Source organism: Danaus plexippus, assembly GCF_018135715.1.
Source record: "Danaus plexippus chromosome 16 unlocalized genomic scaffold, MEX_DaPlex mxdp_31, whole genome shotgun sequence".
Lineage (NCBI taxonomy): Eukaryota > Metazoa > Arthropoda > Insecta > Lepidoptera > Nymphalidae > Danaus > Danaus plexippus.
In genome coordinates this window covers 2,346,774-2,490,952 of record NW_026869852.1, presented here as the reverse complement: position 1 = coordinate 2,490,952, position 144,179 = coordinate 2,346,774, and the positions used below count along the sequence as shown (strand labels likewise).

Genomic DNA, 144,179 nt, shown 5'->3' with positions numbered 1-144,179 from the left:
AAACGAAATGAAGACATTTTAAATTTTTTTCATTTATACGTCGAACTTAAACGGTGATTAACATTAACCAACGTCTAAATAATTTTTTTATAATTTATTTGTTTATATATTTTTAACGTAACAAAAAATTGGAAAACTTTCAGTAATCTCCTGAACAACTAAAGTAATTATAAATTAAATCAAAATAAATAACTTGTATAATTAATTCAGACCGTGAATCTAAAATCCTCACAAGAGATTTAAGTGAAAATAAAATTAAGAATTCTAAGTAAACAAAGCCGGTTCATTAAATCAAGTTTATATTGTGTTATTAACGAGCGATTAAGTTAGTTACGCTCGCTTCTAGAAACATTACACCGGACGAAATATGATCACGTGGTCACACGCCCATCATGACCACCGATGATCACATTAAAATTACACCAATGATACAATAAATTCAAAATTAATCATCTAATAAATTGTTCATAAATCGAGTTCGATTGAAGATTGTTATTTAAACAGAAATTTCTTTCACATATATCTATAAAATAAATTAGCTATGAGCCCGAAAACAATTATATAAATGAGTAAGGCTACCAGCTACGCTAGTAATTGGTACAATTTATATCTATTCAGACATTTTGTAAATTTCTTTCTTATCCAATTAATAGTTTGATTGGATGTTTTATAATAACGTGGGCCCGGGACCGGTTCAGGGAATTCTAATAGTAACAGATGACGGTCATTACTGTATGTTTAGCTCAATCAGCTAACTATTTAAATGACCGGACTCGGTTTGACTTAACTAATAAGTCAGAAACTGTTTTTATATACAAATTGTCTTAAAAATCTCGTACGCGTTTAAAACTATGAGTAGCGTTCAGTTTAAAGATATTTATTACTAGAAAGTAAAAAATAATAAAGAATATTTTTATCTGTAATTAAGACGTTGTCTTAAGCAGCATGGACTAAGATTATCTTAACCTAATGAGATCTAGGATTTTCGCGAGTATTCATTTAAATGAAACTAGTATTATTCGGATTTACTACCGTGATTGACTAACCGTGATCACGGTAGCTGCAAAGTAACCGAAACGTCGGGATTATGTAGTTTTTAAATAATAAAATCCGCGTAGTAAATCCGAATAACACTAGTTTCATTTAAATCATCTTAACCTGTCCGAAAGTACGAAATGAGAAAAAAAATTAAGATTTTTTCTGTTTGATTATGTGATTAATCAGTCTCCAAAAATGTTGTTAAAGACTGTCAGTTATTCTATTGATTAAAGTTTACTGATTGTAAAACTGGACAGGTAGTAACTGAGCTCCAAGTAGAAGATGGTTCAGGTAAGACATGGTATGTCAGGTTGACTTGAAAGGATATCTCTAAGGATGTGACGCGCGCCCTCCAAAATCAAATGGTTCTATCACAGACTAAAAATACAGATACTACAGGATGTTGAGGTTTGTGGTAAATTATTTATCTACCGTGAGATCAGTTACTTACTCATCAAGAAACTTTTATAAATAATATAATATAAAAGCAGCTGGTAATAGTTGAAGATTGTTCTAATTTTGAAACAAAAGTAAGTTTTTTTTTAGTTCTCATTGTTAATTTAACGTTTATAATAGAAAGCAAATTATAAAAATATTTAAGTTTAAAAATAGAACGTGTTTCATTAAGCTATAGTTTACTTATAATTACTCGTCGTATGTGACATTTATTTAATGACACATCAATGATATACCATTTAGTTCTTTTTTTATTATTTTTAATAAAGGTCTTCGTTTATCGTTATACGGCTTAATAAATTTCATGTTTTCAAAATGTAAAGGCACCTCTTCACGTATAAAATCTGTGCCCGGTCGGATGGACCAAAGCGGAGCCCGTCTGACGAGTCCCTTTTTTGCCCCCGCGGCCACAGGCCCCGTGTACACACATGCGTTGTGTGTGTAACTTGTTCTTTGCACTAGTGTGTGTGATCAGCTGATGCGACAGCTGTATGCAGTGGAGACTTATGAGTATTTATAGTATTTTATTGCTGCGTTCGCAGAAGATACTAGTTCTCGGAAGATCAAAATGAAACCTGTTCTGTTATCATTGTATTGATATGACGGTGGTGCGTAGGTTAACTAACACGAGGTCTGTTGAGGCAACTTAAATCTATAGAATGCATACCTCGACTAAATAAACACATCATGTTCAATTATCAATACTTTTATTAATATAATACAACATATAAAAACCGAGCTATGTTATTTAGAAGTACATATAAAGTTTTCGCAGCCCTTTATTTATTACGCCAATATAGTCAGGTCGTAAGTTCAAAGAGGATTTTGATCTGTGTAATCTCTGGCAGAGTTTATAATATACCTAATAGTTAGCTGCGAGCCGTAGCAAGTAACTCCCCGATATTAATCTAAGAGTATCGAGGGTCGTGTTATAATAATAACTGAATCGGTATTTCAAGTAAAAACGCCGTTAATGTTCGTCACATTACTCCTGTACTATTAAAATCGAATGCACCTTGTGCCTCACACTGAGCTTTTGAAAAAGGAACGCGTCCGCGTCGCAAAATAAAACATCAGGCGTCCCCCTCGCACACACACACACATTATATACCTTTAACTATAGCCCTTCTACTTACACTTCCCTTGGTCGTTTCTATGTGAAACGTGTTATCGCTCATTACCTTTAATCGAATTTAAACTCTATTTTGTACACTTGAAGTTCGAACTCGTCTGGATTCCATCGTGATATAGGACGGATGTAGAAGAAATGTATTAGCTCTTGTATTTTTTTCGAAACCCTCTCATTACGTTAGGAACAGTCAACATCCTACTAGTACAGGCGCAGTTTTAACGCTTGTTTGTTTTTATAGTTGTGTGTGTAGTCAGCTGATCGCGCGCATGTGTTTGTGTGTGCGTGCGTGTGTGTCAGTATAGTAGTGTGGGTGAAGCGGGCGTATTTTTTTTTATTACATGCAAATAATAATGTTACTAGCATGTATATCGTTATATCAATTTGTAGATTTAATTTACGACTCTTAATTAATTTGCATATTTTTATGAGAATGTTAATGTCATATATTAATTTTAATTTACTATTAAGTTTTATTATGTTTTATGCTACAATAAAAGTTCATTTTAGCGAAACATATTTCATTTTTTTATTATAATATTTCACTGACTGTTGATGAAACTAACATCCAGTTTATTTAGATTTTGAACACCATTAATTCTTATAATTATATATTTTGAAACTATTAAAAATACATCGAGATTTGGAACTAGCTATGATAGCTGAATGTTGGGGATGATGGATAAGTAATATGCTTACAACTTTTAAAATATTATTTTTTTACGAATTGGTATATATTTTTTTTGTAAATTTGCTAGTCTTATATTAAGTTGATCTTTTATATTATGACAACAGTAATTTGCATTACATTTCCTCATTATAATATTAATTATCAAGAGAAAGCTTATATATATTTTTAATATGAATAATATAAGTGTATTTTTCAACATCACAGTGTTTTTATATATTTATCATGTAACAATATTTTCGAACACTGCTATTATTTTATCCTCACAAACGTAATATTAAGTACTTTTCAATAAATGCTTTTTAAAAAATATAACGAAGTTTTCATATTTTAATATATTTAATATAAGTTTGAGTTCGATGAGGTTGTATATAAAATGTGTGGATATCTTTAGTTATGTTAACAATTATGATGTGTAATGTAATCCCTCAACCCCGGCAGCGCCTCCGCCCGTCCTTGAGATCATATGGGACGGTAACAGCTGATGTTACCTGACGCACACACACACGCACACACACAGACAGACAGACACACACATACACACGCACGCACTCACACACACGCAAGCTGGATGCGCGCGAGTGTTTTGGGGTGATTTTATTGTTTTACACGTGTTTTAGATTTGTCATTTCGTTGTTGCGTGTTTCCTTTAGGGAATTAAATAAAAACTTTTATAAGTCATAAAATTTTTAACTTTAAAATATATCAAAGGTATCGTATTTAATATCGTAGTAGGTCGTTAACGTCCCCGACGTGGTCTGTCGTGAAAACTTACATTAATGATGAAATGCCTTGGAATGACACGGGTTGTAATGACTGAGAGGACAAAAACTGTGTTACAGAGCGAGATGGAACCTGATCTCTGGAGTATTACGATAAGGTCTCGAACACCTGGAGTCATGATGACTCGACCTTATCAGTAGTACTGGATTCTTCTCTATGATAAAACTTGGTCCCTTAAGAATCCAATGTTAATTTAATAAAGATGTTCTTGTTGAATAATTTTATAAGTAAGATATGAATTGAAGCATATAGCAGTATTAGTTTATATTTATAGCATATGTTATTATATTATCGAGAGTTTTTTTTTTCAACTCAATATTATTAACATACCCGTATATTGTGGTTCTATATACAAAAATAACTTAAAAATAATATTGAATGGTCCTGCAAATATTAGAAATTAACAAAGCAAAAACTTTATTCTAATTTTAAAGTCTACATTTACAAGTTTTAATTATACCTGGAATAAAAAAAGATTTTAAATGACATAACATTGGTAATATTTAAAAAGTATAATAAATATATATAGAGATTATCAGTTATAAGACCAGTGAAATGTACTAGAGTAAACAATATATTTTAACATTAAGAATACATCAAAGGAACAGAGTTTTATTGAAATTCATGAAACGTAAAATATAATAAATTACTAATTACACATTTCAATAAAGAATTGTAAAATAAAAAAATTGAAGACGAGCATAAGAAGAGAGAGTAATTCTTAAAATTCCGACCCTCGTCATAATTGAATGGAAGCATTGGGGCGTGAAGAACGAACGAATGATTATAAAGAACAAATCAAAACAAAGCCGGACTAAACCTCGAACTGTTTGTAAAATAAGCCAACTCTAGAGGACTCCAGAAACACATACAACACACAAAAAATAAGGTCCCACTAGAGGTAACGTTAAATAGTACGTTATTACATACAAGGCCTTATACTAGATGGACTAAGGGCGAGAATTGTGTATCTGTAAATAAAGTTTGGTAACACATCAGCTGTTCAAGGTAGGGAACAACGATGATTCCTGGCATTTGGACCGTCTCGTCTTCTGGGAATTAAGGAAGTGACTGAACTGGAGATGTGTCTCATAACGTTGCCATGGCAACGACTATTCATTACCTAACCGCCATCGCCGAAAAGCATATTGAAATAAATAAAATAATACGAAGTTACATCGAGTGGAAACACAAGAGTTATTATTGAGCTCCATAATGTGACTGACTTAGCGAGGGTCGCGCAGCTTTTGTTATATAAATAAAACACGTGTTCTAATAAATATAATTTATGTTAGTAATATTCAAATATTCCGCGAGCTGTAAAGGGTTATGTAGGTTACCGTTTTAATATATGAATTATATTAAATAAAATACACCAGTTCAGGTTAAAACGACCGGTCCGTAACCAGTAATCAATTCTTAGAAAATGCATAGACATTCTCGGAATTACCTGTTCGTGTATAAAAGATTTTTTTCGAGTCGTGTTCCAAAGATTCTTGACGATTGTTAGGAGATTTAGAAACTGTAAAGAAATTTCGTCTCTATTATCATCATGTAGGGTGCAATTTTAACCAACAAATGGGTACTGCCACAGGGTTAAAAAAATTATGATTAACAACAAAATGATCTCTAGGTTTGTCGGGCGTCAATAAATCAAAGCAGGTATGAAATTGGATGAAATAAATCAACAATAAATTGTATCGTATTTAAACTAGGGGATTAGAAAAGTTTTATAACAACATATAACATATAAGTTCACCGCAAGCTACTCCAAAACACACATTAAGTTATGAGAAACATTATTGAGTTATATAGTTAGGCATTTCTCATATTCCACTATTCCATGTCAATAAATCCAGCCAGAAGTCGGTTCTATCAGTCGCAGAGCCACTGACACCGCGTCTCGGAATATTCAAAAAAGATTCACCAAATAAAATTTCATCTCACGAACAGTCGGCAACTGGCAAAGTTTCTTCAACTTCAACAGTATCCTATAAAGCGAATGGAACATCTGTTGTATGAACAGAGAGGCAAACTTTTTTACAGCACCGTACACTTTTAACTTCGAGACATAGGGACGATATTTCTTCAGCTGTTGCTCTTCAGGGTTGTATCTGAGTTGGGTTAGTTCTGTCTTGATAGACTCCCGTGGAAATAAAAGGGTTCGAATAATATTAAATCACCGCTTGATGAACCTCGAGTTCGTCTGTCTTTTGGAGATGACGGAAAAAATCCATCAATTCATTTAAGATATTGGAGAAAGAAATATTGAAGTAGCTTGAAAAATTACCTTCAAATATTATAGTATTTCGTTTGCTTAGCTAAATGTATTATAAACATATACATGCCGTCCTTAAAGCAACAAATGAGCTGTAGTTTGAAGCAGAGTAGTTACACATTACAAAGTTGCTAACAAACTGATTCATCAAGCATCCAAACTAAATTACCTGAACCGAAACCAAACACAAGCAACTCTAAAAACAATCCAGAAACAAAACAAAACATCCAATTAAACGTCAGATGCACTTGTATAAGTTGACAATAAATTAAGGTGGTTGAGCTAATACGGTTTGAGCTGTTCATACGTAAACATGTACACACATACAGGCACACAGGCATACAGGCGGGAGAAACGAGCTCCCTCGCAGAACTGTTCTGCTCGAGAAAGAACCACTCGGATGTACGAAGACAAGTTTGTATTATGGATACTGGCCGGATTATTTGCAACGCTTTGTTGGCGCATTATAAATACTATTATACTGTTGTCACATTTGTGTGTTCCCATTATAATTAGCGTCGATTAATGTTCGATCACGTAATTTATGGTCTATCGATTGCGTGAATCCAAATACTAGGTTCACTAATTCGTATCGCATATCAAATTACCGGAGACATCTATATTCTGGGTGTCACGTTAATTAATCTAGATTTAATACGTGTGGAATAAATTGCCGTATCAAATGTTTCTAAGTTTGAATCCGGCCGCGACAGTAGTGTTGTCCCGGAAATTCCCGTCTCCCCAATTAATTACCCGGACGGTTCCAGGATCGCTCCCCGTCAATTTAACTTGTAAACGAGTGCATACTTCTGGATTGCATTGCGATAACTCAAGCCGTTTATGAGATGTATTATTTTGATTGGAGGGGGAATTTGTTTTTGTCTTTTTACTTATATTAAATTATTTGTTAAATAATACACGTGCGCGTATGTTTCATATATAATCCTCTCAATTTATGTTTTGAATAATGTCAAATATTTCACCAGTTAATCCTGCTAATGATCCTAACAGCTTATGATCGCCTTTTCACGACTTTTATTGCCAGTTACAGAATGTCACTAAATCTTGGCAGTATAATTAATAGAAAACGTTGTTAATCCATTTACATAAAGCGTACTAAGAAGCTCTAACTATATTTTTCTTCACTCTATAATGACAAAATATCACCTAAAGTAAGTTAAATCTTCTCTTAAGGAGCTTTTTCTTCCCATTTCCTTGTCCCATTAAACCCTAACCGATTTAGAGTGCATCTTAAATGGTATAAAGTGTACATTAATAGTGAAATAGAGTCGGAATTACGGCTATTTGTTAGTGGCCAGTAGTTTAGGAGATTTACAGTTTGCTGTATTCAATTAGCCTAAGCAACTTAAGTGGAAGCGTAAATGTACTCGTTTACCGCGTACTACTACTTAAAAATACTTCAATTTTTGTTAACAACGCCAACATTGATTAGTCTCACAAGTCTCACAGCTACGTGAAATTCAATCTCGTCTCGTGAATTCTTTGCTATAGTCAAGAAACGTATATTTTAGTATAATAATTCAACAAAGCAATATAAATATAACGAGGGCTTACTGTTATCAAAACGTTTTCGTTTAAAGAACTGTGAAGTCATGGTGATTCTTCTAGACATTAACAAGGGTTGTTGGTAAACAGTACCAGGCTTATGACCAGATAATAATTATGGCCATCGTCATGCTGGCTAGTCACATTTTTTGTATTGTTGGGGTGCGAGATACGTATATCATGAGATGCGAGGGAAATAAGGCTTCTCTAACTCGAATTAAGCGCATTTTATATGAGTAATTACTCGCTTTATCACATTAACTTGAATTTTTTTTACTAAGATTTTATTATTAATATAAAATGTTGTAAGCAAAATTTATATCTTAATATATGAGTAATGTTTCCTTGGTTATGATAGTTAAGTGAGTATGTTATGATCTCTCACCTTGATACATCATCACCGGAACTAGACAGCATCAGCGAAACATTAAAGTCGGTTCCAAATATCTTTAATTTAATCATTAATTGTTCATAAACGCGCCAGGTGCAAGGGACTTCATACAAATATGTTTATTAAATGCTGGCATTAAATTAAACAAAGCATCCAGTAACAGCTAATAGAGCCGCTCGCGATACAGTGTTAGCGTCGTAGCCACACAAATTAATCAAAGGGAAATATTCATGGCGACACATGCCATGAAATGATAATGAACCCCTTTCTGGGATAGGTTATGAGCGACGGTGGCCGCATTGACAGCGGATAGCGTGGCGGCTCTTCGCTTGTATTAAACTTTTGTTAACAAGAAATATATTTTAGAAGTATCCATATATAATCGGTATATAATCTTATGTATGGTCTACACGCAAGTAATAATGTGTTTGTTATATTATATTACCTCTACAATGAGTTAGACAAAGCGTGTCAGCAGGATCTTATAATTTAAGCCAACCATTTCGCACGGGTTTAGATATGGGACGCGTAAAACAATACGGTGTACAGCGGAATGCCTTTGTCTTTGTAAACAATTAGAATAGAGAAATTGCTTTTGACCGACTCAAAATTAATATATGTATTTGTTAGTTATTTATTAATTGGCAAGTTGAACCAGTTACCTGTCTTCATTTCAGTTGTAATACACGAAAAATCTAATTTTTTGACTTAAACAAAAAATAAATATAGCCAGTAAAAATATAACTTGTAATTGTATCTGTAAATAAACTCATAAACATCACACTGATCTTTAGAATCTAATTCAGGAAAGTATTTTTATGTAATCAAAGATTTATATCAGAGTGTAATTATAATGTGCTATAAAGAAGACAATCAAGAAATAAATAAGTGCTGAACTCATATCTAACAAAATAATGAAAAGCAACTTACGTGTTTGTCTGTATTTAAACACTAATACTTCCCCAGTAGTGGAACTTCATACCCATCAACATTGTTTAAGGATGAAGAAATGTTTGACACCCTACATAAGAAGCATCAAGCGACTACACGTCCATAAATAAGAAGGTTAGGCATCACGATCTTACGTATGAACGTCAGAAGCGTTACGAATTTAAGATGTACAGTGAAATTAATAATCGTTTGATATGATACGTGTTCGCGACGCTTTGAAATGGATCTAATGTAACCTTCGTTATAGTGAAGGTGATGTTTCTGTTTGTTTAATGACTTGTCGTGGATGGAAAGTTACTGAATTATATATATAACAATACTCGCCTCATGTTTTGATACGTTCATGATAATGGGTCGAAGATTTTATTAAAGTAATATATCTATACATTTATACATTTGTGACTCACGACGATGTCACACGACGTGTTTGATTACGTTGACAGAATAAATGTTATTTTATTTCATATTTGAGTGGTTTTATATTAACATTGTCAAAAAATATTAGAACATGAAATCAGACAGCGTTCAATTACTCACTTTCGTGTTTCATACATTAACAAAAGAAAAATATATAACATGGTACAAATTTAATTAACAAGAGAACTTAATACCGAAAATGATAGCTGTCATGCACATGCAGTGTAATTAAGAGATCCTGTAATACTTACACAAACTTGACAAGCAAATTAGAAGCGAATTTAACAGTCTCCAGGCTTAACAGAGAGTTAATTGAAAATTGCTGTCACGAAGCACACCTGATACGAAATGTGCATCTTATTTACTATACATGACCCAAATAGGACACATACAGATTAACAATTTAATTGGTAACATTTATACCATCCGTTGTAATACGTTTATAAAATATTCAAGTGAACAGAATGTAATTCCTAATTCGTTTCCTCTGTTCATCCCTCTTTCAAACTACACAGATCAAATATTCTATCAAACAGCCTACTTATGGTGAAGCTGTGTGGGGAAAGAATTAAACCGGCATTTGATTTCTCCCCCGATGTTTACACAACGCTGAAGAGTTTCGATTCTCCTCTATATCATGTTACATGTTTATTTATGTACGACCATACGTCTTACGAACATTCAAATGTACGTTATTATATTGACATTGCATTATTAAGATAAGAAGATACAACGTACAGGCCTAGAGCGCCTAGATCACACAAATTTATATTTGCTGAATATATGTCATAAACTATAGAGTGCTATAAAACCTAATCTGCATTTTTATAAGATAGAGATAATAATGTTTTAACTGCTACGAGAGATAATAATGTTTTAACTGTACGTTCCTAAAGAATAAGAACCTGCTAAAGTGATCTGTTGGCCGTACGGATTATTTAACTGACCTAAGAAAAAAATTGAGGAAGGAAGAAGGTTATGAAGTCTCCGAAAAAAAGGATTATATATATATGAAACTGGCAGCTTCACACGTGTTTTTAATCAAATGAGTTTTTTAATCAATATAGATTTAAGTGGAATTGAAGTGATTTTTTTTGTAAATTTCTATAAAACTTTTTGTAAAACTTTAAAAATTCTCATTTTTTATGTTAAAATTAATCATAACATAATATTTATCATAGAAGACGAAACCGTACATAAGTAGTGCAGGCGTCTCGTTAAATATAACTTTAAAATGCATTAAAACTGAACCAGGAAACGAAAATCTAAATGTGAAGCTTTAAAACGTATCCCGAATAATAAACTGTTCCATAAGCAATTATCAAAGGGACGTTAAGAAACCGATGATATGAAAATAAAATATATCTGTTTATATAAATCCAATGGTTTATTAAAAACTTACTGCCATATTGATTTATGGTCCGTGTAAATTTAGGTAGGACCATTAAAAGTAAATCAAAGTGCGTTGTAAATCGCCAAAGCACGAGAACAACCAGCTCAGCTTGACCCCGAATGTTGCATAGCTAAAAGCTTTCCGGTATGACCATCCCAGCTTTAAGGGTTCCGAGGGATCAACACGGAGTGGCCGGTGAACTCCAATAGCCGTCACTTGGTTTCACACAGTACTAGAAAAGTCAATGATTGGTGTATGCCGATAAAAAAACTCTCGAACGTAATGTTTAATAGCACCGAAAGTTATATATTGAGTTACTAGTTTTGAACAGAGTTCAGCACAGTTTTAAAGTTGACTATTCATTTCAATATACTATATGTATTTGCTCTCTGTTATTACGTTAATTTTATTGGTGATTCCATTTCTATTCTTTGTAATCGACATTGTTTACGGTTTAAATGATTTGGAAAAAAAAACAAATTGCCTATAATCAAGTACAATTAAGTGGGGATCGTTTGGCTTAAGGTATCATTTCATACAATTGATGACCGGCTTTGGGTTCGATTTAGTGACATTAAATTATTTTAAGACGATGTATTTTCTCTACAGATAAAATTATAATATAACATACTAGCTTAAAATTTTCTTATTATGCTTTTCCTAAGATTTATAAATCTTTATGAATAATTTAAGATTTTCGTTAGTACACGTTTAAATAAAAACATATATAAAATAGACTATGATAAAATGACTTAAAAGAAAACAAACAAAAAATCCAACATAATAGTTTCATTTGTTTTCTAAGAATAATGTCAGTTTTCCATACACTTTTATTTATTGTTCTGCAAGGTCTATTAATTTTGTTATCACATACTATTATTAATATAATTTAATTCTTGAAAACATACGTACTAATATAATTATAGTCATTTGTCTAAAATTTTGAATGCATCCCATTATCTCATTTATCCAGCCGTCTTATCGAGTATCGCATTTGAATTAAATTGAACCGTTGAATAATGACGAGGTAATTGCTCGTTAACGTTTTATTTTGTTCATTTATTTTATGACAATTAATTTGTAATATTATGCTTATTTTTTTTTTTGTTTGCAGAACTTTGAAACAGTCATAAAAGGGATACCCTTTGTTAATAAATTTTACATAATGTATATATATATGTATATATAAGCTCTTCCTAAAAACCATGTTCTTTTGCGTTTCTATAAATAATCTGTATAATAATTAGGTAAAATTATAGCTAGCTTGAATTTCGATGGTTCATTAGAGAGATGCTAATTGGGCTGTAGCTTAAATTTTAAACCCTCCAGTAATAGGGTCTTGGTGGAATTCGTTAAATCTCAGTTAAAAATATTCCATTTCTCTCATCCGATGTGGGCTGTGGTTATGTTTTGCTATCAGTACAGTGTATATGCGAGCCGTAGGATATTCAATTTTATTATAAACTTGGTTATGTAAATTCATATTAATATCAATTTCAATAATCCTTATTGATAAACACCATTTATTATTACAATACTGTTTACGTAGAAATATAATACGGGGCTTACTGCGTACAAGTGATGGCTGTCATACTACTATGGAAACTCGAATCAAGATCATCTCAAGCCCTGGAAAGTATACTGTTTTGTATTCATAGATATAGTTAGATCTGATTGGAAATATTAAATTGCAATCGCTTGAAATGCGATTAATTTACAATTATCATTATCAATTGCATTATTGATCTCTTGTTCTGTAACCGGAAGAATTAATATAGAAAAAGTAAATGTTATTGAAGGGAATAATTTGATGATAATTATATATTTATAAATAAATAGTAGGGTTTAGAAAACTTTGGTTTCCTCTTATTCTATAGTATTGATAGTTCCTTAACAATAATAATCCATTGTGTGCGTATGATTTACGTTTTTGCGTCGTTGCCGATATCTCGACTTGTGTGATATGTTTTATTTAGTCATGTAGCAACGTTTCAAAGTCGTTTTATATTTAGACCAATAATAATGGCCCTGTTATTGCTGTCTGTTTGTTCAAAATACCAGGCATCCGAAATTACAACAACATTTTCCTTACATTCTTAAAATTTGTACATTAATATTTGAAATCCTATGCAATAACGTACAATAGTCCAATGTCTGACGTCCTATAGTCCGATGTGTAAAACATAAAATATGATAATTTTGTTCTTGTTTTATTACTTAACGATGGATGAAAAAAATCGTTAAAAGTATTTTAATGATATTTTTTATTTGTAAAATAAACTACATTACGTTTATTTATCAAAGAAACAATGCTAAGATTTAAAGTACTTAAATTTCAAACTACAATGAAACTGTCACAAGGTGGCGCTGTCTTCAATATTTCATTAAGTTCGCTGTTTGAGAACACCAAGTAGGAAATAGAGACTGTATTGTTTCCACCCACAGGGATTTTAAGATATAAAACGAGTAAATCAGTCAGTGGGAATAGAAACCACGGCTAATAAGCATTCTCGTTCCAGAACAAGATAAGCATAATAATAATTTGTTTGTTCATATTATATACAGATACATATAAAGAATTCCATGAAGCATTTTTAAATAATCTGTATAAATTCAAGAGCATGAAGAAATCACAAACGCCTACGAAAATCACATATAATCCGTCCAGAACGGAATTTTACACGCGAGGGTTGTTTTGAGAGAATGCGATTTTTTATTCGCGTGAAAAGAGATTTGCGAGGATCTGAGAAATAAATAATTCAATTTGTGAAAAACTATGCTCTTGTAGGTTAAGAACATTTGTGATTGTTTTATATTCACCTGACATGAAATTTACGAGGCGAATCTTTGAAATTAGAAAAAAAAAATAAATAAAAATAAAAAATAATTATTCTTATTTTAATTTTATCTTGTGATACAGAGGTAGTGTGAATTTAAAGACAGTTTAGAGTACAACATTGTGCAACTTATGTTATACTCTTTAAATAAGTATGTTGTCATAAATTTAAAGCAAAATTAATTAATATTTTCCATACGCTGACGGACCTCGTGAAATTCACACAACGACTCGGTTCCTGATGTCTTGATGGCAGTCGATATTTCTTCTTTACACGTACATCCGCGTCATATTACCATTTTCTATTGTAAACGTTTCACATTTCTTCGTAACAAAAACGAGCGTAAACAATTTGTGACTCATTCTTATGACCTAAACTGAAATGGCGAGACTATTATTGCTTGTGACTCTAATTTTATTATTAGCTGTAAATTAACTTTTGTTGGTCCAAAATTTAAACTTAATGAATATTATAAATAAAAAAATGTTCCACGAAATCAGTTGATTCAAAGGTTTGAATAGATAAAAGAGTAATTATATTTATAGATGTCTTTGTTACAAGTGAAGCGTAATTAATCTACGTAGTTTTTTAAAATTAAATACCACTTAGGACTAGATCTGAGTTTTATTATAATAACGTTCGTATGGGTGTCATATCGCTGCATCTTATATCTTGGAGTGCGATCACGCTGTTAGCCATATTCGTTAATCGTCACGTATGGAAAGTTTATCAGAGCCTCGTATTCAGGTCGGATATCAGAAGGCTAAATTAGGATGAAGTTAATTATTGCACCTAGAATTATACACGAATATTGTCCACGTTTCTAACCATTTCTACTTCTCCTTAATTTGTGTTTAATATAGAGCTACTTGTGTTTATGTTACCTTTTGTTTAAATTTTACTTATTATTAAATTTTAATGTACATGCAGAGAATCTTATTTAAGGTATATTAGGTATGTTTTTTGAGTAGTATTAATACGTTTTATTTAATGTTACATGGATAAATGGTTATATTTAATTATATTTAAAATGATTTGTAATGTTATTGTTATAAATATTTAATAATATAACTTAAAAGGCACGCTCTATTGTAGGTTAAATCTACGTTATCGAATGACGTTCGACTCTTGCGCAAGTCGGATAGCGGCCAGTGAATCAGACAGCGCCCACGTACTGCACCTGGGTCTAAGTCAATTGTATTATATTATTATATTAATATAAACAAAAATAATATACACAAGGCATCTGTTAAAATTACCGTCTAGAGATATGAGATGAAAAAATTTCAAATAATTTTATGATCATCAAATAATTCTTGGAAATATTTTTGTTTTCTCTATCACCCGCCTGCAGTGAATTGAGAAGAGGTTACCGTTTATTTATCAACAATATAAATTTTAATTAAACCGGACATTAAAGTCTTTGATTTTATGTATTTCTAGTTTAAAGTCAAGAATAAGTTACTAACTAATCAAGCCTATTGTATATGGAACAAAATGAGATACCAAATCGGAATCTTTCTCAAAAAGTTATCTTTCATTGAATTCTATTCAGCTTATTATATATTGATTAACGAATGATCCCCAATGTTGAAAATAATTAAGTGGTGAATATAACTCATAACTTTTACAATCAACAAGTTATAAATCAACCAAGAGATAAAGACGGTATTATACAGATGTTTACTTTTTGTGAATTACAATGTTAAAAGAGAAAATATTTATTTACTATTCGCTTACCTATTAAAGATAACAAAAGTTGATTAATGATAATTTTTTTATATAATTCTCAAATATTAAGTAAAGCTTTATACAGTTATGACTGTTAGTTAAATTTTCAGTGCGAAAGCTGAAATTCCTATTATTTTCCAGAATTTAACCTCAAACATAGCAAGAAAATTTGATTTTTATTTACCCTTCGGCCGAATCCATGCAAATAGGGTTTGAATCTCTGTTGAATAAATATTATGTCTTCTAATAGTTTGTGTGGTTCGTTAAAATTTAAGATTTTCAGCACGAATTTAATGTTTGAGGGTTTATTTTATATATTGGTGTAAATTCTGTTTTTGAATCTTCTAATATAATAAATTTTGTTTGTTTTAAATAAATCGAGAGCTATCCATCGGTAAGTTTGTTTTGAAAACCGTACCTTGTTGTAATTTTTTTGTGCACATTGTTTTCATGAGTTATGATTTGTGTCTTTTTTTAAAAAATAACTTGATAGTCCTTAACTCTCAGTTAAGTTGGATAGTTTGTAACTTAGAAGATAAGGTCGTAGCTAGAGAACACTATCTCAGTAACAGCATTTTCACTGCCGCCTTGGTATGACCCTAATTTAATTGGAAGGAAAAACAGACGTAGGGAAACTGTTTAAATTTTTAGCGGTATGCATGACGAAGGAGGAAGAGTATCAGTTATCACTTCATCCGAAATCAAGGAAGGTTTACAGCGAAATGTTGAAGACTCGACTTGTGTCTGGTTGGCTATAGTAAAAAGGAGTGGAGAAATGAATTTGTTATATTCCCGTGAAAACTCTTTAAAGTGTGGTGCTCTCTCCTTACCTTACTACATGAAGGTTGAGCAGAGAGTTTCGTGCCATAATTAATACAATCGAGACAAGCCTACTTTAATGCCTTTTTGCATGACTTGGTGGCTTGGATAAAGGCTCTATTTTTTAACATTGTCTGGGTCTGTTGTCAGATGCAGATACAAGCAATTGAATATGCGGTCATCCACATCCAACATCGACATATTTTCTTTTACCAGCTGGGATAGACTTCCGAGATCTAGAAGAAAGACCGCGCTTCCTGTCTAAAGTACGTTTATGTAGAAATAATCAGTCCTGATGGCACTGAAGTTTCCAAAAAATCAGTTGTACTGAAGAATACTAAAATAGAGTTACATCATTAACCCTACTGACATATTGAAATAAACTTGCCATCTTCTCGTCATCGCTGTGTTATCGGTACACACCGACATAAACTCTTTTACCCACATCTGTATCATGATGGACTCGCTGGTAGCAGATGTCATTGTTGATATACGCACATAACCCGGTATGCTAAACAAAGTTATACTCAAGAATAAATAGCTTAGATGTGTAAGGTACGCTTCCTCTGTACGACATAGAACCTAAGTCTGCTTCAAAAAATCCATCAATACATTGTTAAAATATCCCTTCAAAAATTAATCCGGTTTATGTTGTACATCAACAGCGCTATATAGTTGTATTATAGCCATGGAGTAAAGTTAAGTTATTGTAAGTTCTAATATAGTCTTAAAATGTTTAGAATTTAATACACAATTTTTTAATGGCACATTTCAAGTGGTATCAGAATATTAAAACTGAGTCTAGTCAAATCGATCCGGTGTTATTGAGTTATGGACGGATGGACACCAGAATTATTAATGCAGTTAGCGTTTTTTGCTATCCGACACTGTCTCAATTGTTCTCAATATTTAAAACGTCTTGGATATAAAATTTGAAATACAAATTGACATTGCGAAGACTTTTATATGAGTGCATGGACTTTGAAATAAATTTACTTTATCATGGTTATTTCTGATATATTTTTTTTTGTATAGAATACTTTTTCTTTATCAACATTATTGTAACATCGATTGTCAACCAAATGATAATCTTAGGTTCATTAATAAATTACTCACAAATTCATAAATTTTTAATTTAATAAATTTAATTAATAGACGAAGTTATAAATAACATTAAACATATTCAATCATGTATGGTTAACCCATTCTTGGATGAATAAGCCATGGAGATGGAAGATAAGGCTAACGCAGATATTTTGAGGAACAGATTGTTGTTGCCGTATGAATATTAATAGGGTTTAATATAATTGAATTGCGTTTATTATAGTAAGATCATATTTAGTTGATGGAAAAAAAAAATTCAAAAAACAAAAAATATGCACTAGCTAATACAACCGAAAATTTATATACAGTAAGCTCCTCCACCTCCGATGTGTATATCTGATGATTGTAACGTGCAGACAGACAGGTTGATCGGACCCTTTGAAATCTCAGATCTAAATTAATTCAGAGACACCCACAGCGTTTCGCTTCCAATATTTCAACAAGATTAGATAATATTTTATTACGGCTTATTCAAATATATTAACATACGTTTATACAGTTCAGGGTTTTAATAAATTCACTTAGAAGTTATATTTTATTTAACTACAATATAAATATAAAGATACAAAGATGGATATAATTCATACATAATTTGTAATAGAGTCCATTACATTACCTAATGATAATAAAATTAAACAGCAAAAAATTATTTTAACAACGGAAAGCAATTGAATCTTTGACTTCACATGAGATCGACCTTTACCAGTACTTTCGCGATTAACACTTGAATTATTAAAGTTGATAAAATTTATAAAACGAACGATGAGGTTTTGATTAATTTATAAAATATACGCTGTTAAGGCCAAAACAAATAAACTCAATAAACTTTATATATATATAATTAAATAATATAAACTCATTAAGTCTAATTGAACTTATTCATAAAAAATAAACATTATATAAGGCGGAGCCGCGTGATTCTACTGTAGCGACAATTAAATGAAATTGCTCTCAGACTTAAATTTCCATATTTTGGTGGCCGGAGCTCGCTCGCTGCAAATATTAAAGTTGAAGACGCTTAATGAAATACATTGAACAACTAAAGTTGTTATTCGCTGTATTATGAAAACAAATGCTCTCGTTCCGAATGAAAGGGACGGTGAAGTTTGCTTTTTAGGTAACCATGACCATTTTATGTTCGAAACTGTTCCATCATAAATTATAATTGGACATTTCCTTTATATTTCTAAATGTATATTTTTTGGAGTTTATTCAATTGACTTTTAAATAATATATTAAATGAAAATTATTTAATCTAAAACGTTTTATGATTTATATGAAAAATTAACGTTTAAATTTAATGTCATCTTTTAATTTTTATTATTTTAAATTTTATTTTGTAAAATGACATTGAAAATTGTATAATATAATATATATATAATTTAAGGTTCACATATTAAAATATTTTAATCCCAACATGTCACATATTGTATTGTTATTGAATTAAAAATACATGATAATGATGAAACTATGATTTTCGTATACTCTACCCATTTAATGTATTATATTTACTCCGACCTTTCATCTTCCAGTTATCAAGATTGATATAAAATAACCAAAAGTTTGGCTAAAATATACTTTCATACGTATAGAGTTATAGTTTCAGTCTAATTTGTATTCAAGAAAATCTTAGACAACATAAGTAATTTGATTTGAAAGTAAAAATAGACTGAGCCGGTGTGGTTTCTCAATGGGTAAGCGACAGTCAAGTAACAAACTATCAGCAATATTAAAATTATAACCGAATTTCTAGTAAACAGGGGTAAGGTTACATTAAGGAGACATCTGCGACAAACCGATTGATATGGGCTAGTGTCACGGCATTTGATGACAACACGAAAACTTAGAACTTAAATGCTATATCAAAATCAATGCGACTTTAGAAAAATAATAGCTATAGTACACCAAAATATAAAATATAAGATAAAACACTTACACCTGTATAAGTTAATTATACAGGTGTATATATATGTGAATAAAATATAATTCAAAATGTATACATCAATATAATATTTGCTTTATCGTACAATATAATATAACGTAATAACGGTCGCGTTATTATAAGGATATAAAATTGTATTCTGGCAAAAAACAGCTTAATATCAAGCATTGCGTGGTCTCGGAAACGACATTAAAAGTTAAATAGTTAATTTTGGGTCAAAACGCTATTCGCTTGGAAATTGATGTGAAAATGGGTTTTCTTTGAAAAGTTTTAAGTTATTTCGAACGTCAGCGCGCCCTTGCGGCCCGGGGTGGAGTAAGGTTACGCTGTTTGTATGTAAGTTATAACGAAAACAAAGTAGGAGATAACGAGACGAGAGAGACGTTAACGAAAATGTATATTAAGGTTATATTACAGCTGGTCGGAGGCTGCCGATTGGTATGGATTAGGAGTGCTTACATAAAATTATACATGTACAATAGTTTAGTCCGTTGAAAGTGTTAGCAGTTATATTGTCGCAACTATTTGATTTGTATATACTTTTTTTAAACATATATTGCTATAGATCATTAGCAATTGGAACACATTACTCGTGAATGTTGAAATATTAAGACACATAAATGAATTCCTTTTATTGCGATGGCGGCCCGAACGTGGCCTAACTGTAAACAGATGAGGTTTTAAACAATAAAAACGAAATTACGCATTCAAAATGAAAGCCTCAAAGCTCTGGTGCTTAATGGAGAGCTTTCACGGGATTTGGTTAAAAATATTCGGACCGAGCCTCTGTCGAAGTGTGCGGGTCATTGATGTTATTAATAATAATGAATAATTTATTTATATAGCTCTAAATAGGTACATTCATATAATCTGTGGAAAAGAAAATAACATTACTTTATAATAAATTTTCCATATTTTTTAACCTGTGCTTCTCCGAAAGCTTTGAGATCTCAGTTTGTGAACATCAAGCATTGAATTTAATCTGACGCCATCACATGTGAAAACCTTTATCATTTTCGTTTAGTTTGCAATAAATGAAGAAGACTTATATACGCTGTGATTAATTTTCGTTCAATAATTTAATCGGAATTTCTCAATACTTTTAAAATTATAATTTATTACCATTGAATGATATTGATATTAATATTGACATTGAGTGTCACGTAAGGAGAAATTAATTAGAAGAATATTGAAGAGAAAAAAAATAAGTATTTGGCGTTTGAGTTGTTTGTACGTATAATATATATATGAACATAGACATGATTATTCACTTGCAGCCCGATAGTGCACCCGGGGCGATACCTCTTGTTTTATTTATCACAAGCGTAATACAATCAATAATTTGATCTTTACATATAAATTTCAATATATATTTAATTGTTCTTCATAATGTCTTTATGTTGGGAATCCGATTTCTTAAATACATATGTATAAACATGAATATAACAATGTCGTATAATAATAAAACTAAACAATTAATTTCCGTTCAAGGAAGCGTCCTTTCATTTCATTACTTTTAATTATATGATTCCTCACGTTTTTCTTTATCTTCCAGTTCATTAAATATCTAAATTCGTTAGTAGGAATAATAAATAAGATACCATATAAGTACATACTTGTTATATATGTAATTCAGCTAATGTATGTCAAAACGTATTTGTAAGAGTATGAAAAGAGGTACGTTCACGGAGATCGTATATAAAATTTAAAATATGTTTTTAAGTGTATCATTAGTAATGAGTTAAAATGATAACATTTTTCATATATTAAAATGCACAAACGAAATATGCAACGCCGCATTGAGAAACATAAATCCGAGTTTAAGCTTGTAGAGATAAAATTGTATGTGGGGATACGTTGATGCATATTCAAACGGTACACAGGGCGACACGGATTGACGTGCGCCCTTATGCAGTTATGATAAGGTCGCTTTTGGTGTTCACGATCAATCCTGTGTGGTGCACTATACTAAATTCAGAACGCTATTTAAATGCAAAAGTTATGAATTTCAAAGTAAACTGTTAACGGATTTTAATGGCCATTACCTTATAATGCGAGCTGCATGCGTTTTGTGTTTTTCATTGGTGCATTCTTATATACAAGTTTATTTATGTTAGTCTTTTCAAATTTATAATAATGCATGAACTATATTTTTATTATAGTGTCTAAAGTAGAGAATACATTAAACAAAAGCATCCGTCGGTATCCGCAAGGAATGCGCTTAACATTTATACAACACTCGACAGAAATTTTAATACAAGTCGCGCTAATTAAGAAGATGACTCTCAAAAGACATGGAAAAATAAAGCATTCAGCAGTCAGAAGTCGTGGAGGGATTTTAAAAAGGAATAGAGACTTTTACAAGTGGCTGGTTTTATACATATATTTATATAATACATAAGTATATTTTATTTCACAAATATAATGTAAGTAAATTAAAAAGATAAGAGGGGTATCTGTTATAAAGTATATTAAATCTATATAGTAATGTAAGTTCCCATAGATCCCAGTGAGTGGTAGAGTCATTGATAAGTCTTAAAATTTGTGACTGTGACTTGCCTGTTTCTTGGTAACAATCATTATCAGTTCCAGGAGTTCTGAGAATGGAATCATCTCAGCCTTGTTATAATTATATCAACGATCTGATAACCAATTTAATAATCTTCATTCCTTATAAAAATACATTAAATAATAGATTCTTATAATGATATTTGTCTTCAAGGTAGATTTGTATTAGATGAATAGATTATCTAATTAGTAAAACGATCTTAAATAAACTAATTAATTTACCGCAGTAGTAAATCTCATCCACCTTTTTAAATGCATACGGTAAGAGTTATTTTAATAAAACAGTGAAAATTATGGAAGTAACGTCCAATAAAAGTCCGGTGTTCAGCAAAAGTTCCATTTACGAATTTAGCAGTGATGAAAGTTCATACGAATTCCCGCCGCAGGGCCGGGGTATATTGAAATTTGAAATACATATTTCTAGTATAACGCCCGGGGCTGGCGGTGGACGGTCGACGGTGAACGACGAACGACTGAACGGTGAACGGTGAACGACTGAACTATTCAAATATTCCCCGTGAGAACTTTTAAACATTCCTTTTTTTTGGTTCATTGAAAACATTTTTTACTTTCAGCCGATGCGACATCGAATCGATTGATAACTTCTAATAGTTAATACCATCGGAGGACTCGTTTTGTTCGTTGTAGTATAATTTATTCAAAGTAAATTCATATTACATGAAATATTTAAGTTAATTATTAAGCTGAACATGATATCGTATCGTTATCGTCACTTAAGTTAATATTTCATATAAGTGTACCTGCCTTTCGAGCGTCAAATATGGTAAATATGCAGCATGAAAAAAATTTAAACTGACTTTATCGCTCCCCCCATGTTATTAATGATTAACGTCACACAGCTATAGACAAAAAATATTTTAACATAATAATATGTTTTTCAAGCAAACCTATACATATATTTCCATTTACTCTTTCTCGTATACCTAATCCAAACACAAACCCCGTTAGGAAATACTAAAACATTTTTGTTGTTCAAACCGAAAAACAAAATCCACCTTTGTAAGTAACGTTGCCGACTGTGAACCGTGGATTTGATTTTTGCGAACACATCACTCTTTTACAATTCCGTACCGAAAGTACAATTACAGCTGGAAATAAATTTAACTAGTCAAATAGGTTACGAACGGAAAGAAACATTCCGATGTTGTCCAATCGAATGCAGCATGTACCGGGCGATTCATTATTTATTTACAATCATCGCTACCTGTGTTTAACTGAAATTTTCTTTTTAATTTGATGCTGATTGATTTCATCGAAGAAATTTGCAATACTGAATGGTTATTTAAACGTCCATGTCACGTGAAAAGTGACTGTGTGAGTACTTTCAAAATGAATTACATTAAAGTTTTATTTTATATAATACCAAACCCAATGGAATCATCCGTAATTAAATTCTAGCTTCACCTATCAGTAAATCGGTGGTGAGGATGTTTAATACTATGTATTATTATTTAATTAATAACCGATTCAGAATAATAAACGTAATATTAAACAATGGACGTGCAAGAAACGGAGTTGTGTTAAAATCGAAAGTCTCTATACATAAAACATTGAATGCTAAACCTTGCTGGACAAAACGCTAACCATTAGCCCATGCTTAACCCAATGCTTAAATGCGAGCATTGAATAGGCTTTTTCATCAAAGGGATTTTTTTATACCGAGCATCGCCACTCGCCTTTGAATCCGAGCTAAATATAAAAAGGTACACAACTTTAACGGTTTTTTTTTTTAAATTTGCGGAATTGGTTCTTTTAATATTCAAGGGCAATTTTGTGTAATTTTACGTAAATACGGGAAATCGATCAAATGCTCGTCCAAGTAATATACTTGATATTGTAATAAATTGAAATGGACATTTTCACTTAAATACCACGTGAAGGTCGAGCCAGTTGTTTTATTTTATATTCTAAGTCATACAGCTATGATACTCCTCAGGATTGCGGACCATTAATCTAATTGTATAAATATGTAACATTAAATTTATATCTAACTATCAACACGCATATTGTTTACATACTAAGATTTTTTTGCAATAATCCAAACCCAAATATTATCGCCGTTAATATATTTTATGATGATTTTTGGTAACGAGTAGTGTTCGTTCGCTTAGCACAAGTTAGCGTGGCACACTGCATACGAAGCTTTTCCCATTTCTCATTCAATAATAATCTACGTTAATGTTATAATTTTTGAAGATTTATAATGGAAAACTGTTGACGCTCCGTATGTAGTGTCATACTGTTCACTATTGGTATTTGGGAAGGAAAAGGGAAACTCTGACACTGTCATTAAACAATCGCGGTCATAATTGTTAACTTACGTAAAGTATTTATGAGAAAAATCTGTTAATTTGAACAAACAAGCCCAAATAAAGTTGCGGGAGATTCATTGTCTTCATTGAATATTTTTACATAGCCTTGATTAATCTAAACAAATACATAAAATTAGTATGAGAAAAGTATCCTCTTTTCGGCGCTAATATGATTTAAGAATAACGAGATAACATCAATCTGTCTGTACTAAAACTATTATTATTAAACGATGACATTTGTACACACAACAATAACATCCTTATTGAAATTACGCCAGACATTTACATTACTTAAAAAGCGTGGGTTTATTAAAGTTGATATGTAATAATGTACCTTAAACAAGTTATGGAATTTTTATTGACCTTTAATTTTTCAAGTCACACGATATTATAATAACAATTATTCAATCCAATATGGTGGTTTGGAAAAAGATCAACGGGTTCCGTATTAAAAATATAAAATTCGGTGTAATTTACCACAGTGTTACATTCATCAACACGTCTCCGGATGAAAATTTTCGTCTTATTTCATGGAGACGGATCGCCTCACACACCAAGCCCGGTCATGTCGGTGAATTTTTCGCGTATTAATTACATAACATTCGATACAGTAAATCCAACATCGATGTAATAAAAGTAATGTATATTTTACAGAGTAGATATATTTTTCGACGCGGTACGCTACGGAATGCGCCGTGCATATTAAGTGCACATGGACATATTTGGCTTACATAATAATTTCCTATTTTAGGTATTCTTGTGATAGCATCTATGTCCTTGACCTTTGTAAATTTTGGGAAGCTTCTTGTAACTAGTTAGAAAATATGACATTAAATACAAAATCTATGGTTCCTTTTATATTCAGAGTTATAAAATTACAATTAATTTCTAACTTAATAACTAAAGCTTTGTAGGGAAATGTCTTACAAATTTTATATGAAATAAAAGATAATTAGAGCTATTTTGTATTTCATATTTTAACGGACACTATGAAGCCTTATCATTAAATGGGTCCGTTTATGAGTCGGTCTATTGCTGTCGCTACATTTGTCGTTGTGCCAATTTCAATATGGTATTGTGTCCGTAAGTAATAATTGATTAGTGTGTGATTTGTCAATGAAACACAAATACTTCTGTATACTATAATGTTTATTTTTCATGCTATTGTTATTAATATATGTATTCTTATTTATATGCATCTAGTCGGAATAAATATTGTGCCAATACATTCAGTTGTGTACAGCGAGTATTAAAGTGAAACTGGTGATCGAAGATAAGAATAAAGGAAGATGTCTGAAGTTTTAAAAGGAACATCATACCGATATATGTGAACGGTCACGTTATAGGGACACGTGTAAGTTATATTTATAATAAGAGTATTAATGTTATTATTTATTTATTAAGGCGTATGATACACTTGCGTCGATAAAGCACCTGGTGGGATGTGTAACGAGTGATTGTCACGTCTTGATGTCTGAAGAGATGTTATAAAATATTAACCGTTCCAATGTAACGCACTTGTATCTTATAAATGGGTGGGTAATGACGATATTTGTCTATACTTAAATTATCAAATCATTATCAAATATATGAAAATTAATTTTATATTCTTTAAAAGTCATAGCTGTAAAGTATTACGGAATTTAAAAAGTTATTTTTATAGTTATATATATATATTATTGTATTAAATGTGTATTAGAATAACTGCAGTGAATTAGAAGTTTAATTGATTTTAATGGGCTTTTTATATATTTTTTTTTTTGCCAATTTAATAATTTGCATATACATGGTAACGGTTCTAACCACCTCCTTGCAGTTCTCGTTTGAAACTACAATTGTTTCCCGGTAGTTAATATGTGAATTTGATCTTACCCATAAGGCTTACTTATTGACTGTTATAATGTTTCAAAAGAAGAGACATCGTGATGAGCAATTAAATGTTTAATGTTGTAGGTTGAGAAATTGTAAATTTATTATGTAATAATATTTGATAATAGCGAAAAAAAAGTAATATGTATGTTTTCTTTATGCGGAATTTAACAGTTTTTGAACAAAAAACCTTTCTTCTTTACCTAAACTGAATGCCATTTGGGGGCACGAATTCATGATGATACAAATAATTCTATTCAACGTAGGTACAATAAATAGAATCTCCTAGTCATTGGAAATGACAATGTATTCAATGCTTGAATGTTTCACGTAGAAATATCGCTATATCCTTGACTTTCTTTGTTAAAGTCATGTTGGTTACCAAGTCTGTGTCGATTCGTTTGACAAGACAACATTCAGTCAGGACTTAGACATTTTTACTATGTTTATAAGTAAAATATTATTGGCAATTGTATAATATTTCCAATAAAATTTGGAGCATTTTTGTAATATCTATTTAAGTAATCTCTTCAAGTTCCTTATTGTTATTATAATCATGATAGATTGACCAATATTCGTCTATGTCTCCAGTTTTAGTGGTCCTAACGATATAACAACAATTATTCTGTTTGAAATCGACGATATATATTTGCGTTCATAACATAAGCTGTTACCAAGGTATAAGGTTCAGTTTATTTTGGCTGATTGTTAAATATAATTAATATCATTGAAAGGTATAACTTGGTTTGAAACGACCGTAAATATGACAGGAATATTGGAGGCATTAAAAGACGGGTAGGTGGCATAGTAGACGTTAAATACATTAGACATGTTACAGGGACTTTAATATCCAGAGATCTAGGACCTGGGGTTAGGATTAAATTGTATCGGTTACATTTAAAATCAATATCTGTTTTTAGTACTATTTCTTGATGTGTAATTTATATAAGTAATTGGCAGTAATATGACTCATGTTATACGTCATCGTATTAAACCTGAATTATACTGAATTTTTGTACTAACGATCTTCTTGAGTGCAGTTGTGTTGCAGACTTAACAATATATAGACTTGATATTAATTTAGCAAACTTAATGTCACCTAAATCATCGTTAATGTTAATACTTCGCAACTGGGTTTACGATTCATTATTTCAAAGGGAGAATATTTTAAAAGCTCGCTTATTTACAATCGCCAATAACGTCCATATGGAGACATCTTTAACAAATCGGGATTTATGATCAAAAGAAAAATAAAATATAACAGAAATAAAAACAGGAAAACATTCCGGAAATATTTTTTACGATCCTTACAAAAACTTCGTACAAGTGCATTTTGCAATTTTCAAAGAGGTATTACTTTTATAATTTACGATTTTTTGGCATTTATCGCTTCTCGCCGTACCGAGGATATGTGTTTGGTGCTCGGGTTGAATATTGTGAATCACACTTCAAATACGACGCTTTAAAAACAGTGGAGCTTGACAGGAACCTACGAACTAAAACACCTGGAACTACACACTATACCCTTACACGGAATTTACTTAACCTACTAAAATAGCTCTTATTATCAATTTTACCTACTATTATATCATAGCTTCGTCAAACAGATGTTTGACAGCTTTTACTTCCATATCTTCTAACAGAAGATAATTAAGAATACTGCGTACCATGACACAGATCTTATTTTAATTTAAAAAATAAAAATCTACCTTTTCTGAAGCCGCTAAAATATTCATATTTAAAGATCAATGTCAACTTAAAATTAAATTGTATTAAAAATTACCACTGACAAGTTAGAAAAATATTCTATCCATCATTGAAGTGGGCTTTTGCAGTCTGTGATAAAGTAACAAGCCGCATAACAGTCCATTAGCGCTATACAAACTCTAGAACAGAATTAATTCATGTTCCCATAACAATACACGAGATAAATAGGAAAGGTTTTGTCACGAAAATGCTAAAATTAATCGCCATTGTAAACGATTTTTACGATACTATTGTTACATTGTTAGTTATTTATCTAATAAGGGATCTTATGAATAGTTACGGTTATGGATATTTCAGCCATTTTGTTTTCTTTGATGGTGCTATGATCGAACGGCTTGACTATTTATTTTATACGATTTATAATTTAGATTATAAATGTATATTTAATACTATTCTATAACAGATTTACTTATATTATTTTGATTTGAGATTCGTTTTATTAGGATTAAAACATTCTAAATCTTTTATAAACGATTCGCTCATAGATATCTATGAATAATCTTAAGTAACACATTATTTTTCGAAGCTTATATCAGAACAAAAAAAATATTGTTTGTTTTATATATGACTGGTAAATAATACTTACTTTCAAAGTATTGAATATAATTAAATAGTATATAGAAAAATCTCTTAATTTAATTACAACGAAAATTACAATAAAGATAATGCAAGTAAGTTTTAGTGTATTTATTAATGTAAGATAAGTTCACTCTTCAAATACAACTAACTTAATATTTTAACCTGCATAAAGCCGTATCTGTTACCTTATTAAGGATTCCTTTAAACTAGAACTCCTAAAATTAAGCTCATAATGTGCTGCTTAGTTTATAAATAATGTTTATAAGTAATTTAAATCTCATCGTACTCACACAAACATTTATAATATTAAAATACCTAAAGTTGAATAATTCAGAAGCGCGAAATGTAAATACGTGGAGTCTTAAAAGAAATCTTGAGAAATATTCTTTACATTAAATGACGTCCTTAGTTAACAGTTCCGTAACTAAAAGTCAGCTGTGACTTTCTTCACGACTATTTGTGTTCAGTTTTATAGCTGAGCTCAATTTACAATGAAAAAAATTTACTTAAATACTCGCCACTCCCAGACGTTGTAATAAGGAAAATTACTCGAATAGTTTCCTTTGGATTAACATGGATAGTTAGTTATATAATATATATTATAAGTGTTATATCTATTAGAAATATTCGTATGTTTTGTTTTCATTCTTCTTGAACCGTTCGGATAAAGACTGGGTAAGAATATTTCGGTGCGTGTAAATAACTTGTCATAATTTTTGACGCCGTAATGTATTTTTTCCTAATTTGTATAATTTCCATTTTTAACACCATTGTGTCCGCATATAAGACTTCAGGGCTTACACGAAGAGAAATTTTTCTTTTTCTGTATACAATACATTTTCATAAATTATGTAATTCGCTCAATTTAAAGACACGGAAGGCGTTTAAAATTCCACACAAATATGACAATACAAAAGCGGGCCAAAATTACTCAGTTCTCAAATATTTTTCTCTTTGTACAATACAAAACGATCTTTTCATGTTAACTGTGTACGATACTGAGTATCGCTTTTTATTTTAAGTGTCAATTTTAAAGAATTACAACTGTAATTCTATTTTTAATACAATATCCTTATTGCTTTTCATAATGTTATTCTTTGATTTCTTTAAAATATACTGTATCAATATTTTTATTTTCTATAACTAGAGAGCTTCAAGTATCATTTTGTAGTAAAAATTAGCTTACTTGTTAACAACCACTATTAATATATATATATCTTATAGCGACTAAAACATCACTGAACTACAGGTCACGCAATACTGGTAACTAGTTACAAAACTTAGCATCAACTTATAATGTTAGTTTACTTACAGTATAAAATATATTATTACTATGAAACGGTTAGATGTCTTTTGGAAGAGTTCAAAAACCTGGAGATTATATAACATTAGAATTAAGATAATCGATATAAAAACTATGAATCGTTCATCAAGGTCGATGTTGTAATCGATACGATCGGTCAGATATCGATCAACACGATCTGACCCGCGGTTCAATAGATTAGGACTATCGGAGGATCGGACGGACATATTTGGTTGATGGAAATATATTTCCCATATACATAATATTTGACTTAAGACTAGAGACTTCGTACACTTGGACTTCGGCTAATGTTCAGAGATTAGTTTAACATTAGTTTTTAAGGTGAAATGGCTTCATACTAAAAACCTTACTCAATTATAAATCAAATCAGTCATTTTTATAATAATTTCATATCTCTACCACAGGCGCATTGGTTTTTGATTTCTTATAAAAATCTATTTGAATTCAATATACTTTTATAAACATCATTAATAGCTACATATAATTCGGTCAATATTTTCTTTAGTCTAACAAGTGTCCGAGCATTAATATTTTAGTACATGAAAATAAAAATTTAATTAACCACTAATAACGTCATTAAAATATATAACAATCAATACAAATTGTAAAAGGGCTTGCGAAATAATCAATCCAAATCAAACCAATAGCTGAAGTTTTAATAAACAAAAAATAATAATAATAACGCAAAACGTACTGACCAAAAAAAGGAATTACTAACGACATTAAAAGTAATGTATTGATTATTTATAAGAATATTCCTTATTTCATTATTACGCTCTCTTACACTATGAGAAAGTATTATTTTTATTTTTAATCGGATTCATTTTAATTAAGAAAGGACCTCTTTTATTTTGTATACAGCCCAAAAAGCGGCCAGAAAGCAGAAGCTACTTTAGTATATTTTATTGAAGTAAGCGGAATAACAATGCCATGGTTGAATCTTCAAGCACACTTATCTGTACCCAAAATATGTAGAATACTTAGAAGGGTCCCTGAGAGTAGACGGAAAGTCAGTGAAACTACTCGTTTATTAATTCAGTTTTCCATAACGGGACTCTGAGTTGGTGAAGGAAGCTATTTTAAAGGAATACCTTTCTGCTTGGTTTTTTTTGGATAATAGCCAATGTTGCTAGGTGAGGCGTCCGCAAAAAACTCACATAATAAGGCATACCTCACGGGCAGATAAGTACGTTCAATGGAAGTACGGCTAACAAAAAAAAAACACCTACATATATACTAAGTAGTTTAAAAAAAAATCTTTATGGCATATTTTATTAAATTATGATAAAATAAAAAATAAACAACCAAACTTTTATCATCTATAATATGTTCCAGTAATAAAGTATCACATTCATTTTGAACACAAATAACGTCACACGTTAACAAAACTAAATATAATATAGTCATGTATGTCAGTATGTAATATTAACTATATTAACTATGTGTTTGTTCTGTGAGCCTTACATGCCAGTGTTCCCCTGGCCGACGCACCGCTGATGCTGCGATCTAAAATGAGATATCAACTGTGGACCGCTGACCGCTGACCGCTCAAATAAATTGACGATATACTATGTATTATACGAGATCGCTCCACCGTGACACCTTCTCATATAAAATTACACATATTTTAGGAACAGATAATGTCTTGCAACGATGAACGTAATATTTGTATTCATAGAACAGTTCCCCTTTTCATAACTTGGAAGATATATTGTTTGTGTAAACAATATTTTTCATTTTATCATTAACGAGGTTATAAGAAATCAACAAGATTTATTTCAAATATAACTACTTAAAAAAAATTTTTACTTTTAAGAAAAGGAAAAGATCAAGAAGTTACTTGTGGCAATTTCATATTCATAATGTTATCTGGGCGTTTTTAAGAAATTTTCATTACTTGATTAAAACTAAAAAAATCTAAGGTAAGGTATTGTATGAATTAAGACGTTATGAGTAATAAATAACAATAAAGACAGCACAAACATATACAATATAGCCCAGTAAATCGTAGAAGTACCTAATTTTTTTAAGTCAAATTCAATTACACCTAGACTTCTTAAATAATGGACTTTAGTCGATGTACATAGTTATAAAACTATTGTTTATATTCACGTAGTAATAAACATTTAAGTCTCGTGGTGAGGGATTTCTGTTCCTTTTTAATATTTGAGATGTGGTAACAAATTAGTCAAGCTATTTATATAACAGAATAATGTTAAATATTCTCTCACCTGTCAGTAGACCTGTACTTTGAAAAACGAAATAAACTTTATGATGTAAAGGCTAAAATTAGATTCAAAGTGTACAAATTTTAATGAAAATAATAGGAATCATATTGTTATTAAGTAATGTGAATGATTTGAATCACTCACTCAAGCTAAATATATATAGCAAATATAAGTTCATATATCTGAAGGAAATTGAATTATAAAATGATATACATGCTGATAATAAATATGTATTTCTTAGGCAAAAAAAATATTCTATGAGTTCGCGAATGTTGCCTTCATTTAACAAGATAACATCGGCTCTTTGACAAATGGTATTTCAAAGGTTTCCATATTTTTGTAGGTCCCATAAATATAGGTTGAGTGATTGCGTCTAAGTAGTTTCATGATCACAGCCTAATATGTATCAAAACATCTTACGATGTGGAGCTTGTGCCTAATCGACTGTATAAATTATACGAATTATACCCACAAAAAACATTTTTAAATATAACTGTTCCAGGAAATTACACAATTTTGTATACGAACTGAAGATGAAATATCTTATAGCCATATAATATTCATATAAAATCTATATATAACTTTGGGGTATTGGCTTTGAACTTAGCAGGATATATTTATTAATGAATGTTTGTTTACCTTCTATTTCTTCTGAACCAAAAAATATTTACAACTTTTTTTTGGCCAGGAAAAAATAAACTTAAAATAGAAATAGGCTTGGAGCAGAAATATTTTATGAAGGAAATAAACTAAAAATGTTTCTTACTTCAAAAACTGTACCAAAAAATTATTTTTTAATAAAAATTCACTAGTCCCCTCGAACTTTTAAAATTCAAAATCTCAACAAGAATCCTTTCAAGTTTGTAAATCGCATACTATACAGGCTTCACTTGATATATGGTGCCAAAGTATATGGAACTTTATAGGGACCTTTTCTACATACGTTGTGTATTTGGCGTGAAGACCTTGTAATTCTGGTCAATGTTTATGCGAGGGACGTATGACGCAATTTTATTTTGGTCTCTGAGTTTGTTCTATGTGATCCCGACAAAAGGTCTTATCCTCGAGGCCGAAGGGGGTGGGAGGGTCCTATTATAATGGTCATGCAGGGATCCTTGTACAATGAATTGCATTAAGCGACAGAGCTATGAATGCTCTTAATGTATGGACACGATTTGATTGCTCCAGGCATTTAGTGAGGTACTTCATCCGAGCATTGTTTATTGATTGAATAAAATTGAATATATAGACAGCCCTAATAAATACTACATGCACATAAAAAACAAGCATTTATTTTGTAACTGAATGATACAGTATAATATTGTGAGTAAATCATGATGTTATCATAACAAAATTTCAAAGTATCGATATTATTGATCACAGACATTAATTCCCTTCCCTACGGTAAGCTTCAAGTCACGACTGGTTAGCGTTACACAGGCTGTTGTTATTTCTGCTTGTATCTACAGCGTTGTCTATTTATTATTCAGTGTGATAATATTATTGATAGTAACGCGTCTTTGATCCCTAATTGTAATAATAATACTCACGTTACAACTAACGATAGCTTGTTATATTGAAAATATTATCATAACTAATGAGACAGTTAACGACTTATTACATGCTAATTACTGCATTATATTATAACTACATTTATTACCTTTAGCGTGGATATTGAGAGGAAACGTATCTTTTTAATATAACTATATACACGAATGAAGAACCATAATTTTATTACACGTACCAAATTTATCAAGATCATCAACACTCTTTGTTATAAAATAGTTATTTTAACTCTAAATAAAACTTGAATTGATCTTATAATTTTGTAACGGTTTTTTCACAAAATTCATATAAAAAATGTACTAAGTAACACTTAATTGAATTGAAGCCAATGTGCTTGCGCAAGGCATTGTATTCTAACAATAGCAATGTTAAGGTTACGTATTGTTAGAAGATAACGTATTTAACATACAAACAGACAGTGTTAGATTTGTATCAGTAGTATGGTGGACATCACGAGGTTACACGCATTGTATTACAGTGTGTTTAGCATTTTATAGACTCAGTTTGGGAGTAACTGTATGTACTTGAACTATAATAGTAAATTGTTAATTGCTGGATTTTTTCGTGTGTATAATGATTTTATTGCATGAGTATAGGAATTTATTTATTAAAACTAGATACTGCTTGGCTATCATTCCATCTGATGGTATGGAGAAAAGTTGCCGTTGCCGTTGCCGTTGATAATAAGAGCACTATTTCAGAAAAGTCTTTTCAGTTTGTACTCTTTCCTTGAAGGTCGCCAATATATAGGTTGAAATGGAACTGTCCCAGTCAAACTATTATTTTCCATGCACACTAGTAAGGAGGAATCGTATAATTTCTTCCGAATGAGAGGGAGATTTATAGGAGAAAGGATGTAGTTCGCCCGTCTATTGCTCCGCTGGTAAAAAGACGATGCTACAATTATATCATGCCAATGCTGAGTACACTCACCTAAGTGTATCCTATAAGACACCGAGATACATGAGCCACATCAGCAGCCTTACAGATATATCCGAATCAAAAATTCATTCCTGCTGTGCGATCTGTAAACACCAGTCCAGACTACTTATATAGACATAGACGCTGTGGCAATGAAAATTATACCCAAGTGTGTTGTAATCTTAGTATGTGAGATACGGCGCGTCTGTAGGACATACAGACGTGACGTAAAAAAAAAGCAAGTGCAGCTTATTAATGTTTAGGTTGTGATTACCGGAAATATATTAGAGTGCAAAAAATTTTGATGTTGCTTAAGTGGATTTTGAGAATGGAAGAAGAGTGGACCTGCTGTGAAATCTTGTTTTTTCATCAGTACTTTTCAAGTTGTTTATAGATTGAAATAAAGGATGGCAGTTCAAGGACTTAAAATTATGGAAAACTATTTCTGATTACTATATTAATAATCATGCAATATATTGATAGTTCTTTTTTTAATAGGAAATGATGTAACTTATGGATTAAAGGAGCAGATCTCGATGCTGCAGAGTCAGCTCAGCCGGAGCTGGGGAGAGGGATCTATAATAATAGATTTATATTGGAGTGAATTATTACGTAATATTACCAAATTGCTTTTAAAAACAATATATAACATATGCCAGCACTGCCGCCAGCGCATCGAATAAGGTCTATAAATATATATATATATATATATATATATATAAGATATTAAAATATTAGTCTCTTAGTTTAAAATAAACTTTTTAAAAGCCGGAAACCAAAGAAAGGTAATTCGCGATACCCAAGGATAACTATTTTATAACAAGTTTTAAATTGTTAACCTTTCTTTAGGGGATTTTGGAGGTGGGAATTAGCGAACAATGGAATTGGGGATGGAGTAGGGTTTGTGGCTTCCGGCTTCCTTACATGTCCTTCTACGTAATGGTGTTACTTCGCGTCAGCCGTGCAAATAAGATGATCAGATGTCGTTTTGGAAATTCTTTAAAAGGAATTATTTTAAAATTATTTTTTGGAATAAACTAATTTACTTATTTCCAAAATAATTAAAATTGTTTTTTTTTTTAACGTAATGTATGATTTCATTTCTATTAATGAAGTTATGAAACAGCATCGTTTATAAATTTTAGTAACAGAGGGATAACATGTGTTCAATTTATTTAAAAAATCTTTAGCCAACAGCTAACATAACCGGTCGAACTGATTGTAAATACACAGAACTACAAAAGAATCGCTCAAATTAATTCCTAATGATTACATATATATATGTATAATAATTCTATAAAAATACATGATACCTATATACAAATTTTTATCAGCTAATATGTTTGTAATTACCTTTCGCATCTTATAAGGTGATCATAATAAAAAGAAGTCCTTATCAAAGAAAGTTTTACTCGATGCACACAAAAAAGTATCATTGTCAGACGTAAATGTAGTCTTTAAAGGGCAAAGCCCCGAGGGAAACTTAGTATTAAATAGAATAGGAAACTCTACAATACTGTACCGTCGTCGCCGGGTGATGCATCGCTCGAATAGTTTGACAAAACACTGTGATGAATGACTCGGCGGAGTTTGAAGTAAATTAATTTATATCTCACTTAAGGGTTACAATCATTAATTATACATTTTTGTGATATTTTATGATTAATGTAACTAAATTTTTAACATGATATATTATGGCATATACCGTATTTTACATATCATAATTTTTTTTAATCTGATTTCAAAGATACATTTTATATGTCCGTGTTGATGAAACGAGATGTTTAAGAACATGACAGTCACTGTGTAAAATTGTTCGCTATATTGCAGTACATTACAACGTAAATTAAATTATAAAAATGTTAAACCATTTATCTGAATGAATATTTATGTATAATAGATGCTCGTTTCAGTTGGAAACATAAATCAGAATCAAACAAGAAGCCACCATTGTCGATAATCTGCAAAGAGCTTACGTTTTTATTATTAGTACTATTTACAGGATGCGATTGTTATTAGCAATATAAAAAATTACACTTATGTATCATCTATTTTATAATTCCTTCTATTAAATGTTGATGCAATATTGATCCTAACATTTTTTCGGCAGTACCTAAATACAAAGTTCAATGTGAATTTTTTTTAAAATAAAAAATGAAATATATACATGACTATTGTCATTGCTTTTTTTAATTTACATAATATACTAATTGGTGAAAGTAGTATCGGTATAAATGTACTATCCTTTGAGTGTTGAATCTGTATTAGATTATCGACGAACCTGCCATATAAAGTCATTTGATTAAATTTAAAATCCATTGAACACATTTCTAATATAACTGCCGTATGGCGAATATTAAAAAAACATTAGTAATTTATAATATCGTATCGTCAAGTTAAAACGATTTAATGTTTCAGTCATTTTTCTTATTCAAGAAGTAATAAATCACTTTACTATTCGTCGGTACATTAGTTCGATTGAATGATTCCATTGGGAAGTTTTTGCATATAGATTATAATTCTATTTTTACGGGGTAAATATCACAGGATGGATTTATATGTGGAGACATGATCATGGAGTAAGTAAACCTTATATAGAATGATATATAGAAGAGTAAATATATAGAAACTTTATAACATCATTCACACAATAATATAAAAATGAATGCATTTATTTACTCTATAAAAGTTTAATTACTTTGTTAAGTTAATATTAAGGTAAAGATTGTAAATTGTTTCCATAATTTATTTGCACAAAGGTTATCAAGTTACCGAAGTCTATTCGTCTAATTCAGAAAAGCCACATTTTAGTATGAGATGATTAAAATACAGTATTCCAAAACCTAAAGCAACTGGTTAAAACAATTAATAGAATAATTACGACTACCTTGAGCCGAACCGCACTGTTGAAATCTTGAGAACTCTGGACTATGAAATTCCTACGAACTCAGCTTATTGAAGGTTTAATTAAACACTTAAGTTATTAGCCTATCTCTTATATTTCGGTGTCTTAAAGATGACGTTACTGTGCTGACTGTATAATAACCTGCGCAAGGAGAAGTGCACTATTAAGTTAAATATAAATGTAGTTTATGGAGAAGTCATAATAAAAGTATGTCGTAAAAAATATGTTAGTGTTTTATATTATAGGCCAATATAGACCAAATCGGACCAAGTACCTCAATATAATAAGTTGTCAGTTAACCTAACATTTAAAACTTTATTTTGGAGAAGTAGCTTTTCAAAATAGCAGTAGAAGTAGCTAACGCCAAATTTTTTCCATTATAATACAACTTCAGAACACATTTTCTATCCTGTAACTTCAGACATCGTTCGATCTCCATCTATCAACTCGGGACCTCTATTGTAATTTGATGAAAATATGCTAGCTGAAAGAGGCTGGCCAGATTTTCTACAAACATGTCAAGAAAAAATTTATTTAACTTTGGATTCGGTTCAGATTTTCACAAATCCACAAGTTAAGCTGTGGTCACTGACTAATAAATATGTATATAAATTTTATGGACATTATAAGCCATTTATATACAAACATTTTTATTTGCATAAAATAAAGTAGCGGGTTATTTCGTAGTTTACGATTCTAAATCTAAGAGAACAGGACGCCATGTTTTATGACAGTACCCAATTCAAATTTCCTTTCACAAGATATATTAACGTCTGGATTTTTAAAATAAACATATAAGTGAGTGCACAGATGTTTTTTACTACTTTATAAATGTTCGTCTTCAGAAAACTTTATACAAAAATGTCATATTCACAAAGAATTAATATTTACTGGTAGTAGTAATCCGAAAGCATTTATTCACATTAACTTTTGTGATCTTAATTGACATTTGATTAGTGATTATTCTATTTCGTATACAGGATGTTAAAAAAATAATATTACGGTGTTCTTGGTTCTCTATAAAACTTTTATTGTGTCTAGAATGTTATCGTGTTTACATACTTCCATATTCTTTTAAAAAGAGCTTTTAACCTTAAATAATAAAACCATCAATCCGAGCTTGTACGAAATTTGTGTATTTAACCAACTATAAGTCCCAATAACTGAGTTACGTCGTTCAAAATTTCATGTAACATTTTCATTGAGAGAAATTTCATGTCTCTATAGATCCAATCCAATATCAACCCGATATCCAATGATTATAATAAATGTACTACGCTCTAGAATTATATATCCACTAATAATTGACATTTCCTTTTAAAACAAGAGAAAGTGGGAGTTAACAGCATCAAATTATAGGAAATTACTAGAACATAACCAGCCGTAGAAGGTTTAGCTGTTCGTGATAGAAAAATATGGTGCATTGAGATGAGGTGACTTTAGCTTCACTGCTACAGTTGTAATGTATAATAGTAAAGAGCGTTGAAAGTATCGATAATTCTGGAAATCAGTTTTATGTCACAATTGTTTTTTTTTGTTTTCGATAGATTTAACAATTCTTTTGAATTGACTGTTATAAAAGTACAATTAATACACATGAGAACCGAGGAAACCCAGTCTTTGAAAAGCAACACCAATACACCAACAATGGTAGTCCAAACAATGTATGCTACGTCATGACTATGACGTCATCTTGATAATAGGTACACAACCGTATCAAGCCAACAAACGATTTTAAACCCTAACAGTTGTAAATTAAACCTTGAAATCCTTTGATTGTCGTTATCGTTGAGATGTTTAGTATTCGGACCATGGTAAGGAAATATAGGCAAATAGATATGTGAGCAATTTCAGATTACAATAGCCCAAGAGTCTATTCTATGGGCAATAGAAGTCGATGCCGTAATGGCAACAATATTATAAATTATTCGTCGGTACGAGTTTAGCCAAAAGCTAACTTGAAGTTAAATACGGTGGCTCCGCGTGCCAAGATCGCATCTCAGATACATTATAGTTATTGACTACAATATTTGTATTGCATGGTATAATATTATATGATTTAAATCGTTTCCAATGTTGTGACTTATTTAATGTAGTGGCATCAAAATTTTTTAATTTTTAAAGTATTGAAAGCACGGTGTGAGGTTTGAACATGAGTATACATACCTATTTGACAAGAATTCTATCGTTTATAATTTAATTATATATATATATATATTTTAAATATATTGGTCTCGTAAAGGACTAATGCGATACATTTGTTTTAAAAGCGTTTATAAAATCATCATAATTGCAGTCGAAATGGAATATTATCAGTGATATTAATGGTAGTATCCGCGTTACAAATGGTGGAGGAATTGATACAGAGAGAGGGTTAGTAGAAGCAGGTGTTAACACAATATTGCTTACTATAAAACATACCATTACTTACTAGCGCTCATTTTTAAAATGATATTTTATGCGTGCATTTTATCTTAGATATGTCTTCGTGGTGTCAATATCAGTTCGATTGAAGTGAAAATTATGCTTGACGTAGAAACTTCAATTCAAAAAAATAAAACCTACTGGTATTGTAATTTTTGTTAAACTAAAGCTCTTCCTTTAATGTATAACCCAAGCCGAAGCTGGCACTTCAACAGACGACAAGACATAAAAAGTTGTATGAATTTAAATTGATATTCGAGAAGGATGTCGGCCATTTGCCGGATTATTAGCAGACGGTTTTTAAGGCTTCTTTGATGTGATGCAAGTAATTATCTCCAATAATTCTGCGAAAGGATAATTCGACTTTTTACTCACGGAGTCTGTTATCATCTGTCAAAAAAATATTTCTTTCCCATATTGATTGGCAGATATATAAATTCTAATTAATTGAATTAAGATATCCTTATATTTTGCAGACGTACTGACCACTTTGGTATATGTTCTTTCTTTGATAAATATTTTGCTATAATATATAATTTATTTTAATTAATAAATTAAACTTACACAGCGAGAGCCGTCAAGGTCGACGAGCTTATTTACATTTCTATGTAGGCAGGTGGTTAAAGAATTGCATAAGATCAGTATCGCATGGTTCTTTAAAATGCTCGCTAACTTTCATAATCATTGCAGCTTTTCTAGTAAAGACATAACAGTGCGCATAAATTACATGAATTAAAATTTTATAGAGCAGTATAACGTTACGGACCTAACGTTAAACAAGGCTTCACATACCTACAGCTAGTAATTTGCCTCCGACGATAACATTTTTAGATCAAAAATATAATAAACATACTTTCATAGTAAATTTATTAAAATCGTTAAAAATAATCTAGAAATAACGACTGCAGATATAAAATGCTTACTTTCTAAGTTTCCTTGTTACGGGAACAAATCGAACAAGCAAGAATTGCTAATAACCTATTATTCTATTGTTAATTGTCTGATCATTTGTAAGACTTAATTAAACGCATTCAAACAGCCCGCTATCAGCTTCGAAGCTTTTAACCGGAATCATTTTAGATCGTCTAAAACGGTGTTTGTAAATAAAAGTATTAGATATAATTCCATTAATCGTTTTAAAGCTTTAGAAAATATAACGATAAAATATAAGAACAAGTTAGGATTAGGTAAATATAAATATGTGTAGTAATAACAGAAAAGCGAAACAATGTCTTTATCTGAAACATTTTATTTTCGCTTGCTTGTCTAAAAGATACGACGTCGGCTAACAGAATCAATCAATCTATTGGAACAGTCCAATATTCCGTCTCCAATTGTCTGAATATGAAAGATTAGGGAAATATATCTCAATCTAGTTATCTCATGATCAGATGGGATTTGGCGTGCCTCCAAATAACGTCGGCTAAAAAATTGCCTTAAACAGGCCAGTTTTATTGCTGCCGGTAATGTATTATGATTTTAAAATATGGTGTGAAAATTTGAAGATAAGTTAGTTGGATTGTGTGGTTATTGAATTTAATTTGCAGTGGTCTTAATGGCGCTCCTTTGGACTCATTGTGAGTATTTTATACGGGGTTTAATTGCGACAATCTTGTTTATTTGGACACCTGTTACGTAATTATCAGCGCCAGGTGACAACTGCACGACTGTATTCTGGCCAGCCTCCGAGCTGACAGTTTGCCTTAGAATGAAATGTTTATTTTATTTTAAACTAAGTTTCATTTTGATTAAAATTAATAATTATTCTATTTCCATCCTTTTAAACGAATATGAGTTTAGTTTACGTGCTGTGAATGAAGTGAACTCGTTCCTTTTGTTAATAATTAATTGCTCTATGAAAGAGTTTTGAATATTTCAATAACCAAGCTGAAATATAATAGGACAATGTTTATAAAAACACTATTTAATATCTAATATATATGTACATGGGGAAAATAACAGGACTATTCCCCAAATGTGCATTAATTCAGATTTACAACAATATATTTTTAACTATATAAATAATAGTTTATGTATATATAATAGGTCTTGAGAGAATTTTTTTATTTCGAATTTCACTCACGATTGTGAATATGTGTTTTTTCATACAAACTTACCCTAGAACATTCCAAAAAGATAAAAGCTATTAAGAAAAGAATCACGTCAAATAAAGAACATTTACCATCAGATCATCTTCCAAACTACTTCTCAAAAAATCACTGTACGACAAATTCACATCAAGTCCCGCCGAACAGATTTCAACCTTATTTTCGATACTAAGATTTATATATTCACATTGTCTATTTGATAAATGTATGTGCCTATACATATAAAAATTTAAATACTATTTTTTACATACAATAAGATTTTATTTAAATGATAAATAAAAATCAAAAAATTCTCGGTGTTATAACTAATGAAACGAAACAAAGAATAAATATCTACAATGCGACATCTATAACTTTATAAATTAATATATAAACTATAGAAATGTATATTATAATACAGAATAAATTACGGACGCGTGGAATGAAGCAGAGGAAAATAACAAAATAAGACAAAACCACCCCTCGGACGACAAAATAAACTCATGCATAGGAGATAAATAAATTAATACACACAGGTTGTTTTTTCATCTGTGTTCGGAACCAGTTCGGGTTATAATGGGTCACGATTTAAGCGTCTCGTATTTTGGGGTTGGCTATTAGCTCTCACCTTACAGATTCCGATAGCCTCTAATACATTAACAATTCATATATAACTAAGGCGACATTTTTTATTTCACGAAAAACTTATTACTAGAGGCATATAAAAGTAACAAAGTCAACTCATATTCGTTTTATGGCGTCATGACTATTCTCTCCGTTGCAATGTGCCGACTAGTTTTATGCCCAACAATTGTTTACCTTCAGTTGATCCTGTTTAATTTATATATAAAGACAACCCCTGGTCGTAAATAGAGACATTTGCATAAGAAAAGCGGTAGTCACACTTTTGCTTTTGAATAAATTACTCTTCAAGACTCTTTACGGCGATGTTTGCGGGTCAGGTAATGTTTTCTGAAAGCTGCAAGACTTATGTTTTATTTTACTTTATAAATAAGCGAAGATTTTAATAAAAATAAACAAATAAAAATTTCAGAACTTTAAATTAAAACCTTTGACTTAGTTCTATTTTATCAGGTTATTATTAGATAAAAGCATTTTTTTTTAAACAACTTGTCTGTTACAGCTATTTAAATTGGTATATTTATGGTTAATTTAAGTTGTGAAACTGTTCCACAGCAATATTTATGTTACGTGGCGAGTTTATTTGGGCAATTATAAGTTTTCTCGTTCGGCGAACATAGTAAGTTATCAACAGCATCTCTGGAGTTGGTCTCACGCACGCGATCGCATCTCAGGTCTATCTAAATTAAAAATCTTAAACGTGTCTATTTCAGACGGTAACAGGTTGTAGATTCAAATTTAACTTAAATTAGGTTAAAGACACGAAAATTACGTCTACTTATGTTCTATATCAAATCTTAAGGGTCGATCTCGTTCACGATAATGAGTCTATGATGAAATTTACTTCGGAGCATAAAATATTTATGTGTTTGCAAACAAAACACCATAAAAATCTCAACCTAAATTCATTTTGCAGAACAAAACGTATGAAAGCAAACACGTCATGAGTCAACGCTGATATCGATGCGCGTGCGATGACTAATTTCCCTGACTCACTTGTTGTTAGCCATTTTTTATTGGCTAAAGGTTAATGTTTAGACAAAACTGTACCACTGAGTGCCTTTTAAATTTAAAGGTCAATACGGAGAGTATTCGTTTATCAATTGCTTAAATGTTTCAACATTTATACAGTTATAAGTCCTGCACTAATATTTTTTTTTATTATTTCATTATAAAGCAATAAAAAAATTAAATTAGAAACATGTATTTGCTATTCGTTCGCGGTATTACGTGAGAGATTTATTGGACATAAAAGCTTCTGAATGAATCCTAGATCACACGGTGTCAAACTAGTTAACAAAACCTGATTGAAAACGAAATATTACATACAGGATGTTTGTAGAAACATTAACTAAGTAGTAGATAGAAGAAAAAGAACATTTATACAAATTATATGTTTAATCAATTAAAAAATCTAAATGGTGAATGAAATTATTTGACATAGTATATATATATTCTTTCATATATTTTTAGTCCGAAATTAAGTATTTTGTAAAAATATACAATGGTTTTTAAAAGCAATAAAAACAAAAAGCAGATCAAATTACGAGTCATTTAAACACAAAAAGCCCGTCTTGATGATTTTTGCTACTTGAGACGACGCCTGAAAAACAAAATTCTGATTTTTTGGTGAAACAGCAACGTTGCTCTAATTTAGATTTGGAAAAATAAACATATATTTGAACATCTCACCCAAATGCACATGCTTCAACTTCATATCCCAAATATACCTCATTGCGATCCTAACCAGACTCAGAGATTCATGAGTATTCCTACACAAACTTCAACAAATTTTAATCTAAGAATTTTCGACGTAATCTTTGTAACTGCTAAGAAAACCTACCGTCATTAAATCATCGATAAAATGTAGTGTATAATTTTAGTTTCAGTTTCGAAACAAAAAAAGGTTAGATAAAATAATTCATCATTTATTATACGGGTTTTGGAGTTCTGTAAAAAAAAAACTTAAAGATATAGATCTGGTGGAGCAATCATTAATCGAACACTCTGTACACGAAGCTGAGATTCAATTTAACAGACTGACTGAGATTATATCGGCCAACTTTCGTTTCACACCGATTTACTTTTGAACATAATTGCTTATTAACATCATAAATATAACATATTCGGAATAATATTTATATTATTTAATTTATAAATAAATAAACATAACATATTTTAACCGCCAGGTACTTATTTATTTTAAATAGTGATAATTTTATATCAAGTGAAATTATAATTCTCTGTACTCAATCTCGTTCATCATATTTGATTGATGTTTACATCTTTTAAGGATTTTAGTATAAAGTAAAATATATAGTAATAATAACTTCACATTTCACTATTAAATAAAACTTCATATTTTTATTCGTTTGCTCTGTTATTAAACAAACTAAAAGCTTTGTTATCTAATACTCTTAAGCTCTTATGAATACTTTTCGAAACGATTTCATTTACGAAGACGAATCATTACATATAATCTAAACATTTATATTTTATTATAATTTTTGTATAAAACGTTTGAAAAGTAACAATTTCGTATATAGATAAACAATTTTTTTTAAACGAAGAGCATTTGAATAAGTAAAAGTATTAATGAAAAATAGATTCAAACATACTCAAAACATGTCAACTTTGAAGCTGCGTTTGAAGCCTATTTATTTACAGGCACAGAAACATATAATGTAAACACTGAGACCGGTTTTATTAGTGGGGAGAACACGGTGGAGCGCTCGTCATTGAGGTCTCTCATTTAACTGATCTAACTCATATTTGAATATCAATAAATTGTCGTTTATATATTTTATGTCTCATTTAAATGTTAAGAAACTGTACGCTGCTACAATACAGAGTGATCATAGAATGTTCAACAGAAATTATATTTAAATTATAAGTTTCATTTTAAGCTAATGCTACAAAGCAGTCACTTCATATTAGCCGTGTTATTTTAGGATGTTTTTATAGATAATCGCACTTCGGTCCGTGCATGTAAATTTATTTATCTTAACGCTTGTTCAACTTAAACAACGTCGGGGGCTTTCGCTTGTATCATCAAAATAAATCTACGAAACGAGCGCCTACGTCCTCTTGCCCTTTCAACGTGTTACACAAACGCCCCTTACAATGATTCAGAGGAAAATAACTTTTATTCTAACAGCACAGAGGTGTAGCTGTGTGAATTATATTGATAGTTAAGTTTGTAACTGGTTCGGTGAGAGCGACTGTCTTACTACCGCACTACGCACGGTATTGTAAAGGAATTATTGTATTTACAGACTTAGTTTTTAAAGAAGCGATTCATGTTTTGATATATGGAATGTGAATATTGTTTAAGAATATGAGAAAATATATACTCGTATAGTATTATTTATTAAATAAACAACATAACGAAATAAAAAGCCCAGATTCATTAAATTAATATTCGTTCTTATCAGTGATTTATAATATATTTTCTGTTTAATAATTATAAAACGATTGCTATAAATTGAAATGAAATAGGACGCTAGCTACTTAAACGCCTTTTTATATAAACATGGGACTAATGTAGGAAATAATCTGTCATAGTCTCGACAAACGGAAATTGGATGGTTAGCCATAATCAATATTAGCGGCGTTACCTACGTATGACGCGCTGTTATTAAAAATACATACATACATAGGTATAGCTATTGTAAAATGAAATAATGTTTTTGGAATGTGATTTTTTTTTTGATCAACTGAGAAAATTAAAATATGTGGTACAATTCAATTCTATAATAAAAGTATATATTTGTCTGTATCCGAATTCTGATGATAGTTTTTACTCTTTACGATCACTTTCTCTCACTTCCGCTGTTATCATTTAGTTTTATTAATATATTATCTGATAAGTGCACGTCCATGAAATGATTTGAACGTTACCGATAAACAGATCGAGGTTAGACCTGTATAAGGCTGGTTCAGAACAGGTTTTGCAAAGTTCAACATTTTCTAATGACCGGTCTATTTACTATGTTAATTATGATATAGGAAGTGTAGTGTTACAGTACAAGTATTATATAGGTTTTGTTAATAAGTTTCTACCAATTATCCTTGATGGAGACGTGAAATGTTATTAAAGATGATTATCATAACAAAGTATTTGTTACTGAAGCGGCTATACCATCGCATCAATACTCGTAGAATTAATTTATTAAAAAAAAAAGTAACAAGATCTTTGAAATTTGTTAAACTGGTGTTCAGTGATGTGTTCCGCCATAGTAATACGTGTGATGTACAAGTATTCACCATTTATAGTTACTGTGAGGTTAACAAAAAGCAGTCGCCGAACAGCCGTCGGCCAGCGAGGGTACACGCGTTCCCAATTATTGATAGCGATGTGCACATGTAAGCTGATATATGCATCTCATTGTTATTACGTACCCCGGAGCGCGCACAAAGGACGGCCCAGCCTGTCCCGAGCTCGTCGCCTAACCAGACGTTTGGCGAATTGAATTATACTGCGAACTCCCTGTGAATTCGAGCAATTGAATAACATTTTAGATTTTAATATGTTATTACGCTTGTTTATTGATTTATATTTTAATTATGTAAGCACATGTCGTCCTCGGGCGGTAAACGTAATTTATGATGTTTTTAATCAACGTTTCAATTCCCTGGTGGATAAAAAAGATGACCTTGCGATGGCAGAAATTGAAATATCAAGAATCTTGGTAACGGTTCAGTGAAATAAGTAACAAGTTCTCAGTTGGAAACAGTAAGCGGGCAACTTGTTCTAACTTGTCGGACATCTTAACACTGGCCGACTGAAGATTATTGGCATTTTATTTCAAAGTTCACTCGCAGATTTTTCCGACGACGTGCTCTTTTAGTATTTTACAATACGTATTCTGAAATTCAATTTCACCATCATGAAAACTGGGCGGTTTCATACAAACATTATATTTGTTCTTTTCACTTTTGCAACGTATTAAATTATACTTCTAAAAGTAAGCTCCGTTCTTTAGAACCTCTAGTTACCTAACGGGATAAAATTTTATGATATATTTTTTACGATATTCTTAGTTGTTGCTTCCAATACCATAAATTTTCATAAAGCAGGTCAAAAGAGTATTAAAATACGAAATAGACATCTGATACACCTACATGTAGCGTTCTGTTTAAAGTAGTATCGAACCAAATAATATTAACCAGCTGAGTGTGTGATCGACTAAGTTCATTTAAGTCTAGTTTTCTTAAAATTAATCGATAAAATGTTTATATATTGAGATGCAAGCAAATCGATACTATAGTTTACAGATTGTTATAACCGTTAAAATTAAATGGAATACGATATTTGAATGCACATTACCCTACACAGAATCGAGAAATAAAATCAATAAAGTTAAAATTTAAAGCTCTGGAAATGTGATACTAGCTCCATAAAGATTATGATGCATGGGGCCATAAAACGAAAGAGCACGCTTTGTAAGATGTAGACACGAGACACTGACGTGTGTACAATTAACATGATATGGTATCACACAAACGGAAATAAATTAACTTTTTATCGCCGATATAATATAATGTTTTATATTCTGCTTTACAAATCCTGACTTCACCACTCCCTTAATTTATATATGTTATATATTTCAACATAATAAACAATATTACCATCCAATGTTACCTATCAATATAAGGCTCGTCCATTTTATTGTTGTTTAAAAACAAATCACCTGACATTAGTATTTGAATTCAATCTTAATTCTGTTACGTCACAAATTGTAATATTGTTTTTAAGAACAATATCCATAAGCTGACCATCGACCCGTTGGTCAACTGTATTGAGAAATGACTAAAGGCCGTGAAAGCTATGAGATAAATTATCAATTTGTCATCAGAAAGCTCACGCTCAGCTTCTGTGGATAAACAGCTATAAACACTTAGATAATGTCGCTGGCTTCTTAATTCCTTTACAAAGATTATTTGTTGATTCAGAATGTGCATTTAATGACAGCTATTGTTCTATTATTGTATCTTTATGTAGTACGGCTACTGTAGATAAAAATATTTCTCGATAAAGGTATAAAGGCTTTTGAATTCCTTTTATTTCAATGCTGGTAACTTTTGCTGATCTTTCAATAAATGCAATGTTAATATACGTATATTTTTTGCTAATGTTGTAGGTATATATTATTGAATTGTTTTATGAACTTTACTTAATATGATATATTTTAACGTATCTGTATTATAGATAGTCTTAGTTATAAAAGGTCTCCGTTCAAAATAAACTATAAGACTTTAGTTTCGGCGTTAAAATGCCTATTAACCTATTTTATTTGAAAGTTACTCCGTTTACGGACCATTGGAGTGCATCGAACGATGTGTCCTTAATGTATATGAAATAAAGACAATATTCGTGTACAAAAAGTAAGTAAGAGTTAGGTATGTTAACGGAAAACGGTGAGTGTTTTTTTTCTTATCTACTTTAAACTAAAACACAAAGGACAAATGGTTGATAAGTTATAAAAATATCAATATTTTATGTTTGATGTATCTGAATTGTTACGAACAGTATGATTTCAATAGTTCTGTGGACGTCTTAGACATCACTGATAACAATTTCGTAATAATATTTAAGTGGTTTTTATCTGAACGTAATGAGATCTATAAAGTTTATTAGAGCCTGGTGCTCTAATGGAACATTAATGAACTCCTAAAATTATGAAAGCCAATTAAAATTTTGTCAATGTTAATTGGGTATCCCGCTGTGAGTAATTTTTTTTTTGGTTTTCCCCCAAACCCTACATGACCTTGATGATTCTATCTAGGGACCCAAGAGGGATGTTTCACCCTAATCAAATACATCTATTCCTAACCCTTTTGAGGCGCTAATTGACTAACTTTTATTCACTATCGTTGAAGGGTTGCTTATAGTTTGTACTATATTTATAATTTTTTGGTTGTAGTCGTTAAATAATGTTTAATTTAAAAAAATGAAGTCAACTCAGTCATAGTACCTATTTTAAAACAATATAAGTTAAATTAATCACTGAATTACTTAAGGGGTTGAAATTTTCTTAAAGGTTACAAAATATATGTGCATTAAATGTATAACATCAGTCCAATCTACATATTGTTGTTTATATAACACTTATTGTCCTTCATAGTTAATATTTAATCAACGAGTATATTGCTTTCAAAAATTTTTAAAGTAATTAATATGAAATAGCTTTTAGCGCTCCCTTTGTAATGGGGTTGTCGATTTATTCTGGGTTCGGTTCCCGGGTGACACATTTCATATCATCACTAAATGATAGCTCCGATAATTAAAATGTTAAAAATATTTAAAAAAAATAAACATTCTTTGAGTATTATCACGACAGTTTAGTTTCCGAGTTTAATTACTTTCGAATACATAGACAACAATTTCTAGATGATTTACAAACGGATTCAAAAGTATAAAAGGTGCAATAATATCAATAATGATTATTATAAACTTCAATAAATTATTCAAACATAAAGCAGTCGAAAAAAATCATATAATTGCTATATAAATAACTGTATCAAACGACTAAACGCTGATAATTATTTTTGAGTAACCAGTTCGTTTTTCCGTGTTGTTTAGTTGACGGTAACTTTGATTGATGTAATGTTTCCACAAAGTGGGGAACGACACGGCTATGAGTTATAAAGAAAATAAAAGAACCGATCGCTAATCAAAGGCTTATTAATTGTACATTGTATTGAATAGATAAATTAACATTATATAGACAAGGAACACTTGTTCTCTACTTCGGTTCACTTATATTCATTGATGTTATTGGCAACACAAGAAATACCGATATGCTTCTTTTAATGTCAAACCGGTTGAAATTTTTTATCGTCTCTGAAAGTTCGCAATATATTCAGACAGATTTTTGTCCAATACACGAATTTTTGAATACAGTATTAAGTGAAGATTTTTATAAAGTGGCTCATGTGACGTATTAAAATATTTAACTTTCATTTTCAATCATTTTTCTTGTTTCTATTTGACACAGAGCAGTTGAAATTTAAAAATATATAAATATCTCTAAAAATACATTATAATCTCAACTCTCAGTTAACCTAAGGGAAACAATGACTAGCAACTTATATCTAAAACTGTGAATATATCAAAAGCATTAATATTATCACCTTAACAATTAATTCAGTCCAGATCAGATAAGTATACAGATTTAATTAAACTTTTGTTGCGTGTTAATGCGTTGAGCGCTCACTAGCGACTAGTAATTATATGAACTAAACATTGTCCGTGACTTGCTTCGGGTGAGTTATTTAATAGTCCGTCCTTTTATGTCGATTATTCAAAAAATAATTCAATAAATTTAGGACTAATTTCTATTATTTATATCACAGCAATATCTAAAGAAAAAATATATGAATGACGGTCTTAGACACGATGGATTACTATTTATGATCTCCAGAAACAAATACTGAATGGTAACATACACACAAAAAAATTCATCATGTGTTCAATCTCGCACAATAAAAATATCGTACAAAAGAGCTTGATAAAAAGTGATTTATGTATTCAAATTTTTCTTACAATCATCTAACTTCATTATAATAGAACAGTTTTATATCACACTAATTAATTGATACGAAAAAAATGTTTAGTACACAACTTGAAACAATCAACGGCGTAATGAATATTCATAAAATTCATATTAAAATACGGTTAACAAAACAACACGAAAAAAAATCTATTATTTTCATCAGTTGGACACGTCTTGAGTTGTTTGTTAATTGTTATGATGGTAATTTAAATTAAAAAAAAAAACTTTATTTTCTAATATGGTAATAAAAATGCCGATGCGACCTATAATAGGATTTCCCAATGTAATGCCTTTCACTGTATCTTGTAAACATTCACATCACATTAAACAAACACATTACACAGTAATAACGGAGCCCAAATCGCAAACGAAATTGTAAGCGTCACTTCAGACGTGACTGAAACACAAAAGGGCTTTCAAACCGTTCCTAATCAAATCTCATTTAAAAAGAAATAAGATAAGGTGCATCGCCCTTAAATAATGGTGTAACATCGACTCCCAAGAACAACACTCTCTGAAATGATATACATTGACGTTTGAGATAGAGAAAAACAATTTTCGGTATTCATTAGAGCGGTATTGTATAGCTTATAATCAAAATAATCAGTACTTTTTTGTTCCGTGATCGAAAATAAAAGGATGAATCGGGACCTTAAATTGTATCGTTTGTTGGTAAGTGATTTAGGGTTTTGGAACAGGTGTTTTATTTCATCGTAATTGCCGTGACCCTTTCTGATTGTTTTTTTATACATTCAAGATTAAGATTTCCCAATCATACAGTCACTATCTTATTCCTCTTGCATGTAGTGATCTCTGTTCGTAAGTGGAGCGGAATAATAAGAATTAAGTTCTTAAGAATCCTTCAGTTGGAGTTCTTACAAAGGGATAATAGTATTATCCAAATAATGCTGTCAGCTATCGTGTCATTAAAAAGCTTTTTGTATAAACATATTACTCAATTAGTTTTAACTACAATTATAAATGTTTAACTTACTTTTTCATAACATTCCTAGTTAATTTAACCTTTGTATATCTTCATTTTTGCTCTTGTTCTGTGATTGGATACGTTGTAGGGGTTTTATAGACAAAAGTGAAGTAAAATCATTAAAAATGAACCCAACAATGGGAAGAGTAATATATAAAAATAATTATTTTGTGTTAAATGTGCAAAGATATTTGGAATTATTACAATAAAAAAGAAATAATGAACAACAAATTTACAAATTATAACATATACATCACATCAAAGTGTCGTTCATAATAAGCAGTGGTCCGATGACATTTCAACTGTGCCCCAGCGGAAGCTAGATTCGATCTGAATTCGAATAATAGCCGAATAATTACATTATACGTGACTTAACTGTTGTAAATAACGGTTCATATACATTTGAGCGATTGTTGCTATTCATAAAATAGATATTGTTATTCGTGGCGTCGAAATTAAATACACGTTAAGTGACGAAGAAGCTGTATTACAAAAACAACTTTAAAGATCACAGTTTGAAAATTTGGAGACAGAAAATCCCATAGAATTTAATTTTTCTCTGACATATGATATGTTTTTTTATATGTATACAACAAACTCAAGTAAAACCTGTCGGAGTTCCATTTTACAATATTACTAAACGAAGCGTTTCTTAATTATTTTGGAACGCTTTGAACAAAAGAATAATTAATACGCCTTTTATTAAACACTATAAATGTACGTAATTTGCTTTTATAATATTATTACTTGGAAGTGTATTTGATGATAGTCATCAATGTGACATGTAATAAAATATTTTATTAGGTTTCATTTTAATCGAATTTATGCTATACTATTTCTTATGGTACGTATATAAGATTGCTTGTTGCAATTGAAAAACCATTAAGAACTCAAAATAAAATTTACATAGTATCCTTTGTGACAGTTTAAAATTAGGTTCACTTTAAACTCGCGTCCTCCAAATAATTATACTGTCAGTAAGGTAGGACCATAATCACAGTAATTGGACAATTCAAACGAAACGTTAGAATTCGTCCTTTCATCATTGAAAATCAAAATATCTTCAAAACACAACCTTTATGAATTATCTAAATCCGAAATTACCGATTCACTTTGAAACGGCCCACGCTAATTATTTTGCCCATCAAGAAATATTCGTTATGAATAAAACAGTTTTCAACATTTTGGATGTATATAATTAAGGCTTCGAAATTTAAATGGAAGGCTGTATTAAAAGTCGTAATGCTATCATGCCGTTAAGACACGAAAAGCGTAGAAAGAGGAATAATAGAAAGGAACACGAAATTAACGTGAAGAAATAGAGACTGTCACTCACGAAAGTTGTATTAAATAAAGCTAATATTCCCTGACTGACTGAAATATATGGGACGGCGTATTCCAGGATGGAAGATGTTAAACATCGGCATACACTCGAGATCACTGCCTCAGCCGCGGTGTCAGAAGCCCGGCACATTATTGCGATTTGTATTGCTACACAAACAAACACGACACCTTAGTGTTTGGATACATTTCTGTGTCGTCTCCCTAAGTCTTGTGTCAATATTTGCCGAGCTTACCTCATTCCTTGGTAAGGGATGATGGTTATATCGATTATATTTTATTATATAAAATTAATTATTTCTCAATACCACTTTGCGGTTAACAGTCTAGTTACCCATTAAAGAGTAAGAAAATTCATAATTTTATATTTTTTTCCTGTTCTGAAATACTGATAATGTATGAATATTGACCACAAAAAATATATAATACGAAGAAGGTAAATTAAATTGTAAAAAGAATTTATCGATAACCAGCAACCCCTAAAAATTCCCGTCACTATTGTTTAAGCGAATTATAAAAACGAGGGAATTTCAACTTTAATGCAAATGTTGGTAAAGTATCTCTGGGAGTGACTTAAATTCGTTGGAACGGAAAACTTTTGCACTACGTCGCATTGGGGATTTAGAGCGACATGTTAAATAATCAGTGTTTGCTTGCGGCTTGCATTATTACAGGAGGATCACTTTATAAAATACAGGGACGGGATATAGAAATTAATAAGTTAGTTAATAACTTATCCCGTTTATAATAATAAAACATTTGATCAATAGTTCAGTAATTAATTTTTAACTTTCGGGAGACTAAGAGAAATGTGTCATTAAAAATGTTGCTTTTCCTTTTTAAGTTTTATATTGAGGATAATATTTTTTGCCTTTACTATGGGAACTTTTAATTTGTTTCAGAATTTTGTAAAGAAATTAAAAATGATAGATAGACTTAATTATTCAAGGCAATACAAACTGATGGGGTCAAGAGTCTTATTATAAGCTTTTCTTTACAGAAATTATTTACTTAATAAAATGTAACTTTTCTGAATCACATTTTTGTAAAAAAGTATTAAACGGTTTTCTATATATAAATAAAAACCTTTTGGTGTTTTGAGATAATTTGTCATTTATTCATACGATAAATATACAACAATATTATTATTTTATTACATTTAATTGTTTCTTTACGTTAACTTAACAAAACCTGGTATTTTTCTGTAACAAAAAGTATCTTTGAGCTGGACCCTCGGTTATAGCTTTACCTAATTTCATTAAAATATGAACCGTGACCCAGACATTGTGGGATGTCTCATCAGGCAAATAAAAAAAAAACAAATCAATTAATCAATAAAAATTAACCAATATAAAAAAAATAATAATATAAATTTACAAACAATCTTTATAGCTGTTGTGGATAAAATGGAGAACATTGTACAACAGACCTTTTTTCTCAGTCTTTTCTTGCATAACAGATGTTCATTTTGTTACTTGCTGTTATCTGCTATTTTAATATCTATTCTTATATTCCCTCCAGCATTTCTTTGTTAGTCTTTCGCGGAAATCAATGTTGCTCAGGCATTAGTACCTAGTATCCATTAACTGAGACTACTTTTTAGACTTGCGTCTCGTTTTGATCATATATTATTTCTTCTTCATAATATGACAATAATATACCATTTAATATATTCAATTAAATCAGTGCTCCTTACATTATCTGGCAGCATTTTCCTGTCAGTCGCCGCGCACACCTTTTCGTAATATCTGAGCAGATGTACTAATTAAGGGAACGCGACATGGGTGGGGATATTGCGACCTTTCAATAATGAAGACCGGGTTCCGTTGATTGTGCAAGTTAGGGGATGATGCGGAGTCAAGCGGGACTAACTGCATTCAGATTTCGTTAATGTATAACCTACACCAGGTTTCATTAAGCGTACCAAGCAGCATCACAGCTAACCACAGTGACTAGTCGTTGTGTTATTTCATTTTCAATCACAATAAATTTAGTAAAATTTAATTCTTCTATAAGCATTATAAAGTAAGCTAAGTGAAAAATCTCAAGCAGTCGAGTGCTTTCGAGTCTTAGGTATAAGTTTATCCAGAAATAAAATGTTCTTTTCTTGGACCACATGTTACAGGATAAAGGAAAATATTTGGCAATGAAATCCTTAGCTCGTTGTAATTGCGGCGAGTGAGATGCCTTCTGGAAAAATCTCGTTGCAGGAAATTCTCTAGTAGGAAACTAAGCTGATAATAACAAATTTATTTTCCAGGCTCCCATTCTCTCTGATTAGCCTTGTTTTCTTTTTAACTTTGGGACTTCTGTTCAAGATGAATGCCACCGCCGAGCTCGATTTATTGTGTTTACTTTTTACATCATAAGGTTATCAGTAAATTATAGTGTCAATAATGAATGAATGCTAGTTCTCACTTATTATGAATATAATATATAATGTAAGAAGTTTTTTGATATTAAAGTCGGTACTAAAATAGTTTTTTATGATTCAAAGTTCCTAAATCGACTTCTAAACTTTCATTGATAATTTGGTTTATTAATTTCAATGGCAAACATTGCGGTGACCTTATTCGGTAAACCTATCGGGGTTAAAATGGAATTCAGGGCCTTCATAAAGTAGAAAGGATAAAAGGGTCCAGTAATTAAATTAAACTAATAACATACTTTTGAAACAAATTTTAAATCCATTCCACAGACTAACAAACTTCCAATTGTTAGTTCATAAAGTTAATGACTGGGATACCAGTGTTCATTCTCTAATGAAAAGCATTTAACTTAGTTTGTTCAGAAAGATAGATTAATAATATAGTATTTATTTTAAAACGATAATATTTTTTTAGTACTAGAGTACTATTTAATTAGGGAAAATATCTATAGTTATAATACTTACACGTCGAATAAGACCAATTCCAATTTAACAAATTCATTAGCTTAAAATATTTACAAATTGAAGGCTACTTAAATTTTTTATTAAAAAAATTACTTAATTGTTAAAGAAAATAAAGTTGTAAGTGAATATAATACAATATTATATTAATAAAGTACATTTTTTGATAAAAATATTTAAAACACAATCCAAAGCAAAGTTTCCACGGAACGTTGTGCCTCCTTTAAAACGAGTCCGGCGCATTACGCGCTTGTATAAAATCAAACTTTCTAAGCGTTTACCTTTAAACAATAAAAGTATTCTTCATAAATCGTGTCCCTCCCGAGATTCCCAGTAATTTATGTTAGAAGTTTTTGTTGGGGGATTCAATTCTCGCATAAAACGGCCATTGTGATAACGGATTATTGAAGTAAATTGTTTTTTTCCCTACTAAGGATTAGAGTATTGTTTGGCTTCCTTACCAAGTTAATTATTTATCGTTTTGTTGCTCCTTAGTCGGAGACTGGAGGTTTTATTGTACTTGGTAGATATTTCAACGGTGTGTTCCTGAAATATATAGTGATATATATAAGGACAAGTTTGGACGATGGTTTGTTCGCTGCAGATTTACGTCTCTAGTACTTATATAAGAAAATTGTCCTAAGTCGTTCACGAACAGACAGTAATAACAACAGGCAAAAGTCACTTTATATCAGGAAGGAAAGTATTTGTTTTTGAAAGCATTAAGACGTTATTATATAGTCTTTATAATATTTAGAGTTCTTATAATATAGAGACAACACGTAATGAGCGAATGTAAATAATTGTAAGAAAATATGTTTAAATATTAATTTTCATTAATAGGATATTCAATGAATGTTTTTATCCTAACATTATACTCATGTTATCTGAGTACAATAATAATAAAATGAAAACGTAAAAGCTGCTATTATTATAATATGTTATTTTGATATAACCTTTTTGTTTTCTTTGTACTTTTACTTTATATTTCTATATCAAAAAAGCTATTACAGTTTTCTTTTCGCGATAACTTGTAGGCGATTTAGAGCAAAAAATAATTTACCCTTATAAAACGTCAAACTATCAACTCCTGAAAGAAAAATAGACTACAAAACAAACTTACCTTATCGAAAATTTTGCATCAGATTAAAAGAGGCTCTACTGTTAGGCATTAAGGTTCACATTTACAAATATTGGGTCATCACTTGTAGGAATATGAAAAATAACTTTTAATGTACTTTACCAAAACGTATTGTGTTTATAAGGGGAGTATCTACATTTATTTCATTTTAAATATTAATAATATTATTGTTTACTTTTTTATTTATTTTTAAATTAAAGATCCATCCGAAATTGCTCTCATTATATATTTTACAAGTAAAAACGTATTTTTAATTTAAATTTATTAAAAATAAAAAATAAAAAACAATTGATAATCACTTAAATATTTCAACGAATTACAGCACACGATGTTTAATGTAATATTTTAATTAAAAATGTATCGACAAAATGTTAGCTCAAATTAAATAGTAACATGTAATTGAAGTTCCCGTGCAACAATCCCTCGGATACAGTTAACACCAGTGTAGTCTTACATGAAGTAGCGCTTTGTGTTCCACGATACTCGTGTCTATGGTTAAGTGGCAGGTTGATATTACTCTCTTTACTGTGATACGTAATCACTTGTTCGCACTCAATATATTGGTGGTATAAAGACTTGATCGATATATCAAAATGCGTTAACTGACGTACACATGTGTTTAGTCCCTCAGGTGGCCAAACTCACGCATTTTTCCATGCGATCTAATTTCTTGGAAATATGCTACGTGATGTAACTCAGCAAAATCTTAATTTGAATCATCTGCGCTCAGTGAGAGTGTGAGCGACAGCGGTTCCTCACGTGCGACTGTCGTGATCAATCTACACACTTGCGACAGATTATCTGCATTATTTATTACGACTACAATTAACCGGACAGTCAACAGATGTTCAAAACACATACACTGTAAACTTTCTTTGGTTAAGATAAATTTACAGCCTATTTATTTTCCACTCAAATAGACATTTAATATTGAGCTTAGATTTATTTGTTGGAATATAATGTATCATATAATAAGAATACTGTAAATGAGTTGGCGATATGAGATTCGTGGAGATAGTGTAACATTTCCCTTAATCATCTTCCATACTACCGAGTCGGAAGCCGTGGATATGCGCTATTAATAACATTTATAACAATAAAAGAAAACATTTCTGTATAAAAATCTCATTAATAGTCCATTATTAGAGCTTATGTCATGAACAACTGTGCGAGTACTGATAGCGATCAAGATGGATGATTCTGCATCTAAACATCCGAAGAATTCGAACAGATAACGTTCACAAGAAACTTATCTCAATAACGCTATACGCAAATAATCATTGTTTATGTTAAAAATCACGCGATGTCGCTAACCGTTCTCGGAAGTTGACATTTGCCAAAGTTTCCACATATTCAGACTGAAGTAAGTTCTAAAAATAAAATATTTCACAGACTTAAGACGGAATCCTTAAAGCGCTATAGTTTCACTAACACATAGCGTGTACTAAACGGTGTTATCATTACGAAATGTTTAAATAATGAATAGAATTAATAAGTGCGTACTAAATCATGATTATATGTTTGCTGTGATGGGTGGACGTTCATCTGAGCTGGTGATAACAGACAATGTAAGTAGATTCATAATGAGATCATTACAAAACTATGAATACCCATAAATGGTAATCACTTTGTTATTTGCTCGGTTATCTTTTGACAAATATTAAATAAATTATTAATAGTATTTGACAAAAATTACTCTCTATTTAATTACACGTTATACCTTGGTTGGCAATATATTTGAATTACATATTTAAGTCTGTAAGCATTCGTTTATTAAGAATACGAAATTTTGATTGTTAATAATATATTTCTTATTGTTTTTTGTCATACTCATCCGTTCCACTTTAAATATTTTTTTAATACCCTTTGAATAAAAAAAAACACGACTCTATCATGTGAAAGGTGTACCTACAATTCGGATAATTTTAAATCTCATTAAGCCTAGTTCATGTAAGTGATTTCATTATGGAGCATATAATAACGAACTTCGAACCAATAAGGCAAACGAACTTGCAGATTCATTTGATCTTCACACGCTTCTGCTTTGAGCAGATCTAATTACTATCGAAAGACGGACATGTGCTTTATTTGGTTGAGATACAGTCGCTATTAGCTTACCAGTAACGTATGTTACTAGGTGTTTTAGAACAGCTATTATCGGGATACTAACTAAGTCAGCTGTTGCGTGAATTGATGATAATGTAAATTTGTGATGAACATATATGTGAGAAACTTCATCGTTGGAAAAACTTCGTTTATGAAAAAAACCATCGCTGCAATTATAATGGAATATAGCGCAGTTTACGGTTTAGCTTAGTTTGGACAAAAAGTCTGTACAGTTGCATGGATTGCTTGTTTAGTTTTGTTTTTATAATAATTGTTAATTTATTCCTAACATAAATCATTATATATAATTATCTTTGAAATAATAATATCTAAGCACTCGATAATATTTTTCTGAAAGCTATCACGTTTTATTTAATGGCATATTGGTCGTTTTTAATTTGTAAAACAGGACCATCAAATTAATTTTTTTGTTTGTATCGATCTGTGCAAACATGGGATAAATTATTTACTATTAATAAACGTTTGTTCCCATTTTAAGTAGTGATTTAAAATCAAATCATATCACAAATGAATCGACAAACGAATCGAAAAAAAATCATAACATAACTCTCTGGTTGACCTAATTGTACAAACTTCGTGTTCCCACAACACACAATTATTTGCCGTTGATAACATTGTAACCAGGCCCTGCCAATATGTACATATGATTGTCACCACCTCTTATAAATAGAGCGCAATAGTACACTTCGTTTGGACTACATCTGTTTACCATCATTGGAATTAAATCAGATTTAATTTTCAACATTGGACCTTATGTATGTCTAATATTTTAATAGCAACACTTCTATACCTTTATAATGTAATCATTAATGTAGTGCTTATTCTCTAGCAAGATTACAGTGAACTTATGCTGAATCCGGTTAAAATTTATGGTTTAATTATATGACTAGTTTAAATAGGATACATAGTTTAATTTCAGTGTATCATTTTACTATCTAGTAAATATATTTGAAAACGTTCATGAACTTTAAGGCCTGTGTCTCATAATATTTTAATAAAATTCACGCAGAAGCTAACTGACGGCGCAGGGAGAAATTACTATCAGTTTATCAACATAAGTTGTTCATTACAAATCAGATTTACATCAGCTTCCTTAACTGAAGTTTCTAGAAGAAACTTTGTATGTAAATGGTATACATTAAAAATATAGTATACAGCCTCGGATGATGATAACCGTTAATAAGATGAAAGATTATGAATAGGACATAAATTATGGCAATTTCATAATTTATATTAATATTTTGCAAGTGTTAGCATTAGAATGTATATAATTATTAAGGTAACATGTCAAGCTGCGACGTCAAGTCGTCAATACAGACGTTCACAGATAGTAACAATAGTCTTTTCTTTTTAAATGTCGAGGTCACAACCCATACCTATAATTTTGGTCATATCAATACCGATCTCATGTCATGATTATCATGATCACTTAAATTGAGTTCACTCACAGTACAACTTATCTTGAATCTCGGAAAATAGCTCTTAAAAGGTCAACAATCGATTTAATGCATAGATTATCTACATCTTATTATAACTAATTGCAGAGTAAACATTATAGTTAAATTATATTGTGGTAATATAATCACTTAATCCCCTAGTAACGTTATGGCCAGCCACGCTCGTAGTTTTTTTCTCAGTACAGGTAGGTGTTCAGGTAAACCAAAGCTCTGAATAAAAAGTGGTGGCTCTGATGAAACACACATACGTATTCTAAGTTATCGGTTCGTTCTGAACGAACGGCAAAAACTGTGCAGAAAAACACTTTTGGATTACCTTCGCTAAATTATAAGGGATTAGTCGCATGAAGGTTCGGGTCTCAAATAAAAAATTTTAGGCGGCCATCATATTTTTAACGTATGCAAATTTCAAAAATAGGTATAGATTACAATGAAATTGCTTGGCTGTGGTATTTGAGACCTAAAAAAAACCGGAGGGAAACAGAAATCGATGCATTAAAAAAATTACTGAGCTTAAACCTCTAAAGCCGTCTTTTTTTTCCAAATTTAGGATGTTCTTTTTCAAATAAATAGTTTTAACTAAATTCAAGAATAGTTTCCGCTAGTGTAAAACAACATCCGAGTAACAAACGTAATCCAGAACTACCAGCTACAACTGCTATTGTTTTATTTCCTACTCGGGTCCTTTCGCTCGTTTCAAAACGCATCGAGATTAAGATTAATGTTCAATTCGGTGTCGGTGTTTCCTTTCCTCGTAACATTATTTTCGTGTTGTTAAAAAAATGTTTTCTGACTAGCTTCTATCAGCTTTCTCGCCTTTATAAAAAAGTATATGCACTTAATCCATATACTATCACTGTGATATATAAACTATATTCCTAACAAATATTAAAAAATCCTACCAAACGTTAACATCTAGTTATTTAGTCAAACGTACATAAATTAAATCAACATAGTCATTATATTTATCTTCTAATGAAAATTCATACACTTTTTTTTTAATGTTACGGAAAAACAATTGTAATTATTGTAATGTCATATAAATTTTATTTGAAATGACAAGCGACAGTTGTTAGAGTTATAAGCCTAAGATTGCAATTATGAGACGGTATGGCTTAGTTGTAATCAATTGTCTGTAATAGTATATGGACTAGTCGGATCGTTGGATGGTCGGATCGTTGGATGGTTGGCTGGTTGGATGGTTGGCTGGTCGGACGCTAGTACTATCGTGTCAAAATAAATCGTCGTCAATAATTTATTGCACATAGTAACGTATCTTTCAATGAGCTAACGCTTCAAGCTCCAAGCCTTTTCCAAAATCGACTCAACTAAACTACATATAAGAATAATATATATAAAAATGACTATATTTTTTATCTTTCTGTATGTGGTCAGAAGTGTTTTTATTAAAACATGATATTGATAAATTTTTATTTTTCATATTATTTCATAATGACTATTTAATTAATGTAATTTATATGTTTAATATTTGAAGCGATTACAAAGCCGTAATTTACATATATCTCAGCGACTCAAACCTCCAAGTGTCCACTAATCCAATATTTATAAGTGCTGTAAAACCTACTATTATACAAGTTTTTAATGTCTATGCTTTAATTATAATTGTAAGTAAAAAGCTGTTTAAAATAATCACACAGCCGACCAAGTTGCAACCAGTTATGTGAGAGAGGAAACGTTGCTCTCGTGTGACAGAGACGGGTAATCCACCACATCACAAACATACTCCAGCAAGAGAGATAAACTGCCTAATACAGCTTGATGCGTTATGCATTCATTCAATACGACCTAATATAAACCTAAACTGAATATGAATAAAGTTCGTGTTCGGTTATACGGGAATGTAATTAAGGCTTTAGGTTTCGTACGAGTGTGCGCTGACATCGAATGGTCAATTCGATTCTATCAGCATTTTCGTAGCGGGACCTATTCTTTGAGTGTTGCAATTTTTTCTTTTTGGCTTACGCTATATTAGATTCGGTCGCATTTAACTGAATGCGAAAACTAAAGGGTTATTGATTCCTTTTCCGAACACTCATCGGAACCACCAAACAGTGCTTATTATATGTAATATTGTTCTTAATAGGGGTTTTTGTATACCCGTAGGTTATCCAGCCTAAGCCGAAGCCACTTAGTATTAAGTAAAAAGCGTTTACTGTTAGTGCTGTTTATCCAGGTAATAGTGCTATAACTTCAGCTAGGGAACTTGATTACTGTTACTTTAATGGTTTTAAGGTAAATTAAAACGGCATATAATGCTTTGATATATGGCTTTTCTGGGATTCCGTCTTGTTATTACTGAATACAGCATATTTAGGCTATGTTATATGTTATGTGACGATAAAAAAAAATAGGTTATTACTCTGCTTCAATTGTAAACGAGTTATTGGTATCAAATGATATTTAACCAGAAAAACATTTTAAATTTTTTGTCGCCTCTAAAGAACGGAGAAGAATTAATAAACTAAAATAATGAAGTTTGCGAGAAATATGTTATTTACGTTAATCAAACATATAGATTTACATGCCCAAATGTAGTTAAGTATTGAATATCTGTTATCAATATATATCAGTGTGTCACTGAATCATCAGGTCAAGGGTGAACATGTAACATGAAACTATATATCAGCATTTTTTAATTTACAACGACTTTTCGACGATTCCGCTTCCTGCACAAAAAATAGGCACAAAAAATAATTATACGACTAATGATTGTATTATAACTATATGTATACATAGTTTTTATTCTACAAGTAGAAATTTTTGGCTTCAGTCTATACAATTGAGTGATCTTTGTGATGTTGCATGTTTTCATATAAGGCCTTAATTAACTGTCGCCTTATTAACATAAGATATTAACAAGTTTTATACAACAATATTATAGCAGAGACATTAATTATATTTTAACGTGAAAAGTAGAACAAATAAAATAAATAAATAATGCATTTTTTATGAACCTAAAATGTACAGACAGACTATGTTTAAAGTTTAAAAGTACGCTTCTTTATATTTAATTATAAGTAATTGATGAAATCATACATGAAACGCATTGTCAGCAATTCTGAGCGTGAATCAAACTTCCTTAACATTGTCATATCAATTTATTTATTATCGTATTTCATATTATTCTTGATGATCGTATCTTTTGTCTCAACGATTTTGGGTTTTATACATACTATGTCTATTTTTTAAGTAATGAATTACCATACGTATAAATTTTATAACACTTTTTGTTAAAAAATCTAAGACATTCCACCTCGTGTACAGAACAGTTTGGTTTTCATAGTTTATGTTTTAATAAATACGTTTCATTAGAAGAAAACATAAGCTTTTAAACAAACAATTGTTTATTCGTAATAAAATATAATTGTATGAAAAACAAATAAATACTCTGCACGAACACACGGAACACTCTGTCAAAGGAGAATTGAATCGGGACTCGATAATTACACGGAATATTTAATTTTTATAACTGAAACATACTTTATTGAAAAATTCTCTTTGAATTTTCAATATGTCCGCAACCGAAAATCACGAATGTTATTGAAATAAAATGTAGGTACGGCATTTAAAAACAAAATATCTTTGTTTATGGATAGTTTAATGAATCTTTGTTGTATCAGATGAACTATATGATAACCGCGGCGTTGCTTACGTTATATAATGTTATATAAATCTCTACGAATATCTCATAAACCTACATCGCTTCAAGATAAGCTTCTTCCAAATTTATACATCCACATCATAAAAATATGCATCTTTTATTTCTCACGTTAGAATATAGATCTTTACATTATATAGTCGGTACATTATAAGAATATAGTATATCAAGGTATACGTCTAAGCCCTGAAGGTGTGCACAGCCTATGTTATAGTTTATCCAATTTATCTCAACAAGATCTTAGAGCACAGCGGAAGCTGTCCCAATTTTGTATAATTTCCTCATCTTAAACGAGTTCCTGTTAACGCAAATCAGATTTTCGGCCGCGTTGTGATAGCTTAATACCACTTTGACCGATTTAGGGTGATTAAATTGTTTTGTTAACGCGAGTTTATCACATCACCGCTCGGATAAGTTTTTACTTACTGACCTGTCGGCTGTCTGTCTGAAGGTTTATACGCCTAATGAGATCTAAGATTTTCGCGAGTTTTATTCATTTAAATGAAACTAGTATTTTTCGGATAAACTACGCGTGATTTATCTTTGTAAAAAACTACATACTCTCGACGTTTCGGTTACTTTTCAGCAACCGTGATCACGGGCAGACGAGATGTATACGCCTCATTTCATTTCATATTTAACAGCACCAAGCAGTGTTCAGTTTGCTGCCGGAATGTATGGAACTAATTTTTTAATTTGAATCCTTATAATAATATAATGCTTTTAACATTTATACATTCAATATGTTTTGGTTGTAAACTCAATTATATGATTTTCCTATTTACATGAGAATATCTCTTCCGTTCTCGTGTATACTCTTCTGGCGTTAGTATGGATATGACAAATGGTATGAGGAGTGATTGAAAATCAAAAATCCCTCTTGATATTTATAATATATAATTACTTGCTTCCTTATAACCGCATTACACATTATTAATTGGATATGATTGGATAAAGAATAAATTTTTTGTTTAATTTTTCAAATTATTCCACGAAAAATAAGACATGCTTTATTTTCTTGGGAGTCTATTTTCGACAAATCGTGGTGCAAAAAAGTCAGCATCACGGAGACAGATCTACAATTTTGTTGTCATAAAATAATAAGCGATACTTAATTATTTTATAACAACAAAATAGCTTAATACCTATTATAGAAATGATCATAAAAATGTTATTTTTAAAATAATTGAAACTTCTATTGGTATCTAAATTTCTATTTTAAATAAGGAGTGATTTTAATTGTATAGGCTACGTAATTGAGAAGCATTATTAGCAATTCAATAAAACAATTCATTAAATAAGGCTTTACAACTTTAAAGGTACCCCAATCACCGTTGTCAATCGGCCCATATCATTTGCAAATACGTTTGATTCGTGTTTTACAACACCTGACAACTCCTAAAAAAATAAATAGCCTTTAATATTAAGTTTATAAAGCTGATATTGCTATGTGAATGTTTTAATACAATGTTATAAATAAAAAAAAATATGTTATATGCGGGCCTCAAGCAGATGCTTCGGCGCCTTTTATGATGTTATTTTTTTAGTTGCCATACAAATATTAATATTTAATATACTATATACTATATTCTGTTTTTATATATTTTTATTATTTTATCACCGTGTAAAACACTGTCCTGAAAGTATTCATGGGTATTGATTTAACATATATTATATGCGAAAGAGCGTCAAATATTTTAATTATGTTTTAATATCGAGAATATTATTTATATTTTATTTCAAAATAAATCCTATGTATACAAATGATAGTTTATTTAAAACATTTATTTTTAATATGATCAATGAAATAATTTATCAGGGCAATTGCGTTATAGGTATATCTTTTCAAACGCGTTTATATGATAACGATATCTAGCTTTAGTTTCATAACAAATCGATAAATTTAATTTAAAAAAATCAAAAATATACATACATAAATAAATATTTTATTTACAGTATCAAAGTTTATTAGAAGTATTACGAAGAGAACATGCAGCCTAGCGAGCTAGCCGTTCGCCTACTGCCTAGCGACTGTCTTGTACATGCTAGCGTGACGCTCGTCGCTCGAGTCAGCAGTCACTAGCAAGTAGTCAGTAGTCAGTAGTGAGCAGTGAGTGGAGCCGCGCGGGGGACGGCGGGGCGCGTGCGCGGCGGGGAGGGGGAAAACAGCTGAGCGGCTATATTGACAGCACTCCGCACGTTGACGTGCAGTTAGTAGGTTCTCAGACACCGCGGAGTACAGACGTAGCCGCCACGCGATGCAATCCGCCTGATACAGCGTTCCGCAATTATGACTTATGGACCGAATGCCGGTAGGACAAGCGGCAGATTTTTAATTATAGAACGCAAATTAATAATAGTATCCAGATATTGGGAGGTTTTCGGCGAAATAACCGCCGAGAGGCTCCCGCGGAAACTTGGACTATAAACTTTTTTTAGTGCTTGTGTTTAGGTGAACTGTGTAGTGTTTGTGGGGCTTTTTTTTTGGATTAGCAAAATGGTACCCCAACAAATTTCGGATGTACGATCTTTGACGCCAACTTCTAGTGGCGTCCCTGTGTTTGGTTCACAACTTGTCGATAAAAACTCTTCAACACCTTACACTGATGCAACTCAGGTAAGTTCATTAATTATTTAACTAAGTGGCAGTGAATTTAATTAAAAAAATATTATAAATAATAAAAGTTACAATAGATATTATATGAAAAAAAAAAACAAATATAAAATGGATAGAAGTTAAAAAAAAATAACTACAAAAATAATAAAGCCGTTATTATATAAAAAATAAAATTAAAAATGTTAAATACTATCTACCTACCAAAAAGTTTTGGAGTCGACTGAAAGCCTACCCACAAAAAATATTTTTAATGTTCACTGTACTGAAATAAGACGCGTAAATAAGTTTAAAAAATAAAATGACGCGTAAAACACATCGCGAGGAAAAATAAAGAAATTGGTAAACATATTATTCGTGATACGATATCGTTTACAAATACGAAAAATAATTTTACAAACATGTTTACAAGGACGAAATATAACAATCAGTTTATATTGATAAATATATCTGATATTTAAGTGAGAAGTCCTACACAGGAATTATTCTTATATATTTTAATTATAACACTTAGATATTTCGTATTTACATATTAGATATATGCTTGTGATGAGTTTAAAATTTATATTAAGATTTCACTAAAATAAAATAGTGTCAGATAATTTTGATAACACATCCAATATAAAATTTACACTGGCAATTAAATACAACACTTCCGCAATTATTAAGGAATAAAATTAAAACGGTTTTATAAATTAACAATTAATAAATTATTTAAAAGTATTTTATTTAATTAATTAATCTACGTGAATTATATTTTAAAGTCGTTTAAATAACATCAATATTTTATATTTGTGAAGCGTGTTAAATTTTTTATAGAAAGAAAATAATTCGCTCGGCCACAGGGCGATGAAGAGAAATTGATTTAAATCATGCGAGCCTTGTAATTTAAACTATAGGTAGTTTTTTTTTTAAAACGCGATCTATACCTGTATTAGTGTTTAAAAAGGCTGCGTGTGGTAAATCGTTTAGATTACCTTAAGTCCTGTCGCGTTTGTGCGTGTTCTGCTATCAAAGATATGTTTGTTTTAATTTCGAAGTGAATGCTTTTATGATATTTTTATATAGTGTACAATATATATATACTATTCCAAAAAAAAAAAACATGTCTGTACCTGCCTGAGGTATCGTTTTTTTATATTAAATAATATATATATATATATAAGTACATAATGAAATGAATTATTGAAAGGAGGATCAATCAATTCAATAGTTGAGTAAATGTAAGATGAAATAATTTAAAATTTCCATTTGTATGTATTACGAAGAGGCTCAGCAATATTCTGATGAATTTTGCAAATTTTTACAAACATTGTGCAATGTCTAGTGCTGTATGATTCCGGTCACGTAGATAGTCTTCATGCTCAGGCCACTTATCTAATTTATTTGTTAAATTAAAAAGGTGTAACAAATTTATTGATCATAAAATTCAAGCTGTAACTAATATAAGGCCCTTCCCTCGTTTCTGTTTATCGAAAGGTTTTTAATATTATTAACCTGCTCGTCTATAATATTATTTTTTAGTTTCAAGATTGTGTATCCAGTATATTTTTTTTAACATCGGCCCAGTTATTAATACAAAAAAATGTAGACTCTGTAATAACGGATATTAAAAAAATATTGTCAATTTCATTGTGAAGCGGAGTATAAATCGAAATATACGTAAAATGCGCCAGCGAATCCAAGAGTGCATTAACATTTCAATGTCAACCCGTAATATTTTTAGTCATACTCTCGAGCTGTGTGTGTGTTTTTGTATGTGTGAGCGGCCTTTCGTACAGTTGGGTTCATGTGCGTACAGTGAGCGCTATACGTTCGCTACTAGGAAATGTTAATCTCAGGTCATTCGCGCCAGCAATTCTACCGACGATATTAAAGGGAAATTAGTTTTCATGTTCCCTACTACTAATTTTATTCTAATTCTCTTTCCCTGCAGTTTCGTTTGTGAGCCTAAACATCGATGATATACGGCACGTCCGATTGATGTAAAATAAAACATTTTTGTCATTCTATGAAAGAATCTGCGCGAGGCCTTTGACCCCTCATAATGGGCCATAACTCAATTGAATGTAAAATATTTAATATTAATGCTATCGTTATTGTAATATAAGGAAACCATTAATCAGAATTGTATTATTTTAAAGTAACACTCTGTATTACAATAGATTGATCATCAATACTATTTCATTAGTCACGAGATGATATTATATGTAAGGAGAGTAATTATTATAATTATACAATAAGATTGAGAAACGGTTAATTCATCTTTTATATACATATTATTAATTTTTTTTCTTACTATTTTATTATGACAATAAAGCTGACGTTATCGTTACGAGAACAGAGCATTGATTTGAGCATTATAACTGAAATAAATAATTTTGTATAGAACACTTTAGTACAAATTCTACAGTTGGTGCAGTGGTTCATTTAACCGACAAAAAATAATAATAAAAAGGAGTTTCGGACGGTTATAATCCGAGCGGCGAGCTACAGAGTGTCGACTCAGTTTTTGTAATATTTTTTTAGTGGACATGTAGCGAAGTATGGCAACAGATCTATTTCCAAGGTTGCACCGCGCCTTGGCTTCATTTATTACTGGAATTGTGATTGTAACGTTCTCCAAACCGATTGTTAGATTAAAGATATAGTGAAAAACTCCACTTGAACGCTTTTAATTTACTTTAAACACTTCCTTGAAATAAAAGGCTCTGTGCGACTCGAGTTAACTTTTACTTCGTGCTTTTCTGCTATAATACTAAATAGAACTTTTACTCACGAATGTCTTTAGTGTTTTAAGAATTTTCATTAGTTCCCTTTTGTTTTTTGACTTCTCCCCACTTCGATGATAACATCGGCCAAGATTAATTCAAGGAACTTTACGAACCGATTCAAACGATACCCAATTAAAGATATCTGTTCTTTGGCACTTACACTAAAGCGTTTAAAGAAAAACAAACCTCGCGGATGGTGAGACAATAAATAAAACGTTTAAGACTAGCCGCTTTCAGAATCAATTTCGTGTGAATCCTTCTTCGAGTTTATGCTTTAAGTAAGCAAATTTATGTACCCTAATGCGCTTCTGGTGGCGTTTGAAATCAACGTTTGATTGTAAAATACGTACCCAAGTCGGCAAATGCAATTTGCTCTACACTTGTGGGTGGTGTTTTAATGGTGCCATTATGCTGGAGAACGGCGTTTGTTGCACAAGAATTACCTTAGCGCAGACAGACATTACCCGAGGCTTTGTCTAGTATCGACGGTGTTATGTGCTAAAATTTTATTCAATATAAAAAGAAAGTATGTGAAATAAAAATATTAAGACTGTTTAGAAAATTAATGTAAATCTCACACTCAAATATCAGCTTATATCAACTTGTGAATTTTAACTTTTGACATGTGAAAACAGAAAGTCCAACAAATAGCAATAAATTGTACGCCACGTTGACGCCGACTGAAAATCTGAACGACCAACTTCTAGGCGAAACACCAAAACACAGCTATATATCTTTCAGTTTGCTATAAGCTTGCTTGCCGCTTTGATTGAAAACATTCGGTTTTAACAAATTAAATTCATATTAATAACTTCTTTTATGAATGTTATAAAACAAGAAATATATATTGAACATAAAAATTATACGGTTTATTTTAAAGAAAAGTGAAGAATATTTAGCGCAGTTTTATTGTTTTAGATATTATCATCTAACACAATTACTGACTTACGAATACTCAACTCTTTAGCTTCAATACAGTAATAAATTATATAATTTAGTTTGTATTGTAATGGCTTTACAGCTATGATCGTAGCTTTAATAAACGAGGGCATGTGACTAGAATGAATTCTTAAATTTAGTAGTTCAGTACTTACATCACTGCTGTATGGCTGAGTGTGCAAGTTCAAAAGAAATAATAAGAAAACATTTTTGTTGGCTTAAGAAGTTACATGGTATTAGATATGTTTATCCAAAATGTATGTAAGCAGATACAAGCAGAGTTCACTACCACTGTTACATTAAGATATCTTGCGATGTCTTTTATTTCTCTAAAGTATATCTGATAAAACTTTATCTCCGTCTTCCGCTTTATAAAATTAAAAGATAATAAAGTTCTGTTTAAACAAACTGTTGTAATTAACGAAGATCCACAATCATCTCTCTCTGTCAATTTTCGACGCCCTTCCAGCGTACTTTCGAAAAAGAAATTTCTTAAAACTATAATTTCTCTGAGCTTTCAGTTATTTCACTTTATGACTCTTTCCTTATCAGCTGTCTCGGTTTATAGCGTAATTAATTCGCTTATACGCCCTGCTGAGACTGCTATTGTTTATGTCCACTAAATTCGAAAACGCTTGCTTAAAAATCTCCATAAAGCACATTATATTCTCATTACTAAATGTTAATGCTATCAGATATGCTCCTTCTTTATTATCAACGCAGAATATACTCCGTCGATAATTTTTCATTTCTGTAAATATAAACAAGTTTGGCTTGTTCTTGCTATACCGTGTATTAAAACTTTAAATACAATGCATTATAGTTTAATCTAGCGTGGACGGATTTGCTATTGCCAAGCGTATTATCGGCAATGACCTTTAGAACTTTTATTTCGTTCAGTTGGAACCGGTTCTAAGTCGAGACCAGTTTTCGTGTTGCTATACCGGAGCGATTCGATGTTTCTCAACTAACCGTATTAAATTTAACTAGATTCTATGTTCGGATATCGGATACGTTGAAGTCCTTCGTTATTTACAAGATGATGATAGCTATGTTTATACTAAACACCGATACACTGTATTTTTTTAAATAAATGTATCTGTTGTAAAATCCGTCTGTTTAAAAAAAGTATGTTGAATCGTATTTGCTACTCAACCAAACTGTTTTCGAACAAAAACGTAGATTTCAAGATTATTTACAATGATAGTAAACGTTGCTTAAGAAAATTCCTAACTTTTCCTGTCCAGAAACTTTTCTACTGATATTCACTCGCTCCTGTAATCGTGTTAGCCGTTTAACTTGTGGACAGCTTCTTTTATACAATTAGCTTCTGATTGAATTGAAAAAAAACTCAGCTTTTGCTCAAAGGGTTGACTGGGACTTTTTAAAATTTAAAAAGTAACAGGATTAAGAGACTAAGGGATTATCCCCACGTTTTCAGTATTGCCGTACTAATGAAATCTTTATTTAACGTTAATGTCTTGTTCGGCTGTCTACAGAAAAAAGTCTGCTTTTAGAGTGAAATACTCGGTATTTAGCATTTATAATTTTTTACTGTAAAGTAAAAGAAGACCCAGGTAAAACAGTAATAAATGTTGAATGAAGTAAAGTCAATACAAAATTCTTTGCACCCCGCTGCAATGGCGTTTTGGGAGCTAAGCATTCCTGGTTAAGTTAAAATTTAAACACATTGTAAGTCCAAGTAAAAAAACCATTGCAATCCTTTAAGGTGTGGCCCCGTATATATTTCACTTACTTTGAAATGACTCCTCGGCATCTTTAGTTTATTTATTCACTTTGCAGTCTCAATGCTCTACTACTTGGGCATCTTTAACAAATTGATTCATGGAATGCCTATAGCCAAGCAGTGTTCAATTCAGAGAAGGTAGCCGTTAATTTGTTATGTTAATTAATTGGAAAGTTGAGTCCAATAACATAAAATTGTACAGCAAAAACTAAGGAACCCTAAAATCGGCATGAAGTACGGCATTCAGTTTATTTACATCGCGAGTAGCGTGACTCTAAGAATGTAGCAAATCCCTCGGATGCCAGAGAAATTAATCACCCGCCAGAATTTCCCCTTTCCAGGCGGGTTTAGTCAAAATTCTCTTTCTAGCGAACCAGTATTTTTTAATACATTAAGTAGATAAACTTCCACTCTATAATATTTTTGTAGAATCCAGAAAACGTAGTGTAATATGTTCTCAAATATTTTTCATGAACGTGAATATATTTCAATTACTTCTTTGGACGATATTCTATTAGGAAAGGGGGAATGGAAACCTGCATTCTCGTCTCTTTTATACCGATTATAAAATATCTGCCAAGAGAAATTACTTTGTCTATCAAAGCTTTAGACATTGAATAACTTTATTTAATTTATTCATAAACAAAACATTTAACATCTCAAATAACTGTATACATCTCTTCTTCTGTTATTACGTCTCGTCATCTAATGTGACATTATCTAGTCCAATGTATATAATACAATTAGCTCGCGTTATCTTAAAGCCATTAGACGTTAATGATATTTTTTCATTATCAGATTTATTTATAAATTTATTATAAAACTTTCGTATATAGTCGTAATACAAGTGATATTTTCTCCACACTTTAACAGCGTGTAAGCATTTTTAAACTAGTTCTTTAAAATTGGCTCGCTTCCAAACTGCGTTTTTGGTGTAGTATTTTTTAATTAAATATTAACTTGGTACATCCTCAGTTATGTCTGTGTCTATTGATGATGTTCATTATAATTAATTTTAATAATGCCACGATTATACATAAAACACAACGATGGGAACTTCCTCTACAATACTATAAAACACTCATCGAAATTGGCGCCTACTCTACAGTTATGTCCGAACAGATATAAAAACAAAATTGAGAGTATCCTTTTAGGAAGTTGGACAGTAAAAATCGCTTCCATTCGCTTAAGAGTGCTGTCACGCGATCTATAAACCGGATCATGCGATAAAATTTATTAAAATTAGCTTTTAGATTACATTTTTTTGGGAGTTCTCTCCTTCTTTTGCAATTTAAAAGCAAACAATTGTAAGGTACTTGACTTAACGAAAATTTACGTATAATTATAGTAATACGACAAAAAAATATATAACTGATAGTAATTTTCAAGTATCTAAAGATTAATGGGAAGTTGCTTCCATTAAGTAGGTGCGATCAGCTTTAAATCCTTGAATCTAAGTACTGCCATCTGCATTATCCTTTAGGTACTACAGTTCTTTACTTTATATTGTTTCAAGCTCGTTAACCTTATAATAAACGTGTATCTCGAGGTTTTGGCAAATATTAAAATTCACATCACAATATTATGCTTAGTATCCTTAATCAATCTGACGCAGATATTAAATCAATATTTTAATAAACCTGTTCTGTGACACTCTAATGCAGATAAAAGCATGCACTTATAGACTTTAAGACAGTGATTTATAATATTTTAAAAATTTATATAAATATGTGTTATTAGATAATCATCACATCCTCTCTGTGTTTATTCGCCAACTAATTAATAATGTATTTAGGTTTAAGAGGATGCAAAATTATCTTGCCGTTTTAAATATTTAATGTGGGAAAAAGTACATGCATGCAAATTTTTTTAGAAAGTAACAGAAAAGACAGATTGAAAGTTTTTTCATCTTTTATATGATTTCTTTCAGTTTGTTGAATATGAATATAATTTTTAATAAAAAAATTAATTTACACTTTAATGAAACACTGTTCGCATGCTTTTCGTTTGGCTGTTGTATAAGAGCTGTGTCGTTTTAAGGTTTTGTTAGTTAGTACATGGGTTTCTCAGAATATTGTAATGGCATCAACATCAATTAAATATTTACAATTTATTCAGACCCCTTTGATGAGAGACACCGGATTGTCCTCGTTTAATTAAGAAAATGTTTGAGAAGCTTCCTGTAATAAATTAACATTGGCAAAGAACACGTCTCCTGTTGCTAGCAATAGAATAAGTTTTAACATCGTTATTTTACAATTCTGAATTTATTATTGTTTTTTAAACTGTTTTATTAATTTATTATTAGCTGTAGTTTTTTAATATCTTATAAATGAAATCACATTCTGTTTTTGTCCTATACTATATACGATACAGATAAAACGTTTTGCTAACGTCAATTGAGTATATCCTAAACATGAATGTGGAAATCAGTTCATGTTCACGATTTTTGAAGAAAACCACCAGAATGTCGGTTCGCGGCAGCTTCCGTCAAAACTTGTTCCCTCTTGAAGACGAAAAAATTCATTCAGTCGTTTATATATTTTTCATTGAAAGCCAAACACCAGAATGCTAAACTCTGAAAAAGTTGACTTGTGACAGTTTGTTTGATTTATATATTAAAAGTTATTTTTTAATATTTCAATCTAATTAAATTGAACTTGAACTGTATTGAAACTCTTTTCTTTTCTGTTAAATCACTCCTAAACTAAACTTATAATTTACGAATCTTTGTATGACATTTAAAACATTTTTATGACCTACAAATCCCACGTTGACTACAAAAATAATTAAGGACACTTGTTATTTTAAAGAGCATACTCGAGAAAAGAATACGGGTAAAGAAAACTCAAGTAATATCAATCCGCTCAGTTGCAGTTCAGAAGTTACTTGCTACAGTTGGTAATACACTCGCAATATTTGTTCTTCGAGTCCTTTGGGATCGGTCGGGACGTATCCTTGTGGACACAGTTTCCCCCGTCATGTATGCACCCGGTTTACTTCCACACTGATGATGGCCACAAGTAAGGTCGCTGTCAGGTAGAAATCATTATGTAATTTTGTCAAGTAACCCCATCTCCCAGAAACACATTAAAGTGCAAAATACATTGTTGTTGAATTGACATTTTAACATTAACATTGAATTACTACTTACAATTTAAATATCTCACGTTAAAGTCATTCGAATTACTCCATAAAATGTTTTATAATTTATATATAATTTCTTATGAAGTCTGTAACTATTATCATGGGTAAATGGACGTAAAACGGTAGCACATTTCATACACTTGACTCGATAACATTACGGGCCTGTATGTAGTTTTTATTAAGCGAGCGAGCTATAAATTTTACATTTACAGCGTCGAAAACTCTACCACTTTGTTGTTCAGCTATAAAAAGTTCAATTCGTAACAAAGTGTCGGGTGCGGGCTCACGTTTGGCCGAATCGCATCTGCGTCCGTTTTCGGACAAACTTATTGATTGGCTGCATCTGGCGACGGTTTGCTAGCGTATGCTAGACGTAAATGTCGTTGCACGTCACAATATTCCAGTAATAACGAGACGAGTGTCCCTAAGTGGTTACATAGTTATCGACACGAGATCTTTACACTAAACTCGATTTTCCACAGATCATAGCAACTTGTTCCTCATCATTCTTTATCGCTTATTCCAGCCCCTGATATGTGTCAGTAGTCGCGCGAGGTAGTGGTATGATAAATCTTAATAGATTAATACAACCTCACTGCTAATTGTTTGGTTTGGACAGTTTTGTTAGAATTCCCCTTCAGCAAAAAAAAGGTCAAATGAGATAGCAAAGCCTCATCGACCTTCCAGTTCCGTTTATGTCGGAGTCTATTGACTCGGTAATGCGACTCATTTCCCGAACACACCAGCTTTTGGGAATAAGGAAAGTTCTGACGCCTTCTTTGGAAATGAAAGAAAGGCGTCCTTTACTCGTGCAGCGTACTAAACTTAAGGCCTTTGATCGAATACCAAAAGTTCGTATTAACTTGAATACAAAGACAGTCAGGAACATCTGTTAAACTTCAAATTAAGTATCAAATAACTAATTCCAACTTAAATAAAGATATAAATTTAGAGCTCTTTTATGAATATAATTGGTTCCTTCTCACCTTTTTATCTTGATTAATTAAATACGTTTCTTTAACAGTAATAGACATCGAACATACATCCGTATCGAATGATGAATCATCAATCATAATGTGTATGCCCTTTGCGTAATGGCGTCATTAACGTAATTGCTCTGCACTAGAGCGTTCCCCATTGGCAACAATTTGTTTGCTTATTTTCGATATATCCCTATTGTTGACTCGAAGGAGTCAGCACATAAAATAATTTACTTGCGCGTCGTCTATGATTTCCTTATTACGCTTCTTTTACACTAAACTCCGGTCGTTTCATGTTCTTTTCGAAAATTTTGTCACTTCTCCCGGATTCGCTCCACAGATAAAAATATATTGAATTTTCAAACATTATATTTCCTATTCTATTCTTTCCATAATTTTATGTTTTTTCACTGTTATGGAATGTATGTTCCGTCATATTTAGGAACCGTGCCCCCTCTTCAGTTAGTAATACCTATGAATTAATAATATTATTCCATTAATATAAAAAAAATTGTCTACGAATTCAAAGGGACTGAGCTATACAAGACATAACCCGCATTACAAAAAGAATTGTGTTCTTGATACAGTAAGGCTCTTACCCTAATGCGTTTATAATTATGCCTATGCGTTTCGTCGTTCGTGACAGAGTAACAGCTAAGTCGTTGTGATCACGATTATGTGTTTCTGACCGTGAACTGAAATGAGAATCGAATAACAGTGAACAGCTGAATTGATGGTACTACTCCATATAATGGGTATTATGTATGTAATTAAATCTCTAGAGAGTGTCGAACGGGCATTCATGACTAGGCGTGTAATAAAGAGAGAACGCTTGTTACGGCGTTCCCATGCACTTGGGATGCAATGTTTCCACATATAGATCCGTTAGGACAAATATAGTACGTTGCTCTAGAATTAACCGAGTAATACACGGAAAATTACTGTAGTATTTGCGGGGCGTTTTTTTATTCCCATGCATGGAAATATGATTGTTGTTATCTATGATGTCATTATATAATTATATCAGCTGCTCTTAACTAGTTTCTAGGTAAAATTTTATTAGAGTTGATTGTGTAATTTTATCTATTGTGACTGGTTTGTTTTATAACACCAGGATAATGTGTTTTTATAGTTTTTTATCATTTACAATAACATTGTATGTTTTCTTAATCCGCAAAAGCCAACATCTTCTCTACTCTGTAAGAAGTTACTGTCGGTCGGCGTGTTTGGCATGCCTCTCACCTCGTGCAGATCGAAATATATTTTGCGTCAATTAATTAAACTGAAGACGAAGCGAGAACATCATTTCGTCTACGTTTAAGTGTATCGTCGATACGATTTAGCGCAAACATTGCAATCGGTCCGACGCAATAACAATTTGCGTAGTATGTGGCGTAGCATACACGTGTCAGAATTTCATATCCTATTTATATTTTTGTTGGAATTTTGATGAGATACTTTCGATAGATCTTCAATTATGTTGAACTACATCTAATATTAGTTATTTCGACGCCAAGTTGAAATAAATGTATGATTAATATATATGGAATTTTTAGATCAATACATTATAAATACGTTTACATGTCTGACACACAAAACTCAATAATAATTCTGATGTCTGTTTTAAAGTAAGTCACAATCACAATGTTCATTGGCTTTGTATAAGTGAGCTTCTATTTAATCTGATTTGTGTGTAATTAGAGCAACGAAAGACGTTTGATGGATGTGCTGGGATAAGATAATCTTAATGTTTGTGTTTACAGTTTAGGGAGTTGGCATTAGATCAGAAACCTGCTGAGAAGACAGACGGACAGTCGCCGTATATATCGACATTTAATATTTGTCTCATTGTCAAAACGTGTCAAACAGTTTATTATACAGGAGACGTTTTAATTTAATATGTAATTAGTTATATTTTTTTTTTTGTGATTGGATTTTAAATACTTAACAATTATCTAAAATAAATTAATTTTATTTGAATATTTTAATTGTATGCTTCAATAATAATTTTTATTTTAATTGATAATCTCCAACGTAGTCACCCACTAGCCTACATAACTGGTGCTTATTTTTAATAAATTTACATTGAATGACCTGCACGAAGGGATAATTCCAGAATGGACTGTGACTCATTGTTTGCATTTATGAAACTAATTAAAATCGACATATTAGTTTATTAATTATGTATTGTGTGTAACAATAAAGGTAAATGTTTGGAAGTCAATGACCCAATGACCAGCTATTTTATAAATTCCCGTTCAAATCTAAGATGGAATTTCAAATTCATTATTTAGCTAAAATACTCCTTGACTAATTCTCAATTCCTAGTTATCTTTGTAAAGAATTGGACGATACGTTAGTGAAGACTAGCACGAACACATCGATAAGGCGAGCTGGAGCGTGCCAAAACTTGAATTTATTATGCTCGGATTGGAAATCAAAAAGTCCTATAAGTCGGATGTGTAAGCGAAATAAACGGACTGTTAGATATATGAAATAGAAGAATATAAAAACAATTTCGTTTATAAATTTCAAATCACATTTCACGTCTTGTAACAAATCCAATTCCCAATGTCGATATTAACGGCTATCACTAATAGCCCACATGCAAGTGAACAGTAATTGTAATCTTTATACACAAAATCCATAATAACAGACGCATGGTCACGTTACATCATTACACGCGCTCTCCTGCGCTCGTTATTAATAAACAAACCACGTGCGCTGTATGCGCAGGCGCATGCAATAACACTAACTGAAAACGGGGAATGATTTTTTTATCAAATTATAGACCAAGGATTTGTACTGACAAATCCTTGGTACACAACTGTATGACCTATCGAATTAGATACTACCTCACTAATTTGTATCCTCTGTTAATGTCTGATATATGTTTTTCCTTTCGTGTGAAACGAGTTCTATATTTTAGCGACATAATGCATACGTAACTTAGATATATTGATAATTGGCGCGCATGTTAGATAACAACATATTATTCAATTGCTCTGTTTTATAGTATCAGAACAGACAAGTACTTTGTTTAATCCATAATTATGTAAGAGAATGTTGAAGTTACGGTCTGTGTAAAATATTTTATTCTAGTCCAAATTATACTTTAATCATACTTAGAGAAGTCATATTATGATATAACATTCCTTATAAAATAGTCATCTTCATATTCATATCCTGTGATGTGTGGTCGCATATTTCTAGAGCTTGCTTATCTTCCTTAGTTCGTTATCTTCGAGTAATAGCCCTTACTGTCCTGAAGGTTGGAGGGTAATGTTATATTGTAATGATAAATTTTATTAGCAATGTCATTACTCTCTTATCCTTGAACATTGATAGCGATTCTCTATTACATTCAAGGTAATATGTAATTTATGACCAGAGTTAATTTTGCATTAACAGTTAAGTTTACTTCTGTTTACATGCGAGGCGATCATAATATATGTATCTCACGCATACAGGAAAATACCGAAAGATATCTCGTATCAGTAAAACCTTTAAAGAGTCTATTAACATCCTAGAAAACAAGGACCATTGGGCCATGATAAAAATTTATGAGCCATCGTCGCTACTTCCTTTTCTTCCTAATTCAAGGTCGAAGCGCACTTCTGGTTAGGTTTTAAATTGCGATTCGACACGATTACAATTTGATCAGAAAGTAAAATGTCGGAACGAATGGCAAGATATATTTTGTGGTATTTTATGCAAAATAAATGTTTGCTATAGTTGAATATAGATTTTATTTTTGTATAATGGTCATCACGTTGATGAATTCGTTACAGTTCTCTTAGTTGCACGACTTTTTCGAATGTATCTTTAGTTATTTGTTGCTTGTATTGAGAAAATGAATAGACAAACATGTTTAATGCAAAATACATGAAAATAAAACTTCACTTTGTTATTGATGATTACGACTTTATATCAGACTCTAAAACGAAAATTATTGTTTAGAGATATATAACTCTCGAAAATATAGATATCAGTATCTGCGTGTATCTTAAACGTACTACCGATTGATTTATAAAACACTACCAAAATAGAAACGAACGATACACAATTTAATTGCGCTGCACGTGCAAATTTCGCGCAATACATTTTTGTAATAAAAGCGCATTTCCTTATCAATTCCACACTTTATTCTTTATAGCTGTATTTGCACTGTCTAGACTTGTTTCTACACATTATGTAGTGCAAATCTCTGTGATGTATATGACTTGGACATCATACAGACTATCAATGGAAATGACTTTTTAATTTAAGTTACAAAACTTATACATTACAGTTTTAGTTTCCGGGTTTTTATATTAGGAATTTTGATTTATTTTGTCACTTAATTAATTAAAATTGGCTTATATTATAAAAGTCTTTGCCCATTAATTTTACTTCAAAGTAAATTAATCTCGTTTTCGGTGAAATATCTTGTCCTGCGACATGGAAAGATTAGAAAGTTTCTGACAATTTGTAAGTCGCTTGATACTTACTGAGGCCCTCATACTGTTGAGTGAAACTGAAATGCCTATTTAATAATATAACTTCGAAATATATTCTACATTACAAAATTGAAGAAAAGTTTAATAAATTATCAAAATGATGCCATTTCCGCCGTCTCCATGTCATAAATATTATGAGCACCTTCGATTTTGGAACATAATTCTCGTAGGATATCTCCAAAATGAATCGGATCGTTAATGTTGTTTATCACTTTCATTATTTGCCTTCGGGTTAATTGTAACAAACGTCCTTGATCTATTGTTAACACTATCCCAACATCAGCTTTATGCGAGGAGATTAAATCAAGTGTCAGTTCATATCAATGGAACTAATCGCCCATTTGTCCGTACATAATTCATAGGAGATGGCTACTGTTTTATATAAAAAATGAAATAGAACAACGACTTGCAAGGTGCATGTACATTATACTGCATTCGAAGAACAATACAGAATGTATTTTGGATATATTTTCAAGACAATATAATTACTTTCAACATTTAAGATAAATTTCTTAGAGGATTATTGTGAAGTCGTCAATAAAATGTCCTGGAAGTAATTTACATTAAAGCTTACCACATTTTATCTAGCCGTGATGTCATATTAGATTATTCACAGTGGCAAGTCGTTCCAGGTTTCATTTGCGTACGAGATAGCTTATAAAGCAGATTGAGAAATAGAATTATAACATTCCCCTACTAGGTTATGATAATAAAGTGCATTTATCATGAGATATATCATTTGCCGCTTTGGTTGAAACTCTTGCGCCAACCAGTCCGCCGCTAAGTAGTATTTGCACAAAGATAAGCACAGCAAGGCTATAAGGCTCAACGCAAATGTTTGTTCCAGCAATATTTTCTTTCAAGACCCCCACTTGATGACGGCATCAAATTAAACAAGTTTCAAACCAAGACCGCTTTCAGAATCGTCCTGATAAGAATCACTGAGAGAAAATATTTTGTCTAGGCCTTTGACATTGATAACAGTAACCGATTCATACAGTTCAAGCAATAATATTTTACAGTATATTTATATTTTTTATTAAAACTGCTCTGTATTTTCCCTATTTATTATTACACCGGATGTGTATGGAAAGTAAATTATGGGTTGCGAAATTCTCCATCTGACTCCATTCAAATAGCACATCTCCACACTTGAGTAACGAAACTTTAAACACCTGTTAAGTTTAAACACAATGTTTGTGATAATATAAGACCATCTGAATAAATAATAAATATATTATTGTTCTTAAAAATGCGGCAGATGACATTATTTTCATGAAATCAATACGAAGTTAACATTGTAATGAATTTCTTAATCAAAAGTAAAAAAAAAATTCAAAACTATCATAAACCCATACTAAATATATTAATTCACATAAAACAGAAGTACAATTATAAAATTGAATATTTGGACCGTGAATGGCTAGACATCAGTGATATAATAGACAAAAGAACCAACAACGAAACACAAAGGGTATCCTATCCTTTATTCAAAACCAATTTTAACTTCGCAGGATTTTGTTTCTTATTAAATGTAGAGAACAAAGTCAAAATTAGTTTGTTGTAGACAATGTCAGGATCGTGTAAAGTGCGGTAGCGTATAATAAAAAAATGATGCAACTAAAATTGTTTATTTAACGAAAACATTCTGAAGGAGATAAGATTGTTTTGTTCCTTTGGAACATGGGGGCCTTCCACAAAATATAAAACAGGAATTCTAACAAGTAACGCTGGCTACTCCAGTCTCATGTTACTTAAAAAAAGTCATCGCTATGGTCATAAAATATGGAAATCGGAGCCGAAGTCCACATTTATTTTTTCAATAGTATTACTAGTTCATCAAAAGTGACACAAAACGACTATAAATTATACGTAACGATTATCTTACAACTCTTTTGTGTCATATGAAGTATCTATGATATGTATCTAATAGAATAATACATCAAAACTTACGTATCTGATATACAAACGGTCTACCTGTCTTCATCAATAATATTTTTTATAAGGCGAGTTTCTTTCTAACATTGTCTAACGTCTGCTTCTCGTGATTGATGTGTTTGAAATTCTCGAGGGTTTAAGTTCCTTCGGGAATAGACCTTCTAAAGTTTAAAGAGTTATATCCTTTGCATGTAAATTATAACAAAATATACAAAGCAGTTAAAGACCAACAGAAGCTCAGCATCGATGGTGAAATCGCAAATTCTCATAAAGTACTAATTAAAAGCCGGACATTGGAAAATCCGTGCGGAATCGGCTAGGGAAGACCGAATAATAAAGAAACCTCGTTCCAATCCGGGCAATCTCGATAAAATTGTATAAGAGGATTAAATGATTTATTGTATAAACCTCCTCAAAGGATTTTTGTGTTTCAATTTTATTTTTCGCGTTTGTTTTTGAGCTAGCTTTATGGATTACTAGAATGTTCAAAATCTATTATACCAGTTCGTGTCAATCTTCATTTGTTTTGAATTTGTAATTTCTATTGGTGATATCTCGATGTTATTACCATCGACTACTAATCGATTCGATTGACTAGTGTTTTAAATTTGTAGAAACAATAAATTTGATATACCGACGGAACCCTTCACTTTTGGACTTGGTTCCGGAAGCATTCGCTCGAGTCAATTGCTCTCTTGAGTTCAAATATTGTATCTCTTGTTCCATCTCAGTAGTATTATCGAAATATCTCAATGCATAAATACGACGCCTGAGAATCGTTAACTTGAGAGCGTTAATTGAGACAATAAAATATTTGTTATATTTTCTTAGAATTGACGATAACAATAATTGTAGTTGGATAATATCGGTAGAGTAATCAAATTCCACGAGGGTGCAGTCAGACAATCGCTTGTTATATTATAAAATACAAGCTTTACGAAACGTCTGCAATCAACGTGTCTCCGCTGAGCACAAGATAGCTGAAGATATGGTTAGATCTTAAAGCTCTTAAATTCTAAAATAAACAGTTTATTCCGCACTTTTGTGTTGCCATTTATTTTATTTCCTGTTCGTAATTATTTTCGTTTTTATGAAATTGTATCTTCTGTCAGATCTTATAAAAACTTTATGATTTAATCTTTTTCAGGTAAATATCGTATTCCAGACATGACTGTTATCTACATTTGGTGAGCTATTTGGGTATTGGTAAATATAGTTTCATTTAAAATTCAATCATGAATGTATTCTCTTCCATTATATAACGTTTATTAAACGAATAGATTAATAAAAAACTCAGTAACTACTAAATGGCCACGTCTTAGCAATGATTCATTTTCAGTACCTATATAGTGACAATAACGTTAATCCGTAGGTATACGTTTTATTAATACGCTCAAAGTGATTACGTTATTGGAACTAATGACTAGCGTTAATCTAGGCTTAGCGTTAAAATATTTATTTCCTGTTCTGTTTTAAGCGACATATTAATTCGCCCACTTAAGTATCTACATCCTCATTAAGCGTTTGTTATTATTTATTCTGCCTCGACCACTTTGAAGTCACCTTAATGTTTTAATAGACTCTGTTAACTAAGCTACTCCTTCTAAATATCTCGTTAATTTCGTCTCAGATATCACAGTGTCGTGTTTTGAATAACACGTCTTGTAATCTCGTATGTCACTTCGTTTTAATATTATTATGTGTATTTAATGTATGAATATTTATTTTTATATTTGAATATAAATGAAGAATAATAACATTTCTTTGTATAATAAAAACAAAAACGAGAAATGTTCTTTTAATTTTTCTTAGGAAACTTCCTTTCTATTAAGTCCTTTTAATCAGTAAATGGAACAACGAGACGGGTCACGTCAATAAAACTTTTAAGTTGCTTTAAAGTAACTTTATGGAGTGTCAACCCTTGTTTTGTACTTATTGCCTCTTTTAAAACGAAAACTGGAGATATTCATTTAATACTATTTATTCAAAGGGAACATAATAAAACCCTCATTCAGTTGTAGATATGAAACACGGGAGTTTTACATAAGTAACATAAAAAGATCACAAATAAGAAATAAACTGTCACGAACAAAATCTTTCAGCCAATTTGCTTAGTTTCAGTACTTCTTTTATTTAACTTAGACTACTTTGCTCATATGAAAACATAACTTCCGAAGCTACAATCGAGTTCTAAATACTTTAACTTGTTACTTATTTCATTTAATATATTAGGATATACTATATTTTAATCAAAATGGTTTCGATGAATTTTCAAAATTTCTTCCATTCTATCAAACAATATCTGAAAATTAAAACGTAGATATTATTATTAATTCAATCGTACAAAAGAGATAATGACACAAGTTGGGGGAATAAAATGGAACATCTTTTGTTTGCTGTACAAAGACCCTTACTGTCATACTCATTGAATTTCTATCGGTCTTGACAAATTGAAACAAACTGGAAAGTTGAGTTTCAAAGTTGATAACTGCCTTCAAATGGGGGCAAAGATCCATTAATTCACTGTGAGTAAGAACTTGAATTAAATCACTCGATCGTTTAGTACATTCAGTTCTGAAGGTTTAGTTTTTCGTAAATTTTTTGTTTGTAAAAGTAATTCTTTTTACAACAAAGTTATGAAAGTATATCAAATATCAATAAAATTAATGTATATTTTTTTATAAAATAATTAATACACACAACGCTTGGTCAATAAGCGATTTGGTTCAATTGAATGAAAAATAAAACGTTTTATATCATTTTTTTCTCTTTAAAATTTAGTAGTATAATGAACCAGCGGGAAGTAAGTTAGCATTAAGTATTCGCATTTTCAGACCTGTCTCTGTCGAGGCAGTTAAAATTTCACTTGGCTAAGCAAAATTTTCTGTCCGCTGCAAAAATCTTCCCCTTTTAGGGAGAGGGAGTAGCGAACGAATTCTTGCATAAAATTTACATCGAGCGGTCCATACAAATTACCATTTTACTTCTTACTCTGATTAAATGTTGTAGAAAAAATATTGCTCTCAAATGGAAGAGAAAATTCTCGGTTTCGACTCATTAAAATTGAGGTTTTTTTAGGCCCGCTAGCAAGTGCCTAAAATAATTTCCTTAGCTTACCACTTAATTTTTTCGGCTCAAGGCTCAATATTTATTATAATGTTTACGTGATTGTTTAATTTGTATTACTTAAAAATTAATGTAGCGCTTAAAACAAATAATTCAACAGCGTACTGGGACCATGAAAACGGAAAGTAAATATAAAAGAGCCTTACAATGTTATAAATGCAGAGCTCTGACCGCAAAAGGCTAGCTCTCGCTAATGTTCTGCAAAAAGTGTAAAACTTGGCAATGTTCAATAGGATTTCTTCCAAAAAAGGTGTGTGTTACATCGTCTTTCGTGCGGAAGGGTGAGAAAACATTGCGAACAGAGTAGAGGATATTTGGCAGGCATCTACAAGCTAATGATCCTCTTGATTGCGGTAAAGTGTCGCTATAAAACCTCTAGATGCTGCCAACTCTGAAAAAACAGTTGCTCCTCTAAAGTGACTATTTTTCCTGGCAACTAACCGTTATTATGAGACAATTGCGTTAACTGACCAGAAGTTTAATAGTTCCTGACTATCGGGAATCTAAAAGTCGATTCATGTAGTCCAAAAATGGAGTAATGTATCTCAATATGAGCTAAGAATACAAAATAAATATAAATGAAGAATAAGCAATGAAAAGTTAAAATCTTTTAAAGTTGCCATTACTAATACACAAAAACACTTTTGGTTTATGATTTTTTTTATTATTTAAATCATTAAGATCAACGGCAATTGTGGTGAAAATCATAGGTAGTTATAATCACATTCTACTCTTAAATAACAACGTACCGTTCTTACTGATGTGGTCTTTAGTTTACACTCTAAAAGAAAAAATGAAGAATATTAAATAAATGAAAATTTCACAATTTATGAAAACTTTGAAATATTAATTTTTAATAATGTTTCAAATCCGTGAGGCGCCGACACCGCAGCGTAATTTTTGGTCCGACTTTATTAAAAGTTGATACTGGGGAGGCAACGGTTGCGCCACTTTACAAAGTTATATGATACTTCTGCCTTTGTCGAATCAACATTTCAATATTCAGAGGGTTCATTAATCACTGTAAATTGACAGGGAGGGTATTTGGTACGATATCTGCCTCCACTTCATCGTATCTTCTGTTTTTATTATGTGACGGTGTAAATATTATCTTGCCATAATAAGGTAATAGCAGAAATTAATTGAAATAAATTTTATTAATATTTTTTTGATATATATATATAACAGGCAAAAATGCAAAATACCGTAAAAAGAACCTTGTTTTATGATCTACTATTGAAAATTCTTTATGTTAATTAGAAAGATGGCATTAAAATATATATAATATTAGCATTCACATCCAAAGTAAATAAAGAACACATGCACTGAATTACATTTGAGATTAATTCTGCAACAGGGGCCAAAGGAGTTAAATTAAAACGCTTAAGCGAATGGGTCACGAATTAAATATTTATACAAAATCACGCTCTTTTAGGACGTCTGTTAACTCTGCTTCTAGTTACGGTGTAAAAGGATATTACCGCCTCTTAGCGAATTTAATCTTTCGTGTAAAAGCATTCATTAATCATTAAATGGGGCATTCATCATAAATCAGTACACAAGTCCGTCCCTTTCGTTTTATATCTCTGTCTTTATTTGGCTTTCCACATTTTCTGAAGGATTTGCTTGACAAATTACTTTCTCTCTTTCCTTGTTTAGGGGTTTACCTTCTTTTAGTTTCGGCAGTATCGGTAGGTTTATGTCAAAGTATGTAAGTCGTTTGGGGGCATTTTTTATTAACTGTCTTTTTTCTTTCTAGAAAGTAAAATTTCGCGTGTTTTGCTTTAACTATGCAATTGGCTTTTTCGTATTTGATGAATTTTATTTAAAAAAAAACATTTATAACGTAATAATACTTTAATTCATTAATACAACGATAATATTTTATTTGGCAAGAGTCCGTGAGATGGGATAGAGCTAGACAATTTATAGGTTACTAACTTACTTAAATTAGCTGGAACATTAACCAATCATCGACTTTGACCGAAGGTTTCCAGCCCTTCGTAAACTTAAGCAAATGTCATTTCCATGACCTTTGGCTCGCAACGGTTGTACATTTGTTAATACGACGATATAATGTAGTGGTTACCTTTACATAAACTACATCGACGGCGATTTCTCTTAGATTTATGAGAACTAAATGACTAACTTGATTAATGGTCGTTCGAGTATAGGCATTTTCAATTGCAAGACCTTTAAATTAAAAACCATAACTAATATTGCACGGCCATGCGCGGTAATCCCTGGCAATATTTCAAAATATCATTTATTTATTATTACAACTTTACCTTTTTGTACTTTCATTGTTTAAGCGTCTTTAAAACATGCCTAACTAAAACCTTACTGAACTATACAGTCAAATCGTATTGTGGGTAATTAATATGAAAATCGGGACAAGCAAAATGCGAACAATTGCGACAGGACAATTCGGTTTTTATTGTGTTTATGTTGAGACTGTAATTGCTTACGTTTTGTTACAAGATACTGCTGTGTTGACTAGGAAACGTGTGGGTAGTTAAGGTATTATTGCGAAAGCTTTGAGTGGCGGTATATATCTATCATTATACGTGATGTTTATTCAACGATTTCTTTAATAATAAAAAAAATAAATCATTAGTTTGTACACCACAAATCCTTAACTACTCTTATTAATTAATGCAAGGGTAATTATCAAAAACTCAATTTCCCTAAACACCCGTAATAAATTTATTAATGATTATTTATTAAAGTATAAATTGATTTATATTTTAATGTAATATTGGTAGCGAAATTAAATGTGAAATAAATATAACATCAAAGGAACAGCGTTATAAATTCAAAACAGGTTGTATATACATGTCTTGATTAATTATATTTTTGTGGGAAATAAATTAAAGCTTTATTCATGAGATTGATTGGTGCTCACCCTACAAATTAATATTTATATTTGTAAATGAAATATTTGGTGGCGCCACACGGCACAGAATACATTCAAATTATGTTTTATTCAGTTTTAGAGACGTCAAAACTTAATATTACTGAACGTAATTAATAACGAGCTGTAACACACATATAAAACGGTTTTCGAAGACAATTAAAACATATACTTATATGGATTCAAATATTGTAATATGCAATCCAGTGAAAAAAACTAAGGTCAAGTGGACGTTTTCCGACCGTGATAATGGTTCATATAATGAACACGTAATAAGTTGCGTTTCGCAATTCAGTCGAGGTTATAAAAACGTACTCCTATCGTACAATACACGATTTGTGTTAAGGCTAACTAATCGACGAATTTGAATATGAAATTAAACTAAACAGAGAGGCCGGTGTGATAAATAAGTTGCACGTCCACAGATAATGTATTACAATTTATATTCATGTATAATGATGTGTATTATGTTGTATAATTGCATAAATAAGTTACTTAATTTCGACAAAAATATTCATAAAAAAATTATACGACTAGTCTTAATATACGCTTATGAATAATAGCATTTTGAAGATATAGTGCTAGCGAACAGAATATATGGTTTAATTTTGTTAATTGATTTGAATAAAATTCTGTAATTGTTGTTCTTTAATAATTAGGCTTCTAATTATAAATTGAACTGAAATAAAAATAAAGGTTAAATTTAATTCCAAATAAGAATTATGATGTTTACTGAGTTTAAGTAATTAATGATAATTGCAACATTTATGATCAACAATTATATATTTGCTGAGGCCATTACGTATTCATAATATCGAACAAGTAATTTAAATCAAGACATCAGTAGCAACGCTCCCATATCATAGATGCTATTTCAACATTCAGATAAATCCTTGAAATTTAAATATCAGTCCCTTTCCAATTCCCGTAATTTCTATTTAATAATAAAGGTAATATCAATTTCGTTAACGGTATTGTTACAATCGGTGGCGGAGGTTAGATCGATAAACTAATTGAAATATGATGCGATAAAATAAAAGACCACTTCATATTGTATTACTGAGTACTTACTTTACTATAATGGAAGTATTTTAGAAAATGTAAAGACGGAATTCCTGATGCTCTGTACTATAACAATGCCACCCTCCAATTCAATAAAAGTAAAATATGATTGAGCATAAAGGATGCAGGTGGACGAGCTGTGAGGCTCTATACAATAGGTTGCCCTAGCAACCGAATCAAAGGCAAAGCCTTCTCACGGCTTCTTCCCAATATCGGTATAACGGACGATAAAAGTCAAGACCGTTTGCCAAATGAATTTTATGCAGGTGAGTAGTGACTGCTTAAATTGTAGTTTTACAAACATCCTGGCACCATGTCGGGTATTAATACTGATAAACGTTTGTCTACAAGTTTGTATATCGCGCTGTGCTGTTCCAAGCTTTATTGCTTAAGAAGATAGAGCAAGTTTAGAATTTCGTTATCAGCTCGGTCAAGTGTTTTACTTCCATTATAGACGTACACTTTACCCAAGTTTAAAATTCTACTCAGCACTAAACGCTATAATATTTTCTAATATTAAATAAGCTTATCTCATTCATCGTAAGGCGGCGGCAACTTAAGTGGATAGTACAAAAGTGATAATCGTTCTGGTAATTATTGTAATGGAACAAAAGATTCAAATAATAAACATTTAATATGAGTTCAACATTTCAACATCTCATTTTAACAATCTTGACGACTAAATCGTTGACGGTGTAATTAACGTGGCCATTGTTTTAGGAAATTATAATGTTGCCGAATCGAAGGAACGGAAGTTTCATAGGAACGGCTTCATTCACGTCTCTATCGCGAGTATAATACCCCAAATTAAAAACGTGGAAGTGGCACGCAACGAGAATTCAAGATTCTTATCATAATACGTAATAAGTTTAAACTAAAATTGTTGAAGGTTGGATGAAATTGATGATTGAGTGGATTGGAGTCAGGTTTTTAATTGTGTTATGAATAAATTAGTTTTTTTTATGTAATGATTTAAGCTGTCTCACCGTTAACGATACTGATGACAATATCTGAATAATTTATTTATGAGTGTGACATTTATTTACAAATGCATCAATATATTTTTCTTGCAGACGCTGCAATATTTCAATGTCTGTAAATTTTATCACCACTTTAATGTCGGTTTTTTAATGTTACGTTTACATTTATTGTGGATTTTTGTAGTCACATTACAAGTCTCTTTTAAAATTATATTTACACAAATAATTCCGGCTCCTTTTTAAAGTGTACATTGAGAACGTTAAGAATTTTTTGAATTACGATAATAATGGTATCAGATTTATAATTTAAATTATAACACATTATTCCATTATCACATTTTCTCATAATTCTTAAATAATGATTATCCAGACATCAATTATTAATGCAGCATTAGTATATCTATATTATTCATGGTATAAACAACTGGTACAACAATAATGTTTTAGACAATCCGTTTGGTTTTCTGTAAACAGTTTATTTATGTTATGTTTCCTTCCTTCCATTTTCTATTTCCTATGTTTCGATTTCAAGTGAACTCGATGCGGTAAATTGTAAACGTACAGTCGTAGCGTCTATCTGTTGTCTAGCGATACGTGAATGATGCGGCGACGTGGAAGAAACGATTAACAGAAGATCACGTGGATCATATTTCGATGATGTACGATCTCGACGATTATTAATATCATGTAGAGCTGTTCTTGTAATTTAAAAGTTATTTCGTACAGCGTATATCTCCTTACAAACTCCCTTCATTAATGTAATCCTAATTGTTTCAACACGTCGGATAATAACTAAGAGGCATTTGAAGGCCGATCGAGTCGTGAGCGGTTGGTACCTTTAAAAATTACACTCGGTTTGAAATATTTTTGTTCTCTTTCCATTTATTCTTACGCCCTTAAATTATATTTTCTTATACAGTTGACTATTTAAATCCAAAACTTAAACTTACCTTGAAGAAGTAACTTACAGTGACAAATATTTATCTTATTATTATATATGAATGTGACATTTAGTTTTTAGTGTCCTTTCATATAATCATGTGTTAACATCTGTATAATAATCATTAATTGTAATCAGGAATTTTCCTATTAAGGTCAAGATTACTTTGTAACCTTCGTTAACATTTTGACGTTCACTCTAATCATTCGTTATGGGTAAAATAACGAGTAGACTGACTGACACCCACGGTGTGCAACCTCCCTTATATAGATATTGACATCTTTGGATTAACCGAGCTCAAATTTCAAGAGTCCAATCAAAGCTACTCCACGGAACATTATTACCGAACCCGTTCTGTATATTTATTAACAATATATGATAGCATCAATTCACAAATTGAAATTGTAACAAAAACCCGTCTCAGTTTCATTTGAATCAATAAATCATAAACGCTATAAGAAACGGTTTGACCTGAACGACTTTTGTAAAACGTTTTTTGGCATCTTTTTGCTGGTTTAGCTTGTTCTACTATTTTTTAAAATGATTTATTATACGATGCTTGATATTTATTAATCTATAAAATATTTCATTATAATGAACCCATTCTTCAATTAGGGTAATGTTCGGCTACGCTCACAAAACATCAAACACAGTAAAGTTAATTCTTAATAAAAGCGTCGTATTCTTATATCTCGTCTCTCACTTCAAAATATTTCCCCCTTTTGTTATTATGTATATTTTAAGGGAAATTGTCGTAAATTCCTTGAACGTTTCCTTTCACCGTTACGGTTGCGACGTCGACATCGGTAACAGAAAATCTTTATATAAAATCTTTTATTACCCATTCTATGTTTGGGTATAAAACGTGATGAAGGCTTAAATCGGGCTGTAGTTACTTTTTTGTTTGGTTCATCTCAAAAACTTCAACTATATCAATAAATTCCGCTGAATACTTCTTTGTATTTACTTTGCCGATATCTAATATAAAAATGATCTTTGAAACACTAAGCAATAAAGTTTCATGTGTTATAAGAATGTCTGCAAATTTCAATAAAGTATCTATTAAGGTCTACATTTAATATGATGGTTATATTCTGTTACTTATTGACATAGATTATTTTGTATATGATATGATATGAAAAGAGGAGAAAGAAGAGGAATCGTATGTTGTGTTTGATGTATAACGTTAATCTAGACGAGAAAGGTCTCGCGTGGATTTATCAACTCTAGACACGTTTCAATACGATTCCTTGACGTGACACTTCATGATTCTATGGCTTTTATTTCTTTGTTTGTTTTATTGGAATGTAAGTCAGATTTAGAGACAATACTTTAATAAATGATACGAATATATGAAATAGTATGTTGCGAGTGAAGAGTTTAAAAGTTAGACGTAAGAGTAGTAAAAAAAAATTCTATCATTGAAAAATTTTAGTTAAGGATGAAAGTTAATATTAATTTTGTTTATATTATTCAAATGTACAAACTGAATTGGTTTCAAAACAATGTTAGTTGGTCTTTATCATATCGTTAGCTGGGTTCTGGGAAGTTTTCTGTTTTTAGTGTAATTTAGTACAAGGGATATGCAAGCGGTCAGGGGGGAAACCGCGAGAGCGGGGTGAGGGGGGAAGCAGCCAAGCATATCATCCATATACTCGTTGAGTACGATGCCAACAATTTACCATAAACTTTAATAATACACATACTTTATACAACAGAGACGGAGATAATCAAAATTTAAACATTTAGATCAAAAATATTGGAATACATGAATGGAGTTCACTTGAAAAATAGACATAAAACTAACATATGGACGGTAAACTATGAATAATGGATTGAAATATGACATTACCATTTTTTCCTTTTGAAATCTGGGTGGAGATTTTATAAAAAATTTGCCGGTCGTTCAACTTATGCTTTGAGATGCAAAGACACGTCGAGACTCCGTAGGAATGTACCTAATGATGTTTGGTTGCTTTTTTTGATCAATTTTTTATGGTAAATATTTTTGTTGTTTCAGGTAAAAGCATTTCCCATTGAACGTGTTGGTTGGTTCAGTGCCTGCTTATGGGAACCTTTAGTTCCATATCTCTGCTTATTAGTTATAGTTCAAACGAAAGGTTTCAAAGATTGTTAAAAGATAAGTTCTAATACCGTACCTAAGAAGGGTAAGAACTTATATTCTTTAGCCAATTAAAAGATTTCTTTTATACAAATTAAGTACCAGATATATATGTACATATACTTATATATGGATGAATTTTAATTTCATTCCCTAAGTATTTGTTAATTTCACAACTATCCATCCAGCCCGTCACCTCTAAAAGATGTTATTTTTGCGTCTCTCAAATATATTTCCGATAACGTATACGATTGCACTTAAAACAGTGGGTTCATTGCCCTCATTATCAAGCTCTCGAGAATAAAATATAGGACAATTTTCGCGTGCGATACTATGAACCGATTTCATCACATTGACGTCGCTCGAATATCTGAATTACAGTCTCAAATAATGTAGATATTAACATACTTTTTAACACGAATGTGAGTCACATTTTAATGGACGCCCGAACGATTTAAAAACGTTAAAATGATCAGTAATGGTCAGTTTTTATGTGGCCGGTGATGTGCTGTCAATGAAAGGTTATAGGTTAATAAACTTACTGAGGACGTTTGTTGACGTTCTGGCTTCACTTTAAACTGTAATCGCGTGCGGATTAACATAATTTTTGATTTACCTACATTAATATTCGAGCCCGGATTCTATTGTGGTTAATTGTACCTTTATAAATCTAAATGTTTCCTTAATGAATAGCAGGTAAATAAACTCTCGACTCGTCTTCGAGTAACCTTAGACGACATTCGTGTTATGAAATCTTTTTGTTTTTATTTTTACAATATATAATTATAATAACAAATCTATAGACATTTTTAGATCGATTTGAAAATAAATATGTTCGCTGTGTAAATTATCCTCTACGGTTGAGCCTATGTCGTTGAACCGAGAGACTTCAGTGAACTGCATTAAACTAGGCTCATTTGACGTTAAACTTTACCTTTTCTGGAGTTCATTCAACTATTTTTGTCGGATAAATTGTGAGCCTCGATTTATTTAAAACTTTTTAATTTTATAAATCTCTTATCTTCGTGAATAATATCATTTAGATTTTAAGTGTTCATTTATCTTTTTTATAGATCAACTTTTAAATGTATATTTAGCAGCGTCGCATTATTATAATTTGAATATTAGTTTTAGCTAAATTATATTTTAGAAAAGAAACTCGACGTTTTGAAATATATTATCGATAAATGATTGGCGTGCTGTTTGATTTTGTCATCACTAGTGTTAGTCACGAACAATTGTATTAAATGTTTACATTAAATTTATTTTATTGTACTTTAAATCTGTATAAGTGCCAACGTGAAATATGTTTTTAATACCATGTGCCGGGTCCACTGGGTTATTTACAATTGCGTAGTTGCACGAAATGAGATCGTCGACCTTTTCATTTGTCGCACAGATTAATAGATTTGGACGCGTAGATAGATACATATATATTTTAGCTGACCAGTTTGTATATTGTGATGTAAACAGAGGCTAAAGTGTAAGTTGTATTTTATTGATCGTGTTCGACCTAAATGTGTTTATTGCCATTATTATAAATTGTGATAACCTAACGGACGTAAATCTTAGATAATGTCGTCTGTCACTTTCCACTCACACTTTATTTGTACACGAATTGATATTTGTGTCTGTGCTAAGTGTTTTGTAATATTAGTGTATTTTCTATTTGCTGATATGCGATTGGTTGAAAAACTTCACGCACAAACAACATGCCACATAATACAGAACTGTATTACGTCGCCGACGAAATCAGTTTTCTTAATTAACGTTTGATATCTTATCTTTACTTATATGATACCCTTCCATAAATATCATTTACTCCGTCATTTTATCCGGCTTTCTTTTATATATGTAAATTAAATCTTTATAATATAATTCTCAATACATTTATGTACAATATCAAAATATTGTGTAACTATTTCTGACACCTAATCGTACGGAAACCCAACAAAGCTTAGCCCGGTCAGCGGAAAAACTACAAAATGTACAATTCTGAATATAACGCATAGCACACGGATTATTCTGTCCATCGGCCGTATTGACCGTGCACGACTGTTTCGTTACGATAAACGTAGATTAACCAGGATCGACATCTAACTGATCCGTCCAACGCCTCTCCCTACATTTTATAACATTTTGATTCCTCTCTGCGACGTTTTTGTTTCAATCCGTACTGAAATGTGATTTACAAAAAGACTAACTCGATGCTATGTTGTTTCTATTTCATGATTTACTAATTCTTGTTTGTTTTTAAACCCATTTTTTTTTATGTGAATATTGAATGTATTTCTTAAAGAGGAGGTCTGTTAACGTACATTAACACAACTCACAATCAGACCCTAATTCTGTTGTAGTGTATACGGTGTTTAATCCAACGTTATCTCTAGACTCAGTCGGTCGTTCGATAAATGTCCTCAACCCTTACTGAGATAAGTGTAGCAACTGGAGTATTAGACTTGCATCTTTCACTATAATACATATGTACATACGGTTAAAATTTGTCTTGTTTTTCTTTTTGCTTTTGAGTACATAATAATAAATTAAAATTATTATTAATATGTTTTTTTTTATTTACACAAAACTAAGTTAAAAGCAATAAAACGTTTTTACTTATACTGAGCAGTTTATAATTAGATTTTAAATTGTGTCTCTAATAATGTACTCAATATTACTGTTATTTGCTTATATATTAATATTGGAGATAATGAATTCTGGAGAAAATATGTTTAAAGATCGCGAAAATTATATTGTTGCTTAAAATTAATGCCAGCTCTCGGCAAATACGAAGTGATTCGTCTGGCAATATATCAAGTGAGCACTTAAAATTATTGACAGAAGAAGCGAGAAGATATTTGCCTAAAAGCAAATTTCAATACCAAAACAACTTAATCGACGAATTCGAAATAAATAATTTGTCTTCATTTCTTTCTCGCTGGATATACATTTAAAATGTTTATATACAATAAAAAAATATCATCTACTGGAAATAAACGTAAAAGCTCTGAAATTGTTAAAAACGAAGCAAATTACAACATTGCGAGTTACATGTTATGTATGTATGTTGATACAATTTAAACTAACTAATTTATGTTATTTGGAATGATATAAATTCAATATCTGACGCAAAAATATTTGGCGAGAACCTACATCAATTTTGTCTGAGAATTCGTGTATTTATGTATAGCTAGGTGAGCAAATAGCAATATTTTGTCGACAGCGATCTCCGAAAAGCCCATTCACGCCAGGTATCGCTTCCAGCGTAGTTTTTATGTGTATGTTTTGTATTATTTCTGTGAAATTGGATGCAACGCATCTGGTGCAGGTTGAAGCGGGCCTGCCTGCTTTTATTGCAATGTTATGACTGCAATTCGAACGGCCAACGCGCTACCTTTTTTACTTATTTTATTTATTAACGCGACATGTTCTTTTGCGGTGAATTGAATTTCATAGTCGGTCTGTGTGTTCACTCGTAAGTGAATTAAAAGTTCATACGGGGTTTATTTTGTAATTAAATTTGTTGAACAACTACCTTCATTTATCTCACATGGGTTTTAAAATTAATTATGCTATGGCAACGTAGAAATTTCAACGCTCTTAAGATAAGATCTAGTCATTGTGCCTTAAAGTTCCATGAACTTGGTGAAATACATTTACAATTATATTAGTGTTTGCGGATAAAAGTTAAAATCACTAATTCAAATACAAAGGTCGTTCCTCTCATTGTCGGTGTTATCATGATTTTTTGTGGTAACTGTACAATTTTATTTATGTAGCAAAAAATGTGTAAAAGCCACGGCTAGTTTCCTCGTTATTAAATTTTTTGGCTATATCTCGTAAGACCGTTGCCAGATAATTTTAATAAACAACTATAAAAGCAAGTTGTGTGCCTAATATTATTTTGCAGATTTATCTAATCTTGACTCGTTCAATATACATACTAAACACGGCTTCAAAACAAAAATAAAAAATGTTTTATATTTTGTGTGTTATGGAATAATTAATTTCGTATATTATATTAAAAGTCGTATTTTATATAAAGACAAGTCGTGCTCGTTGAGAAATACTTTATAAAGTTACTGTGAAAAATGAAATCGCTCCGCCGTCGTCAAAAAGCCTTCCGCCCAATCATTTTAGGCGGTCTCTGAAATATTACTGCCTTTAAACATTGAAATAGATACTCTGTTGTCGGGAAAATGGAAAATGGGGTATTTGAAAATAGGAAGATTGAAAATGGTTTGAAATATGCCGGTATTACTTGGGTACTAATGGTTTGTCTGCTGAGTGAATCTTAAATAGAAATATTCAACATTTTCAGTTCACATCCGCCTTACATCGGAACTATATTCAGGGCACTGCTTTATGTTACGTTTTGTTCATTAACGTATTCACGTTATGTAACTTTATATGTTTTCATAATTTCAATATGGAAATATTCATAAACAATTTTTCCATTGCGTTCCAATTTTGAGGTCGTTGAATTTGGCCGAACGCGTCGTCGTTGTCATGTCCTATTATTTATTAGTGCTACGTCCCGCAACTATGAGTTGCAATTGTTTTAACATGTGATTTATGGAATCCGATTAGTTTTAATCTTTCGCGTATAAACAAATATAAGCATAAAAGCTCAAATAGGAAAAGGTTTCCAAAGAGAACAGTTACATTAAATAGGTAGCTTCTGAGCTATTACCTTCCGTTTACCGCAAAACTATGATTGTGCCAAAGTAATTTATCAAAACAACAATAAGTTTCGTAAGTTCATGTTATATAATTCTCATAGAGCGAACGTAATTGACAAGAAACCATTACAAGTAAAATCCGACTTGATTCGAACTCACCGCAAGAATAATAGGCTCTGACTCCGTTCTGTTCGGAGCAGCATTCGAATTAAATCCGAGTAATGTATCATTCACCTTATCATTCGTTACTTGCAAATAAATTGCTTTGGAGGCATCCGTAGCCGGCGCATGGTTTGACTAAATCTCCATAGTCAAATTATTCACTTTCGCAATCCAAGCAAAGCCCCTACCAACACTGCTCCGGCCCGCTCGTGTAATATTAAATTATAGTGGGCCAAGTAAAGCATTTCGAAATGGAAAATTGTATCCAGCTGCATTTTGTCTTATAGCATTTGTAGTGATAATGCTTTCCAATGATTTAAAAGTAGGTACTAAGATGAAACGTGGAGCATTGTAACAATGTTATATAACGTATATCATTATAGATGCAAAAGATTTTTCAATACATTAGAAGCATTATTTAAGAATACATTCGAGAAGTGCATAAAATAAAATACAAACATTTTGGAGTATCGTGTGAGACTACACTTATTATATAAATATATCAGGGGCTTGGAACGTTTGCGGAGTATGGAGATAACGATGTTTATACGTACATACGTATCACAGTTAAAATAGAAGAGCGGCCACTGGCTGGGTATTATGAAATACAAGTGAGGATCACAGTGTCATTCCCTTCGCAGCGGGAAGAATTTATTATGACACGGTGTCCGTTAACAGACTGGACATACGAAATAAGGCTGTATGTAAATTGTAGCCTAAAGAATTCCCCGAGATTATTTAGACAGTCCTAAAAGATGTTTGAAATAAAGGTTATTAAAACGGAATAAGATGCCAGTCGACGTGAAGCTTATTACCATTCTGCCGTCCTCGAGCGTAACGTTCATTTTTATCTTAAACGAAATATACTTAAGTATTTTTATGAAAAACACACAAAAAGGCGAAAGTGTAAAACCACAATGGACTGAATCCTTACTTTTAATTTATTCTCTTGCTGGTTACTGACTAGACGTCATTTCGTTCTGCGTTAAAACAACACGTTTATGCTTTTATTTATTCTCTGGGTCTATAGGAAATATTCCTTTAAAACTGTTAGACTGTAGACTAATTTCCAGCGCTTCTTATATAAGTTGATCCGTAAATTTGTTTGGCTTTCTTTAACAGTTAGTTATTTGTTTAAAGTTTCGGAAGCCTCCGGGTTGGCAGAGATAAGCGCTCGGAGTTGTCTCGTTAGCTTTGAATTTAAGTGAATTACGGACGATACTTAACATGAAATGAAACTTTTTAAGGTATGATACTTCGTTATGATCTCCGTCTGGGGGAATCAAAGTTTCCAGTTCAAACTTTGAAATATAATACGAAATTGCGGCGTGGCAATAAAGGCTGTCTGTTGTTTATGTTCGCCATCAAATGAAGATAGCACCAACAGCTTTACATCCCCGGCTTTAGTTAGTGTCATTGCTTTCTTACTTACAAGTATAAGCGACATTTCAAAACATCGCCCGGTTTTAACATTCATGAATATCATTAAAACTCCCCCCGTTTTGAATATTTTGAACATCTCCAAATAAAGTTTTGGCTGCTTTTGGACATGTTTATAGATTTTTAGACGACTATTTTTGATATAACTATCGAGTTTATTTAAAGTGACTCCCACATGGTTTCATGAAAAGAGCAACTCCGTCCAAAGGCAATAAGCATCTGTAAGTGAAACTTCCCAAACGGGTTTGCTCTTAAAACAGACCAACTCAATTGTAACCGACATGCAAAGCGTCGCATTTAAAAAGAAGGAAAGAAAAGAATAGCTGTAAGTAAACAAGAAAGTTTGCTTGGTACGGGCGTTCTTCAAGTCGAATAAAACAAGTTTCCTATATACATTATTAAGTTGTGCCTGAAGCGGGCACAGTATTAAATGTATCGGAGTTTTTAAAGTCGGGCTGTCGATACGAGCAAGTTGGTGGACCGCGAAACAAGCCCGACTTGAAACACTTGGCAAGGGACGTCTATTTGAAAAATAAAACGTAGGCAACAGTTTGTTGTGTACACTCAAATATGCTTGTGCAACTGAAAATAATTATGACGAATATTGAAAGAACGTTTTTTGTAACGTACGAGTTATGCTATCGAAATAATTGGAACCGACGAAAAAAATTGTAGAAGTAAATTTTAACAAACAAATTGTACAAAGAATACAATAACCGAAATGAAAATAGTTATATTTCAAAAACGAACAATGCGTAGGACCAAAAAGGGGTATATTTATATCATCGTCAGTAAAATTTGAAGGGTCATTAGTCTCAAACAACCTAACATTATAGGGGAGCCGGTTTAAAATTTAAACTTACACAGAAAAGCGGAGCATATTTCAATGGGTTCAAACAGTCATGGGTCCTTTAAATAAATTGGCAGTTCAACTCGATATTTGCAAAATTCCCTAAACCCTTTGGGACAATTTTGACAAATAGTTGTTGGACTAATAAATTTTCATTGAAATCCTGATAACTTTCCGTCCGCCGAACTCGGAATTGGGACATTTGCGAGAGTTAGCTTTAACTTAATTATGACTTGAATTAGTCTTGACTTAAGTATGATTATGACTTCTTAAGATGTTTCCTCGAGTTGCTTTTACTGTTACCGTTTTCCTCTCGCCGAGGTAATAAGATTTTATTAAATTTCCTTTTCTGAATTTCCATAAATATAGATACATAAATGTAACTTATGGATTACAAATAACGTCCGTCGTCCTTTGGTTATAATAAAAAAAGGAAACAAATTTATTAAAAAGATTAATGTCTAACGCAAACTTTATAAATGAATTTAACGTGAATGTGCCTTAATGGGAAATTTATTGGATCGTAAAACTCAACAATTTCCATATTTGCTAATAATAAAATTAACATTTTATATGATTCTTTCGTGTTTCTATTCATATAACGTTTTCATTCATTTATAACGAACAATATGGAAGCAAAATATTGTATGTTGAATTTATATTTTAAATATTGTGTTAAAATAACTTCTGTTATACATAAGGCAACCGGTTCAATACTTTCTTAGAAATTATTACGAGCTTAATTAACACGGACAATGCAAAAGTAATAATATTGCAATGAATAAATGAATAAAAATATTTTTTAGCTATAAAAGTTCGAGTTCATTAATGGTACGATCGTTTTAATATAAATATTTTATTAAGTCTGTATCATTTCAATTCAATGCTCATGACAGCTTAAGATTATAATGTTTGCTGACAAAGTAAATACAAACAGCTCCTTAATCAGAAACACGAAACCTCGGATAACACGATATACAGAATCTCATTAGAGCGGAGATCGCAAAGAACCTCCAAATATTTTCCCGCACGTTGTAATTTAGTTACTATTCAGGTAGTTAGTAAGTTTATTACCGCGTTCAGTCTACTTTCCAATTTTATCATTTACGAATCGTTGAATTACTTATCTTATAAGGTGAGTTATATCTGTAATTAGATTGAAATTGTAATAGACATCCTAAAATTTTTAATAGTTTATGTTTTAACTTTAAACAAATCAGCATGAATCTTTGCATGTTGTGTATTTTTTATGCAGAACTTAAATCATTTCATTTCATTTAGCTGGTCGTATTTTAATTGGATTTTTTTTATATAAAACTCCGACTATCCTTACTTCCAAAGAGCGTATTTACACAGACGGTAGGATCAACAAAGTCTTATTGCTTTGTGGTAGAAAATTTTAACTCTATTCCATACTTTGCTCTATGATAATAAAGCCATTTATAACGCATGTAAAACTCACAAGGATGTTGCAATGAAAGCAAAAAGTTCCTGCAAACTGTTATTCTGATTCATCTGAAAGAGTCTTGGAGTGCATCTAAGGACTGCACATACTTGCTACTGACAAAGACCAGTTATTATTCACTTAATGTAGAATGAAAAGGATTTTTTTAATTTGAATTTTATCGGCAACACTCGTCATAAATGTTTCAGTATGAATTGGTCAAAAAAAACAAACTGTATACCAATAAAGTATTATATTTTATATAAAAGAATATCCATATCGTATTCATCAATATTTTAAAACAATATTCTTGGAATAACTTCTATTCTCCAGAGTGGGAATTGCAGAAACTTGTCCTTACATTACAGGCGTCTACAATATAATGACAATGCAAATTGCAATGTACCGCACCTCGCCGTCAGAAGTCCCCTTTATGTCGAAAGCAGAGAAAAGTTTGAAACTAAGTGTTAAAACTGCTACATTATCTATGTTCACTTTTGTATAAGTTTTCTTTAGGATTCGTAAATTATTACTTTTATGCCTTTATGAGTTCCTCTTATCAGCAATAGAATACAACAAGCGAACTTGTTATAAAAAATTGCTACTACTCTGAACCTTACAAATTAATACTATATATGTATATAAATTTGTAAGTACGTTCTGAATTATCGAAACAGAATAATTTATGAGCTGAAATAAAACATTTTACAAATGACGCGAGGTGGACGCCCCAAAAGAGCAGACAGTCTATATTATCTTATGCTCATAAAATTGAAAAGAAGCCCAGATATCTGTATTTCAAAATCGATAGCTTTTCGATACAATTTTTCAGTTGTTTGGTTTCGTTTCTACATCGAACTTTTCATTCATGAACATCGAACACTTTTCAGAAATAAATCAGCTGTTTGCTTTCAAATTCATGTTACTAGTTTTATCCGACCAAACTAAATGTGTGGGATTTTTGAGATAAAACATGCATAATTATATCAAACTATTCAGTATGAAAGATCAATGAAAAACTCTTGCGCGTAATATTAGTGAGATTTGTTTATTAGGCAATCTTTCTTAACTTTGGTCTACTTTAAGGTCATCATTTGTGCAAGCCGAGTCGCAGAGGTTTGATCTACGCAATACGATACGGGATTCAATAAACACTGTGTGGTGGGGCATAAAAAACTTCCTATCGGCAGTCCGCACACATCGCCTTCGCTACGTGATGTGTGTACAGAGTAGATTACGCACAGATGCGTTATGCGAACGATTGTAATTTTCATGCCTGCACTTGATTTGTCTCTCAGAGTGTAAACAAAATTCCATTTAAATTCATAATGCTACATTCGTTCGTTTCTGATTTAAGCTGTGTTTGATTTTAATTCCATCTAAAGCAGTATGATAATTGAAACATTTGCTGGAATATAGTTAATTTTACTTTACAGCCAATGATGTAGTTACATATAATGTTGGATTAATGTTAATTACAATTAACATAATGTGTACATAGTTTATATCTAAAACCCATCGTCCGGTGGCTGTTCTACAAAACGTGTCATGTACTATGACAACCTTCAAGTACAAAACGACCGCTTGACTTGCATATATTATAATGCAGGAAATCACGAGCCAGTCCAGTATTCAATATATCTTCTAAAATCATAACTTAAGTGATGTTTTGCATCCGTCAGAACAGCGAGCCCGCTTTTGGGATGTTATATCGCATCTCCATCCTTAGCAATAGTGTTCTGTAAAATATTTAAATATTTTATACTGCATACATATCATGATATATATTTATATAAAGATATACATAAATTACATCATTAATAAAGCGCTTAAGTAAAGACCAAAGAAGTTTCAATCTTCGAGTTTACATAAATAATGGTAATACAAACGAAGGTCGATGTTCAAACAGTACTTGTTTCTATTAAATAAGCCCGAGATCCCTATTTCATTACAATTACTTAAGGTTTGTAGAGGTCAAATGAGAACCGATGTTTCTAAATTACACTTTATTGGTTTTCATTTTAAATTTACTTCAGTTAACAAGATCCAACAGCACATATTAGACTTTCCAAGTTCAGTTTGTACAAAATTTCCTATGGCAGTTGTTTTAATTAACTCCTTTGCTTGAATATGCTCGAATGAGACCGTTCGAACAGCTTCAATTCATTCCGCTTTTATACTTTTTTCTTCGTCTATTCTTTTGGAGTGTTAAAAATTTTATAATGAAATTTTGGTCCTGAATTCAAATATACGTTTTAAGTTTTATTGGACGTCTTCGTGCATATTATATCCGTACGTCCACTTATTAGTTGATGTTATAACGGCGTAACTCCTTATTTTATATATTTATATTATTAGAAAGGCGTTAAGGGTCCAGTTACACATACAGTTTTACCTCGAACAAAGTGGTTAATGATCGATAATTGTTGTGTCGGGCATTCGATTCCTGTTTTGAACTGTTTCTAACTTGACCTAATGAAAACTGGATTATGCATATTGCGTCGAGCTTGTTCATTGTGTTATAGAATACAGAAATAAATTGTTATAATTATATACAAATGTTGAAACAACTTTATAACTGCAATCATACATAATTCAAGAACGATCATAATTTTTATTGATAAAAAATATAATAATTTTATAACAAATAAATGTTACGTGTGACCCAGAAATTGTAATAAGCAATGAAGGGTAATCGTCCAACAAAAAATAAATGAGATTTGCTTTAAGACCTTCATTTCACCTTCTAAAATATAACATTTCAAACAAGTTATTATTTGCGTCTCGGAGTAAACCGAAATCCAACAATGATTTTTAACGTGATTAAATAGTACAGCCAGCAAAAAACTTTTCAACTGCGATTTAAATAATTAACGCCAACAGATATAGTAATAAATTTTAAACAAAATGACCATTCATTTTATATTTCTGGCTCGAATCTCGAAAAAATGTACCATAAAAATATTGGTATACTTTTTTTTGGCAGCACATTAAAATCAAGCCCAATTTCATAGATATGTTTGTTCCGTTCGTTGTAAGCCTGAGGCGTGTGTTTGACCTTGCGATCTGTAACGAGTGTAACCACGAAACTGGTATACTGTTCCTATGGTTATATTTAGCTTAATGGTCATTATAATAACAAGACATTTGGAAGCTGTGCTTACAAAAAATCATATTACAATCACGAAGTAAACAGGGATTTAATGGAAGTCATATTTCTTGCTCTACATTTTTTTTTCTGTTTTGACAATCATATTTCGGTATTATTATAGAATAAGTTTAGAGCTCGGTGAACATACTTTTAAGAGTCAAACTAAAGCGTTCTTCTAGGCCCTTTTTGGGGTCATCGATATACAAAACATTTAACGGTAAAGCATGTATTGTAACAACTTTTCTAACTGCAAACACGATGTCTAATACCATTATGCAGCTCTATTCGAGTTAATGAACTGACAGGCTTATTACGGGTCAGTTGGTAAGCCTAGAGGCGATAAACACGAACGGTTTCAAATTCAATACCCAGTATATGACGTCTTGTTGACGTATTGGCTAAATGTTGTACTACTCGATTTATATGACATCCTGATGTTGATCTATTGCGTTCATTATACAAAATTATTATAAAGCCCCGAAATTTTGATTATAATATTCTAGGTATTAAGTTCTTTGAGTTGAACCAAATTCGATCAAAAACCGAAAATTACTTTTATTACGAATGTCTTTACTTCCACAGGTCAAAAATAAATTACTGCTAACCACAATAGGTTTGAACATTGTTACAATAAATCCAACATTTCCGTTCCACATTAGCAACAGTCCCTACCTCACCAGCCGACACGTGTCAACAGTCATGAGCATTTTCTAAAGATACGTCAATTCGACCCCTTTTCGCCATAATCGTCTATTCATGCGAGGATGCCTTGAATTACAACTAGCACTATATGCGTGTAGATTATATGGCAGACATTTCTACATACTAAATAATATATTCCTTTGTGATTATAAACTTAGGCTTTAAATTATTATTTTTTATTTTGTAAGAACTTTCCACTTGAATCTGTGCTTAATAAAGTGTAACAATAAGTTTTTCACGAACATGTGCGAAAGCAATTCGTTTTCTTAAGAAATAAAACAAAGCTGTAGTAGTGTACTAGACAAATGTATGTGAGTGTGAGCCATTTGTGTTTACCAATTTGGTATATCCATATAAAGAGGCGGATTATTATTGTTTCATTGTACGCACAGAAACAAATTTGTGCTATACATCAATTTTATGTATGCCATTTAATGCTTTATTACATTGTGTTACAGAGGATAATATCATCGCATTTTTCTTATTCGGCCATAACTCGCTAGAATGTCTGTCGGTGTTACTAACACGATAATGTATGATCAATAATTTATTACAAGTAATTCGATTGGGCCTTTGCAGTGTCCTTTTAGATTCAAATTAAAAACATTGATGAGTATCGTAAAACAGCAAAAAAACTGTTTGGTAGTCAGTTTTAGTTTAGTAGCTTTTATTGTTACCAAATTTGTTGAACGAGTTGTTTGGAAATAAATAATTCATGAGAATGTTTCCAAGCTCAGTTTCAAGACTAATCAATGCAAAAACTTAGTGATCGTTTAAGCATTTTTAAATATAGCCGCTTCGTTAGATATACATACATACGTCATGTTGCAATATTAATGTTATTATCTAAGATGTGGGTCGTAACTCGTTATAGACTACTGTAAAATATCAAATTAGAATTATAAAAGTCTTACATAATGTATAACAAACATTACCCCTACGTGCCGGGATAAAGGCTAGGAATTCAATCGGCATTCGGTATTGAAAATAAACCGCCGTTGAATTTCAATGTACCTCCTGAACAGATCAAGATTTATTACTAAAATCATGTAAAAACTCCTTTGAACGTACGTGATGCTACACATCACAATAATATAAGCCTTGGCCTATATGTTTCGCTCTGTGATCTCAAAGGTGAACTCTATAATAATACTAATAAACTAGTATGAAATCTCAGTTCAGTATAATTACTTCTTTATTCACTAGCAATTATAACTACAATATATTGATAGATAAATTAGAGCTTGAACTATCTTAATAAATGTTTGTAACTTAGTTTGGGCTACATGAAATATGACAATATCTTCGATATACCAGCAACGTTATAATGCACATTAACTTGAATACTCGTGTATTACACGTGTTATCAACAACCCGTAACAAAAACTAGGTGATAAGAATACGACTTACAAATTAACAAATACATTTATAAATTTAAATTCACTTAAAAATACAATAGTGCATACATATAGTGTATTATGTGTATGACTACAAAGGCAATTAAGAATAATGATGATGAAAATATTAGGAAATAATACACGAAACGCCTCAAGTCAGCAACAGAAAATGATTGGGACTATTGAAAGTAATATAACCCTGAATTTGAAGCATGATGGATGGACGCAACGCCTACCTCACACACTATAGATTTTAAATCAAACAGTAATTGCATCACTATTCTGTATTCAGATTAATTTGTTTTTATCTCCATTGTATTCATACATGGAATAATGTCGCAAGTTATTATTGAGTATCGAAATATTGTATTGAACTTTTAAGAACAGATCGTTAATGTGAGCGTATTTAATATTATCGGTGAGCGTTGTTTGTGTTAAAAGTAATGTATCTTGCGTTAAAGCTGCTGAATCGTCGGCCACTTATGGCCTATTCATGATCCATAATCAATTTATATTCACTTCCTGGTACGGCGATATATCAGTATTTTCTTACGTACTCACTTAACATACACAGCGTCGGCAGCGATTCTAAAATGCGATTGAACGTTTCAGCTATTGAGAGTGCTATTCTATTTAAATTTCTTAAATATCTTTAGGTTTTCACTTGTACGAAATCAATTTGAAACATTTAAAATTTAACTCTGATTTGCGACTGTATCATTTATTCTGTGATATTTTTCTCATATTTTATGAAAAATAAATATAAATCATTAATAATTTCATGAAAGTATAAATTCTACTCAATAAAGCGCAAGATGTCGTCAGAAAAATTCCATTCTTTATTCTCAAACGAACCCGATCAAATTGCTTCAGTAATAAGGGTCTGCTTTAATAAAATGATCGGTGAAGCGTAAATTTGATATAATATTTTGAAGGTTCTATTTATTGGTAGTACCAAAAATTATAATTATATCTTAGTTGTAGTTTAAATGTAAGCACAAATAATGTTTAGTTTTTATTACTTAATCGTGATCTACTTTTAGCCACGCCTTGTTTTGTAATATCTCTGATTTACTTATTAACTATCAGGAACTATTAGTTCTGAGTAATAAATGAAATGAAATCGTTGGAAACGAAATGCTGGAAACCGATGATGGAAGGGGAAGATCATTTGTAAATTGTGAATTGATTTTCTTGTCAAGGGCTCCATAAAATTTTTATATTGACTATTGTAACTCATTATCAGCGGAGCACAAAGGCCTCATCTGTGAGGCCCCATAACAATGAGGCCCCACCTAATCTTTATTCCCAAATCCTTTGTTCAGTGCTAAAGGACTCGGAATTGTCAACATCTTCATTAATATTTTCTCGTATCTTGTATATTACGCTAAAACTCTTAAGGGCTTAAAACCCTAAGTAAAGTGTCAGATTTGTATGGTTGTTCTATCTAAATTAAATATAAATGGATGCTTCTCTTACGTTTATATTTTTTAAATACATCGAAGAAAACACTCATGCGAGAAATTCATAAATTACATCTGGTATTTAATTTCGGCTCCTTTTTCAATGTTAAATAAGCCATACCGAAATTCATAAAGAGGCCAGTCGATCGACAAATGTTTTAGTATTTTATACATTGATACGTAATATTTTTTTATTATAAGCCTCTAATAAATAGAATTCGGGGCCGGTTGCAAATATTTTTGCTCTTCTAATTTAGTATTAAAAACAAGTTCTCAAGCAGTTCAAAGAAATCGCTTCCTAAAAGGAAGTTGTTGTAAATCATCTTTAAATACCTCTTCGTCGCGACCTCCATTCGATTTGCGAAAACTCCGGAATCGAGTATGTGCTTAAAACACGGAAACACAACACACTTACTTACCCATATGTTTATAGGACTAAGTATCGTAACTGCACTTTAATTGGAGTTTATCAAGTTACAAGACTTGCCATCATCTATACTACTCGTGTACATTAGAAAATTAACTGGTTTTTACGGCCAAAACAAATAACACAGCTAAAACAAATGAAATAAACCATTGTCCTGGAATAAGAAGCAAATAACCTTATAAATTTTATGACCATTTTGAACTTGACACCACTGTGCTCTCATATTCACAAATTAATTACAATTCACATATTGCATATATTTTAACTGTCTTCATGAAAATTAAAATATTCTGAAGATGCGACTTCAATAGTCGGTACAATTAAAACAAAAAAATAAACATAAAATATGAAATGAAAGGTTAAAATGTTGTAAAGGAAAAAAAGCATATGGATTAGAAGGTAAAACCTTCTGTAACAAATAGGTCCATTCAAAAGATATATGTCGTGTTCAGGAAGCGAAGTGGATGCCCTTGTGTTGCCAGCATAGTCAAACGACGAGTGTACATTGACGTTGCTCTAAATAGAAGGTTGCTAAGCCGTATATAGGAGGTCTGAGCACGCTTAAGCTAATTGCTTTGGTTCCGTAATATTTTTTTTCAGGCATGGCAAATTAATTTGTTTTTTTTTTAAACCCCCTCGTAGGCATAATGAAATTGTTATAAAAATAGCGGCCATACAAGAAAAGCTGAATTTAAATAAATAAATCGCAAATATATATATTTTACAATTTATAAACGGTAAAAAGTTTGAAGAAGATAAAATTAAATTATTTCTGCAAATCCAGTGTCAGTCTCTCCCTGAATACATAATAAGACATTTAACAAAGTAAACTCAGCAATGAGACTCAAACAAAACGAAAAAGGTTTTGAAGCATGAAAAATGAAATTTTATAATATCACCGCCTCTTACAAAGTACTGAAGCTTAAAATTGAGTAATTTACTAAATTACCTTATTTTGAAAACAAATTCTAAGGGAAAACAATTAAAATACTAGAATCAGTCGGTAATTTCTTAATTTTATACACAACATATAAAAGTTTTAACTATTAAATGTGTTCTGATCCGATGTTTGGGATCAATGTTATTTATAGTAAAAATTTCTTTTGGTTAAGATTTATGAAGCGGCTAGAAGTTTGAACATATTTAATTCGTTGTGGAAAAAATTCTTACCTCAGCTCTGTTCACCTTGAAAGCCGAAGTGGGCGTTCTAAACTTGATTTAGTCGCCATCTGACAAACCCTTTTTTATCCTGAATATAAATAAGACGAGCAAAAAATATAAATTCGAGTGAGATTTTTTCCCCTCACTGTTACCAGTGGGACCGAAGCTGAGTTTAGCGAAAGTAAGATTTGAATAATAAAAGACATATTCGCTTATAGTATCTTGTTTTTATATTTTACTTTGTAGAGGTGGTAATACTTTACTTCATTGCAACCGCCTAATATTCGTAAGAAACTTTTCCCGCCAGATTCAAGGAGAGTTTGTAGTAAAGAGATAATGAAGCGTTCTTGTCATTTCTATTCATAATGACTTCCTCATCCATTCAAGACAGTTCGAAAATATTAAGATGTCTTAAAATTCATTATGATATCTAAGTAGTTTAAGGTGCATTAATATTATATACACTAAACTATATTACCAGCAGTCAATTAAGTATTCACTTAACGTTTCTATTATATTTTCCTTCGAAAACCAATTTGAATTGATCACATTACATCCTCTTTATAATAATAGTAATAATTCCTATGATAACAATATTATTAATAGTAAGGACGCAAACTAAATGGTGCAATGTCATGCATACTAATTCGAGAGCTAGCTCTTTGCAAGAGTTCAGGATATAGGAAAAGCCTAAAATAACAGTATAGTGGTCTCTAAAATATTGCTGACACGGTGCCCCTGTTCAAATGTAAATAATACATGAAATTTTTCTTCAATTTTGTTTTTTTTATTAACTAATATAATTTTTTTCTTTGTTCACAGACAAAAAAGAACAACCCAAATCACATCAAGAGACCGATGAATGCGTTTATGGTTTGGTCTCAAATCGAACGCAGAAAAATTTGCGAACAAACTCCAGATATGCATAATGCAGAAATTTCTAAGAACTTAGGGCGAGTTTGGAAAACGCTAAACGATGAGGAAAGGCAGCCTTTTATAGATGAAGCAGAAAGGCTCAGACAACTGCATATGCGCGAGTACCCTGATTATAAATATAGGCCTCGCAAGAAAACAGCAAAACCTGCACAAAGAAGTGGTGCAATAACCAAGCAGAAGCGTAAACAAAGAGCTGACAGTAACAACAACAGAGGTGTATCCAGACGGAGAACGCGGACGGTCCCAAGCATCTCCAGTGTTCCAATGGAAACGCCAGCTCCTCCACCACTGCCAGCATCCCCAGCGGGATCGCCGGATTCTCCTGAATCTGCGTGTTTCTACGACGATAACACGAAACGCGATCAATCAGACCTAACTGAACTTTATTCAATTACGGATTTATTTACGTTACCAGCAGACTGTGAAGTTGATCTAGACGCGTTGACGGAAATGGAGGACTTTGAGACGGCATCTTCTTCGTCAGGATCACACTTTGAGTTCTCATGCACGCCGGACGTGTCTGATATGCTCAGTGAGATTGGCGTAGCAGGGGATTGGGATGACCCTACTTTCTCATCGTACCTTACGTCGTCTTAAAGCGGTGCCCAGGTCGCCACGGCCGCTGGCCGATACCACTGATCTCATTTTCGAGCCGCCAAACGGGGGCCGACGACGCGGCGACCGCTCGCCGCCCCGCCTAGAGAGTGCCTACATCCAATTGACGTGTCGACATTTGGATTTAATGTACAAAGTTATTTAATAAGATTTGATGATGAAATTTGATTTCTGAGTTGTTCGGCCACATGGCTTTGTTCACTTTCAGTTCTTTCGATTTATTTTCTTTAATGGCAAATGCGAACTATTCGGGAATGGCTTTCGATGTCACAACATCGATTTTTACAACATAGGCTGTGAGTTGGTTCTCATTTAAAGGTTTTTCTTTCGTTTTACAACAATGTTATCAGGGTGGTTTCCAAACGGCACGTCTCAGACGCATCTCAGTAAATAATCCGTCTTACTCTCCGTCGCCTGATTAGTAAGTTACGGTCCGGTCTGGTCAGGTCGCCGCCTGTTAGCACCGCGTTGTCGCGTCCGTGTTCTATACGTGTACATTACTCGACTTGGCTTCTATAGTAAGTTCGAAAGTCCTAAGCTCTTAATTTTACTTTTTTAACAATTTTACTGTAAGACCAATTGTTTATTTACATTTAAACCTCTTAGATGGAATATATATCGAGTAATAGAAAAATAAGAATAGGTTAAACTCATGTTCACCTTGCGTTCTAATTACTGTACGTAAGATCACTATATACTTTGATGCACACGTAGATAATAGATATACTTTTATAATTTCACTTTTGGAAGCTAATCAGTATGTCATTTTGAATTTCGGAGTGCGGGACTCTGCAAGGATTTGGCCCTTACCGTGCTTACTTTCTCTTTGTTGGAACAAGCAGCGCGTGAACGGTAGACGGTAATGTGTACTTTATATATTCCTCGCACGCGTGACATTTGTTAAAATCATTTAATGGAATCATGGTAAGGGATTGTGTAGATGTTACGAGTGATTCGTCTCGCTATAGTGTATGTAAGGTTGTTTAAGGTAAGGTAATTTCCGTTCAATGGTAAGGTATGGAGAATCTATATCTCTTGAAATGACGGCACCTCAGGATGAATGCGAAGGGACACTTCTTCACTTTCTTCTTTGATTTTTTACTCTTCCCGCTTCATGGTTTCTAAAAACGTCTGTAGAAAGATACATATCAAAAATCGGAATGTATTAATTCGCTTGACGGTGATGATGAACAAACACTACTTCGGTTATAAATAAATATTTTGCTGTTTAAACTCTGTGATTTACGTTATGGATTTTCTAAATTATAAGAATCTAGTGGAGACTGATATCGCATAGATTAGTTTTAGCAGCGCTAGCTTGTCTTAACTTTTTTAATTTTTAGAACTGGGCATACGTTTTATAAGAAAAAAATATGGTCGTATTTTTGATAATTTGCTTACCTGTGGAGATCGGGTGACGATGTCGAAATTTTCTCGTAAAGTTAAAATATTTTAACGAATTTATGATTGGTAAACTAGTTTGATATTTAATAGTGTTCCCGATGTCCACAGCGAGGCGTGCGCTAAACACATTTTATATATCTTCGCGAAAACTGTCAATTCATTGAAAATGGCGTCAGTTAGTTAGTGGGGTAATGTTTCAAATATAAATATTACCGACCATATTAATATATTATAAATCTTCTAAAATATACAGTTTCAAATAACGAATACAATATTTGTAGATAATCTGTGTCCCTGAAATACATATATTTCACTTATACGGGATCCGTTGTGCTCCGATCGATATAAAAGAAAATGCTTTACTTATATTCTTATAAATATATTATGTATAAATAACTTTGTGTAACTTAGTGAGTGTCTACGAAATCCAATTATTTTTAAAAGAATGCATAAAATACATGTTATCTATACATGACTATTTGTAAATCTGTAAGTACCTACTACTGTCTTGGGTGTTGTAAGGCGATATTATATATCCATAGAAAAAAAAAAGAAAAATAAATTTGTGCCTAATTAATTACTTGGAATTTTTCATATGTATATTATAGTGTTGCTCAAGATATCTTTGTAAGCGCGTAGTGGTTACTTAGAAGCTGTTTGTTATAAACTGTGTTTTAATATTATACTAAGATTTTTGGACACCAGATATGCATTTTGTATTAATTTTGCTGCTTTGAAAGTTTTACGCAAATGCCTAAATTTTGTACTCTACAGAATATTTTCCATAGGGACTATTATTTTCCCTTAACGTACATTATGAGCTATAAGTAAATAACCAGACAATATTTTGCATTGGAAGCAGAACTGTCAAAGCCAGCACCAGATAATAATTACAAAAAAAAAAAAATCTTTTCAAACATGTTTGTATTAAAGTTAGTGCTTTTATATATTTTTTATTTGCCTCGTAGTTATTTTGTGCTTCAATCATCACGACATCAGTATATAGTTTCTCACGGTATAATATGAAAGGCTTTTAAATTAAATTTCTGCACGAATAAAAGCAATATCTGTAATGACACGAACGCTCAAATTAGAGATAGATCTTCTCCTGAAATAATAACTAAATGAACCGAACGTTTGTAAATTCTGGCCATACCTGTCAGTCTCTTCGTCTACTTCTTCTTCTGCTTAAACAAACAGAAGAATTTTCATTGGAGGAGAATATTTTTAATAAAACCGTAGAGTATTTGTAAAGCAACATCGAATTTATTGTTGTATTTAGCGCTTTTTATTCAATAATTGGAATTATCAGGGTTCGATGTTTCGTTTTGAAATTTAAGATTGTAAAGAATAACATTTTGTACAAACTGTAACTCTCGTTTCTCTTGATAAATCTGTTTCTTATTTTTTCTCATTTTTTGCTTTAATCTGTAGACTTTACACCTCTAATATATCGAGGTATTGTAAAATGTAAATAATTAATTAGTGGAACTGTCTATAATTATGTAAAAGTCAAAATAAAGCGATACTGTGAGAAAAATTAGAGGGTAAAATTAAGCGTCTCAAAGAAATAATAAATAAATATCATAGAAGACGTAGTTGTTGTAGGTTACATGTATAATTAAATGGATTATATAATACATTGTTGTGAACTTGTATCTCACTTCACCTACTTCTGCTATTCCCTCAATAAAGGATGTAGAATCAGGTGAATTGAGTATGTATTCTGTTCTGGGTTTCGATTTCCCATCTTTCAATACAATCTATTATCCGGCCAAATGAAATTTCAAATTTTACCTAAACACCAGTAAGAACCACGTTCGTATTAGATTTTAAGTATTATTGCGTAAACAATAAACCGTTTTTGGAATTTGGGAAATCGAAACAACAAATCTTTGCTGAGTCGTAGCCTACAAATCGCTTGTCATACAAGTAGATTTTTTCTTAAACTTTGTAGAATATTAATTATATATGTTTAACATTATGATAAGTCTTTATTGCGATTCGAAAAAAAAAAATGTTAGTGATTCATTCACAGAACTGAAAACGTTGAAAATATACTCGTTATGTTGTTTGAAAAAAGATCGTAAATATATCTCTGTATAATATGTACTGTTGTTGATTTATTTATTAAGCGTCTTCTATTGTAAGATTTTTTTTATATATCATTCTCTTTGATCTTTGAGACACAACGAATCATTTTCATTTCCCTCTGTCCTTCAATAGCTCATAATGCTTAAAATAATTAGTATTAACTGATGTGTAATTGGTGTCTATAAGATGGTAAACTTAAACAATTAACAAATGTATTATGTAAAATACAACCAGTAGTGAATGTATATTGATCGGTTGTTGACGTAGCTGTGTCATTTATGGTTATTGATATAGATTATAATAAAAACTTCGCACAATCTGAGTCAAGGAACTAACATAGGTATAATAGGCATTAGTCGTATGATATATAGTAACACATACAGTTACAAAAAATAAGTGTGATAGTTTGTTTTATATAACGTTCCATCGTATTTTTTTTTTAATATTTTGTGTCTAAGTTGTCCTTCTTATTTTTTCCTGTAAAGTGCCGATCTCTTAACAGCCCCTTAAGTTTATATACGCAGACCATGTTCGGTTTATAAAATACTTCATGATATTATCTGAATGTTTCTATTTTGAATAAGTTCTTGATACTCGATCAAATATATAAGGAACAAAAAAAAAATTAAAATGGTCCATTAAATTCTATCAAGTAATGTTAAGGTAATATTATTATATTAGTAGCAGCAAGTGTATACTTATTAACTGAGTAACATTCGTATAAATTTAACGTTACATGCCAAAACCAATTCAAACTATTGAAGCTAAAAAAATGGCTTTAAATGTAAAAATGGGACTGTTTCATTGTCATTCGAGTCGTTTTCTTCTATACCATTGGACATTGTAAATACCTCGTTAATGAACTACTTAATGCCACGTATTTTTTTATAATTTCCTTTGTAAATCACACTATAACCGTGTGTTCCAAACCATTCTAGTCTAAGTGATTTTGGGCAGTTTAAGACTATATTTCATTCACGTCACGTCAGAGCTGAGTGTGTTGTTTCAAGGACAATCGTGGCATTTTCATTATTGATACCTGATTTTTTTTTAATATTTTTTTTTTCAATTGATACCAAAAACTAATGAAGCTGTTAGACGCCGTTACCGATGGATCTCTCTTTAGCACTAAACAGTTACGGTTTTTTGGCTAACCAAATACTGACGATGCTTCTTTGTTACCAACCTTGTAATTGGTTCTAAAATGTTGTACATAGTAGATGATCTTAAGTAAAACCTACAACGCACGGTTCGCTAAAATGTTAAAAATATTCCCCTGTATTGGGTTTATTTTATAAAAATCTATTATCTGCAATAGTTTTTAGGTTTTATTTTGTATTGATAAGTTATTTTGCGAGGAATCTTTTAAATTCTCCTCGGACGTTGTATAAATTATTGACGTATCTAGTAAGGTGTCTGCTGTAACTACATATATTGTACGTAGTTTTTTAAACTAAGTATCAAATAACATTACTGTAGTTACGGATTTAAGGCGAACGTGTACATTTTGTATCGTACTTTGTTTCAATAATGAATATATATTATTATATGGTATAAAATAAATCATCCAGTTTTTAAAAAATATTTAGCTTTTTATTCACCTTACCCTGTTCCTGATATCCTGTGTTAAAAAATATAGTAATTTTAATTGAGACACCTAAAAAAATCAAATTATTCATATAAATTTTAATATTTTATGTTTTAAAATTATTTTGAAGCTATTTTCATTTATAATTTTGAAGTTACATACATCGTAATAAATTATATGGTACTTACAAAGAAGTATATCTTAAATTAAAAAACCATTCTCTGAAATAGAATACTTAATTGCAACGGACAATCAAGGCTACATGTATAGTTAATGGTTGTTAAAATAGTTATTAAGCCTTATTGAGAAGGGTGGACAAAATTTGATGGTGTCATCAGGAATAAGGAATGAAAAGTCTAATATAAGGAAGGAACATATAAAATTAAGGCAATAAATTTGAATAATAGTCGAGCTGGGACGCCCGGGGCTCTCTCGAATCTTATTTGCGAGTTTGCTTAATTAAAGCCTCTTTAAAAGGTCACAGGAGGTATAATGGCTTGGTTTTAGAATTTACCGGCACTAAATAGGAAATAGTTGGAGGTCAAATTACGGAGGCATTAAACCAAAATGTAGTGGCGGTTAACATGCAAGGGTACAATGACTGTATAACCGATATGAATTTTTTTTTGCCAAATTAATTACAACTAAAAAATTTTAAGTCTTTTAATACCTGTCTATAAAAAAAATTCACTTGCGACGTTACGTATTCAGTTCGATACTGTACTAACGATCGTATTGTTATAAGGAACCCAAATACAAAGGTTAATTTCAATCAACAAATAGCGTTGCCTCCACGTTTTCGTTCCCGTTTTCTTTGATCACGACCAATAACATCGCTTTCGGTAGCTGCATACTAATCAAGGATTTGCTATTCCATACCCGACGTGTCTGACTTTGACGTTGGATCTAAACGTACATACTTAATGGGATTATGTTGTGACAATCTAATCAATCTTATTTGGATGTTGAAAATGGACTTCTTGACAGTCCTATAAATTAGATTTGTAACTTTTTATGGGCTCGAGTTTGAGACTATCACGAGGAATCCGATTACCTTGAATGACGTTGATCGGAAGAAATACTTCGTTCTCGCAGAGATTTTGTGACATGCTCTTGAAATTTTAATAAAGGTAATTTAGAGCGTCATAAACTAGCTCGGAGTAAATTAAACGTCTGCAACCTGATAATTATAGTCACTGGTGGAAATAAAATTATGTCTGGTTATAATAAAGTGACAAGTCCCATAACTGAACCGAGGTATCGTTAAGAATATACGAATATAACAGTAATTGATTTTAGTTTTATATCCTTAATAAAATCTAAGAGGACAATTTTCAATAGCTAGAATAAAAGTTTTGTTAATACATAATTTAAAGTTTATGAGTATTAGTATGGACTGTATAATAAATACAGAGTATATATGTTTGCGTATGTAACTAAATGGATGGATGTTTTTCAATCACCACAAACGGCTGAGAGGAACTAGATGAAATTTGGAACACAGATAGATTATAGTCTGGAATAGTGAATACTTTTAATCCCGGAAAAATGCATGGTTCCCCAGTTATAAATTTGTCGATGGATAGCAGCATAGTATACTATCCGTCTGGCTGTGCAGCTAGTAAAATATACAAGTTTATTACACATTTGAATATTCTCTTTGATAAAACTTGTTCTTGTGCTATAATGAAATTGAATTAATACGATTAACAAATAATTGATAAGATTGATGATCTAAAAGATCAATATCACAATAAGTTGAATAATAAATTATACAAAATTTCCCAACAGAACTAATGAAAGTCCGTTATAGTGGTTGAGGTGAATTCGTTTAGGATTAAAACAACAGCTATGAGGGCCGAACGGAATGAAAAGCAAACAGTTGACTTCAAATATAGTTAGGTCTTTAGTGAGGCTACAGATTCTGATTGGGCCATACATTAAACATAATAATATAGAGGAATTTTATCTTATATGTATACAGACGATATTGTTTTTCTCAGTACATTCAAAAGAAAGGTTAAATCCATTCATGTGAAGATTAAAATCTTTTTATACCATTCAGTCATTTATTTGTGTGTATAGCTAATGATTAGTCTTTTTATCCAGAACTGATCACATTTCTCTGAGACTTTTAACAGCTACATAGCTTATACATCACAATAATACATAAACAATATTTTTTTTTAATATATTCTGACTAATATCAACATGAGTGTGCAAATTAATCCCAAGCGAACAGTTGAAAAATCTATTGTCCTTATTATAAATATATTCTAGAATATTTTATTTCGTAATTGATATGAAAGATTATATAGAAATACATTCCGGTAAATGCGACAAGTGACCGTGTTACAAAAGCACTTCACATTTGATAATCGTGTATAGCAGACAAACCGACGCTCTGATAAAGTGTTCGTCATAGCTATTTTTATCATTTCCTTCAATACTTCTATTATAATAATAATGAAGTCATTTCAATAAATCCTCGTTGGTTTGGTTATGTTATTGTAACCGCACTAACAATATTAAAATAATGGTTTATTATTTCTCTCTCCCCATAAATGAACAGAAGTACAGAACAGAAGTTAGTGCATATTTGTATATAATCCCCTAATTTGAAATGTACAGTGATTTTTTTTGCTTCATTGGAAATACACGGTCGGCGAAGCTGTGAGAAACGACTTGTTAACAATATACCGAATGTTAAAAGCCATGTAACATTACTTCTCTATGAATTTTAAAACACCATCAGTTGTTGCCATTAGTAACATTACATACATATTTTACTTTGTATCAGCTTAATTGCATTTTTCATATCATGATTTGTGATAAGGATGACCTTTGTACATGGCACAATTTTTAATTTACAATTACATTGCAATCATTGATCCATTAAAAGTTTTTGTTTGTTTGTCAGCTCTTTTGAACAAAGTCATTACTATTAAATTTTATTTCTTAATAGGACAAAGTTCGCTTACACCAAGACAAATAAAATATTGAAATAAAATTTAAAATATAACGACTAGTAAAACGAGAGTGAGTCAGTGATTAATCAAAGTGCTCGTTGCGATGTTGTAATAAGTTAAGATGGGTAAGACATTAACAATTAAAAAAAATATCTTCATGGAATATTCTGAGTGGAAAAATGTTTAAAAAGATAATTTCATGTTATTTGAAGGACTTTTGTATTTGTTTTTTAGTCGAGTAATAAATTAGATCTACTTTAAATGGGAAGTGCTTTAGATATACAAGTTAATATGAAGGGCAAATGGTCTGTCAGCTTTCAAATTATAAAAATTATATTTGATGAAGCTGCCAAAAAGGTACAGGACGACGGCAGTAATGAGTTCATTTGCTCGTTTTGCAGTTGGATTGATATTATATATAAGTCTGAAAGAAAAATACCTATAGATATTCTTAGTGACATAAAAATGCAAATCGTATTAATATACGAAGTTGATGAACGATTTAAATGCTTATACATATATTAATTACGAGGAGTGTATCGTGAGCGATGTCACAAGTACAATGCCACATTCGCAATGGACTGTTATAAGATTTAATGAATTCAGTAAAATTGTGTTTATTTTTTTTTATTTATTACAAGTTTTCCTACTTTTCTTTTGCAAAATGAAATCATTCTTGGAGTGCCCGTTAATAACTTTCTTTTTTTCAAATAATTCCATAATTTGCTTCGTTTATTTTTTTCTTCAATTAAGTTCCTGCTTGTAGAATCTTTTTGGAGTGGTTCTTTATTTTATTGTTAATATATTTTTATGAGATTTTTGTATTAGTTTAATGAAATTGTTACTTATATAATAAATATATTTCCATTTATAAAGTTCCAAATCTAATCATTTGGCATACATATACTGTAACGTTTTAAAATATGGGTCTGTTATTTGCATATATGATAATCGTGATAATGATTTAATGTTTTAATTTAATTCAATAAATCTATTGGGCCATATCTACATAAGTGAGGCTTGAATGAGAAAAAAGGTTTTTGTAAAATTGTACTCGAAATTATACATCTCAGATAAGTATAAGAAGTAAAAGTGTTAGAGTCAGAGTTATTTCATTACAATAATATATATTTTTATATAAAGAGTTTTCTTATAATATAAAAATACAAACCCTTGTCCTCTTAGTTCATGTATGCTGGGTTCGTTGACTTTATGAAGTATCTTAAATAATTAAAACTTATCTAATACAATTAATCTTAAAGTAAGAACTTAACATATTTAGAAACTGCAGTCGTCGTGATATTCTAAAATATTTATCTACTTGACTTTGACTTGTAAGGTCCTTCTTTTACTATTGGATGCACGTTAAAAGACTAGTTATTTCAAATACTAGCGGTTTTTTAACTCATAGTATTGAAATAGATATAATATTATTTAGTAAATTTATGAGACGAAACCTCTCAGCATTCCATGGATTCGGGTGCCGGGTCCATCGCGTTGCAGTGACAGGAGCTTCAACAATGCCTGGGACTTGTGACCCAGGTGTGTTATAAGAGAGAAAATCACGAACATTTTTAATAAATTCATTTCAACTATACTATATTAAGTTAATATATTAACTACATGGATTTTTATATTGAAAAATAAAGTCATTAATTGTTCTGTTAAAGTTATTAGTTGTTCTGGGTATTTTTTAAACAAAATAATATGTTGAAAGTATATCCATGTTATCATATTATGGATGGCAATTGTTGTTGTGTTTAAATAGTTATCTTATCAAAAGTATTATTTGTAAGTTCTGTATTATGCTATATATTCCTCTATTAAATATTAACATAATGAAAATCGAAAGATTAAAAAAAACGACTCTGGAATGTGTAGATTAAATATAATTTGTTCAATGAATTTAAAAACTATTAAGTCCATTTAATAAAACTTATATTCTTTTAACTTACAAAAATATTAAAGCTACCTACTTAGTAACTTGTGTTCTTTTACAGCTCTAAATGTTTACTTTTTATTACGTGATATCATCTTGATATAATTACTAAACGTAGCTTCACATAAACATCATCAAATTTAGCTTCTAAACAATGATTATTTTTAAACCAATAAATTTTAATAAACTACTTTTATCTATCTAATCGTCAGCCTATTTTGATTGATATAAATACAGATATTTACACAACAAGATAAGCCGTTGAATAATGTTAGTGATTTAAATATTTTAAAACTGCGAATGGCCATGCACATATTATAATAGCATCATGTGAGTGAACCAGAGGGAAGGTTGTCAGTACTTATTTGATCAATTAGGTGATTCCAAATTAAATTTCACTTCAACATTATTGACGTTCATCAAACATGATAAAAAGAAAGTAGAAATGTCAGGATTATAAAAATTTCCTTGATAATGATGCTGATAAGGTAATCGGATAAACAAGTTATCTAATGACGTCACGACCTTGGTTCGTCAGGATGTGTTTCACTGACACCAGAAGGGCGACGTGACTCGTCTGCATGCGCTTTACGTGCACTCTACGTCACAGTTATTCATAGATTTTAGGTGCTCCGGACGTAAGTGCATCGAATCCGGACATGGAGACCTGGTGTCAATAATCTTATGAAATGTTAGCGACCTCGGCTCCAATGCGAACTTCTGCCAAATATTCAAGAACGAAATTCTGATTGCGCAAACATTTTTCGGAAATTTTCTCGTATCTTATTATGAAGTTAATATTTGTATGTTATTTTTGTATTAAACATTAAAATATGACAGTGGTATGTTTTTTTAAAACCAATAATATAATAATACATTTGCTTGGTAAAAAATTGTTGATGTGAGGGTTTTTTTAAAACAAAGTTTATCATTGAAAAATTAAAGACTATTACACCTATCTGTTCATTTAATTTTACCTTTTAATTGGAATGCATACCGTGACCAGTAAATTTTACAAGATTTAATTCTAGGATTTGGCTAAAATGTATTGTATACATATGTAATATAATATTTTGTAAGTTTTAAGAACTTGATACAGACAATAGGTCACTAGGTTCTGAGGAATGTTAAAGTGGAATTTGGAACCATCTCTTCGCCTCACATAGACCTAGGTCGTAAGAGTTCTCTCTAGAAACCGGACCACCCTTATTTGAGGGTTGGGAAATCCCGTCACGGTTGATTCCGCAAGCGACACCGTGGCGATCTGCTGAGGCGAGGAGGGTTACCTTTGGGGTTTAGTAGCTAGTTCCGGATCTATCCCGGGGAGTCCGACATACCCCTTCGACTTCCCCATGGGTCGGAGTAAAGTGATGATAAATCGCTTCTCTAACTAAAAAAAAGTTCTCAGAAATTTTGGGTGGTGCTTTATTACTTGCTCTGTAGAAGAGATGCAGTTTTGTGATGATAAGATTAATCTAGGCAATTCTGTCTAAATACATCTTTTAGCTAACGTATCCCTTTTGGTTTTGATTGCTAGCAAGGATGTAAAAGCCACGGGTTTCATCAAAGTAATGTCTCCATTAGGTGCGTTCAGTCAGGATCATATTTGTCTAGTCAGAGGAAAGAAAATGTCATCAAGAATAACTCGATGGGACCTTTTTCAAGTTTTTACATCTGATTGCATTTTGGATATCTCTCGTCGATGTTTCGTCACTTTTCTGATGTCGATTACTTTTTCTACGAATTGTAAAACATCCCTCATTACTTATTGTACCGTTTAATCATTATCACATTGCATTGTATACTATATGTCGATATTAATGTTTTAATGTTTTGTTGACAAAGATTTGTCATCGAGCAAAAATAATAAAATAATAATAGCTATTAATACAAGTTGATATTACTGTAGGCCTATTGTTGTTATGATTATACAACACGTAAATTATATACATGTTTTATAACATTACATTAAAATGATAGTTTCAAAATACTATTTAAAATATTTATACTTTATATATATGCTTTTATTCTTTGAATTCATTGATTTAGATTTCAAATATTTTAAAGTGTTATTAAAATTTAAGATGTGCTAATTAATTTTTTATTAATATTCATATAATAGAAACTAACCTTCATTTAAAACTGTACAGCAATGACCCTGTTACAGATGCCCTGTTTGGCTGTAATTAAATATTTAAACACACGAAGGACGTTAAAATAATCTGATCAGAACTGACTCATATTAGATAAAGTACAAGGTTTTTAGCAACTAAACTATGGATGAAGTTAGTCTTATAAAGAGATTTTTATATATAACATTGTATAAATAATGATTAATAGAATACGGATACAGAATGCAATATAGAGCGACGTAACCAGCAGTTTTGTTTTCAGTTTATTTTTTCTCGGAAAGTTTTTTGCTAGTTATAACAATTTAAAAATATGATAAATTTTTAAATTGTTAACCAAGTCTCTAGTTATTGTATGTGGTAGTGCACACGCGATGTTGAATCATACAGCACTTCCTACATAATTTATAATTTCATGGAGCGATCGGCGTATCTGGGTTAATTGTTGTGATTCACGGCCGCGTTTGTTTTCGTTTTGTTTTGTTTTGTTTGTATTGTTTTTCGTTGACAGGCTTGTTTGCTTCGGTTGTTGTTTTTTATAGAAATTATCTGTTCCTTGATTAATGCATTCGCCTGATAATATAATGATAATGTTTGCAGAAGTCGGACTCGGATACTAATTATATCATACTTTAGTAGCTTGTTTATCGTGTATAACTTATAAAAAAAAATTACAAGGTCGACGAACTTTATCTGTATCGTTTTATTTAGTATGTTACTGAATAATATTGTATAGATTTTTATTTAATATTTGAATATATCATATAATTTTATTTGTATCGTATGTTTCTTAATACAATAACAATTTTGTGTGAATTTATTTATTTTTTTTTTTTTTTGTAACCGTTATTATGATAAGTGATAACATTTTTATAACATATGTTTGTACATATAAAGAGAGTTACACCGACAATACTCGTATTACATATAGAATGTTCTTGTTTTAATAAAATTTTCAATCGTTAAGGTCATTAGCCTGTTATCATCAGACCACTGATAATCATGAAATTCACAGAGTTCATTGTGTCGAACGATTTTATGAAAAATGATTTGTTTTAATCTTAAAACGTTTTTCAAGATCTGTTTACGTGAATGAACTGTGTGATTGTTATTGACGTTTATTATTTTATTTAATATTATCGTGTATTAAATATGAGTGTTATAAATGAGACGCTAATACTATTGTGACGGTGGACATTTGTTTGTTTTCTTGTGACGTATATCTTTAAGGGAAAAATTGTTATGTTTTAACTAAACAGCCGATGATTACACAAGAATAGTATGTTAAATATCAACACAGCGTCTTTGACGTCTTCTTTATTTTGTTCGGAATGACCTCAGCTTACGCTGTTATAAAAATTGTTCAGGTTACATAAATATTTTCTAATCAATGTGACGTATGTATCAGACTTATATGGAAATTAATGTAACACATATATGCGGAGCTGCGGAATAACGTACACTCAGTTATAAATAAGGTCTCATAAAAACATTGTTTGAAATTTTAATTTGTGATGATTTTTGTTATTTTTTATCAGACATTCATGAAAAATTATTACAATTCTAATTTTTTATCAAACAAATGATGTTTCAATCCATAAAAAATCTGTTTCTTTAAAACTGCTCCTTGAAGCTCTAATTAAATTCTGACGATATTTGTTGACATAATAAAAAACAAAAAGGAAAATCTTTTTTTTATTTTAGAACAACATAAAAGTTTTATATATAAAAAATCACATTTCTATTAATAATTAATAGACAATATTAAAGATTGTTCTTAAAATTACAAATATATCAAAATTTACATATTGATAATAACACGTGTGGGTCAGAATGGTATCGGACACTGAGAAAGGTCAAAGATAACAGTGCATTGACCCCAGGCTCTATTTCGTGTTATCGTTCACGTGGAATAGACTTTATTAGATGACATTATCGTCTGCTGATATAAAATCGGTTATTTACTTTATTCCTAAGGTCAATATGTCATAGGTGTATTGCACGGCGGCTATATTTTGTACCATTTGCTTCTTCGATGGCAATGACATTGGTAGACGTAAAATAATATTTTATGAACGTAGAAGTCCTGTTTGTAAACATCTAACGGCTCCATCTAGCGCATTTATAGACTGATTATTTATTAATAGATTAATATTGATTTCAAATTTCCATAATCTTATAATGTTAGGAAGGTTAGTAAGAGCATTTAATTTTATTTGTAATATATTTCCTTTATTTTTATATATATATTTATTTATCTTAGGTACTCAATTCCGTGTCAGTCTTATCTAAATTATATGGAAACCTACATTTTTTTGATAATCTCAATGAAAAGTATTTTTTGATCTTTCCACCTGTTTCCTTGATAAATTGTTTGATGAGAGAAAATCGAAACAGACCAAGTATCATTCAAAATTTTATGGACATTTTTATATAGCTCAGATCGTTTGCAATGATTATTGCAAAACTAAATTTATTAATTCTTAGGATGCTTCCACATTGATCATTAGTTTTAATGATTTTTTGGTACATGTATATATATTTTCTTTTATACTAATTGAATTTATTCAGGGATTAGTACAACTATGACACTACTAAAATACTATAATACTTCAAAAGTACAATAATATTTATGATACCATAAATGGACTATTTTATTAATTCCTGTTTATTTCAGTTGCATTGCTTTCACTATAGTTGTTGGAATCATTAATTCCGATTATTTGGACAAACAGCTTGCGTGTTTGGATGTGTTTTTAAATTATGATTTTGCTCCTCCCTATACAAATATTGGCATATACTACGTACTACATACCAAGAACTACTTTTAGTAAGATTAAAATTATTGTAGTTATAAAATAATATTTTTATTGTAATTTCTAATTAAGTAGCTATTATTTTACAGAAGCTTAATGAGTTTTCTAAAACCACACGCCAGTTGATCTGAAGTCATTAAAACTAACTAAGGCGATTAAACTGTTTTCAAACATGAAATAACCAGATAAAAGTGACGTACAAGTAAAAGAAATAAGGCCTCTTTTTTGTGGGACATACATTTTTAAGTATAGCAATAAACATGACAGGAATCTTTATTATTAATACGTTGGCGAACGTAAGGCAAGAGAGAACTTATATCTTTTCTTCGCGAAGTAACGGCGTCGGTTTGATTGACACCAATCATTTATTCATTCACATACCTCCGGGAGCGGTGGCGAGAGCCGCTACTACGAGAGGCACTTGTTTATACCAAATTAACATCGTTATTGTGAAGTAGCATTAGTTATAATCGTGACACGAACAGTTTGTAACCTATTCATAAAAAATAGAAAAGGAAATGAAAAGATATCGAATAATTTTAATTTAACGTCTCATGAAGTATCTTTAAGAAATTATTGTTTCAATTACCCGCCTTAAGTGTCATAATAATCACATATAATTATATATATTGTAAATTTATTAGTTAATTTCTCCTATATACATGTGTGTATATTAAGTGATCTCTTTTTTTAGGAGATTGGAAAATTATTCATGTTATTGCTCAACATTTATTCTAATTGGTGGCAAAATAACACAATAGTTTTATCAATTTCAAGTAAATTAGGTAATTAGGTATCCAGGATTTATTATAATTAATTAAATACAACGTCTACGTAAACAGTCTACGCTTCTGATAGAGTTTGGGGTGTGGTCTAATTTAATACTTGAAGAAGTACTTACGATATATTATTGCTTTTGAGGCTATAGAGAATTATCGAATGTAGTACAATGAAATAGTTAAGGATGAGAAAAAATATATTTCAATAGTAGCTTCTTTTTGCTTAAGGACCGGGGAGCCTTTATCAAATAACGTTATCTGGAGGCCTGCCTTCGCTGGTTTCATTTTCCAGACCCTAACAATGAATGAATGAAAATTGAGGACACTATCACTTTACTTCTGTATATATTTTGTTGATAGAGTCGCATTGAACATGTCGCTTAGAGAAATGGATGTTGAATAGAAATTTGTGTATATACTTACAATAGATAATTATATAAGTAGATATGAGTAAAGAATTAAATAGTCTCTTTTTGGCTGAAATGTTTTTGATATAAAGGATAATATATTAAAAAAAATGTATATTACATTATCAATTAATTATTATTGTTTATTATATTTCTTGTCAAATAAATACCTTTTATGAACGTCGCTTGACGTGATGGAGCATGGAGAACAAACGAATAGGCGCGCAATTATAATATGAATAAGGATATCTTCAGTATCATAGTAAGCAGCATCCAGCCTTGGAATTTGTTCTTAGTGTGTTTAAATTATCGAGTGATCTCTGAACATATTTCGGAGTCGGGTATTAAATCCCGATACATAAAGTAATACAATAAAAGAGTAAGCCTTAACCTCGCTTTTGTAACTGGTGAATAAAATTTTTATAACCGTAAGCATTCATATGTAAAGATTGGAGTCATTGTGTAGACAGATAAAAGATTGGCCTCGACCGAACAACTAAATGACTCGGGTTCTGTATACGGTTTTATTTGTTTTGGGTCTCCTTTGTGCATCATATCTCACTAGTTAGATTCTTTATGTATGACCGAGAATTCAATAAACTTAAAGGTTTTTATGAGATCAGTTTGGAATCATATGCCGTATCATGTAAAGACGGAAGTTTGAAAAAGCTTAAAAACTTGTACCGGATTCGGGTTGGAGAATTAAGTCTATTTTATTTTACCAAATTATTTACAATCATTGGTCACTTTGTTTTGTTTTGTAATGATAGTTAGTATAACTGAATAGGAATATCGCTTCAAGCTCGAAAAACTAAATCCATAGTAGCAATACAGACAATTGATTTTAAAATATCATCTACCTATATATACGTACGTTTTGAACAAAATTTAATTGCTTGTTAAAAAAATTAATATAGAAGTAATCAAAGCAAATTTCTCCTCCCAAGCGGATCCCCAAAAATAAAGGATCGTCAAAGCAACGATGTGATAATAAAATCCGTAACAGTGAAAAGAAATTCGTAATAGCGTCTAATTAAAACCGTTCAGCACAGCCTCGGAGCCTCGGCTGATTGACTTCAAGTTTTGGGATGCGTCGTAAAATAGAAGGATGGACGCACTCAGCCCGGGAGCGCGCTGGCTCACTTTATTGTAAAATGTTTATGTTTAATCAACGTTTAACTTGTTACGGAATTCAAAGTATAGAATGCGACGCTTTGTGTGTCAGTTGGTATGACTGACTACGCGGGAGGCGAAATCAAAATTGGTCGGGTTATCTTTTCACGGGTTTTGAATTTAAAAAAATATTATTTTTTAATATATTGTCTCGGTTATTCTAAGTGTATACTCCAAGTTAAAATTCCTTTACGTCAAAATGTAATCTTAAAAACCTTTATATTAGGGATGTTTGTGGACAAATGCTATCCAAATACGATCATGAAAGTGGTTATTCCTTACCAAAGAGAACAAAAAGGGAAAAAATATCTTTAAAAAAATACATGTTATTTAATACTATACAATCAAAAACTTTAAGGCAACGAATATTGATTGTTTAATTATAATACAATTTGTAATCAACACACTCTCACTGCTAAAGTTTAAAATATTATCCTATGTTAATGATTTGTTTTTAATCTAACGCTACTCTGTGTTAAATTTTTTTTATCCTTGGTTACTGTCAGAAGTAATACTCGAAACCTTAAAATGACAATGACTTCTGCTCGCAATATCATATTAGGACGCTGTAAAAACAGTTTCCTGTTGGCTTTTAAGAATCGTCATAAAAAGCCGCCTCTCCAGTCCTCGGAGACATTTTTCAGCAAATATCTTGAAGAGTGTAACTTTTTGAAAAAGAAATTTTAAATGAACTCCCTAAATAAATACCCGCAAGTTTATTTTTAGAAAACGTTTCCGGAAACATTTTCATATTTTTTATGGATGCGACTTATCGCTGGTACGAAGTATAGCTATATGTGAATAAAGTTTTTGTAATAAAATAAAATTCAAGCAGCAAAGAAGCGGGTGGAATAACCGTTATGTAAGGAATAAAAAGGCAAATTTTTGCATAAACATCTTAGAAGTTGGAAATACAAATTCAAGTTTTATGATTCCCGTACACTGTAACCTTTAGAATTGCTGTCGGAGTTAAATATAAATCCCTTAAAGAATCTATTATTATGCTAAAGAACAACCCTCGGCCAGGACATAGCAGTTTTTGTGCAATACCAGTATAAACATGTCGTGTACGAACTTGCGTCATAGATTAAAAATATACAGACAAGTTACAGTTGATCAATGTTTTAATTATTTTATTTATCTTTTCTAAAATTAAAGCACATAAATCTAGCATTTAAGATTATACCTAAAGAGTTTTGAGCATGAATTAACATAATTAAAAATAAATAAAATAATTTCTTCTTATATTACTTGTATTACATCGTATAGATTATAAACTCGCAACAAAATGTTTGCAACAAAAATAAGCAAATATTCCACGATAGATTTTACAAACGCCCACTGTTCTCTTTCCTCTATGTCCTGACGAAGCAGAGGGAATTTCTAGTTACAGCATCCGAGATAAAGTTAAAATATTATCTTGGAGGATCGAAAGAAGTAGCGTCTCGCGAATAAATGCGCTAATACATTTCGAAAACAACGGTTCAATTTCACCCGCTATCCCTTTGGAAAGGGAAGAATTGAACTTATTTAAAATAACACAATATCCTTAATAGTTTTGTAAAATAAATACTATACGTATGAAAGAGAAACAAATTGTAATTGAACAATAAAGTTACTTCTGGAGCTCCTTATCGACGGTTGCGTGTCAAACCGAGTTTATCTCTATACAAATTGAAATTCCCGCTCGACATTCATTGTGGATTGGACCTTAAGGATTCACTTTCTGAATTATTCACTTCATACTAGATTTTTCAGTCTTTCTTTATATAAATTTCATCTTCTTCTATTTCCATTTTATTTTGTATTTCACGTAACTCCGCTTAAAGTATTTAAACGTTGCATTCCGTGTTCCGCAAAAAGATATTAGAATGTCCGATCAGAGGTTTTACAGATCACTTGAGAACGCTGGCTATGTCTAGGACTTTTATATATAAAATACGTTCTTATTTATTATAATTGTAGTGGATGTACGTGCTTATTGTAGTAGCCTAACATTTATAACTTAAGGTTGTAATTTTAATTTGCTTATGGATAATTCCAATCTATCTTCGTGGCTTATATATCAGCTTTACAGTCTTAGTGCCTAAGCTACATTTAAGCAAATCTACTCTGACATAGCTTTGTCCGTCTGTCCGGAGCGCATTAGAGGCTTATAACCAAGATTCCAATCAAGCTTAGTCCTTTCGTATGACTGTACTTTTAGTTCATTCACTTTTAAATCTTGGCCTTTACTGAAACTTCCAGCAAAATACTATAGTAACCTGTATAATTTATGTAACGTGTTCGTAAAAAATATTTCATAATAAATATGTTAATTATTTAAGAAGCGCATACAACATTGTCGTTATACCAAACAAGATCAAGTAATTGACGAGTTGTTGTTGACCACTGGACGGCTTTTTGTTGTCCGCTGTCGGACAGTTTTTGTCATACTGTAATAGCATAATCAATTAGACGTACAGTTCATGATATTTTTAATACACCCTCCTAATTATTTGATAGAAATATACATATTTTGTCGACAAATTTCAGTTATCTATCGATATTTTTATAGAATTAAAAACTACGGATGAAAATATATTCGTGTAAAATCTTTAAAATTTATTCTCAATGGCAGTGTAAAAATGACAGAGCAAGACAGAAATTCTCTGAATTGTCAGCAAAAGTTTCATGGCGAAAAAATTCCACCCGTCGTAGTTATTTTAGGCATTTTCAATTATGTACAGACGTCGTTTTTTACTCTGTCAAATATGTGGGTAGTTGCGATTCTTTGTTAATTTTATTATTTTTTACTTTTTAAGTGCAAGCTCGGTGATACTCATTGAGAAATGGGTTTTATTTATTACTGTACGTTATATAACTGTATAAAGCTGAAGTTTCATGTTATTAACAGTTAGACTTTTGAAATTAAATTGTTTTTTTATTTCACATAATTAGTAATGATAAATATATACAATATATTTACAATACACATAAAAATTAAGTGCTAATTGCTATTTTCTTACATGTAGAGGTCAATATAGGCCAGGGAACTGTTCAATGAAGGTAGTTGAATATGGGACATCATTTTATATCTCGTCTTTATACAATATGTTCTGATTTACGCTATAAACTATTTAGTTTTAATTGAAAGCTGAAATATGCAATGTAGTACCAAAAGAGCAAGAACAAATAAGACTAAAGATACCTAAGCGAACGCAACGGAAATAAATGCTGTTTCGAGGCCGGATTTAGCTTTGAAATACATTCTGATAAATAAAAAAATATAATCATACAGAAAAAATGTTACCATTTTCTTATTTATATTGTATTTGAAACAAACAAAAATACTGCTTTGATAATTATTTAAAATATTTTAATTCTATAAACCTCGGCGCGAAAACATTAAAAGGTGAAAATAATTAAAACAGATTAATAAAATAATATAATCTATATCAGTGTAAAAACTTAATATATTGTCAGTTATCTTTGACTGGTAACTAGTTTGACCGGTTTGATGTCTTGAGATCACTCTTGCTTATTACATGATGATAAAATTAAACGTAAACTGATTTAGGGAACGAAATTACTATTTTATAAATATTTTTTTATTATACAGAGTAAGTGTTGCCTCAGACATTATAGAAAATCTGCACTTTTTATAACATATGAATTGAAATCAAAATATATATATTTAAATAGGTTTCAATGGACTTTAAGTATATATATATTTAAGTTGTTAGAACCTTGAAATATAAATGGATATAGAGGCCTTATTCTATCGCTACGATACTATCAAGACTGGACGTTGATAATTTTTGACAAACTTACTTAAATTTACTACAATAATAATACTGCTATGTAGTTGTTTCCTTGTTGAAAAGATTAAACTTTTTTATTCATTTAATATATATATTGTTCTGTCACCAATCATTCCAATAGTAGGTTTTTATAACATTATATTTTATCAATAAAACTTGTAACAATTTCAACCTTCACAATACTAAATTACTAAAGGACAATGTCAATTATTATATAAAAAATAAGTCATTAATAATATGCACATTATATAATCATTTTTATTTCATTCATGTTACTAAATGGGATTGGTATATTGGAATAAATTTCATCCCCCTACGCTGTTATAATTATTTTATTTGTTATTTGCTGAAAAACACAATATAAAAATATCAGAATTTTGTGCCTATATATATATATTAAAAAATATTATAAAGTAAAAAAAATAAATAAACAACATTACAACTACTTACATAAGGATGCACGGTTCCGAAGTAGTTGACTTCGATCATATTTTTATAACTAGGAAGTACGGTTTGATGCGGCCCAAAAATATCGCTTTGATAACCTTAATACGCGATAAAAAACAAACGCCGCGAAATAACCTGAATATTGCGCCGACGTGTTACAGCGGCTCAGGCCGCAAAGAGAAAAATAGAAAATAAAGGCTTAATAACCACCAATAATTCCTTATTTTCGCGCCGTCATAACTTAAGCTACGAAATAAGGCGGGCCAAAGTCTGTATTTTGAGAAACAATAATAAAAATAATAAATCCCCCTCAAAGCCGTCTGACAGCCGAGAAACTATTCGTCGGCGATCCTAATGTAGCCATAAAATGTGAATGAAATGGAATATTTAACTGAGATAGTCATCTGAGAACGGCAAAACTGTAAACTGACAATTATTACAACTTGTAACAATAACTGTTTTCTGTTATTCAGGTATGTAATCAAATGGGCTTTAAATAGAGTTTCACAAAATCTAATATAAAATTAAAAGATTCCATGTATATTTATAAGATATGTGACGTCAATATATGCGAGATATTAATAAAATAAGAAATCATAAATAATAACAATGAAATATAATGTAATAGAATAAATATATATAATATTTCGGAAAGCAAACAGACAGCGGCTTCATGAAACCGAAGCTAATATATCACAAGTATGGTAACCCTAACAAAATCCCGTCACCGCCAGCGACTCGGTGTGAATTCAAACGAAAATGCGGAAAAATTTTGTTTTACATGCGAAAATGGAAAATTTTCTTTACTCGATTCTTACAAGGCGAAGGCGGTGAACAATTGAAAGCGTTTCTGAACGCCTGACAGAATGCCAATTGCCCTGAATGGCTTCGATTCTCCCGTCAGAAATGTACACTTAACGTAATCTAAAAGAGTATCATACGGTGGAATAATTAATATTATGTAACTTTTATATATTATGTTCCGTTATATAATTAATATGGCTTTATAAATCCCAACAGTATTTGAGTGCGGTGTATAAGGTGAAAATTATATATCAAAAATGCTTGATCCTTTTTGAACTATTTAGGGAAAATAAAAGATCGTATTTCATATTAATTTAAAACAATTAACTATAATAATTTATTGAAATTATGAAAATAATAAAATTTCAATAAACAGTTTAGTTACTAATAAAATGTGAATAAAGGAAACATTATTATCGAACCTAGTTTTAAGAAAAGTTAAAACGCTACTTAGATATAAATATACAACGTACGTACTGGCAGTTTCTACACTGTACTCCTCGGGGATCCTTCCGAATTTGTTAGTTTCCAGAAGGCTGACATTTGTCTCTAATACGTATTGACTATAACGTAAAACGAAGCGAACACCTTTAAGAAACAAAATTAACATTACTCATTCCTAACACCTCCAGTCTTTCCAGTTAATGAAACGAAGATAAGCTTTCAAAATAAATGAACATTTAACGTGATATTCTAAAGTTGTCAATGAGGTCATAAATTCGGCGCATCAACGCATAAGACGAATTGCTAGCGGGGCGTTAAATATCAAATAACATTAAAGAGAACGGTGTCGTAAAGCAAAATTACGAGAGCAGAGAACCATCGAAATATCCTGGAACCTCGGGGACGACGTTTGAGATCGTTTCATTAGAATTTATTTTATGTTATTATACGGAATTAAAAATACCGAGGCGGCTCATAAAACGCATTACGGGACCCCAAATGAAGGCGTATTGTCCGAAATTGACAATTACAATGGATATCATGTTATTTATGTTGAATTTGTCATTTTTTAATGAGTTCAGACATAGAGAAATGTAAATGTGATTTATAAAAATTTTCCTCAAAATAATGTACGAGTATATAAAAAATCTGCATTTGACAATATACCCTTATATTATTTTAATTATTTGACAAATGGTTTTTGAAATTTTAGAATGCTTCTTGCTTTTTAAACAAATATCTACGAGTATTTTACTCCAATAAACGTGAATAAGTCGAAGCAACAAGTAACTTTAAGAAAACTTTAAAACACTTCATAATACAAACAATGTTTAACACACAAGGAAAAACACAATCTACCAATTTATATAAGAAAAAAAAACAAGAATAATAATAACAATGACTTGAAAATAAACTTTCCCTATGTCCTTCACGTTAAAGTTCATCGCACGATATCCGTGTTTAAGAGTTTTAAGACACAGGCTGAAGCGAAACGTTTATAAAAAACATTTTAACTTCCTTCAGAATAGAAACGTGAATATAATTATATTAGATATAATTTAAAATGTTTATAATATTTAAGTAATAATATTAACATAATAGTTGTGGTATATTTTGATAAGGAAAGTCGTGTATATAAGTTATCATGAAATTAATTAATATCATTAAATACTATCAACTTTAAATGTCACAGTGATAAAAATATAATAATGTCATTTTGAATTCGGAATAGTAATATAAAACGCTTCGTCTCACACCTTGCATCGATTTAAGATAAGGAATAAGATATTAATATCACGATCAACTGTCAAGGTGTGAGCTCACAGACGACACGACGACAAACCAACGATTGTTATTGTTTGTTTTGATATAGCAACAAAATAATAGCATTATTGTTGTTTTACAAACTAATTACAAGTTTAATTAGTCGTAAAATTAAAATATAAATAAACCATATGAAAACAAACTTGGCGGCTTGGCTATTTGTTCAAACTTTTGTTGGAGATAATTAAAATCATAAGTGCATATGTGCAATTTGTAATATCTTTATGTGATGACGTAACTAGACACTCGATCATGTCTATGTTAAATAAAATAACCAGTACGTTTCCACAGCGATGAATAATACATGACATATATATAATCATAAACTATTAAAATTTACACACTATGTACAATAAATGAAATGGTAATAGAGACATAATGATACATTTTCTTATTAATTTATAAAGTTTTGTATTATATGATACAAAGTTAGACAAATTTATCATACGGCTGTTTACTATTTTGGAAGAATGATATAATTACTAAATATATTATACTCTTGAATTGTACGTCTGTAGAAAGACCGAGTGCTGTATTAGGTTATATATATATTATTAACTTATAAGTTTTAAAATATAATCTAACGTTTCAAAATCGTTGAATTATAGAACACGCTGACATTCTCTCAGTGAAGTGCTCTAGAATCATTTTAAATTTAGTAAACTGGAGCTGATTAACAAGATAAGTCGTGTTTGTTCTTATTTAAATGCTTTTATTGATATATGTATATTAATGTACTTAAAGTAATTAAAAATTACAAGCTAGTTGTACTAATAACCCGGAAGGGATAATATTTGACTAGTTTTAATTTATATTTGGATTTACATCAATAATTAATTACATTATCATAACCACGAGCAATAGAATGATAAAAAAACTTACGAACTTCATTTTCTTTACAAGGAAATATTCTGTTTGTGAAAAGAAAACGTTTTCTTCATTTAATTTGTTTGATTTTATATTTCATTCACCATAACATATGTGATGTTTAAAATGAAATTATAGTGATTTTGGTGACTGTATTCAACTCGGTACCAGACTTCATTAGTTCAAAAAATTCAGATACTGTTTCAGTTAATAGCAAGTAACTGCTTAAAACATGTCCAAACATATTGATATTTAAATAGTTAAACACACTTCATAGTTCAAAGGATGCACCGTGATAAATTATAAATGATTTGACAAACAGAATTAAAATAAAATAAATTAATAATGGTGGTCCTTCCACCACGAATTGCACTTTTGGGTCTGTACTTTAAGAGATTGATAGGAACACAAAAACACATAGATTGCTAAGGTTGACTTATTTTCTAAATACTCTCACTCTACATCAAAGTTGCCTAACAATAAATATTTAAGGATAACCTGATAACCACTCTTTTTAGTAGAATTGAAATCAACGATTATGTCATGTGTTTTACGAGTATATCATAAATTAGTATAATTTACGATTACTATATTTCAATCTGGACTCTCTATACTTTCAACTTATAATAAACACGACTCTCTACAACGTAAGCCGTAGATGAGAAATCAGCACTAAACTAAACTTCACTCAATTTCTGTGATCGCGTTGCGTGCAAACACGTGATTGAATTCCAATAACTGATGATCTGATTGAAAGATTTGCAAAGCGTTATAACTTTCCAAAAAATTGACAAATAAAATAGGTATGAAAAGAAAATGTACAAAAATCATAACGACATTCAGTGTATAATTACTCGATCAATACCTTAGTCGTTAGTATCGTTTAAATCATATGATCGTACGTAGCTAGTGATCTGATCAATTGTTCAATATCACTCAATCGGCCGGACGTGATGTCATATTCATAATTGCACTGCTTTTCTGATTTATCTATAAGTAGAATAGTGTAAACTGCTACCAAGCAATTATTTTACGATGATTTTTTCGTTCAATAACTTTATTGAAGGCATCCAACGATTATATGTGATTAAATAATTCAGCATTTCTAAGAACAAATACTATCTCAATATGTATAAAAGTGCTGAATTAATTTTTTAATTAATATAACTAGAAATATAATCGTGTTCTAGAAATGTTTTAAAAAGTGGAATAAAAAAAATGCTTGCAATTTTTGTGAACTCATGAATCAAATACAATTTAAATTCTAACAAAATTTTAACTAGCGGATTATCTAAAAGTCCAAAGCAAACCTGCAGTGAAAGTCAAATCATCAATCATATGTGTGGATCACATATTATTAAATAAAAATTATTGGAAGGGTGAATGCTCCGGTAAAGTACCAGTTGAGGATCCACCCACGTTGGGTTAAGATTGTTTAACACTAAACATGGTGCAATGAACTCTTCAAATTAACTGGATATTGCGTAATGTCTAGACGGACGATTATTAAAATACATTTATGACATACGTGAAATTTGAAAATAACGTGCATTAGTTGTTTTAATATTATTAAAAATTATAAACATTTTATAAAAGAACATTTTACGCTGGAATTATACGTATATGATTTTATTACTGAAGATATGTTATCACAAAAAACTTATACATATATACATATATATTTGATCCGTGTTGTGTTACAATACCATATTTATAAAAATAAGGAACAACATAATATATTTATTTACTTAATTATTTATTTATTTATAAAATTCTCTCTAATACAACAAATAAATCCAACGCCTTGTCGAGAGAGATATTTGTAAAAGGGAAATCTATAATCGTACTGTGAACTGTTTATAAAGTATTATAGTGATGTATTTAATATTCTGGTTATTCCTTAAATTGTCTCGTTTTAGAGATACAACGGCAACTACCTATTGTCTCCCAGGGAATTACAACTCGCCGTGCATAGCCTATTACTTCTGTGCAGCCGGAAAACCACTTTAAATTTATATTGGCAGAGCTCAAATTCGAGTGTAATAAATAGTCGCGTCAACATGAACCGAGGTAACATTATAAGAGCTCTGTTATCAAACAATAGAGTAGATTTTCGCTTGTATACAACCACCACAAAAGCCTTTTAGTAGTTTGTAAGTTATCGACATTGGATAAAGGGTCTGCCATTAATCGGACGATAATATCGGTTTGGTAATCATGGATTGCTAAACGATAGGCTAACGTACCCGCTGCGGTGTCGACGGCCCTTAATACTGATAAGGAGTTTTGAAAATCTTCCCCATCTTATTAAGATATGCGTACCACATCGTCAATCATCTCTAGTTACCTCACAGCCGACTTGAATTAATGGATGTTCTTTTAAAGTGTGTGTGAAGCCGATGAGTATGGATGTGACTCGAAAGGGCGAGGAAGGCTAAAGAAAAGATGTTTAGAGTGTCTTCGAGAGGATAGAAGTATGAATGATAAATATATATTGCACAGACTCCAAGTAACTCATGACGAGAGTAGGAAGAAGTTCTTAATTGTTGTTACTATTTTTATGTATGTTTGAAAATACTTTTTCTTTTATAGGCCGCATTTGATCCTTTTCGCTCATTGTATTTACTTACAAATCCACATGAAAGTGTTTTCTATGGTATTGGTCTTATATAAATTTTTGAATCGGATTAAGAAGTAAAAAATGGGGTGTGAAAATTACAGTATTAACTACAAATATGAGCTGAAATGTGTTAGAGATGGGAAAACCTTGCAACACAACTGGCCAGCGGCTTAAGGAAGGCTTTCCAGAACACTTGTCGAACTCTCGCGAAGGCCTAAGTTAAGCAGTTGATGGCAATAGGTCGACTTGAAGTAAATCAGTAAGTTAGTTTAAGTATGTAAGTAAGTAGGTTTACATTTAATAGGCTTCAGTTCTATGGTAGAGGAATTACTTTTTAAGTTGGATTTTATTCTTATTATTATTATTTTTTTTACTATATTTTTCCCATGATCCATTATAAGTCAATTCTGGATACAAAATTAACGAATTTCACAGTCACTGATAGGATCAATGAACTTGAATCGGACTTCTACGTTGTCAGACTTCTACATTGATATCCTTAAAAAACCTTCATTAATAACTCAATATAATTAAAAGTGAATTTGACTTATAACAACCATAACTTTCCGCTCATTTTTTGTTTTGCTCATACCTTTAATCAATATACATAAGATATTTTTATAACAAGCCTTTACGATACAAGTCAGTATGTGGAAGTGTAGATGGTATCTATCGAATTATTGGCATCGCTTAAGAAGCACTCCCTTAGGGCCGATTCTTCTATTTCTTGCAGATCTAACTTAATGACTTCGTAGACTTGTTGAGGGCTAAGGATCTTATTATAACTTAATTTGTATTCACATAAACTTAGATAAATTACATAAAAGTATAGTTTCTATTAAATAATCTGATTTAAACTGTATAATTATTCTACTCTTATAACATATTTTTCATTTAAAATTACAATGTTCTTGAGATTAATGTACAAATGTTCGTTCATGTTTCAAGGAAAAACTTCTTGAATATTTTATGAATCTTTTGCGCCTTTGTATCTTACAGTAGTTGTATGTAGTATCAATACATTTTATATATTATGAAGATAATCTTTATATTCTTGCACCCATCCAATGTAATTAGTATAAATATATTTCTTAAATATATTGAAAATAGCAATAATTAAAATAGAAAACCCTGTTCTAGACCCGTTAATGTCTCGTAGGTAATCTGACTCTGAAATAAAATAAAAAATAGGAGCCAATAAAATACTTCCAAAATCCCAGGTCAAACATATAAATATCTCGAGTCTTAAGAGAGATTTCTTTTGCATTTAATTCATAGAAATGTATCAAGTCATACTAATCCATTGAAAGTCGAAAAGTTCATTTTTAATTTTATCTCTAACACTACTCGAATAAAGTCGAAAGTGCTATAAAAATGAGGCAATTCGTAAATATTATAACATATTTTATTTCGTTTTGGAAGCTTCTATGAAAACATTTGGAGCTTCGTTACGTTTCTACGAAATTACAGAAATAGGAGCGAATAAGTCGTTAGATGAACATTTTTTTATCCGACGCTAGCGAACTAATCTTTTAGAGTTTTTTATCCACATAAATTTATATTTCTCGTATCTTTAATATGTGATGAAGACGTCCTAAGGATTGAGTAAAATGAAATAGGAGGTTCAATTTTCCGAATCACTAACTGAATATAGTTATTTAGAAATTTAACTGAGAAGAAAACTCACAAACGATTCTCTTATTATAATATCACTTTACATTTATTGAAAATAAAAACAATTTAATGTTTCTTTTTGTATACCTTATGAAAAATTAGTATAAAATAGGAAAGTATTTCTGAAATTAGTTGAATGTAATCTCCTTGAAACTTGTATATATTGCGGAAGCTAAAAGTAAAGGCTCAAAATAAATCAAAGTAAAACAGGTCCTTCATCGTTTTAATTAAATAGAAATTTAATAACATCTTCGTTTTACCGTCAACTGGCTACTTTTATATAGTGCCTCCTCAATGAAGGAAATCTTAACATAGAGGAACACTGATAAAAGTCAATAACTGACATCAAAATTGTCTCTAAGACGATTTAGGTTCGACTATGAATAAGCTCCACACTAATTGGTCACTATGTATTAACTTAAACGTCGTCGTCGCATTGTAATGAATAAGACATGACTTATATTTCAGTTACCACCTTAATTGGTATATAAAAGAGACTTAAACTAGATGAAACTCTGTCAGTCTTAAGCCCCTTAAAAGTTTTAGAAACTTCGCAATCAAATTTCAGTATAAGCTAATTGAAGTTTAGGCGAATGAAAAAGCTTCGAACATTTAAGCTTAGTTAATAAGTTTCAAACTTGCACTATTAATATTATGTGATGTGTTAAATAATTTTCCATAAGATAACGACATTTTTTTAAGTATTCACTTATATGAAAGTTGCTCTTTAAAGAAACGCCTCCTTTTGATGTTCGGAATTGATGTTATGATGTTTCATTCAGATTTTAATAACACTTAGTATATCTTTTATGAATGCAACTTAAAAATAGGTAGCTGCTTTAAAAGAAAGTGCATTCATCATCACTTCACAAAAGCCTTTTCAAAAGCAGCATTATCAAAATAATACCATTTCGGTCCGCGGGATTTTAAGCAATATTTTTATTTTAAAATGTCCGAAATCTCAAGGTGATTTTTTTCTTTTAATATACAGGTGGATTCGTTTCACACATCCCAATAATGCGATTTCAGTGTACGAACTAATTGCGTCCGAGACTCGGTTCTACCTTCAATAACGTTTATTTTTACACAGGGGTGTTCCGTTTTAGAGGATATGTCCTTATACATTAACCACCATTTTTGCAAATGATCCGTATTCAATTTAATAATCAGTACTTCAATATTCATGTCGAAGTTCTATTTAAAATATTAAAGTCTAGATGACCTTTCAAAATGATGTTTTGATGCTTTTATAGATACAGTTTGAAATGATCATACTTACATACTTTATCTACACTTTTGATGAGACAGTCTAAGACATTATATGTTAATATTAATACATAAACAGACTGTAAACGTAAATGACACACTCTGTATTTTTAATCTTTATGGATTCTCCACCTGTGACAATGGTCTCTAGGAAGAGTATCAAAGAAAAACAAAAAACAACCGGCATCGCAAAATAAACACTAGTTTTAAAAGAATCTACTTGCCACAAAAAGCTTTGACCTGGCTATTATTATATGAAACGCAAGTTTATTTTCATAGTACTAAATATTAAATTCCATTGGCTCATAAAGTGATAATGACATACATATTGACTTACATTTTAGTATTCATTATTATAATAAATGGGATTATATACATCACATTATAAATACATCAATATTCATGGATTTATTTTAATACGCCGCTTTATTTATATATAATAACAGTTTAATGCAAGTTTTCTAGAATATACGATGTTTATTTTTGTAATACATCTTTCATGACGTTTAT

General features: G+C 31.0%; 1 protein-coding gene across 1 annotated transcript; it reads left to right on the top strand.

Annotated features, from left to right (window-relative positions):
* The first annotated feature begins 67,088 nt into the window (after positions 1-67,088).
* LOC116771649 (transcription factor sem-2-like) lies at positions 67,089-118,205 on the top strand. The gene is made up of 2 exons (XM_032663540.2): positions 67,089-67,531; positions 112,395-118,205. The coding sequence occupies exons 1-2, from the start codon at positions 67,412-67,414 to the stop codon at positions 113,103-113,105; spliced, it is 831 nt and encodes a 276-aa protein (XP_032519431.1). The 5' UTR covers positions 67,089-67,411; the 3' UTR covers positions 113,106-118,205.
* Positions 118,206-144,179: the final 25,974 nt, after the last annotated feature.

Bases quoted from the DNA above. Each gene is read 5' to 3' on its own strand.
- LOC116771649 (XM_032663540.2), top strand. From the start codon at position 67,412: ATGGTACCCCAACAAATTTCGGATGTACGATCTTTGACGCCAACTTCT. The intron at 67,532-112,394 runs GTAAGTTCATTA...CTTTGTTCACAG, and splicing joins CTTACACTGATGCAACTCAG to ACAAAAAAGAACAACCCAAA.